The sequence below is a fragment of the Furipterus horrens genome, unplaced genomic scaffold, assembly GCF_987537825.1.
Source record: "Furipterus horrens unplaced genomic scaffold, mFurHor1.1.pri manual_scaffold_8, whole genome shotgun sequence".
In the NCBI taxonomy this organism is placed as follows: Eukaryota; Metazoa; Chordata; class Mammalia; order Chiroptera; family Furipteridae; genus Furipterus; species Furipterus horrens.
This window is the reverse complement of record NW_028327178.1, coordinates 31065979-31210157: the sequence shown is the minus strand read 5'-3', so window position 1 is coordinate 31210157 and position 144179 is coordinate 31065979. Positions and strand designations below refer to the sequence as shown.

Genomic DNA, 144179 nt, shown 5'->3' with positions numbered 1-144179 from the left:
CTGTCTCCGTTTGAACAATAATACGTATTTGTGAATTAAGCAATCGGTTTAGGGATGTAGGCAATGACATTGAAGAGTTTTTTCATGTTAAAGTTAAGCAACCTTTAACAAACTCATCTATACAATACATACAATAATCAACTGGGCTCAGTGACCCAGAGGTTTGGGAAGTGAAAAGAGTCACATGATTAAAATTAAGTTACCATTTGAGAGAGATGTACAGAGACATGCACATAGGCGTACAAAGTTAAATCTTTATAGCTGAAACTATATATTAATATTCTGCAAACTTACCTCAAGATTTTGGCATAGCCTATAATTTAAAAGTCACAGATACAATACAATGCTAAACCAATCAAACAAGACAAATGAGACAAAATCCAGGGAAGAAATATGAAACTATGTGAATATAACTATTCTCAATTTATAGATGGGATTATTATAGAGTTGACCTTATAAAATGTATTTGACTTAGCATATTTAAATCTGATCTATTTTCTTTATCAAATTAATGAGGATAATAAGAGTATTTATACAATAGGCTATGTTAAAAGATATTATCTAAAACGTGGCTGTGAGGCAGAAGCTGCAGTAGGTGCTTTCGGTGTCTCCCTGGGCATTGTTTAACCAGCCCATGAACCATTTGGTTCATTATACAGGGAATGTTCCTTTGTAAAAACTTTTTTATTTTTCAGTTACAGTTGACATTCAAGATTATATTACCTTCAGGTATACAGCATAGTTGTTCAACATTTATAGGTAACATTCCTTTGTCTGACTTTTGTACAGGCTTTTTTGTATGATTGGTACATGAATTAAGATTTTAGACTCTGTGGAGTCATATGCTAACTTGAAGGTAGATACAATGGAGCATCAATTAATTTCTGTCAGGTGGAAAAGAGAGCCTCAAAGAATGGGTTTTTTATTGTCTGCTACATTGTTCTTATTCTAACATTCCTCTTAAATACCTATTAAGTGCCCAATTCCTCAAAGTACTCCTTAAGCAGCTTTATAATCATGCTGATTCACTCATTAATGAGTCAATAACTCTTTAGCATGTGTTCATTAGATATTGGAATGAGAATCATGTCTTTAGCTTCTTGAATATCATATTTAGATAGGTAGTTATGATGGTTAGATGAGATAATATACCTAGAATGTAGTAAATGCTCAATAAATATTAGACTTTATTAAGTTTCATGCCTTATAAGAAAGAAGGTAATGTTAATTACAAAGCTAATAAATACACACATGTGTATATATATTAAAATATGTATATCAGTGTATATATCTTATACATAAACCAATTACCATAAAGAACCTTAAGTAATACCCAAGGAATTGCTGTATTCCCATATTCTTATGACTGAATTTAATCTTGTGTAGAAAATATTAATATTAATCACCAATAACAACATGTTGAAGCCTGTTTTGGGGCCAGTATCCCTGAGCTGAAAGTGCTTAAACAGACCAATAGCACAGCAGTATCATAAAGACAACTCTGAGAACTGTGCCAATTCAGTAAGAGAAGATGGCCGAGTACTCCATGAGAACTCTAAAACATTAACCATGTTGACATACCTAAATTGCAAGAGTTGCTTATTTATAAACATTCATCTTGAATGAACATTTATTCACGTGGGCCTGGCATGTATGGGGAGGTAGATAAAAGGAAACAGCACAGGGAAATAAGCCTACTAGTCCGTATTCTTTCGATCTTCATAGGAGTGGCCACACAGCAAAGGGAAACTATTCACCTTGCAAATAAAAATATGAAAGCCAAGCTTTCCTAAACTTTTTACACAGTGACCTAAAATGATTAGCTTATACCCCTATCGGTGAGAAATGGTAGATTTATTAATTCTTAAATTTGTTTTATTTTTTACATTTAATGCCACATAGGGAAACAGAATCTATTTCTCTCTATTCAATAAAACATTCACTAATAACTCAAGGTACTATAGTGTTAGTATATAGAAAAATATTTTACTAATGACCATGACGAAAGCTTGAAAGATAATCATTTTATTTCTTTCTCCCTCATAGAAGCTGATCAACTGAGCTTCAGCTTTTGCCACAATGAAAAAGGTGGGCAGAGAATTTTGTATTCTTCCCTGTTCTAGATGGAAGATTAATTTACAAGATAAGTTGAACATGTGCTATCTGTAATTTTGAATGTTTGAAAAGAATAAGCTCAGGAAAGAGATAAATAAAACATTTTTACAGTGGTAAATTTTTTAAATGGTATTAATTAACTTAATCTTTCCCAGAAGCTTCCCTGACATTGTCATTTAAGAACAGAAACTTCTAAGCAGTTTCTTATTTTAATATTTTCCCAAAATTATGCATGGTTCATAATAGACCTATTACAAAAATCTCAAAACAAATATATTGAGCAGAAATGTGAAGCCTAAAACCACTGTAAAGCACTGGCACTCTACTCTTTCAGAATATACATATAGCTATATAGCGCATATTGTATGTACTATCAGAGAAGGAAAACTCTGACTCCAAAAAACCTCCGCTGCCTTGCGGCATACCTCTTCAGGGGAAAGGCTAAGGGAGTAAACCCCGACAGAAAATCCGGAGCCAGAGTCCCTAAGGCGGTTTGACGTTGTAGTCAACACCGGCAACTCCTGCGGCGCACCTGAAGCCAAGCTGTATTGACTCCGTCTTTCCCTTGGATCCTTCAGCTGCGAAGAGAGGTGGGGTCTGCTGCATGGGCAACAGCTGACCCTCCATATCACCCTGCCCAGGCTCTGTAGCTTCAGCTTCACTGGAGAGGACACTCCAGCGTCATCGCAAGATGTCGATTCAACACGGGAGGAGACAGATACCGTGTCACTCCCGAGTGGGACTGCACAGCCATTCTCGGCGGTGCAGATAGACTCTTAAGAAGCTACACCATCGTCTCTCGAGACGGATGGCTGCCGACACGACGACGACATGTATGTACTATATTACACATATGACCTATATTAGAAAATAAATGTCATCTTAAACCCAATCATTCTTCAACTTGACCTTTTTATTCAACATATTCTGGACATTAATCAATGTCAAGTCATATGGCTGTACATTATATCTTTTTTGATGGCTGCAGAGTATTCATTTGCATGACTTTATCATAAAGTAATTTAATCTATTAGCAAATTTCAGTTTACATTACGATCTCCTGTGAAGTTTAGTAATTATCCTACTGCCACTGTCCAGCTTATAAATATTTAGATTCAGAAGGTCTAATGTGGGGCTCAAATATCCATATTTTTAAGAGTGTTCAGAGAGAATTCTGATACAGACCAAATTATGAAAACCACTTAATTAACAACTTTCCTGTTAATGGATACTTAGTTTCTTTCTGTTTTTTAAATATGCAACATTGTAGAATTGGCATCCCAAACCAGAAAAAAAAAAAGAAGTTAAAAAGAATCTTATTTTTCTTTTTCTATCTTTATTCCTTTCCACCATTCTTCCTTGTTTCTCCCCCAAATTCTGACCTGCCCAATTATACAATGAAAGGACAAATAGTAAAAGATTATATAGATTTTTGGAGAAAATAAAGAGCTGAATGGAGGTAGGACAAGGGAGGAGTTTAACAGCAGGTACTCGGAGATATTGGCAAAAGGAAATAAAATAATATTATCAAAAAAGCAAAGAATTCATGTATTCAGCTAATATATTTCATTAGAAAGATGCAAAGTGATTATAGTAATGATGGAGAGAGGCCATCCTCATGTTTTGGAATAAGTGACTGTCCAATATGGTAGCCATTAGCCACATGCATCTAAACATTTAAAATGCGGTTCTTCAATGTGGCACTAGCAACTTTTCTGGTGCTCGGTAGTGACTGACTTGTGGCCACTGTAAAGGACAGTGCATTGCATTTCCACCACTGCAGAATGTTCTGTCGGACAGCACTGAGCTAGAACAACAAGAAAATCTGGGCTGTTTCTCTGTTCTCTGTCATGATCCACCAACTGGTACAGAAATGCTAGTGTTACTGCTTGCCGGGGCCCATTCCCGCCACTTCTTTTCCGCCTAACAGCCAGAAATTGCACAGGTTGCACAGGTGCCACCCACCCAGCTGGCCTTGACTGTTACGGAGAACATGTCAGGGCGGTCTGGGGTGTTGCCGAAGCATGCTTTTAGCCTGTCCCACATCCTGGCTCTGACACTGCAGATCAGACCACCTTCCTCCCCTTTCCACAGAGACCAGGGCCTCATAGCCTCTTTACTCTCAAAAAGTTTTTTGGGGGTCATTCAACTAATAAAGTATAAATAATGGATACTTGCCTGAAGTTTCTGCCTTTCCCTTGGATCTTTACATTTAAAATGTTTAAAATTCTAAGAGCAAAATGTCAAGCCTAGAGGAGAGGGTGAGGCAGAATTTTTTATTCTCATCGAAAAAGACCACAATTATCTCCCTGGAGAATCTGAAATCCTGCCACACAGGAGGCCAGCTCTTTTCCCATGTTTTCAGGCAGGCCTGACTTGGGATCTGAGTCAGCAGTTTCAAAAACAGTTTTCTGATGGGAATTACCTGTGTGTAATTGCCAGCTTTAGCAAGTAAATACATAAGATTCCCTGTTAAATTTGAGTTTCAGGTAACAACAAATTATTTTTTGTATAAGTTTTTCCCATGTGCCATGCAATATGTATTTTATCTGGAAATCCTTTACCTGTGGCCCTCTTATAAATTTTCTATTTTTCTGTCCCTAATACTCATTCAGAGTTAGGAACCATTAATCATAGTTAATTTACTCCCCTCTAGGTAGGGTTTCATTTCTTAGTCAAATCTCTGTCACCTTTAGATTTGTCTTTTTCAATGGAATCAGTCTCCCATAGTGGAATATTACGCTACCCAAGACTGTTGCCTTCATTAAGCTATTTGACCTTCACAACAACCCTATAAATTGAGAATGGCAGAGTCTCTCTGTTTTGTCAATGAGAAAACTGAGACTCAGAAACTTAAATAAATTTCCCAGACAAGACTGCTAGTAAATGGCAAGCCTAGGACCAAAACTGAGGTCTTCTGGGTGCCAATTTCAGTGCTCATCCAACTATTCAGTGCTGTGAGTGAAAAAGGATGGGAATACTATGAGTAAGAGAGAGAAAATTTGAAACAGAGAGTTTCAGAGATTTCTTTTTTTCATCAAAAACATGGCTAACTAACCAATTACCACTCCATTGACTCACAGCTCCCTTAACCACCAGTCACTATGGAGCTTAAGGTGCAGCTCTTAACCAGGAACCCAGAGTTCAGAAGGTCCCAAGCCTCTAGGAATCTGGGGGTCTGACAAGAGAGAGTTCAGAACTAAGTAATACAATCAGAACAGTCTAGAAGTTGGCTTCGGGACTGTAATGAGTGTGATGACAGAGAACGCCTGAAAGAAAGTTTTATGTTCGAAACTGTTGTTAAACTGAGTAATGAGATACTATACCTGTAATTTACCTCAACTGCCTAGTTCATAACCTGGAATTTCCTGACAGGAACATAATGAGTAGGTCTTACCTGCTCTGACCCCATGGGCCACACTAGAGTGAATAGGGTCAGAGGACGGTTACCACTGGAGAAGGGGAGGAATAGGAGAGAAAACATAAACCCAGGCTCTTAGGCTCCAGAGGAGAGATGACTCCCCTGCGCCAGCTGAATGCCAGGAGGTGAGGGAGAAGCTGAGCTGCCTCCAGAACTCATCTCTTTAAGCTCTTTGCTGTTGAGAGTGATTCCTAAAGGTACCCAAGTCTAGAGAAGCTGTAACACCATCTACCTCATTTAGTACATTTCACATATAATCTTTTCTATAGCCTGTTAATGTACTGACTCTTACAATAGCCCTGAATACTGGCACTTGAGGGAAAGGTGCCCAGTATAGACACTTAAGTCTTGATATCATTCTCAACAAACATATGATGCATAAGATGAGAACATATGTTCAGCCCCATGATGCAATTCAATATTCTTAATAACAGAACAATCCATCCTTCTTGTGCTATATCAGTGAATTATGATTATAGACATCTGATCCTCATTAGAAAAGCTCAGATATCGAATCATTTCAGAAATGACTTTCTCTGTTAAACTCCAAAACACCTGAAGAGTGCTCCTGAATAATCTATAATATTATTACACTGCATGGCAAACTGTAAACTTAGATTTGTTGTCAGCTTTCTTACTCTTCCATGGTAATGAGGTTGAGAATTTTTAAGCATACCAATAATTTGAGGCATAAGAAGCCTAAAGCATTATTTTCCATATTTAACTAGAGAAAAGAATCTTTAAAAAATTATTTTCTCAAGAAAATTTTTTTGACTGAGGCTTAAAACATCAGGCTTTTGCCATTAAGAAGACATCAGAGTTGGTAAAAATAGAGTCTGTGACTGACTTAACATAGTTGTCTTATATGGGAATATAAAGGTTAGAGATCAGATGGCCCACAAGTTATTTCCAGACTCTCTTCCAGGTCCATATTGTAGCACCAAATGTACACTTACCAAAATAAAACATTTAAACAACAAATATGTGTTGCTGCCCCTAAGTCGGCATAAACTTGAGTTAAAAGAAAATAGAAAGTATCTCTTTTGAGAAAAAAATTCTTACTAGATTCATCCTGGTGTTTTCTTACTAGATTCATCCTGGTGTTGTAACAATGATAATAACGGGCACTGATGACTGGTCAGAATTGCTGGGTAACAAAGAGGATGTGCACAGGCAAGTGAGAGGTCAGGCCTCCAGAGAAAGTAGTGTCCTGGGGGACAGAGAGATTCCCTTGGGGAAAACATTGTTTACAGAGGGAATTTAAAGTTTAAAGGAGATTTTTAAAAATCCAGTTTAATATCATTTTCCCCACCTTCCCCAGCAAAATTAAGTACAGCCTCTAGAACATTTTAAGAGATGAATCAAGGACAGCTATTGCGATTACTACTATAATAGTATGAGGTGGCTAACAGAAGCAAACCAGAACCTCTTTCAAATGCTTTGATAGAGATCCTCCAATACTACCTCCATAAGAGAGTAAATTGGTACAGCCTCTATGGATAGTAACTTGATAGGATGGTTAAATTTTATGTGTTAACTCTGCTAAGCTGTGGTGCCCAGTTATCTGGTCACACTAATCTAGATGTTACTGTGAAGATATTTTGTAGATTATATTTAACATCTACAATCAGTTGACTTTCAGTAAAGAAGATTACCATTGATGATGTGGGTGGAGCTCATCCAACCAGTGTAAGACCTTCTGAGCAAAAATGGATGTTTCCCAGAGTAGAAGGAATTCTGCTTCAAGAATGAACATAGAAATCCTTCCTGGCAAGTGAAGTCATCAAGATGGCAACATAGGTCATTCCTGACTTCAGTCCTCCTCACCAAAAGGCCCGCTAGCAACTACCCATAGACAAGATACCATTATGCAAATCCCATAATCCAGGAGCTGAAGCACCACCATGGCCCACAGAGACCAAGAAGAACCATAACAGAAGGGTAAGAAGAGTGGTTTCTCTTTGACCACATCACCCCTCTCCTAGGCCAGTACAGAGCCACACGAAGAGGGCCCCCTTCTCAGTGGGGAAAAAGAAAAGCCCAAGGTGGACAGCACTGCCAGATGCTTCCCAGGAGGCCCACTTGGATCTTGCCACACAGAGATCACTGGGGAAATCTGTGGGGCTCAACCACCAGAAATCAGGTAGAGACAGAGAAGAGGGCAGGGCTTGCAGCAGCCAGTGCTCAAATGAGGGCAGACTGTGTTCCTGCTTCCCGAGGTGCCTGAGCAGAGACCCCAGCCAGTGGCCCTGCTCATCTATGAAGCTGGGGACTGGGAGGTGGGAAGGGTTGGGAGGGACACACCTAAGACACTCAAAACAGGATTGCAGGCAGGAGCAGGGCAGTGGAAAACAATTTGGAGTGGACAAGGTGGAGGAGGATGAGGAGAGAGGAAGCAAGCATCTCCTTGGTTTAGGAGGGAAAATCTGGCAACTGTTAACTAATTTAAAAGGTAATGTATGAATGAATTAGCCATATACATTATACATTTTTAAAAATCCTTCCTGAGTTTCCAGCCTACCAGACTGCTCTACAAATTACAGACACAAGACTGCAATATCAACTCCTCCCTGAGTTTCCAGCCCGAAAGCCTGCCTTATGGATTTCAGGCTTGCCAGCTCCCTGTTCACAGCAACTCCCTGTTTTTAACCTATAGATACATTCAACTCTCAAATGAAATTATGCATATACAAGGTTGTGTGGTACTGCAGAAACAACTAAGTGCCATTTACTGAAGTTAGTTGAAAAATTATGGCCTACCCGTAGCTAGAATAATTTGAAGCTATAAACAAGAAAGCTCTCTATGTTCTCACATTGAATTTTATCCAAATAGTAGTGAGTAAAATAAAAAAGCAAGATACAGAATAGGATATATGGGTGCTATCATCTGTGTAATGGAAGGAGCAGGGTAATACACATCGTCTCTTGAAGGATATATAAGGAACTGGTAATATTGGTTGTTTCTGGGGAATTGAGAATATCTTTTTGTAACTTTGAAATTTGGTACCATGTATTATGAAAACAAATCAATTTGAAATGAAATTTTAAAAAGCACAACACATAACGTTGTTAAAGATGGGGTGCAGAATCTTGGGTGGCTGTAGAGTTGTGGTTTTTCTGCCCTCTAGAGGCTGCTTTGACAAGAACTTGACATGACCATTACTGTGAACTCCTTAATCAGTCCTGCGATTACTGGATGAGGCACACAGGCTTGATATGGCTGATCTCAGGATGGTTTTCCTCGGGCTACGTGCTTTCATTTCAGCTGGCAACAGTGGTTCCTGTAATGCTGGCAGTAAAAGGCCATTATAATAGTAAAAATCAGAACAACAGCTCTATTGAAATCTCTAAGAAACAATTACATATGTTAAAACAGAATTGAGAGTAGGTCTTCTGTCACTAATGAAATAACTGATTCTTCTTCATTTACTCAGTTTTGGTCAAAAATATAAAACTAGAAAATAAGATTGTAGAATGATTGTTCATTTATATTTATAATTTTAACTGGTCACATACAAATGAATTACATAATAATTGTGATGTTGAATTTTAAATCCTGGCACACTCAAAATGTACAGAAAGGACTTTGTAACCAGGGCTTGCAGCTAAATAATGAAATATGAAAAATAAACAATTTTAAACATTTTAATATTTTGAAATTTAAATATATAATTTAACAATATACTAAACACATATTTCTGCCATCACATTGTTACTAGTTTTCATATTTACTTCCAACTAATTTCTTTCCTAAAAAAAATCCTAAGATGTATTTTTTTTCTGAATAGAAAGTGATGACATACTCCTTATTGGTGATTTCAAAGATATGAGCAACTTAACAATATTAATAGCATTAAAGCAATATGAAATTGGCAAAAATAAATTTGTTCTGCAATAAAAAGTTTTAAGTAAATACAAATATTGATTACCTTTCACAGTCTTCTCTAAAAGGTTACCAAGTCTGTTTATTTAATCCTCTTTTAATTGATGTTAAATTCTTTGCAAATCATTACATAAGGACTTATTTCAATAAGGGTTTAAAGGAGAAAGAAGCGACCTGACCTATTTTATGTTCCTTGTAACAGTCATCATTGAACAGTATTAAGTAGCCAGGGAGCAGATAGATTGGTTTAGGTGCTTTGTAAACCCAGTTACAGACACACCCTTTGATTTTCCAGAACAGAAACTTCCACTGGTCTTTCTCTATCTTAACACGAAGTGCTGCTGATCTCAAGGTTCTCTCCCAGAGAACCTTGTTTCCTCTATATGGCACCAGTTCCATGCATTCTCTTGGTTTAGTTGTTACCCGTATGCAGGTGACACCTGGACCACTATCTCCAGCCCTGTACTCCCTGCTGAGGACCAGGCTCACTGGATCTTCCCATATGAGTATTTCCTGGGTGCGTCAAATTCGATGTGTCTAGAAGTGAACTCACCATTGTTTCCCCCAAACTGTTCCTTCATTGGTATTCATTATCACCTGCTTAGTCAACCAGGAGGCAGAAAGCATCCCATGCTATTCTCCCTCCTTGCCTTCATATCAAATTTTTCAAGCAGGTCCAATTTACTACCAAGAATTGTCAAATTCTCCTGCCTTCTATCAGCCCTGAACATCTCTTATCTGCATTGTTTCAATCACTTCCTAACTATTCTTCCTGTCTCCAGTTTTGCCTCTCTGCATTCGGTCACGATGCCAGAAGGATCATGGGTACAAAATGCACTTCTGGAGAGAAACTATCACTTGAGGTCACACAATTTGGTCTCTGAAGAAAGCCTGAAACTAAATAACCCAACTATATCTCCTGGTTAATTAAATGTTTTTTAATATATGGAGAAATCTGTAATATATAGCTAAAAGTTTGTAAGGCAGTTTTTGTCTTACAAATGCTTGATACACATACATCACTTACCTGGACACAGGAGTCTGGGCAGGTTTTCACCTCCTGCAATTTCCTTCTGAAGACTGTCTCCAGCATCTACAACTCCAGGGGCATTGAATTCTGTAGAGAAGCAGCCCTCCAGTGACAATGGTGCCCCCTAGCGTCAACAACAGAGCGGTTCAGCCTGGACGTCTCCTCCCCTGTGTATTGGAAGCGCCGGTAATTTTAGTCTCTCCACTGCTTGCTTTCTCATCATCTTCAGTTTCATTTCATTCCACAGTCTTTAACTGCTCCGGGCTTTCTCTGATGCCACAAAAATCCTAGAAACCTCCTTTCTGCTGCTGCTGCTGCCGAGACCTCGCAAAATGGCATAACCAGAGCATGCTGAATGGGAGTCGGAAGATGTGAGTTGACCCCACTCGGTGGATCCAGAAATAATTTCCTCACAGAAATAATACTGTCATTCCAGTTATGCACTATTATTAATATCATATTTAAGTACAGAGGTGCTAAATTGGGTCATTCTGGAAAATTAAACTACTACGTAAGCACTTCATCTGTTGGGAAAATGCATTTTGAACTTACAAAGGAACATTTGTGGCGTAATCAACTGTTATTCGAGCCCAAATAAATGACTCTTAGAATCATGTTAATGCTTAAAAATCCATTTGAGGCACTGCACATGAAATATAATATCCATCTTTACTAATTATGTGTATTTTCAGATGTTTTCTCTAATCCCCCAGAGCAATTAGCCTGGGTTGTTAACAAAAGTGGCCACATTTAGGTAATGGGGCACCCGCTGAGGTCAGACTTAGACGGTTTTTTGGAGTAGGGTAGACAAAACTACCTATTTGAAGTCATTTTCTAATGTTAGTTCTACTCCTTTGCTCTGGCCTATTTCTTGAAAACACCAGTCATGTCCACCTGTGTATGTTCCTTTTGTCTGGGTTACACTTCCCAAGATTTTTGCCTGGCTCTCCCCACAGCTGCATTTTGTCCTCTTCAAAGACATCATAGCGAGTACCCAATTTAAAATCACCTCCCGCCAAACCCCCTTGCTCTACTTCAATTTTCTTTAAAACACATATGTACCTTGAACATATATATTGAATTATTCATACATTTGTTCATTTTCTGCTCCAAGTACAACGTAAGACTCACGAGGGCAGGGAATTTGTCCCTCATCTTCACTGCTGAAACCCCAAGTGCCCCATATATTATTTTAAGACATGAACAAATTAATTTGGCATTCTTAATATCATGTCTTCTCGCTTTTCTTGATCAGATTTGTTAAGACTCTTGGATTGATCTCTTCAGAGTACAGTGTGACACAAATGGCACAGTGATTGGAAGAGACTCGGGAGTCTGGTTGACTTTCTGGCCCCAGCTTTATGACCTCAAACAAATTACCTGACCTTTCAGAGTCTCCATTCTCCATCTATAATATCAAGGGAACAACAAAACATTTTCCTCATAGGATGTGATGATAAGTAAATGAGTGAATGCATATAAAGCTCTTAGTACGGTGCCTACATTTTGTTTAAATATTATTAAACCCATGGTTTTATAATTCTAGAATTGTGTTATGTGCACACACATGCACAGAGCTTTGCTTCCTAATTAATAACCTTATCTTTTAAAATATACTTCCTAGCATCATGGAGTTGTTCATTTCCTAGATTTTAAAAATGATTCACTAGTGGCCATTTGCTCCAATTTTCTAGCTTCAGCTCCTCTGATTGCTAGCCCTGCTCAAATATCTCATTATTTTCCATTTATTGCCCATTATGGTAAATAAACAGTTAAGTGTTTCCCAAGTGTAGCCAGAAAACTAAGGTGCTTGGTTTAAAAAAAAAAAAAAGAAAAGAAACAGATTCCTAGAGCTTCACTAATGATCAGGATCCTCCTGGGATGGAGGCAAGGAACATGTGTTTTAAACAATTTCTCCAGATGATCCTATGTGCTACAGAGTTTGAGAATCACCAAGAGTTCCATGGGTATTGGCAGGTGCTGAGGGTTCACCCAGATGTCATGGAGACTGGTGTTCCCCTGCACAGAGCCCTGTTCCCCCTCTTCACTCCCTCCCATGCAGAACACTCTGTGTTGTGTACCACATGGGGCCAGGGGACAGTACCACACCACACTTCCTAATGTTTTGGCCTAAAGTCTGTGGGCATTTCTTTCTCACTGCTCCCTTAATTTAAAGGAGAAAAAAAACGACCGTGCTTGGCTGAGGAGCCCTTTTTAGTGTCGACACTGTTTGGTGGACAAACTTACTTTCCAGATCTTTTCACAATGTATATGTGTATCCAGTCATCACGTTGTACACATTAAAATATATTACAATTTTATTTGTCAATGAACCTCAATAAAATTGGGGGGAAATTACCCTCTAGCTTTGCCACACTTGGCCATCTTCCATGAAGAAAACTTCAGGGGATTTCCTACGTTTGCCAAAACCTACCCATGCATCCAGGACTTGTCCCTAAGCTAGGACTTCAGTGTCACCCCCACACTTACTGCCTACCACACAGCAACGTACCCCTGGCGTCCCCTTTCACTTTAGTTCAGATTGTGCTTCATCTGGAAGATTCTCTTCATGGTTTGTCATCTGCACTTGAGGACTTTTAGCTTTAGCCCTGGTATCATTCTCTGCTCCGTTATTGCTTTGGCGATTTTCAGTGGCCATGGGAAGATGTTCGTTTGATCATCTGTTAACACTGTTATTTTCAAAGTTCTTAGACAAAAAGTCTCCTGATGGAATAGTTTCATCACCAGTGATTCATTCTCACCTCAAAGAACTAGCTAGTTAATGGCCAGAATAGGAAAGAAATGTTCAGGCTGCACTTTGATAAACCTTGGGAATTCTGGGAAGAATTGCTGTTATATGGAAGGCGTTGAGAGGCCTCGGTTCAGAAGGCATGATGCAGACCACCGGCAGGTGGTTCAAGACTAGGAAAGGTTTCAGTCCCCAAACCTGCAACTCAGACTGAAGGACACATGCCTGCAGAGACTGCCTGGGAGCAGGTCATGCTAGTGAAAGGCTGTGGGACAGGCGAATTGGAAACTGGTAGTGAATTTGGCCCTTAAAGGGAGGGTCTTAAACTCTGATCATTATGGACATCGAATAGTCTTGTTCATAACATCATTACTAAAAATAAACCTTTTGGTATCTTTTTCTGTTTTGCTTATAAATAGGCTCAGGCTTTTCAAAAGGCGAGATCTGAAGGTAGCACATTCGAGGGCCATGTCTCATTACCACAGGCTGTCCCCGAAAGACAAGCCACTGGGCTTATTTATGGGTACAACTGGATTCAGTCAGAAGTAGACGGGCCAGGCATGAAGAGCCCAAGCTAGCCTTCCAATCCTTTAAATAGGAACTGAAATCCAGTCCCACCTTTACTTATCAAATGTGGCATTGGCCCTCAGAGTCAAACTCCTGTGTTATTCTTAAGTTCCTTCTTCCATCTAATTTTTAGAGCTGACTGATGACCAAAGAAAGTCTCATTATAAAGGGAAATTTGTTAATAGAACCCCAGGCCCCCAAATGGGATTTCTCGGGTACCCAAAACGGGGAACACTAATAATTCTGCCTCTTAGTTACAAGCCCATTTAATCCAAGATTTTTTTCAAATTCATTTACTTAAGAAATTAGATCATTCATTACAATTAATTTGGCAGGCAAGGACAGCCAGCTGCTCCAGTGAGATCCCAAATTTTCTTACAAACTGCATAAACACTAATTCATTTGTTTGTTGATGTGATTATGAAATTAGCAAAATTGCATGTTTCTCAGCATGAAAATTTAAGATCCAGATTATTTCACTATGACATCTCTGTTACAAGTTAAATGAAATGGAGAATCTATTGATCACACACTAAACGAAATCATGGTTAAAAATAAAGACCAGTTGAAAGTAGTTTAACACGTCTAACTGCAAGCTGTGATCTCCATGTGGTCCCTGCTCTTTCCCTCTGACACAGAGCCCGCATCCTACTTAAATGGTTCTGGTCCTACTAGACCTTCCCCCATTATAGGAATCCGATGTTTAACAGGATAACTTTTCATTGAGACCTTGTATACATTTCCACTATTTGTAACAGCTTTTCAAGAGTTTAAGAAATTGCTAAAGAGAGTTTATTATCTTGTCATCACTTAAATTTAAAGGAGATAAATTTGTAGAAATGATACCTTTTACTCAGAAGTATATCTGTGTGCAGTTGAGGCAATGGGAATGTTTCTTTTCTTTCTTTTTTGATTATTTTATTTTTCAATAACAGTTTACATTTAATATTATTTTGTATTAGTTTCAGGTGTACAACAAAGTGGCTGGACAAATCACATACTTTACAAAGTGTCTTCCCCACTATTTCCAGTACCCACCTGGCACCATACTTAGTTATTACAATATTATTGACTATATTTGCTATGCTGTACTTCACATGCCCAGGACTATCTTGTAAATAGCAGTCTGTACTTCTCAACGCCTTCATCTTTTTCACCCAGTCCCCTAAGTCCCCTCTCATCTGGCAACCCTAAGTCTGTTCTCTGTATCTGTGTGTTTTGTTTTGAGAACGCTGATTTTCATGCTGCTCTTATTTCCATAAAGAGAAAGGAAAAGTACTAAAGAACATTTCAAGCCTCTCCTCCATGCCTCTCCTCCCCGCTTGCCTTGAAACAGGAGGGACCTTGTCTGGAGATAGTGGCAGCAGGAAATGGGCTCACGCGTGGCTCTTTTTTCTGTCTTCCTTCAGGTTCTCCATCTCTCCTTCAGTTCACCGGTGAAGCAGAAACAGTCTTCGGTGACTGTCCCAGAAAGAGGCCTCGGCTGCCTCAGGGGAACGGGTTACCCCCTCCCTCCCTCCAGTGCTCAGGTCTCCAGTGCCTGGGCTTTTGTGTTCCTGGAGAGATGAATATCCCCACCGTTAATCAAGAGAGAGCGTGAAAAAGCTCTAGAGTTGGGATTGGAAAGGCATATGGGAAGATCTCCAATTCAGCAAACCAGATAATTGGGATAACTATTGATATTGTTCTATAAGCCTCAATTAATTCCTGTGTCCATTCCTTCTGGAAAGGTAATCATTCCAGAAGAGGAGTGATTACCTTTCTTGAGTTGGTGCTCCCCCACTCATCAACCCCACCACCTGACTCACCACATCCATCTCTACTGTTATTTTGGGGTGATCCTCTGTGGTCTCATCCTCTGGGCCAGCGAGACCAGCTGCCCCTTGCTCAGCCTCCGCTCCTGCAGCAGCAGCTGGCGATTCTGCGGACTGCCTTGACTTCTCACACCTGCCGCTGTTCCACGCAAACTTCCTTTAGGACACATTGTCTTACTTCTCTTGGATAGTGACCTCCCCTGCCTCTCCTACACTTACGTCCTACAACACACAGAACTTTCCCAGCTTACACGATTCTTGTATTTTCCTCCCGCTTTTACACAATTTTCCTTGTTTCCCTCTACAGAGCTTTCTCAACGTGCCCTCGCATTAGTATTGCTTTTCTGACCTGCTTTCTCACCCAGATTTCTTCACTACTTGACTTCCTCTTAGCAGAGTCACCTGTTGAGAATAAAAAAGGGGAATCTAGTAGTCTCTTTTGCTGATCCGGACTGTATGATTGAAGCACGTTTTATTAGTTTCACATCTCACATCACGTTCGCTGACACGGCACAGATTCTGTCAGGATGTGACTGAGAGCAAACACTCTGTTCTCTTAGAATTAAAACATACGATAGAGCATTTCATACTACAGTTCAATTTTGCAAATACAGCATCAATGCCATGCAGGTTTACAGTTATTCATATGGAAAATAATATAATAATTAATAAATAATAGAAAAATAAACTCTGTTTCTCATACTCACAATGGCAAACCTACTTTTGCCCCACCCTGTATTTGACTTAAGGAGATTAACAGCTCCTTAGCTAAGTTATAAGGAAAAGAATGTCCGTAAAGAATGTCCGTGAGCAATAGCTGATCGTCTGGTTCCTGTTAGAAGTTTCTCAAGAGCCTGCCACAGGAAGAGGCACTGGAAATAGGGACTGAGTAGCAAAGCTGACAGAATTTGGACTTACAAAGAAACGTATTTTTAAGGAAGTTATTATTTAACAATGTGAATGTAAATACTAGATAACTTAATACTAGATAACATTTTTAATATGATTTGTTCCCTTATACATTCATTTATCATTATATTGTTTATAAATACATAATTTAACTTGATCTAAAATGTATAATTAAAAACAACTGATTATCAAAATTCAGATTGTAGTATATAACAAAAAAAAATTCAAAGAAATAATAAAAATAAAATCAAAAGTTACAAATGGTATTTATATCCATGATTTTATTAATTTTGCTCTTTAATGTTTAAAATAATTAGTTAAAATAATAAAAACACAACACGGATGAGAATAATAACACGTCATTGATGGAGAGCTTCATGGCAGCTGATTTTCAAGGGAAATGTTCTACTCTGTTTTTATCCCAGGTGCCTGGGAGCTATCTGAATACTAATCGCAGCTCTCATAGAAACAAGAAATTCAACCTCATGGCAGTCTCTATACCAGAACATCTATCAGGTAGTTCAAAACAATAGCCATTAAATTTCTGAGACACTTAATGTAACTTCTCTCCAGTACATAGTCAATGACTTTGTTTGAAAAATGCAAGAGAACATTTCAAGGTACCTGCCACTCCCCGGCCCCCGCAACCTGCTTTTATCTGTTCTTATACTATCACTCTGAAAGGGAACAAACAAAAGGGGACTCTGGATCCAAAAAGATGCTTGTTGCACCAAATTTGCCCTTTCTTGTCAAGCCTCATTTTGTCATTTCTCTTTCTTGCTTGCTGCTAAATCCTTCCCCATGCAGCACTTCCAATTTGATGCAGTTTTCTCGGTGCTGTGCCTGGGTTCTTATACAGAACACATGGAAACGTAACAGCCTTGTTCTCTCCCTTTGCCTTTTGTGATGCAAGTATTATTATTATTATTGATTGATTATGCTATTACAGTTGTCTTGATTTTTTCCCCTCTGCCCCCCTCCACCCAGCACCCCTACTCCCTCAGACAATCCCCACACCATTATTCATGTCCATGGGTCAGGAGTATAAGTTCTTTGGCTACTCCATTTCCTACACTGTACTTCTCATCCCCATGGCTATTCTGTAACTACCTACTTGTACTTCTTAATCTTCTCACCTCTTCACCCATTTCCCCACAGCCCCCTGCCATCTGACAATCATCAAAATACTCTCTGTATCCATGATCCTCTGTTCTTGTTTGCTTAACTTGTTTTTCTAGAGTCAATTGTTGATAGAGTTGTATTTTTTGCCATTTTATTATTCATGGTTTTTATCTTCTTCTTTTTCTTAAAAAAGTCCCATTAACATTTCATATAATAATGGCTTAGTGATGACGAACTCCTTTAGTTTTTTCTTGTCTCGGAAACTCTTTGTCTGCCCTTTGATTCTAAATGATAGCTTTGCTGGGTAGAGCAATCTTGGCTATAGGTCCCTGCTTTTCATGATTTTGAATATTTCTTGTCACTTCCTTCAAAATTCCAAAGTTTCTTTTGATAAATCAGCTGACAGTCTTATGGGAACTCCCCTGTGGGTAACTAACTTTTCTCTTGCTGCTTTTAAGATTCTCTCTATCTTTAACCTTTGGCATTTTAATTACGATGTGTCTTTGAGTGGGTCTCTTTGTGTCCATCTTGTTTAGGACTCTGTGCTTCGTGGACTTGCATGTCTATTTCCTTCACTAAATCAGGGAAGTTTCCTTTCGTTATTTTTTCAAATAAAGTTCCAATTTTTTGCTCTTTCTCTTCTCCTTCTGGCACCTCTATGATGCAAATATTGGACCTCTTGAAGTTGTCCCAGAGGCTGTTTATACTATCCTCATTTTTTCAGATCCTTTTCTTTTCTTGTTGCTTTGATTGGTTGTATTTTGCTTCCTTATGTTACAAATCATTGATTTGATTCTCAGCTTCATCCGCTCCACCGTTGTTTCCCTGTAAATTGTTCTTTATTTCAATTACTGAATTCACCATTTCTGACTGGATCTTTTTTTATGCTGTTGAGGTCCTCACTCAGTTCCTTGAACATCCTTATAACCGTGTTTTGAATTCTGCATTTGATAGATCGCTTATCTCCATTTTGTTTAGTTCTTTTTCTGGAGTTTTGATCTTTTATTTGGGTCATGTTTCTTTGTCTCCTCATTGTGGCAGCCTCCGTGTGTTTGTTTCAATGTATTAGGTAGAGCTGCTTTGACTTTGTGTCTTGATAGTGTGGCCTAATGTAGTAGGTGTCATGTAGGTTCCAGTGGCATATCCTCCCCTATCACCCAAGCTGGGTACTCAAAGCGCACCCTTCGTGTGGTCTAGTACACCCTCCTCCTGTAGTTGAGCCTTGGTTGCTGTTGGCAGATCAATGGGATGAATTTGTGCAGGCCAGTCAGCTGCAAGGATTGGCTGTGGCCACTTACCACCAACCTCCACCCTCCATGGAGGAGCAGCTGTGTAGAAGCAGGGTGGTGGTGCTCAGATGTGATCTGTAAGCTGTCCACTGGGTGCACTGGACCTGAGGTTACCCAGGTGGTGCAGGCCAAGGTCAGCTCCCTATGTTTTTCCCGGGGCCACCCTGCCTGAGCTATAAAGCAATCTGAGATAGCTGCTACTTGTACTGGGCTTGGAGGTTCCCAAGCAAAGCCAAGCTGTGAATCTAGGCTAGCTGCTTCTAGTGTTGGGCCTGGGGCTCACTGAGGCTTACTGTTGCTTATTTGATAGGATTTAGGAAGTTGCGAAACATGAGCCAAGACCAGTCATTCATATGGAAAGGCAGCTGGGGTGGGCCCACAGGTTAAGTAGGGAGGAGCCTTTGGGGATCTCCAAGGTGGGTCAAACAGTGTTAACCAGGTTGATGGAGTCTCAGGTACAGCACTAGTTTGCCAGTTCTGTGGAGGAAGGGTTTAGAAAAGGGACAATGGCCCCTGTTCACCTTGATGCCAGACATTTCAGTTCTCCCTGTGTACCACTGGTGCCTTTCAAGCTGCTACCCTGGTGCTAGAGCTTGGAGGGAATGAGTCTGAGTAGGTGAGCCCATGTGCGGGGTCTTTAAGATAAAATGCTTGGGGCTTTAGCAGTTTCTCCTACCGACTCAATCTTCACTGGTTTTTTGCAGCCAGAAGTTGTGGGGGCTTATCTTCCTGGCACTGGAACCCTGGGCTGGGGGGGCCTGGTGTGGGGCTGGGACTCCTTGCTCCCAAGATATCCCTCCTGAATCTCACCACACGTGGGTGAGGGACCAGCCTATTCTGTGTCTGTGCCCCTCCTACCAGTCTGAATGGATATGGTTTCTTTAATTCCATAGTTGCCAGACTTCCATTCAACTCGATTTCTTTGGTTCCAAGTCATAGTTGTTGTCCATTTTAGTTGTAATTTTGATGTGGTTGTGCAAAGAAGTGAGCCGTGTCTGCCTAAATCACCATTTTGACTGGAAGTTCCCGCAAGCACTCTTTGTCTTTGTATTTTTCACTAAGTAAAAACTGAACTATAAAATTACAGTAACTATTTCTTTACTCCTTTAACAAGGAGTCCTCAGGCAAGTTAACATTAACCTGAACCAGTCCCGAGAAGAGAAGATTGTGAGGAGGAAGAGGAATGAGAGCCATTTATCACAATCTGCATTCTTAGATGGTGAAGCAAAACATACACCATGTATGTCTCTGCATGCTCACATTACAGTTCATGAGATGTAAAATGGGTAGGAAATGGATTGTGCTTTTAAAAGATTGTTTTCCTTGCTTATTTTCTTGAGTCTCTTTGATGCTGAAAACTTAGGGAAAAATTCCAAAGTTCAGAAGGAAGATACTGAAAGGAAACCAAACCAGAATGGGTGGTGAGCATCATTTACATCAGAAATTATCTGTTGGTGTGTGCTGTTAAGCAAAGCAAAACCTGTTAGTCTGATTTAATGGGGACAGCTCAGTCAGAATGGGGTGAATTTTGCTGAAATAAAACATGCATCTATTCTTCTTTCTTTTGGGTCTAAAGCAGATTCTGACATTAACTGTGCTCAGGAGGCTGGCATTTAGTGGCTCTGTATTTGCATAATGACTATCCTTTTGCAGCCTTTGCTGTCCAGGCTAATTGCTTTAGAACAATTCTGCTACATCTGTTGGGTTTTACCATATTCTAATAGAAGCAAAATTCTCAATCCCAGCCAAATCCATATGACTTATACAAAATTTGGAAACATGGGGTTGTATGAAACATCCAAATTTTGTGTGATTTGCCTGGTGACATATACAATGCTCAATTAGAAAGAAGGTAATAACCCAGAAAGGATACACACTAATAAAGAAAAAAATCCTGATTTCTGTGTTCTCCGCACATCTCTGGGATGAGCTTTGAACAAAACGTTTTCCCCTCTCATGCTAGAGGTATCTTCCTTTCAATAGACTCTAAGATTTGGGGTGCCAGAAGATTCTACATGCCAGACAGTTCTCAAACTCCTCCAGGTAACACTGATGGCTGTCCCAGACTGTTGGGAAGAAGGGTCCTGATAACTACAAGCAATAAAACTCAAATTCTGGACTAACCGTGGTCTTTTCCATATGCAGATTTGCTCTGTCCTATAGTAGAGTGTGCATGGGATCCTCAGGCCCTGTAGACTGGATTGGTGCTCATATTCTATGACTGGTATATTTTCCAATTAGGTGGGACGGGGGCTTGACACATAAACCAACAAAGTCATCCTGTTAAGATTGAAAGCACAAGGACTAGAATTAGTAGATCTAAATCCTTCTGATTAATAATTCAGATGTCCAGTGTAGTGGTTTTAAAATTCTTTGACCACCATGTTGGGAGGAAGCTCAAGTCACATGCAGAGGTCACATATAGATGTTCCAGCCAACAGTCCAGCCAAGGTCTCAGACAAAACCTAGGATCAATTACCAGACACGTGAGAGAATGATCCTTTAATGAATCTATCTCCAAGCCTTTAATCTTCCAGCTGAGGTTCCAGCCATCATGAAACAGAAATGAGCCATACCTTCTGCATTAGCTGAAGTCCTGACCTGCAGAAACTGTGAGCAATAACTGTTTACTGTTTTAGCAACAAAATTTAGGATTATTTGTTACTGCATAGTAGTCTTGAATATTGTTAAAAATGTTTAAAAAATACCCCTCATTGAAAATAAATTAGTAATTTAATTAATATATTACTTTTGTGAATTTGAATAACATGCATTATTTCCACTACAAACTAAATATCTCTGGTGCATTCATAATCAAGTTGCTAACTCTATAAAGCTGAAAACCAGTCCTAGATGATGTTGATCCCATGGAGCTTAAAAAAATTTTATAAAATCAACCTGAGCTGGGTTTTAAAGTGTCATCTCTTATTACATTATAATAATGTTTTTTAATAGCCACCTAGAGAAATTGGATCCATATATTAAATTTACAATTTGGTTTAATTTTTAAAAGTCCTTTTGTTTAAGTGGTTCTCATATGGATTTATAATTCTCTACATGAAACCCCACGGAGACAGAGGAATGTAGGAGGCTGCCAATTGCAGATCAGTCAAAATAAAAACTAATTATATTTGAAATTTTTGTACAACAAATCAACAAATACTATGTCATTTAAATGGAAACATTTATTACATAAAGCAAAATGAGCCTAGAGCACCAAATCGCATTATATGACTTATGACCATTAAAATTTTTTTTTCCTAAGTCTTTTTTAGATCTTGAAATTGTAGGGAAATAGAAGGTCAAGAAAGATCTGAGAATCACTCAGAAATACTATAGACTTTGGACCTCCCGTTGGCAGTTCTAGAACCTCAATGTTCTGTTCATTCTGGGGTAACTAGGCCCACGGAAAACTGGTTCACAACATTGTTGGGTCACAACATGGTTGGGTACAACATTCAGGCTCAGATAGGACTGATTTGATACCAAAAACCAATTTCAACAATTACAATGAGAAATTATCTTTTCACTGGGAAATCTACTTGGAAAAATGGAATTGCTACTTTAAAAGATACATGGAATCAAAACTCAGAATGAGAGTCTAAACTATATTTTAACCCCTGGCTCATCTGGACATCCGCTCCCCATCTCCCATATTTATGCTAAGCAGTGTCAGGAAATATGCCCAATTTCTATCAACCTCTTTCAGTGTTTTAACTTGCTATTTCTCTCTCCCTGATCCTGTTTCGTGGCGATAGTGCTTCACACAGTATCCACTGTCCTCTTGTCGCTAAGTGGGAACAAAAGGACTATTGTCCCTACTCTGGGAGCAGGCAGTTTCATACTAACAAAAACTTCCAGGTGCTATTTATCAACTTCTCTTCAAGCCTGAATCCTGTTGCCAGAATTTCCTTGTTTCTACCCAAGTCACCTCCTCACAAAAGGCACTGAAGTCCCAGAAGTCTTTCCATATTCAATGCACTTCACCCTACAAAGCATGGAGGGATGGGAGCGATCTGAAAGAGAAACAGTAAATTCCTAATCTGAGGGTACCAGAGAAAAACAGAAAGGAAAGAGATCTGACATCTCTAGCTCAAGCTTAACATGAAGGGGAAGAGACGAAAGGGTGAGAGTGGAGGCAGTAGCCCCGCGCCCCCATCCCACCCCTGCTAGTCAATCGTCTCTTCTCTCTCTCTTCCCACCTGTTCCCTCTGATGACTGTCATTCCCCTTACTAAATTCTCCTTTGCCGCACTCTCTCTTTGACAGGACTGCACTCTACTCTAAGGCAAGCAAGTCTTTAAAGTCTCTGTGCCCCAGGAAGAACCCATCACTGAACACCCAACACAGTAAGAGGGACTCATGGTTGCCTAATACCATCCCCGCCACCTCCAACAGGGCATCTCCGCTCTGGCCTGAGGAACGCAGAGCCACCTGTGGTCAGGTTCACTGCCGCTGGTGATGTAATAACGCGCTGCCTGGTAATGACATCAGGGTGCCTCGGCCCCTGACCACCGGCTTCCATATAATTTGGTTTCCCCCTTACTAACTCACAATCACTTTCAGCCCTTTGCTCCAGAGTAATCTAGATTGGAGGACTGGATACCTGTAAACTTTTCAGATACAGTATTTATTTATAGTTTACTCCCAAATCTTCTATTTGAGATATATCTTCCTCACGGAGATTGAAATAGGTCAATGCCATTGAAGATTCAAACTCAAAAACTCCCTTTGCTCTGACTCGACAATCTTCAAACAACATCTGGATTATAATTTGGCTTCTTTTGTAGCTTGCCTGCAAGAGGCCAAAGGACAGATCTCACAGCATGAGCATTCTGATCCACTTGTCAGTGCTGTTGCTTCTTGTAAACTGAGAAATGGGTATACATATATCTTCACCTCTGTGTGTGTGCGTGTGCCTGTCTATACAAGTAATGAATCTCTTCCTAGGTTTCTGTCAAAGGCCAGATTCTGAGAAGTCAAGGCTTGAGGACAGTGCCTTGAGGCAGTGAACTGGTTTAGGCGAATATCACCTTGGGAAGGCCCATGGGTGTGGCAGCCAGTCTTGGCTGGGCAACAGACACCCTCCTGCAACTCCTGGGCTTAGAGTTGACATTCAAAATGGCAATGGTATAAGATCATGTGCTTTAAGAAAGATTAACAGGTGATGGCCCTGGCTGCATAGCTCAGTTGGTTAAAGCATGGTCCCGGTATACGAAGGTTGTGGGTTCAATCCCCAATCAAGGCACATACAAGAATCAACCAATGAATGCATAAATAATTGGAATAATAAATGTGTTTCTCTCTCTGTCAACTGCCTCTCTAAAATCAATTTAAAACAATTTTTTAAAAAGAGAAAGATTAATAGGTGAAAATATGAACTTAAGTTAAATCAACAAATCATAGAGGACTTCCTTTTATAAAACCTCATCATCAGTCCCAACCAAATAGGGACATTATTTTTACCATTGTAAATAATTCTAATTTTAAAAATAGCTATTTTTATGAATCACTGAATAAATATCCATATACATGTATCTTAATTTTACAAGCTAAAAAGTGTGTATCACACACACATCCAACTTTTTCTAATTCTTAAACTGGAGGACATAGCATTTTAATTTCCAAAGGTACAAAGAGTTAAAAGTTATCATAAGATTCAGGGTTTAATTTGTTAAATTAGGGTCAGCTTGTCTCTTTCTTTCTATTTAAAAGCTTATTGTTCCTATCATATTATTCCATTACATAGGCAATATAATTTTAAAAATATTCCATAAAAAACGAGAGAGTATAAAATACCACAATATATGAGAGTTGTGACACTTCTGTCATAAATAAGGAACTGAAGGTAAAGCTACTGTACCTGGCAAGAGTTAAAAATCCTCTAGAATACCATTTCATATGGGGGAAGTGTTACACTAAATATAGAACATCTGAATGCATGCAAAGCCAAATGGTGAATAAGAAAAAGGAAATAACAAGCTGTGGACCAGGTGTCAGCCTCCCAAATAAGTTTGTGTGACTACTGGGAACCCTAGAATTGTGTTATCAGTCATTTGAGGACAAAAGGAATGCATAACAATTGTCTTTATCTGCAAAGAATTTCCCATTATCATCAGACAATCAAGGCATAATACCAAGAAATAAATGTCTAGCACAGACTTTTTGTTTATGATTCACACTAGAGGGTATAAATATGGTTTCTAAGGCTATCCATAGGTCTCAGTTCTTGGCTAGCAATCCTAACAATTTCTTGATATCACACTTTGTATTTCCTTTAAAAGTACAAGGTAAGGATCATTTTCCAGGTGGAGTGCATTCTAAAAATGTTTCGCTATTCTTTTTTTAAAATATTTTATTTATTTATTTTTAGAGAGAGGGGAAAGGAGGGAGAAAGAAAGGGTTGCCTCTTGTGCACCCCTAACTGAGGACCTGGCCTGCAACCCAGACATGTGCCCTCACTGGGAATCAAACCAGCGACCTTTCAGTTTGTAGGCCGGAACTCAATCCACTGAGCCACATGAGCCAGGGCTGTTTTGCTACTCTTAACGTTACTCAAGAAAGTGTCTTGAATGTTCAAATGTACCCTCAAGGGACATAATGGTCACCTTCTGTTGGGAGACAGTTCTCCATGGGTCCCCTTGCATTCCTGCTGTCCTGCAAGCCTGAGCATGAACTGGCCTTTGGTTTCAGGCAGTCTTTTCCAGGATGTGTATGTTGTGAACAGCCTCCTCTGCAGCGACGGTCAGGCAGGTTTGCCTACATTCCATTGTAAAAGACATCTTAAAAATACTTAATAAATGGCAGTTTGAATCTGTGTTCCCCTCACAGTCAGTCAGTGGAAGCCCACTGAGACAAATGGATCGATGAACCCTGGACTTTAAACTTCTGTTTAAATTAGGAAATTTACTCTATATCGAAAACAGACCCTAGTCTGTGTTCTAAACAGCAAGCCTCCAATTAATTCTTGTTTCAGTGATGCAGCTCAGTATCAGCTATGCTTTGGGGTGTTAAGAGAGGGCCTGGCTTGGTGACACCTCGGGCCAAGCAGCATGGGAGAAGCTGTAGTCAAAAAGAAGCCCGTTACCTGCCCAGCGGCCAGAGGTGGCCCCAGAAGCCAGAGCAGCAACTGTCCAGACAGGCACAGCCAGGATGGACTATAGTAGAATAAGTATCCTTGGGGATAACAAGGAAAACCTGATAAAGAGGACCCTTTTTTAAAGACTAGACTTCAGAAAGATGAGAGATGGAGAATTGGTCACTACCAGCTATGCTAAACTCAAATTAACTGCTGTATTCAAAATGGGTTTTAAATAATAAAATACGGCACACCAAACCAGCCTGCCTCCATAAATACAATCAGGTTGATCCACTCTTCCACTCTTAGAACAAATATTTTTAAACTAAGATTCTTGGCCTATAATATATAGCCAGCACTGTGCTAAGATCTACAGGGATAATGGTGACTGAGACACCTGCCCTCAAAAATCCTGGAAACAACACACCTTACTGGCAATGGCTATAGTTCTATTAGTTAGGGTAATGTTCAGTAAAAAATACTAATGGCTTCAATAAAATTAAAGTTTTGGGGTTTTTTTCCCCCCTCACAAAAGTGCAGGCAAACAGTCCCAGGCTACGATGAGAACTCCATCATCATTAAGACCAAAGGCTTCTACTAACTTGTTGCTCCATTCTCAACAAAGGGCTTCCACTCTGTGGCTGAATGTGGCCGCTCCAGTTCCACCCACCCCCTTCTTTGGGCTTCAGAAAAGATAAAAGAAGGAAGGAAGGCCTATCCCTGCCTTTTAAGAACATTTCCCAGAAGTCACACATGACACTTCAGTTATGTGCCATAGGCTGGAATTTAGTTAGACATGTGGCCACTTCTACTCACTAGAGTGCCTTATTCTGATGGAGGCATGTGCCATCTAACATACAGGGTTCTGCTGTGTGAAAGAAAGGGAGAATGAATATCGTGGGGGTGACCAGCAATCTCCACCGTGCCATGTATGACATGACACAGTAAGTAATATAAGTGGGAGCTACAGACTTAGACAAGATCCAAGGAAGATATCTAACTGGAACCCTGATGGTCAGCTAGGATGGTCCTGGAGGCATGTCTGGGAGGGTACATTCCAGGTACAGCGAAGAGTTTACACCAAGACCCAGAAGTGAGAGAAAGCATGATGCACTGAAGAAACCCAAAGCTGTTTGGAAACACAGCGTAGAGTACAAGGTACAGCAAGGGGGAAGATGAGTCTAAAATAAGTCTCAGGACAAACAGCCTGCTTGGGAGTTTAGATTTTCTGTTAAGGAAGAGAAGCATCGAACAAGGAAATAACGATCAGATTTGAACTTTAGAAGGATACTTCAGCTCCAATTTGGAAACTGGATTGGAGAGGGGGTGCCTGAGGGTTAGGCCCATTAGGTAACTTTGGTAGCTTGGTTTGTTCCTCACAGAAACCTGGAGTCTCGGAGAACCAATAGAAAAGGAGAAAAGTCATTTGATAGGAGATAGTATGCACAGGACATGGAAGTTCATTGGATGTGGAGGACCAGAGTGAGGAAGAAGTTAGACACCCATCTCTGTGCCCTGGCTTTGATGTGGGCTGAAGTGTACAAGACAAGGAAGTTGGTAGAGCATCAAGCTGGGGAAGGTGGGACAGCTAAGAACATGCTGAGCTCAAGTGTCTGTGGGACATAAAAGTGATGATGTCCAAGGTTAAAGCTCAGAGATAAATTTTGGTTGGAAAATAGTGGATCTAATGTTACATTTAAAAATAATTACAATTCACGAATGTGTGTTTGTGAGAAGCATCCAATTCCAAGTTCCTATATGGGAAACATAAATTTATGTTTTAAAATAGTTATAATAGGTACATGAGTGTTTGTATAAAGTAGCAGCTTCCAAGTTCCTGTACACAAGAACACAGGGATTATTATAACATTATATTATTACTATAGAAACTTTTTTTACAAATTGTACCTGAGTTGGTTATTCATTTTGATTGACTCAATATATTAATATAAAATATGCAGCATAAAAACTTAACTGCCAGGCAGATACAATTTTTTAAATATTAAACTTAAGAGTGTTGCATCTCCCCAAATTACAATTCATTTTAGACTAACAGACAATGCCTGGATTTTAATTAACTTTCCTTGAGTGTACAATTCTGTTTTTCGTAATAGAAGAACAGCTTGCTAAAGAATAGCAATTAAGCTTACTTTCATTATATAAGAATATTTCAAAAATGTATTTTATCTCATTATACTGGAATGTTTTTTGCTGTAATTCCTTTGTTGTCTTCTTTATTAATCCTTGTAGTCCTTGAACACAGTTCATTTTTAAATGCTTAAGTATGCACCCTAAAAAACTCAGGAGGAAAGGCACTCTCCCTATGATTTTCCATGATTCCATGGAAGCATGGAGAGAAAAAATAAGAATAGAAGCAAGTTCCCCCTTTCTGACGGAAACCTCCCGCTGTGCCAAAACCAGTCCACCCTCCAACAAACAATGCGGCCTGGCCGTTGATGGTTGAATAAAGGAAAATGAGCTTAAAAAGGAGACTCAGAAGGAGCATCAGAGGTGTTGGGGAAAAACCAGAAGGCTGTTCTGTCCTGAAAGTCAAGATGAGAATCTCTCTCATCTTGAGTTTGCATCTGAACAAGAGATGACCCTGACAAGCCATTTTGTTAGGAAGAAACCTTGCAGTGAGACCAAGTGCAGGAGAAACAGTCAGCAGCCACGTTGACGGCTACTCATCTTGGTTGGGCTAAAAAACAGCGAAGGCTAAAATGACTCAGTAGTCAGACCCACCGACCAAAAGGAAAACTGCTGAAACACAGCGTTATCAAACATACAGAAATCTCTCTTTACTGTGAACCTCTTGCAAAAAGTTCTCCAAGGAACTCATTATTTTAAAAGATGAATTTATAAACCAGACAAGAATACACACACACACACACACACACACACACACACACATATCTTGTAATGTGGCTTAGAGCAGACAGAATACATGGCCAAAGATATACCCACCACATTAAAATACAAACAATTAATGAACCAATCCTCTCTATATAACAAGAGCACACGGCAGAGAGATATAAGATCACAAGGACACAATGACAAGAAGACTTGAACAAATAAAACTATAACCAGGGTACAAATGAAATCTATATTGGAACGGCACAAACAAGAGACACTGCTAAAAGTGCAGGACTGAGAATACAGAGAAAAGTAAAAAGGGAAATGGGCAATAGCGTGAAATTATGGAGAAAATAGAGAAAAGAGTAAAATTCATTAAGAAAGAACCACCACCAAAACTTCAACAGGTCAGTTTGGTTGTATAACCTTTTGGTATGGACACCAAGAAACCCAATTGTTCTGTCAAATAAATGAAATGAGTTGTTAAAATGGAACTTTGTGTTTTCATCTTCAGTGATGCCCCAAAGTTCCAAGAGTAAAACAAAAGGTGGAGAGTACCCCCATATTCCAAAGTGAGGTAGTACTAACTGGCCTTTGCAGGATTCACAAAGGAGGCAGTCAGCTTCCAATTGACTCGGCACAGGATTAAGTCTACACACCTAGATAAGACTTCAAAAGAAGTTCTCAACAGTTTGGCCTGGTCTCCTGGGGACTGCAGGGAAGAGAGAACACCCAAGCCCATGGCTGGAAAAGCCCACAGGCAATAAACCGTGTTTGGCTAGTTCCTCTGATAGAAGAGTAAGGAATAGAAGCTGCATCAGGAATAGTCTGCAGTATGTTGGACCATGAACAAGAAAAAGCCATCCTGCACGTGGATTTAAAATGGGTTCATCTAGAGTGAAGTGGGAACTGGAGGGGGGAGCAGAGAGAGAAAGAGAGGCGAGTGAGCGCCATAGCCATCCAAGGTATCGCCCACGTTAGAGGAACTTTAGATGAGGAGGGATATAAGGTCTCCCAAGAGCCTGAAAAACATCCCGATAGTCGCTTTACAGAACTACAAAACCCGAGTCCCCAGAGAACACCAGTGAGGTCAAAGACCTTTCTTAACCCTTGCTTCTCCTACGTCGTCTTCTTACTACATTATGGAGGATTTGGAAGCAGCCAGCTGGACCGAGACAAAAGAGGAGAAAAGCACACAATGTAAATGGAAGCAGTTGGTCACCCTCCTCCCCAATTTAAGGCTTCCCAGGAGAGAAGCAAAACTTTGTAAAATTCAGAATTCTGGTTGTTACAATGCTTGGCACTGTTACTTATTGAAATTGAGGCTGTTCTTGAGATTTAAAGTGATTGGAGGACACTAACTGGAAGTTACGGCACCCAATCCGTTCCTCAGCGAGGCTGGTGGGTTTGGGTGTGTGCTTTGGGGAGGGGGAGAAGAAAGAATTGCTCTCTGCTGCACCCTACACAGCCCTGCTCTTTCCAAGTAATAGCTACATGAGCCACAAATACTACACTTCAGGAGAGAGTCCGGAAGGGAGGGAGCTTTGGGCACCACATGATGCGTGAAACTGGTACAGCAGGCCAGTGGGAAACGATGCCCAGGGGTAGGCTCATCGAAGGACGTGTACCTGGAGGTGTGGTATTCAGCCTGCAGTTGCTGTTGGGCTGTGCTCCCTTTCCACAAATCTTCACAAATCTGTTACGCAGGGAGTTTGGACCCTTGGTGTTTCAGAGTAAAACAATTAGGCACTGTATGAGGAAATGGGACATATTTGTCCACAAACTTTATGATGTAAAATCATTCCTGGGGAACTCTATGAGAATACGCTAGTTCCTACAAGCAAAATAAAAGGACTAGAGCACGATGACAGCTAAGGGGGGTGGGGGCGTTGAAGAGGGGTAGGGATCGAGCAAAAAGGGAAAAGGACTCGTGGACATGGACAACAGTGATGATTGTGGGGGCGGGGGGTATAAGGGGACTAAATGGTCATGGAAGAGAAAAACAACTTTCAGAAACAAACAGAAAAGAATACGCCAAAGAAGAAAACAACTTTCAGAAACGAACAGAAAAGAATACACCAGCTCCTTGTTGTCGGGGGGAATTGATCCAAAAATGTCACTTAAAGGCAAAAACTAGATTGTTACTCTAGTTAATGTGAAAACTACAGTAATTACCAGCAACAATTGGTAAATATGGATATTATATATTCATTCAGGAGATAATTTTCAATTCTGTCATTACATTCACTAAAATGCCAAAATTCTGAGGAAACCTAAAAAGTGAGCATTTTTGTTGTTGAATATGTAAATTCATAGTTCCTCAGTCAGATCTGCTTAATTAAAATAGGGGTTGGGAATTAGCTTTTAGGTTGTTTTTAATTATTTTAATTTAAAAAATAAAGATATTTGCATAGTTTGAAATGTAAATGATGACAAAGAATGTAGAATAAGAAGGAAGTTCCCTCCCACTCCTATCCCATAATCAACTTTGCAGACCAAAGACAACCACCATTATCAGGTTCTCATGGAACTTTCCAGAAATATGGTCTAAAAAGCAGTTTTCAAAATATGTAGTTAAATAGTGGCAACAATCAACTCATGCTTGCTGGGAGAGTATAATCCATTCAAATTTTAGAGAATATATAATAACCTAATTTCTTTATTGCTAGTGACATTTGCAATGATTTGGGGAACCACATTTTTTGAGACAGAATAAGGTTTTGGGGTTGTTTTAAGATTAAATACTATATTTCAATGCAGGAAACAAAGAAATAAGAAAGCAGCATCAAACTGAATCTGTTAGTAAAGGAATGATGAGAAAATTATCACATATTCTCCTTAATATATTACAAGGCTTAAACCTCTAATAAAAACAAAATGATTTTTCTGTTAAGCAAAAAACATACAAAGAGAGCCTTCAAATATCAAGAGATGACTGGGATTACACAGCACAAGTACATTATTCACAGTGGGTATCCCCCACAATATTAACAAAATTTTTCAATATAAAAACTTAAAAATTCTTATGCATGCATGTGAATTCAGTTTTAAAAATTCACTTTTATTAAACCGAATGCCAGGATTAGGGATATTTGTCATTTAGAAAGCATTCCATATGTTATATTAAAGCCTTTGAAGGGTTGTTGTGTTAATGACAAAATTCATTCAGCTTTTAATTCACAAAACGTGGTTAATCAATTAAGTTCTTCTATTCAACTCAACAAGAATTTCTAGTGTGTGTTTTGCACTACTTTAAGTATTAAGAGATGATACGAAGGAAGCAAATCTCATGGTTGATTTACATGCAGCCCAAGCCTGCAATAAAGCTTATAATCTTGAACAAAACTGGAAACTAAAAATAGCACAATGGTTGCTATAGACAGAATTGATTATGGGTTTATGGTTCATAGAGCCATTTGAATCGCATCTAATAGAAGGGCTTACAGAGAGCATTCTCAAATAGAATTTAAGTGAATCAGGTTTAAAAATAATAGATTTATTATTCACCACCTGTCAAGTCACTGAACTAAGAAATTAATGGAATTAAGTCATTTGCTCCTCACAATATTCCCAGTGAGAGGGGAACTACTGTGGCCACACCACACAGATGAGAAAACCAAGGCGGGGGCGGGGGGGTTAAGTTACTTTTACTTCCCCAAGGTCTCATATTTGGTAAGGTGTAAAGCTGTGGTTTCAAACCTCGGTATGAGCCATTCGGACTAGCCCTTCCAACACAGTCCAGTTTGCAGAGATTATGGTCTATAATCCACAAGTGAACTCATAGACTCCAAATCATACACCCTTACTTTAGTACTTAGAAAATATCACAAACTTCCTTTAAATACATAAAGTATTTAAGTATTACACTTGGTATCTCAATCCTGGTGTTGATTTTGAAATCAACGTTTTAGTTTAAAACTGTAACTTTTGTTTTAAAATCTGAAAGATTTGTGCCAAACTTCTGAACAGTGCTAGATTTTGACTTTGAGTAACTGTGAGATATTTCAGAAAGCTGCCCAAATAACTGAACCAAACTTACTAGTAAGCTTTCCAGTTCTCCACAACAGCCTGGGGGCCCTCCTGATTTCAGTCACCTTGCTCAATAATACCATATACCAGTAGCAAGAGTTCTCTAGATACTTTGAAACACATCATTTAGCCATGACTTACTCTGTATTAAAACTATGTTCCAAGCACTTTAAAATCCATTATCTTATTTAAATACCATAAAAAATCCTGTTATTAAAGAGATTTGTCCATGACTGACAGATGGAGATGTAGGAAGTCTTACCCACGTTTTATGAGAGACTGTATTGATTTAACGATTTTCTATTTTAGCCTCCATTTTAGACCACACTGTGACAAATTAAATGACTTTCTAATCAATAAAAATTTGTCTTATTAAAAATTTCAAGAAAATCCATCCATCTTGATTCTCCAGATGAGGTCAAGACTATTAAAAAGTCAACAACGGTTTTAATTAAGAAGTATTTCCTGGGTTAATAGCTGTAGTACCTTAGGCTGGTAAATTAGTATCATTAATTTGCCTGATTCTAACTCTCCTTAGCTAAAAAAAAAAAAAAAAAAAAGTTTAATGCTAATTCCAACGCCACTAAGTGCAACCTTATAATAAAATGCCAATTTCAACATTTTAAAGGCAAACTGTAGATAGCATTGATGCAATACTGTACTCCTGGCGCCCTCTAGTGGATATAGTTGGTTTCAGCAATCACTTGCAAGGTCTTACTGAAACCAGCCTTAGAAAGGAATGAGACATCCCTTCGCCCCATGCTGTCCCCTCTAGTTTATCTTCCTTTACTCACTGGTTTTGCCCAAGTTCCCAAGGTATGATGACAATGTCACTTAGTGTTAAAAGTGAATAAAACTTTATTTACAGAAATGTTTATTTACAAAAACAGCCACACCTATTTATTCACATAGTTTGTTAGCTTTTGTGCTATAACATAGGGGAACTATTTTTAACATCATCCCTGTAGAGTTCAATTTTCAGCTGTTTTAGACTTAAGTAGGCATGCTGATTTCAAAACTGCATTAGTTTTCTTCTATGTTGTCAAGTTTTTTCTGTACAGCTTATCTTAATGCGACCACTGTAGGCTGGATCAAGCCTGGATCAATGGAAGCACTAGTGCTCTCCTATTGGCTGAGAGCAAACCTCCCTGAGTGGGGAGGGGAGGGGATGACCTTGGAGACCAGCATACTTGTCTAGGCTATTCAGTTAACATGAGACAGTGTGGTGAGAGATCGTGTGCCGCTCTATATAGTGAATCGTATTTCAAAGTGTAGTCCGAGTTCTTGTCTACACACGAGTTAGCAGAATTTATTTATTTATATATGTACTTATTTCCTTTCCTTCAGATGTCTGCCTCTGCTATTTCTCGTCGTAAGTGCCCAAAGAACCTTGATTTGTTTTGTTGTATCTGTGGCAGTTTCACCATTCCCAAAGGACAAACATCAGCACGTTTGTCAGGCAAGCCTACTCTGCATATTTTAAAGTAAAACTTGATAATCAAGATAAGTCTTGGGCCCCTCACAAGGTGTGCAAGCAGTGTGTTGAGTGGACGAAAGGAACACGTGATAAATTGCCATTTGGTATACCTATGGTTTGGCGAGAGCCCAGAGATCATTCAAGTGACTGTTACTTTTGTATAGTGAAAACATCAGGATATTACAATAAAAATAAATGTAAAATATATAACAAGAAAAGTAAATGTAAAATAGAGTATCCTAGTCTACCATCCGCTATACACCCAGTGCCTCATTCAGCTGAAATCCCAGTGCCAGTTTTCACCAAACTACCCTCTTTTGAAAAACAGGAGTCTGGTGAAGAACTAAGTGACAGCAACAATGAAGATATTGAAATTGAAGATGACTCAGTTCATAAGGGATTTGATCAGCATAAGTGGAATGATTTGGCACAAGATTGGGGACTATCCAAAAAGGCTTCAGAACTCCTAGCATCAAGACTGCATGAGAAAATCTTGCTTGAAAAAGGAGCAAAGGCATCCTACCTTTGATCAAGAGAAAATGCATTTCTGCAGTACTTTCAAAGTGACGCTGGTTTTGTATATTGCCATAACATACATTGTTCAATGGAGAAATTGGGAATTCCAATCTAGAAAACTGAATGGTGACTGTTCATCGATAGCTCAAAGCAGAGCTTGAAGTGTGTCCTCCTCCACAACAGCAATTTATTTGGTGCAGTCCCAATTGGCCGTTCAGTTTGTTTTCATGAAAAATATGAAGACATAAAGAGTCATCATTCTGTTGCAATAACATAAGCACAATTGGATCACCTGTGTTGACCTTAAAATGGTCTGCTTCCTTCTTGGTCAGCAACACAGATACACCAAGTATCCCTGTTTTCTGTGTATGTGGGACAGCAGAGCTCGTGAGAAGCAATGGGTGGAGTCCAATTGACCTCCAAGATCTGACCTCAAACCTGGTGATCCAAACATTCTACATGAGCCACTTGACAGAAAGAACATTATATTCCCACCTCTGCACATAGAACTGGGTCTCATGAAGCAATCTGTTAAAGCTTTGCCAACTGAAGGAGACTGTTTCAAGTATCTCATTTGGCATTTCCTAGCCTGTCGTTTGAAAAGATAAAATACCTTAATATGTATGTTTGGTAGCAGAACTTTACTAGTTGTACACAATTTGACTTACAGTAACAATATATAGCCTTTATATGAATAAGATAACTAAATAAACAGTATATTCAGGTAATTTTTTCTTTATTTTCCTTGGTATGTACATTTTGTATGATTTTTGGGACAAAGGGGGGGTATCCTGTACCTTAAAAAGTTGACATGACAGAGAAAAACTGGGGTCATTTTTGGATTCAGATGCCAAAAGTTAGTCAAAAACAGGTGTCAGATCCAACTCGACAAAAATTGTGTTCCCCAGGGTAATGGAAGAGCTGAGGAGTTGCACTGGAGACTAAAATATTATCTGCCACTTTGCAAAAAGTTTGCCAAGCTCTAATCTATGAGCATAACCCCAGTTCTGGAAAGTGCTTTGGCTAGGGAGGGCTGGATTCTATCAAATGTGCTGGGGAAACTCCACGAATGTGCACGAGCAATAAAGGAACCTCTTTAATCCCCTAGTCCCCTAATTAGCTTAGTCAGGGAACTCCTCTGTCACTAATACCTTTAACATCCTATTCAGTGGAACACATTTTGGGAAGTACTGTTTTATAATATTGTGCTTAAAGATTTATGTCTTCTTACAGTTCTTATCTAAGAGGAAAAACTGTCTACACCACTTATTATCAAATGTTATATGGAGTGTAATTTTAAAATATTTCACAACTTCAACTCTGAAGAGCAATCATGATAGACACCAGTGCCTTTCTTTCTACACCCTAATAAGAATCATCTCCGAGTTCTGAAGTACAGTAATTTGTTTCCAGACCCTAATTAAAACTTCCTGACACCAAGGAGCACAGCAACTCAACTTTACCTTTTTTATATACATTCCATTTGATGTAAAACGGTTCCTCGTTGGACTACACATGCCCTAATTGAAATTTCTAAGGTACCAAGTGTACTTTGGGCTTAATTCTCGGCTTACATATGTACCTACGTACCCCCTGCCCTCTACTTTTCAGAAGTTACAGCCTTGTTGCAAGGCTTCTTGAAGCTCTGTTCTAGGCCTGTATAGCCCACATTCCTGCTAGCCCCACCTCCCTTCTTACCCCGCTTCTAGGCCCTGGTCCTGTGTTCCATTCCATTTAAAGCCTTGCCCTTACAAGCTGCCTGGCAAAGCTTATATTTTAAAGATAGTTTTGGGTATTCTATTAGGGTGCCTACATGCATTTGTAGTTTCCTGGAATCTTCTGGAACCCGGCCTAAGACTATGAGTCTTTAATGGAAGAATTTCAGTTTAAAGTTATTTGGGCTGCATAAGCCTCAAAATACTCAATAGTCTTCTAAGTAGCTGATTTATAAGGTAATTTGTGTTAGGAGGCATTTACAGATAATCTGAGGTTAGTAGTAATCTCTGTCTAGTTATGCTAAAAGCATGAGTTAGGCGTGGTTTTACCTGCTCTTCTTGTTGATTTACAGTTATTTGGAGAATGAATGGAAAATTACAATTTACATGGATACCATAATCTTACGGCAACCTGAAAGGAACAAACTCTCAGGTTTTGTCTGAAAATGTCTTAGTTTCATTTCCATTCTGGAAAGAGATTATTGCTGAGTTTAGTATTCTGGTGTAGCAGTTAAGCTTCTTTCAACCCTTTGAAGCTACCCCTCTATCTTCTGTCTTCCATTATTTTTGGTGGAAAGTCAGCTATTTGTTGAATTATTGTCACCATTCAAGTAAGTTTTGTCTTCTCTATTCAAGACTATTTCCTCGTGCCTTTAATTTCCATCAATTTCACTATGATGCATCTGGATACATCTTTTTATGTTGTTTGGAATTTCCTGAACTACTTGAATCTCTAACTTAATGTCCATCTTGGAAAATTCTCAGATTCTCTTCAAATACTGCTTTTGCCCTATCGTCTCTCCTTTTTTGAGGACTCCAAACAAACAGATAAGACTTTCTTAATGAACCCAGTAGGTCTCTGACCTTTCTTTTGCCTTTTTTCCATCCTTTCCACTCCTTGCTTCAGATTAGGTTATTTCTCCTGACCTATACTTCTTCCCTCAAAATGTGTCAAATGCAAGGCTCTGCCTCTCAGCTGCTGCTGCTTAAAGTGGTCAAAAACTCCAAGGCAAAGTAGTCCCAAATGATGGTCTCATCTCTCTGGACTTTCTTCTGGATTTCGGTCCTCTAATAACTGTCTATATTGGTAACACTTTGTTTTTAATAAGACTTTTCTTCTAGTTTGTTCAGTAGGAATGCTAAATTACCTGGTCTTCCATAACCAGCACCAGAGTCTTCAATGTGGTAATTTGTAATAGGTTCAATAAGCACTGATCTTCATTTCTCCCAGGATATAACAGGTTATCCAAATTTGAAACTAGATATCAGACATGACATATTTAAAGACAATATACATTTGCTCATGTAAAACAAGGCCACAAGGACTGTAGGAACAAACACTGTACTTCACTTTTGGAAACAGATGATAATGCTTTCTCAGGAAATTGGTCAGGTACCTGCCATAATAATATGATTGGTATTTATTTTAAATAAAGTATATATTAGGTCATCAGAATAAAAATTTTAAAAAAAGAGCATGTAATAGTTTTATACAGTGAATAGCGTGTCTTTATTCTATTTACAATACATTTGTTATAAATATAATACACTTCTGAAAAGCTTATTTTTAATTAACTTGAGATTTATATTTTAAACAGATCAACTCAATTGTTAAAGTTACATAATAAAGAATATGATAATTTAAATGACAAAAAATCCCATATTGGAATAGTGCACACTATGTTGAAGTGAAGGAAAAAAGTCAAACTCCTTTCAAAACTATATTCAAAGCATCAGAAAAATTTTTCTTTTTACAAAGTTATGTATAAGCCATAAGAACCACCAGATACTGATGTATGATGATTCTATAACCAAAGTTCAAAACATTTTAGAGAACTGTGTGAAGCAAGATAGGAAAATTTGTATTTAATACTTTATTAACCTTCACAGTAAAGCTGGAATTTGACTAATGGCTTAACCAGAGTATTGCCAACAAGGCCTTTCTCAATATTTGTATATGATTGATAAGTGTAACAGCAGACTTAGACACTGGTTTTTAAGATGGGGCTTAATAAGGTGCATGGATATGTTGAAATTCTGTATTATGAGCATGTAAATTATTACCAGGTTTAAAGAAATACAAAAAAAGAATATCAGTATTCTCAGTCCAACGTGCTTTGCATCATCAACAAACTGACAAGTATTTTGCAGTGATCTGATACCAACCTCCAGAGCAAGTTAGGTATTTCAAATACCGCTGTAAAACCCAGTCAGTAAAATAAAACTAATTCTTGTGGATTTCAGTACAACTTTATAAGTTGTCACACATTATTAATGATGATCAGGGCAGGCATGGAGTTCTGCTGACTTGTTTCAAACAATGTAACTTGGCCTGATAACTTGGCAAATACCCTAAAAGTTCCAAGGTTATAAACACCTGTATGGACAAAGCATGCTTTCAGCTGCAAACTGTGAATCTCCTCGCTTTTAAGCTGAAGTTTATACTGTGTTTGTCCAAGCCATGTAAATGATCCATGGATTTCCAATGATTCTGGACTAAGGAAGGAGGAAAAGGGTAAGTTGGAGGGGTTTTTTTCTTTATTTTTTTTCCCCAAAGTCCCAATAACACACCCCTTTCATCCAGCAATTTTATTTTTAGAAATCATGTTATGAAGCCAAATGCTTATTAATGATAACAATAATGGCAATGCTATTATTACTACTGCTATAATAGCTAACATTTATTAACAATGTTCTAGGTACAAGGCTAAATTATCTTATTTAACACTCAAAACAGCAGTTAGTAAATGATGGGACCTAATTTCAAACCTGAGCTTTTAACTACACTACCACTTGGTTATCCATATATAAAAATAAATATGTATACAAGAATGCTTATAATATTAAAACTGTTTATGCTACTGAAAAATGGGAAGCAACCCAGTATCTACAATAAGGCACTAATTTATAATACATATAATAATACACAGAATGTGTTTGGTTTTCAGAGAGCTGCTTCGGATCCTGTTTGGGATGTTATACAATAATCAGTCTACATCTCACATTACTTTTCTAAAAATCCAAAAATTTCTGAATTCCAAAAACCATCTAGCTCTTGGATTACTGAATACAGGAGTATGGGTCTGCATTTTTTTTTAAGTAAGTATTATTTATAATCAGGAAAAAAATAATAAGCCTTCTATCACAAACGTGCTGGTTTTCCATTTTCAAATTCTTCCCACAAACTTTTAGCTCTGGCCAAATTAATTTGCTGCTTTTGGAAATGCTTTCCATTTTGTCACTACCGTAACGTCACTGCATAACTCTAACTAACACTTCTATGATTCCAAACAACAACAACAATCAATGGAAGCCTGAATAAACTTTTCTATCTATGTTAGTAATTATTTGCATAATTTCAAAATATTAAATTGTTCTCAAATCGATCTTAAAACTACAAATAATCTTGCACTAAATAAATCTTTACCTTGTTGTTTTATGCCGAAGATCAACTATTACATCGACATCAGCCTTAGAACAATTGGAAAGTAAAAGGGTGACTGGTACTAAACAAAGGCTATGGAAGAAAAATAAATAAACAAAACAATTAGCTGTGTATTTTTTAAAAACCCCAAAAAGCAACTTTCAAGAAAATAACGCTTAAGAGTACCTAATAAAGCATAAGCTCCTTGAAAATGATTAGTTTCAAGAAAGAAATAAAACTGAGTTCCAAAATCACTTAAAAGACAAATTGTGTAAATAAAAAGTAAAACATATTAATACAATGCTGAATAAATGTAAGAATATATACATCCACAAAACCATTATATTTCAATTTTTTATGGCTAATCTTAAAAAGAAAAAAAAAAAACAACACTAAAATATTTATTGTGGTTATTTCCCAAAATAAAAAACAGAAATAAATAATCTCAACTACAACAGATCAATAGAGGGAAAAAAATCATGAAAATGCCTAAAACTAACCTTATTCTCTTCATGTTTCTCCAAATTTATTTTGAGAACTTGGCCCAGAACATTTACTTTTCTATCAAATTTGCATAAAAGCCATCATGTTTTGAAGAATATGAGAATTACTTCTATGTAAGTTATAAGAAGTGCCCTTTCAAGTAGACACATCTGCACATAGTTTCTGGTACCACTTTATAATTAATAAATTACAAAAGCATGAGAAAAAAAAGGCACTGACAGAAGAAGGCATAAGAACAAACTGGTGTAGATTTCAAATCAAGAACATAATAAACAAACATAAGCTGTGAATAAATGAAGCTGGGTTACATACTATTAACTTAGTTTACCATGCAAACATAAAGAACAAAGAGAGTAAAAAAAATAAATAGTACCTTATAAACGCTCACAAAAATAATAAAATTCTGCTCAGATATTTTACGCTTTCAGAAATTTAAATAACAGGTTTCTCTAAACAAGAACTAAGATAATTCAAAAATATATCCTTAGGTTGTTCTGGTGCTATGCTCTTCCCTCCCCTCAACGCCTCTCACCAGGAGAAGAGGGCAGCAAGACTACTAAGTACTTTCCAGTCTGAAAGCATCTGATTAAAACATTGTATCATTTGGAACCCAAAGCAAAACCTCGAGAACTTTTGCTCTTTTATTCCCATTTGATCCTCACATATCAAATTCTGCATGCCTAATCTAAATGCTTCTAGTACAAGAACTGTGAACATGTGGATGTTTCCTAGCTCCAAACCAAACTCTTTATCTTTGTTCTTCCTCTTCCTCCATTCAGCTCCAGTGAACAGCACCCTATCCACCCCAGAAAGCCTTAGGCATGACACAAAGTGCTTTCGTACTGGGAATGGGGGTGGGGGCTTGGGAGGCAGTAGCCCCCATCCCCGTTCCTTATTTCTATTATTCTTCATTAATTCCTGTCCATTTTTTTCTCCCACATAGCTCTAGAACCATCTTCATTTTCCTCACAAATTCAAGTCGCCATGGCTCTTGGTTTACTGTAATCGCCTCTGAATTAGTTCGGCGATGCTCTTCACTCCTTACACCGGCAGCTCTCACAGCCGCCTTGGGTTGCTCACACTTGAGCGTGCACCAGAGTCACCTGGAGGCCTTGTTATAACACTGCTGGGCCCCACTCCAAGTTTCTGATTCATGAGGTCTGGAGCATGGCCCAAGGACAGCATTTCTTTTTGTTTGTTTATTTATTTTTAGAGAGAGGGGGGAAAGGAGAAAGAGAGGGAGAGAAACATCACTGTGTGGTTGCCTCTCACTCGCACCCCCAACTGGGGACCTGACGTGCAACCTAGTCATGTGCCCTGACTGGGAATTGAACCAGCGACACTTGGCTCGCAGGCCGACACTCAATCCACTGAGCCACAACAGCCAGAGCTAAGAACAGCATTTCTAACAAGTTCCCATGATGATGATGTTGGTCTGGGACCACATTCTGAAAACCACTGCTATATACAATAGTCTTTCTAAAATCTGATGAGCCACAAACAGTGCATAGAAATCAAACTACTGACGACTATTTTCCCATCTCTAAAATGTGGCATTATTAAAAGCATGAGGTCAAGAGTCAGGCTGCTAACGGTCAAATATCAGGTCAACTCTGTCCCTCAGTTTTCACAATTGTAAACTGGGAATACTAGCTGTACCTACCTTTTGGGTTGTGGTGATTAGGTAAGATCAAATTATTTTACATGCTGAGAATAATGCTTAGCACATTGCAAACCTCCATAAACATGATCTAATATAACTTTTTACTCTGAAAATCCATGGCAGCTAAACCCAGTATGATTCCTATCTTTGTTAGCTCCAGCCACTTGTTCTTTTTCACGTTCCCATCCCCTACTGCTCTGTGTCCCACTGCCACGACCAAACTGCTCTGTGTCCCACTGCCCCATTTCACCCCCACATCTCTACATTACTTTAAGAACACTTCCCTAGATCCTCAATCTGTTCTTTTTACGTTTCTAGATCTTTAACTGACACTTGGTAGAGTGCATAGCTTCCGCAATAGCCCTCTCAATAGTACACACAGTTTTTCTTCTTTTATGTCATGGATCAGAATGTATCATTAATGCAGTTCTCAATGCTACTTCTTGATTTCTTCTTCCTGTCTCTTCCATAGAAACACCTCCATTTCTGTCACAAAGTACTCCAAGGTTTTCTGTTCTTTTTCCTTTTTTTCAGTCCTGCACTGACAAGCTAAAACCAGTGACTGTCGCTCAGTACAGGCAAGGGAACCTTCGACAGGAAGGAAAGATATAACTATTTTGAAATATCTGCAGTAAGAGGAGGGAAATACTCATCTATTATGTCCATCAAACAAAGGCAGCACACTACGTAGAGGAGAAAAGTCGCTGTAACTTCTCTTCCACATTATCCACTGGCTTCATTTACTCAAAGCTTCAGCACAAGTTTGGTTTCTTGCTTTCAATCCCAAATCTTGTCATCCTTTTGTACAACTTCATCTGTCTAGGTAGATGGCTTATTCAACTCCTTCTTAAATCCCTGTTCTGTCACCTCCATAACCATGAGTAGTATTTCAAATTCAGCCATCTAACCGCCATGACCATGTTGTGCACCTTTTGTCACCTAAGAGAGCTTTCTGCAGAATAATAGTCTCTCAGTCTCTGACCACTACCTCTCCTCTCTCCAGCTCTCTCACTAAATTATACTTCTGTTCTTCAGTTTTTCGGAGATGCCCAATCACTTCACCCTCTATTTCAGTGACTCCCAGTCTTGGTTACCATGGTAACTATAATTACTGTTTAGCAGTTACTCACTCCCCTCATCTTCCCACTGTGGGACTGTGAATCATCCTTGCTGACTGTGAAGGTGAGGCTATTTGGCCGATGGAATATTAATGACTTTGATGCAAACAGAAGCCTTAAATGTGCTACGCAATATGGCTTACTTTTTGTAACACAGAGATACGCCATTTGAATATATCCCAGAGAGTTGCTGTCCATTTGGACAGAGCCCCAAATATGTGTGGTCACTGACATGAACCCAACCCACCCACAGCCTGAAGCAAAGCTTCAGCCAAATCATAGCTGACCTTACACATGAATGTGTGGAAACAGATGCCTTGCAAGCTACTGGATTTTGGAGTGGTTTGTTATGAAGCATTACTGTGGCAGCAATGAATGATACTGACACATTCAGGTATCATCTGAGGGCATTTTAAAAAATATAGACACCTGTGTCCTACTCCCAGAGACTGATTCAATTGGCCTGAGCACCACAATTTTCTAAAATTACCCATATGATTCTAATGTGCAACCAATGTTGGGGGAAAAAAAACTACCACATTTTAACCTTATTGAACCCATCTTGTTTTCCAATACTTCGTGCAGTTTTGATTCTGTGATACTTCATTTAAACTCACTGCTCTCCTTTAGTTTGGTGCAAGCTGTCCTGTTCACATACTTCCTGCACTGCCTAGAATCTATGATGCTTTTAAACCCCAATAATCATGTGGAGAATGCTTAAATATTCTAGCCTCTAAAGTACAGCCAAAGATTTAACCACTAAAGTTAAAAAGAAGCACCATGGAATCTAAGATATTCAGGAAGTACGTGAAGCAAGTTTGATTAAAAAAAAAGAACAAAGTAAAAACACTGGATTAAAACTAAACATCACAAATCAAAACTCATGCCAGTATGCAAAGTCAAAACAGGTTCAATAGGGATAAAACAGAATCCCCTCCTCTCAACTTTGGCTGCATATTAGAATCACCTCAAGAACTTCAGGAACTCTGGGTGTCCAGCCTGCACCCTGAGCCAATCAAAGTGGAATCTCTGGGAGAGGACTAAAGCACAATTCCCCAGGTAATCATAGTGTGCATTTGTCAGTCAATGGCATACAGAATGAGTACTGAACAGCATTAAGACCTAGACAAATATTTAAGACCAGAAGTATTTTTAAAACAACTTAAATGGCTACAACTCTCAAAAATCCAACAGCAGTGTTGATGAAGACATAGAGCAGAGGGAATTCCTATATATTATTAGTGGGATATACAAATTGGGAAAACTACTTTGGGAAAATTCCTAGATTAAGTAAGCACACATTCACCAGGAGATATACACAACAATGTTCACAGCAGAATTAAAAATAGTTCAAATATGAAAATAAAAAGTCCATCAGCAGTACAGTAGATAAACTAATTCAGGTACATTTAAATATATTCATATGGTAATAAGAATTCTATAGCTTCATGCAATAATTGATAATTACTAACATAATATTACATGAAAGAAGCTGGGCATAAAAGCTCACAAAAATAAAAAATCAAGATGTATACTTAGTTGTAAAAATTATAAGGGGAAGTAAGAACATGACTACCAATTTGGGGGTGAACTGGGAGGGGAACTCTGAGATGGTAGTACTATTCTATTTCTTGAATAGAGATGAATATGTGGCTTTTAGCTTTGTGGGAAAAAAAGTCACTGCAGTCATACATTTTTGTTTTTGAGCACTTTTCACAATGAAAGTGTTTAAAAGAAGTAACGCAATCGAGCTACCTTTTAAATATTTCTGAAGGTAGGTCTCTGTCAAGGTTTTGGTTTTAATTTCTCCAGGGCTCTTTCTGTGTGTCCTTAGCCAGCTTCTTCTCATTCCTCTCAGTAATTATCCTCAAATTTTACTTTTCAAAAATCCTCTACCCTACATTATCTTACCTCCTAATTACTTTGAGTAGTTAACCTTGTGCCTGTGAACACTCCAAAACATGTAAAGTTGTTGAAGTTTCTCTCCCTAGTTTCTTCTCTCCATTTCAACAGTTAGGAGGACACTTCTTTAGTCCAAAACTAATCTTTCATTCTTTGTGTGTGTTCCTTTCCATCCACTAAAGATTCTATTGCTCTCCTTGTAGCACATCCTTTCTTCAATATCATACACATATCCACACATTAACTATAATACTGAATGGATATCTTCTGGCTGCCGTTCATAGACCAGCTTCTTGGGAGGGTGGTCTACACCAAGTATCTTTACTTACTTTACCTCCCATGCTCTCCTCAACCTACTATGTCATGCTTCCACCCCAACTATATAGGAACATTCTTCTCAAAAATCATCAGTCACCTCTTTATTGTCAGACCCGAGGAACAACTTTTTGGTCCATTTACTATCTGACACTCTTGCAGCATTGCAAATCACTAACCACTTCTCTCTCCTTGAACTGTTCTCTCACTCAGCCTTTGAGATACCACTTCCTCCCTCATTGGTCTTTTCTTCCTAATTATTTGACTACTACTTCTCAACCAGTCTTCCTCATGGACAGCTGTCTTTTTCCTTAGCTCCTCTCTTAGAAGTCATTGTTCTGCAGGTCACCATTCTCTTTTTGTTCTATCCAAACCATCCCTACCGTTACCCAGAGTGACTTCTCCAAAATTCATACCCTCAATGATCGCTTACAGACTGGTTTCAACAGACTTCTCTCCACATTTTCTTACACCTATATACCAGCAACCCTTTTCAGTGTCATCTGATTTAGAAATTTTTATTTTTAGAATCTTAAGTTTATGTAATTAAACTATTTCCCAAAATTATAAATACATCATTCCTCAGTAAGTTTACCACTTAATAAATCTTAAGTAAATGACACTCAAAATTTGAATTGTTTAATGTGTCTATATTGTTAATCATGTCTGAAGTTTAATTTCTGCTTCTAAAACTAACAAAATGATAGAATACTTTTTCCTTGTTTTTCACTTAATGATAAACCTACTCAACAAAAGGAAGCATTTGGCAACTGAGGTGGCTGAAGCAATATCCATCATTAATCAGAGCAGCAACATATAGTAATAGTAGTAAAGGGCAAATTACTTAAGATCACCATCTATACACTCAGTATTATTCTAAATTTCTTTTTCAGTATTTGTGTTAAGGTCATTGTCTAAATAAATAAGAGTGTGTGTGTGTGTGTGTGTGTGTGTGTGTGTGTGTTGTTTAAAAATTTTTAACAAAAAAAACCCTCAAACCTTTTTTGATGAAATGGATGATTAAATGATTCTGGATAGTGAAGACTTGTTTTAATAAGATTAGAAAGCTGCTCTACTGATGGTCTCGAAGAAACCGTAGTGTTTTCTGGTCTGAAAAATTTTAATAGTTCCATTTCTGGTAGCTCCTGAGAAAATAGAAAAAATATATATAACAATTAAAAACACTGCCTTGTTATAATAAACTATAATGTACACAAACAAGAGAAATTAAAAATCAACAAAGTGAAGCACGAACAATGCTATTTCTGCTGTTTAACAGCTGGAATCATTTGCAATACAATCTAGGATAAAGAATCTAGGATCTGGCCCTGGCTGGGTGGCTCAGTTCTGTGGAGCGTCATCCTGTGCACCAAAAAGGATGGCAGTTCTGTTCCTGTTCAGGGCACATACCTAGGTTGCAGCTTCAATCCCCAGTCAGGGCACATACAGGAGGCAACCAATCAATGTTTCTCTCTTTCTGTCTTTCTCCCTCCCTCTCTAAATTCAATAAACATATATCCTTGGGTAAGAATTGATATAAATAAATAGAAACTAGTATCTGGAATCATTTATTCATTCCTTATTTATTATGTGCTGGAGTTAGACATAAATTTCAGCAACTTCACATATTAGCTCTATGATCTTATATAAGTTATTTAACACATTAAGACTTACTTTCATCATATATAAAAAGGGGTTCTTAACAATTTCAAAAGTTGGTGTGGTTCTCATCTGGTAAAACTGCTTAGTACTTAAGTCTGTAGTTATTCAATGATATTGCATCTGTTTTAATAGTTGAAATAAAATTGCCTTAAAATTTTATTTTGAAAATATTTTGTTGTGTTTTATATATTACAGTGCTTCAACTATTAACTAAAGGTTAATATGCATGTAAAAGTATTAACATTGATGATGTCAGGCACACTGTATACATTTCAGGAAATATCATCATCTAAAGGCAAATATAAAATAACATCCCATTTCTACTATTTTTTCCCCTTGGTTCCTTTTTCTCCATTTTCATTCACTATCCAGGAAAACCTTCATTTTTAACTTGCTGCTAGTCAAATTGAATTCTGATCTAAACCAGGGATTGGCAAACTATAGCCCATAGGTCAAATCCAGAATGCCTGCTGCCTCTGTAAAGAACTTTTTGTCTAAACATAGCATCAGCCTATCTATGTTTGCTTTTGTTGCTTTTGGACCCCAACAACAGAGATGAATAATTATGATAAATACCTTTATCATTTGGCTATTTTTCAGAAAAAGTTTGCTGACCCCTGATCTATACAGTTGCAAAATCAGCAACTAAATTTGCTTTTTTCCATATAAGTCAGAAAAAAGTGACTCAGGGTCTACAATTAGAAGAGAGCAGGGAGCATACTTCTGGAGTGCTGGTTATACATCCTTTGATATATTGGAGTGTTCTTCAATTTGTAAAATTCAATGAGCTATTCACTATTACCTACTTATGTTAAACTCTATCAAAAAGTTCAAAACATGTATTATTGTTTAATGTGTTCTAATCATCCAAGAAAATAATCTATTGTTTGAGACTTTAAAATTACACTGAATAAATTCCCATATAACACCTATGAGAAGAAAAACACATGAACAATGGCCACAAAAGGAGACTAAAAACCGGAAGCTAATTTAAAGACAGGATATTCTCAGTTTATCTCTCTGCCAGCTTAAGCAGCTTAAGAGTAGCAAGAAGTATATTCACAATCAATACTAAAGAATTTGTACCAATAGTTTCACAATAAGGATTTGATTCCAAATTACAACAGTTCGGAAATGAGAGGGAACTGTGAAGAACTATTATCCTTGTTTTATAAGTGAGTAGTAAGCTGAAGTTCATCAAATTATGCAAGTAATTTACACTAGGTCATCATTCTAAAAGTTTCTGGGCTTCAAATCTACTATTCACAGTATAACGAAACCACCATATTGCCCAAGCTCAGAAGTTATATAAAGAGAATATAAAATATTTCAAAGGTGAAATACAAAGAAATAAAAAGGATATGCAATATATAGTATATAAAATGGGAATATAACAGTTAAATTTTATAGAAATCACTTTGTTTCATTTACTAAGTGCCAATTTTGCCGTTGTTTGAGATGTTCCAAATTATCAAAAGTTTACGGCATTTACAACTAAAACTATCAAAATAAAGAATGATTCAAAAGATAGAATTACTAATGGAAGCTAGTACTAGTGGACATACGCTTGATGAGAAATCAGACATTTACATAGTCTTAAATTAACTCTCCACAAATTACTTATTATTACAAAAGGAAAAACAGTAACTTTACTGTTGGAGAAACAGCAATACAGTAGTCCCTCGCTATATCGTGGTTCACTTACCGTGGCCTCACTGTATTGGATTTTTTAAAATATTATATTTAATTATTTATCGCGGATTTTTTGCTGTATCGCAGGATTTTGCAGTACTGTATATGTATGTTGTTAAAGTTACGTAGGTTTAAGAGTGTAGAATAAATGTAAGGTTCCTACTTCGTGGGGGTGTCTGGAATGTAATGCCTGCAATAAGTGAGGGAATACTATACTATTTTAACCAATTGACCCATCACTAATAATGGGATAAATATCATGTGCTTTGTGATATAATACACTAACAAGAATATAATATCACTTATGTAGCATTTCTGCCATAAAATTTATAACCTTAATCTAATCATGAAGTGGCACAAGAAAAATTCAGAGGCATTATTATACATTAAAATAACTGGTCCATGCTCTTTAAAAAAATGTTAAAGTCATAACTGACAAAGACACAAGAAATTATTCCAGATTATTGGAGACTGAGGAGACATGACAACTAAATATAATGCATTATCCTGAACTGATGCTGGACAGGAGAAAACAAACAGCTATAAAAATATTGAGAACTTGGATGACATTTGAATATGAACTGTATATTAAAGAGTATTGCATCAATGTTTAATTTCCTGATTTTAATCATGATCTTTGTGCTTATGTGTAAGAGATGACCTTTGTTCTTAGGAAAGCTCGTTGACACATTTAGGGGTAGAAGGACAGGATGTCTTCATTTTACTTGGAAGTAATTACATGGTCAAGAAAAAAATAAGTGTACAGTATATATACAGAGAAAGAATGATAAAGCAAATAAGGTAAAATGCTAATCACTGGAGAACCTGAGTGAAAGGTATACAGTCCTTTCTACTATTCTTGCAGCTTTTCTGTAAGAAAATTACTTCAAAATAAAGGCTGACAAAAATAATGGGGAGAAAAACTTGAAAATAAATATCTATTATTTATAAATACAATATAAAGTAACTATCTAAATTACTAGACTAAATGTGCTTAAGTTTTGTTCACAGTACTATGAGAATTTTTTGGTAAGAGTAAACAGTATTTCAGGAAAAATAAGAAAACATATTAAACACTATTGCCAGCTGTTACACAACTTCAGAGACCATCTGTTATATTTTACGATATGCCCCCTGGAATTCTGCAATGGTGTGAACCTGTTACAACAAATAAGAAAATACAGAGAACACTGTTCGCTCAAGCAAATCAATTCTTTAAATATGAAAGATTACAAATGCATCTTAATACCCTTATAAGTGCTAATGAATTTTAAAAGCAACTTGTTTTTAATTTTTAAATATATTTATGACTTTGCTATTACAGTTGCCCCAATTTTTCCCTTGTCCCCCTCCACCCAATACTCCCATTCCCTCCAGCAATCCCCCACCTTAGTTCATGTCCATTGGTCATGCAAATAGTTCTTTGACTACTCTATTTCCTATACTGTTAACATCCCCTGCTTATTTTGTACCTACCAATTTGTATTTCTTAATCCTTGGACCTTCTCCCCTTTTCTCCCCCTTTAGCCTCCCAGCTGATAACCCTCCAAATAATCTCCATATCTATGATTCTGTTCCTGTTCTGGTGGTTTGCTTAGTTCCTTTTTTTTTTTTTTTAATTCGGTTGTTGATAGTTGTGAGTTTGTTGTCATTTTAATGTTCACAGTTTTGATATCCTTTTTCTTAAATAAGTCCCTTTCATATTTCATGTAATAATGGTTTGGTGATGATGAACTCCTTTAGCTTTACCTGCCCTTCTATTCTAAATGATAGCTTTGCTGGATAGAGTGACCTTGGTTACAGGTCCTTGGCTTTTCATCACTTTGAATACTTGCCAGTCCCTTCTTGCCTGTAAAGTTTCTTTTGGGGAATCAGCTGATAGTCTTATGGGAACTCCTTTGTAGGTTAACTCTGCTTTTCTCTTGCAGCTTTTAAGATCCTCTCTTTAACCTTTGGCACTTTAATTATGATGCGCCTTGGTGTCGTTCTCTTTGGGTCCAAATTATTGGGGACTCTCTCTGCTTCCTGGACTTGTGTGTCTATTTTCTTCACCAAATTAGGAAGTTTTTTTTCATTATTTTTTCAAATAAGTTTTCAATTTCTTGCTCTTCCTCTTCTCCTTCTGGCACTCCTATGATTTGGATGTTGGCACATTTGGAGATATCCTAGAGGCTTCTTATTCTATCCTCACTTTTTTTTCAATTATTATTTCTTCTTGCTATTCTGATTGAATGCTTTTTTTTGTCCTTATGTTCTAAATTGCTTATTTAAACCCCAGCTTCATTCCCTCCACTGTAGGTTCCCTGTGAATTTTTCTTTATTTCACTTAACACAACCTTCATTTCTGCCCAGCTTTTTTTTATGCTGTTGCAGTACCCAATGAATTCTTTAAGCACCCTGATAACCAGTGTTTTGAACTCTGTATCTGCCGGTGCGTGTCTCTGTTTCATTTAGTTCTTTTCCTGGAATTTTTATTTGGGCCATATTTCTTTGTCTCAATTGGGCAGCTTCCGTGTGTTTGTTTCTGTGTATTAGGTAGAGCTGCTTTGACTCCCTGGCTTAGTTGTGTGGCCTATTGTAGAAAAGGCACCCAACTGCATGAATGTGGCTTCTTTTAAATCCCTGGTTGTCAGATTTCCTTACAGTTTAATTCTCTGACAAATCTGGGTGATGTTTGCTTTGCAGTTTAACTGTATTTTTTTATGTAGTTGTGTGCGGAGACAATGTGTGTTTATCTACGCCTCCATCTTGACCGGAAGTATCTTAATCTGGCATCAGTGGATCCAAGGAAACACAGATGACTGTCCCAAAAAATAGGAGGAACACAATAATAGACAATTCCAGAAGATATTTCTCAGAAACCCAATGGCTGCCTCTAGGAAGCCTGTATAAAGCCTAAGCAAGGTATTCTTTCCCTGAGGTCCATGGGCCCTCCAACTATCTTCTAACTGAAGACTTTCACTAATTTCTAACTGAAATTTAGCATTTTCCTGCCCGTGATCAGCCGGGTCGTTTGGGCAGCGGCCCCTTGCCACAGACCAATTTATGTTCATTTCTCATTTTAATCAGTCTTTTGCCACCAACCCCCAACTTGTATCCCAATATAAAAGCTTGTACAAACCAGATCTCATCAAAAATACAAAACCAACCAAATAAAACCCCCAACAAGTTTACAGCAAAGTTCCAAAGCAAACTGTTATTACCTGTTTCTGCGGATATGAAAATGCTTCTTTTCCTATAATGTGAAGAATAACATGATGCTGACCTTCCAAAATAAGCTGCTTACTGTCTTCCACTACATAAGCCTAAGATACAAAACACAAAAATGTTACCCTGCTTAGCAGTAACCTCAAAAGCAACAAACAAGCTCTTTTCTGGACACTGGGGAGATGCGTGAAGGTGGAGGCCACAGGATGGGTGCATTCAACATTTGGTTCCACCAATAACCCACCACTATGGCCAAGGAAGGCATTGCTGTTGGAGGTGTAATGAACATTAATACTTCTTTGTAAGAGGTGCTAAAGATCACTCACATCCACGATGGCCTAGCATGCAAATTAGTAAGCTGTCAAAGCCGTAGACACACATAGAGGCACAAATGCCTTCCTATAGGGCCAACACACAAAATCTCATTTGCAGCCAAACACCTGGGTTCTGGCAGAGGGAAGGCATAGGGGAATGAAGTTGTGTGAAGAGACTGGGGTTTGCGGCTCTAGGGAGAGAATTGACAGGAGAGCCACCAAGATCCAGTATACAAGAGGGTATACTATGAAAAGAAAGCCTCCTCTGTTCAAGTAACTTTAGAGAAAGCTAATGTCTAGACAATCTCATTCTTATTTGTCATGTATGAATTTTATTTGGATCTGATTTTTAAATAACATTAAAATATTTTCAAACAATCTGGAAAACCCGAATACAGACCAATAATTAGATAGTTATTGAGAATTATTGTTCATTTGGTTGAGATAATAATATTTTGGAGTTGTATTAAATAAGAAAGCCCTTATGTGCTAGAAGTACCTACAAAAGTATTTACAGATAAGATATTATGTCATTAAAAAAAATATTCTACAGCAGAAAATAAAGAAAGGTAAATATAAAGCAAAGCAGAGGGAAATGGAATAAATGGAAAATGAATAGCAACAAATGAGTAACGGGTACCAAGAGGTTCATGGTGCTATTTTTCCTTTTTCAGTATTTGAAAATGCACATAATAAACAGTTTTATAATACCTGCTTTCATGAAGCTTATCATGTCTACAGTATTCCCAGCACCACTTAGAAATAACAATAGCACAGAAGAAAGGGATGTAATATGAATGAATTCTTTTTTTATGTAAAAAAGTCATTACAGAACTATTAAACTATAAAACAACTTTAATATTGAAACTGGGACATGTAAGCAGAAAAAACATATAGGGCAGGTTATGTTTGTTCTTCAGCTTAAGACTCAAGTATCTGTAAGCAAGGTTTGCTGAAATACTGTAATAACACATACCTTCCATAATAGGACCACATTCAAATCCACCTCACTGCACTTCTGAATTAATCTCACAGCATCCTCTATTGACTGCTTTTCTGTATGCATTGATGGCTGAGCTTGTGATTTCCTTAATTCAGAAGATAAACTTCGATAAAAGAAATCTGCACACGGGCTTGTTGAACTTATTATCTGTAAAAAGAAAATCACTTGCCTAGATCATTGTTTTCCATTAAATACACCCGGCCAAATTTATATTTTTATAACTTACACACACAAAGGCTTATTCAATAATTTCTTGTCAATTTGTTGAATATAGGGAGGCCGCACTAAGACTTGAACACCTAAAGTATCTTCTACAAATTACCCTGAATCTTAAAGATGTTACTTCAAAATAATCTACTCTGCCGAGACATTAGGTTTGACCTTTCAAGCATCCAGGGAGAATGAATGGGTAGCTCTAAGAAAATGAATAAAAAATAAATTGTAGAAAAGAAAGTAACTTTTTTTACTATTAAAATAACAGAAGTATTTCTCATTCAAATACTTAGAACACTAGGCAACATCCAATTGAACAGAATGCATATGGAGTCACCGGTATTAATTTGGCTTTTATACTTGAAGGGAAAGAATATGTGAAAAGCATTTTAAATGGGCTCAGAACAATGGGATTTCCCTTAATTAAGTGAATGTTGTGTTTCACTGCAAAATCTCTTACCATTTCCTGCATTATAGGCTGTATTATGCAGACGTTATGCTTTGAGTTAATTAATAATTAATATAGACATTTTCCCTATTAGGAGTAATTTTTTCCCCCAGTTTTCTCATTTATCTGTATCACTTAGTAAGTTTTATTTATTCAACCAGATTCATCAAAAGGGAAACGTGTCTTTGTTTCTGTCTTCAATCCTCCTAAAGTATTTAGCAACAAATACAATAAAAATTACAACCTGAATATAATTTAATGGTCCTGATGATGCTTCTAGAGATGTCAAATTTAGAAATGAAATTAACAAAAAAAAAAAAAAAAACCACTGAAATTTTGAAAGCTAAATTTAACCATTCAGGAAGAACAGTATCTCAAAAGTCATACTTATTTTGGAATTATTGGTCTTTTGGTGTTCTGAGCTATTTCTGAATAGCTGCTCCCCCAAAATATCAAAAGACAGTCACGAAGAGTAAGTCAGATGAAGGCAAATGATAATAGAAATACAAAAGTATATTTGAAATTATCAAGAAAAAGAACAGAAGGAAGAAACAATGCCAGTAATAGTGCACAACTACATGGGATTTCACATCCTTAGTTTTTTTCTTAGCTGGTCCCCAAATCACCTCTTCGGATTATCTGTTGGGCTCGTTGAAAATGCAAAGGCCCAAACTTCACCCAAGATGTAATGAATTAGAGGTTTTTCACATTTTTGAAAGTTTGAAAACCGCTACTCTAGGAGATTCTTATAAATAATAAAGTTGAGAGTATCACTGCTCTAGACAATAATTCATTTAAAATCACAAAAGCTCATTATTTGGGCCTCAGAACCAAATAATATATCAAAATTCAAAGGATTATCACCTCTATGATCCACTGTGACCACTTTCTCGAACAGAGTTTCCCTCATATAATCTTGTTTTTGTTTTTGTTTAAGCCCAAGGATTATACTTATTTCATGTGATCAAAGGATTTTAATTAATTAAAATGGTATAAATCTATATAGCATTTTTGGTTTGTTTTCGGGCATGAAGTCAAGTGTCAAAACCCAATAAAGTTCATCCACCAAATAATCTGGCATTACTAAAGCAATAGTTTTGCCAAACTAGGCAGATATTCCAGAACTGTGACTTTCAAAGTCAAATGCTACTGTGCTTATTTGCATACCTGTTCATTTCCAAAGATGATATCTGCAAAGGTGTATTTTTCTGAGGACTGTGTGGCAACTGAAAAAAGGGGAAAACAAACTAATCATATCATGGGCATGAAATATAAAATGACCATTAAGAAAGTGGTAAAGTAAAATAATTTTACCTTCTTTTTCCTTACATCGTATTGCCTTGAAGCAAAACTTTCCCTTTTCCCTACTGCCAAGTTTGGCATCTAGGAAGAAAAGAGAAAATTTCAAAGACTTTTCTTAGTTTATAAGATGGTAAAAGCAACTTATTATTCAGAATCCCTCAAACTGGAAAATAATTCAAAATCATAAATAATGTTTAATGAAAACATCTTTGCTTTCATCTCAATGAAGTAAATCTCATTCTCCTCTTAAAAAGGATAAGATAAAATTTTCTTGAAATACATGTTCATATGTATCTGTGCATCTATCTTTCTATTTATCTATCATCTGAGAATATAGATAAACAAAGTTTGAAAGATAAGAACTTGGAGGCTAGGAAGCCCACAGTCCCATCACTGCACTATTTCTTCATTTCTTTCCAGTATTTCTTCATAATATATATGATATCTACCAATACTGTTATATGCATATACTTTGCTATGATGTATTTTTCCACCATAGCAAACACCTCTAAAATGCTAATATATATTTAATGACCACAAAGTAGCCTTAGTTGCAGCTAAATTTACATTAAAGCCGCACTGAATTTTTCCCTAGTAAGCATAATCTTGCAATAAACTGCTTTGACTATATGGGTTTTCCCATATTGTAAGTTAATTCCTTTGTATAAATTCCAAAAATAATAACCATGAGGCTAAAGGTTTAAACATTTTTTATATCTTTTGAATATATATCGTACAATATTTTTCCAGAAAGAGCAAGTATTATTTTGCTAGCTTGACTTCACTTTACATTACCAGATAATCTCATATTATTAGAAGGATAATAAACTGATAGAAATATTCTGGAAAATAATTTGTCAGTATATATCACAAGTATGCATAAATTTTTTTAATGTTATACAGGTATGGAAAAACACAGATGACCCAGTCAGTATATAGGTATGATTATAAACAAAAAAATCCAGCTTTATAATAGCAAAGGAAACAAAAACAAACTTCCATATTTTAGTCTATATGTTTCTGGTATTGTTTGAATTTTTGACAGTGATCAAAATTTCAGGAACCAATTTTACAACTGAATAAAATTTTTTTTAAAATTCCAAATAGGAAGATGTGGGAGGGACTTAAACACTGGAAAAGAATCAATTAAAATAAGTAATTTGATTTATAGTCACATAAACTAATGAAGACACAATTTAATGCTTAATAATGTTAATTATAAGAAAAGCATCAATAATCTTAGATAATGGTACTACTCCGAAAAAAAAAATCAAGCAATGAAAGTATGTCAGAATTTACTATAAAGAGGGAAAAAGATACAAACCTTTGTTTTCAGAGATATTTACAGATTTCTGTAATTTCCAGTGTTTGCTACTACTTGATACTTGTACTATATGGAATTCCTTAACACCTGCTTCACTCTATCAGGAAAAATTAAAGAATCACTTAGTATTTAGGAGTATTAACAGAGTATTACAATGAAAACAGTATTCAGACACTGGGACCAAAGTCAGTAACAACTAATATTAAGATGAAAATAAACAGAGAAGCCAACATTTCATCTAAGAAACATGTTTGGCCCTGCCTGGTGTGGCTCAGTATGTTAGAGCGTTGTCCATTGACTGAAATGTCGGAGGTTTGATCCCCAGTCAGAGCACATGCAAGAGGACGACCAATGTTTCTCTCTCTCTCCCTCTCTCTCTCTCTCCCCCTTTACCCTCACCCTCTCTTCCCCCACCACCCCCTTTCTCTCTCTCAAAGCAATAAAAAAAATGTCCTCAGGTGAGGATTTAAAACAAATTAAATAAGAAATATGTTTATAATACACTCTTAGTGGAAATTTTTAAAATACACAGTATTCAGTTATTAGATCTATCATAATGAGTTACTAGTAACATTTAATAATCAAAAATTATTTGTTGTCAATTTTTAATCAAAACTATCTATCATTTTCTTTTTATTTCTTCTTTCTGAGTTATTCCATTCCCACTAAGGCAAAAAAACAAAAAACTCAAACTCTCAATACAGAATACCAATAAACAACCAATATACATAAAAGTTATCTAAACTGCATATAATTTTTTATAATTTGAAATTAAAATTTTCTTACTCTTACAAATAGTGATTTTTTTGGAAAGATCATTAAAGTATAAAGGCACTAGTCCGAAATATCCTAAAAAGTAACCTTACAAATCTATGAAACTAAAAAAAAAAAAAAAAGTACAATCTGAAGCTAAGATTCTATTTTAATTATGAGATTACATTCCCTTCTTCAAGAATATGTTTTTATTTCAAATATATTAACAGGAATGGTAAAATGTTTGAAATGTTTTATATAAAGAAAATGGTACTGTCAGAAATATATGTGAAGGGTTATCAAATTAATACTGAGTGTGAAATCCTAACAGAACTTCATAAGTTTAATTACAACAAGAGATTCTCAATGGAAAATACTTTATGAGATCTCTTTTGGGTTGAATTACTGGCATATGGGCTGTACATCATATGAATATGTATCATATTTATGCCACCAGGTCCTTTTACTTAAAGAGACACTTAAAATTACAAAGCCAGTAGGAGGAAATTAGGATTTCACACATCAGTCTACAAAACATTCATAAATTCCTAGTTTGCACTATACTGTGAACAAAGAAAAATTCCATTACTAAAAACAAAAGAAGTACTTCAAATAAAATCTAAAACAAATTTTAATTTTAAACCAACTTACAGTATTGATGTTTTCCACATCAACAAAGACTAGCATATTGCCTCCTCTGCCCTCCTCATCCTCTAGAGAATTACTTCTGCAGACAGTGGCTCGTACATTCAAAGATCGGCTGGTACAAATAACTGCTGTGTGTCTTAATATTCTGTGACTGGAGAAATAACAAATTGCAAATTTAATGTAAAAATCTCTCCCTGTGTTATGATTCTCTAATTCCAAATAAAGCTTTTAAAACTGCATCACTGTCAGGATCAAACAAGCAAACAAAAAAGAATACAATAAAGTAAAATTATCTATTGGGCTTAAATTCAATTAATTCTTCTCAATTTGGAAGGATACTATTAATCTCCCTGACTCTAGGCATTGTCCCTGCTCATCAAACTCATCTGTATAGCACATGAAAATAATCTTCATGTAGTAATGTTCTGATTATGCCTCTTCTCTGACAGTGGTTCCAAAGTTTACTTGATACAACTATCAAGTAAACTCCAAACTTTCAGCTGGTATTCAAGGCCCTCCACAGCAAAGCTTTACAATTCATGGTTCATTCCCCTTTACTTCCTTTACATATGTTTTACACTGTGGCCAAACTAACTCATTCAGGTCGTAATCCTTGTAAATCTTCATTCATTTATACAGCTTCATGAAGACCCACTATTCTCTTGCCTATCCCCCTCGATATGCAAATTTGAAAATCTTTCCTTTCCTTGGAAGCTCATTTCACCGTTACTAATGTTCCCTCCGTACAGCCTTCCCTGACTGCCTTGGCCAAGTACTCTCTATCATCTTATTGAGGGAAATTAGCACTTACTGAGGATCTAAAATATACTTACAAATACTATATCATTTCTCTGCACAGTAAGTCTTACAAGAAAATTTAAATATCCCATTAAATAAAATAAAAATGTAGCACAATCACTTCTAATTAATTTTGAAAAATAACAATGGCAATATCACAAATAAAATATTCTACTACATAATATAGTAGCCTACAGTCCTGCGAGAGTCAATTAGGTCTGATTTCTTCAGTGATCCCCATTATAACACCACACTAGTCATCTGTTCAGCAAGTACATACTTTTTTTAGTCTCGTGGGGCAGGGGAGGGCACAAAGGAAAAAGGTAAAATAATTTTCTTAAAACAGAATGACTATAGCCAGGTTGTCTTCATACACAAATTATACTTGTGAATTTCATTATTATGTGGTAATTCTGTCCAGAATACTTAGTTGTAAAAAAAATTCATGAAGTTTTAGATAGAGAAGCCACTAAAAAGGATTACTGTAGCTTTTGGCCTTTAGAACTTAAAGCTAGTTATATTAGTAGCAATCTCAAATATAAACATCATGCAAAATTTGGAAGTAATTTCTTAATGAACAATGACATGTTAACAAATGCCAAACTGCTTATTTGAATTTGTGCACATATATTAAACGTAGAGATAAAATTTTTAAAAAGTTTTATAATACTCACTGTATTTTAGGCTGCTTTTTAACACCTTCATAATAAAACAGAAAGTTAATTTCATGGACACCTTCTTCATCTGGCCCACGCAACCACATTGGTAGTTGAACTGAAGCTCCAGGCAGAAGAACAGTGTCAGGAAGGGGAACAGGAATCACCTCTGGGTGACTTCCTATGCCAATGCCAAAGTCTGTAGAAGAAGCTGATGATGTGAGTGCTGTACACACAGAGGTAGAATCTGTCACAACAGTCTTGTAAGCACTACAGTTCTCAGAAGCTGAGGGACTTAGTGGTGTTAGAACAGCCGTGTTACCACCAAAAGTAAAGAACTCTGGACGTTTACAAACAACCTTCAATCCAGTAAGAGGACATTTGCTGACATTGACAAATTCTACATATGCTTTTCGGATTTCTCCACAGAGGAGCCCTGTAGGAAAATGTATAAAGAACACCTGCATTGGAGGGAAAAAATATTATTATATTGTCTGTTAAAAATTCCAACCCCCTAATGAATGACACTTCTAAGATGCTATATTCTTTACTAAAGGTTTGCAAATATTTTATTAATTTTCTTTGACATCTCCCTGAATACGTGGCAATTAACAACTCCTTTTAAGAAAAGAGGATGAGACAGCAACCAATGTTATTCAATAGCAGGGTTCAGAGTTATGGATTAAAAGTAAAATGTCAATAACAAGAGGATTACTGGCAAAACTTTCACAACTGTGTGGATTATGGACAAGAGATGTCACAAGTAATTTAACACGGTTATATGAATTAAATAATTATCAGTCAAAAAGTCCTTATCAGGGTCAACTTGAAAAGTAGCTCAACTATTTTTTTATACATCATTAAAATGAAAAGATACACTATAGGTCTTTAAAAGGAAGAACACACATCCACGATTCCATATCTAAAATTTGAAAACCTCAAAGTTCCAAAGAACCTTAAGCTTTTAGTAACTCATGTGGGAACAAAAGTTAACTCAATTAATGTGGGCTTTTTATAGCCTTTCCCATTTAGCATGATATTCACATATGGTTCACAACTCCTCTGGGATTGCCAGCTGTAACTTTATTAAAACATTCTTCCTCTTACCTTTGTATTTCTCCATTTTTAGAAGTTGTTAGTGTAGTTTTGACATTTACACTTAAGGATCCTTTAAATACAAATAACTTACTAGATGGTTTTGTTAGCCCATATTTCTGCTTCTTTGGTACAGGTCCACAATTCCTTATCTGAAATCCTGAGGGCAGATGTGTTTTGGAAGTCGCTTTCTGTCTTAATTTTTAGAAATTTTTTTGTATATATTCATGTTTATGTCTACAGTGTTATATAACTCTGTTGGGTTTGTTTTGATAAATAATGTAAGATTATTTCACCAGCCACTGTAGATGGGTGACTTCTTTCACTACTCCCTTAAACTCTTCAAAACTCCATAAAATATTTCTGACATAACATATTAGGAACAGAAATACTCTATGATTATTTTTAAAAATCAATATTAATGTCCATCACTGTTTATTCAAACATAATAAAAGGTCTCTCTTAACTGACCACCATCATGGCATGTTTGAAAACAGCTGAGTGACATTTGCAGAACTGAACACGACTGGCTTGAAGCTTTCTGCAATATCTGCTTTCTCTTCCTGTTTAAGAGTCACTGTTCGCAAATCTATTGAAACAAATTAAGTATTACGTAAACTGCTTCCATCAACACCTGAAAGTATCACTTTTATCTGTAGATAAAATCTAGACATACATTGTACTTAAGACTATTTGACAATTTCTTTAGAGTCCCACTCTGAAGCAACCAAAACAATAAACTTAAAATGACAACTTATCAATGTGGCCAAATAAATGGAAAACAAACAAACAAAAAACAACTCTTCTATAAACCTGTACCAACACAAAGAATTCACAGAAAAAGCCTCTGACCTAAATTCACTCCCCCCCAAATAGTGAAGAAATGTGTATTTGTATGTTTTCAATTAAGGTAAAACATTTAGAATATGGATCTATTGTGTTTTTTTTTTATTTTTGTTTAATCAACCAAACACCAGTTGTTATTATGTAGAATAAAATGTCCTCTGCTAAAATACCTTCTTCAAGAAAACTGCATCTATATCAATTAAGTTTTTAAAAAACCACTATGGTATGTTAAGAAGAAAAGTACAGAACTACCAGTATCAAAACCAAGATGAATATAAATTTAAAGACTGTTGAGTTAAACAGAATTTAAAATGAAACATCATCTAATTCAACTTTCCTCATAAGTGAAGAAAATTTCCAAGGTCAGCTAATTAAAGATGAGACTCAGGCAAAAGCCTAAACATAAAGCTCTGTCCATAACAATAGGTTATCTGAGAAGCACTGCATTTAAAAACCATTTGTACATTTAACAATCATAACTAAAAAACATTTAACTGATATAACAACAGCTAAAATCTAGTAAAATCAATAAAAACTGAGTATTTTGCTGTGCTCTACTGACTGAGCTCAACTTTAACCAGAAGACAGACTCTTCCCTTTTTAAAGTAAACTCCAGCAAATTCTTATGTGTATAATTCCAAGCAAAATGTTTTATGAATGACTTCTAAACTATAAGGGTGAATAGCCCTAAAATAACATTTGGATCCCAATTCATTTCAATCCATTTTCAGTCTTAGAACTCCTAGCTATAGCAATGCAATCCTAATAAAAATTCAATACATCACTGTGGGACTTTGACAAGCGTGGACAATAATGGCAAAAAGAAATAAGATATTCTGAGAAGGACTGAGATTGCCAGATTCGAAGATGATAAAGCAAGAGTATGGTATTGACACAGAAAGGGATGAGGGAATAATACCAAGCAGACTAGGTATCAACCAAAACAAAAACAAAACTAAAATAAAATAAACAAAACAAGGTATAGGTACTTTCAGAATATTAGTATATTAGAAAGAAGATATATCAGTTGTCAATATTCAATTAATGAGCGGGCCGGTTAGCTCATTTGGTTAGAGCATGGTTCTAATATTCAATTAACGGTAATTGGGACTAGAAACCAAGTTTGATCCCCACCCCTTGACATTAACAAGATTATACTTCCTTGGATTAAAATTAAAAACCAAACTTAAGAAAGCAAAGCTCTAAAAGTTTTGACTAGGGAAATCTGTGTAATTATAAAATTTAGAAGTAACAGAAGACTATCAGATAAGACTTTATATGTTAAAAACCTTAACATAATGGAAGACACCAAATTACAGTTATAATATTTGCAAAATATGAATCCACAAAAACTAGCACTGAAGTCAGTCAGTCTATACAACTCTAAATGCAACATAACGAGCAAGTGTAAAACTTGGGAAGAATATATGCAGCTCAGCAATGTCCTACCCTAAATACACACACATAACCATTTTCATGAGTATGTTACCTATACCACCACTACAGGTATAGAATTAGTGCCAATAAAAATCATCCAATGTGAGAACGGAAATAACAGCCAATTAAAAGAGTATCAATAGGCAATTATATGGACATATGGAAGAAAAAAAAACATATGAACACAAAATATGAAGACTGATCAACCTTGTCAGTTACCAGAGAAATTAAAATAAAAGCAATGTCATTTTTCACCAATATGATTAGCAAAAGTTAAAAAACAAAACAAAACAGAAAACACCCAGTATTGCATAAATATGAGGCAATGCACACTCCCACTCTGAAGAAAAGTGCAAATTACTACAACCTTGCTACAAAATTAACATTTTGTAGTATATTGCAAAATTTTAAATTTATATATCCTATGACTCAGCAATTCCATTTCTAAAGTTTTACCTAAACTAGAACATGGACAAAATATATACATGTTTACTGAAAAACTGTCAGTAATGATGAAAACTAGAACCACACCCATCAATAGATAAATGGTTAAAATATATTAGTGTAACTAAGAAAGGAGTAGCATATGTAGCTTTGTATAACAACTTTCTACTAAATGGGAACAAATTATTTTGTGAAAGATAAAATGAAAGTCACAGGATCAAATGTGCAGTATGATTCTATTTATAATCACTAAAACTATATGTAGCCCTGGCTGGTGTGGCTCAGTGGACTGAGTGCTGGCTTGTGAACCAGAGGGTTGCCGGTTCGATTCCCAGTCAGGGCACATGCCTGGGTACCCAGGTTGGGGCGTGAGAGGCAACCACACATGGATGTTTCTCTCCCTCTCTTTCTCCCTACCTTCCCTGCTCTCTAAAAATAAATAAAATCTTTAAAAAAATAAAATAAAACTATATGTAAGTATACAATAAAGTCTGAAAAGAGAAACAATACTTCAGTATAACTGGCACTTTTTCAAAGTAAATGGCTAAGCTTATGACTTCCCTCATTAGGAAGACTTGAGGATACAGGAGGAAAGACCGCCCTCCAGTGTTCATTCATAACCCTGCCTTTGGTCTGCCTCTCAGGTAGACACCTGATCCAAAGTAGGCCAGAATTCTTTCCCAGAAACTTGAAATTTGTATTAAAAGTGGCACAAAAATTGGAAGTTGTAAGATTAAAATCATATCAAAAGCAATACTTTTAAAATGTTTACAAACATTTACTGCTACGTTCCCTGGAGCTGCTAAGTCCTTATTTTTCTTTGAGACTTATTATTTTATAATACTTTAGTTACAATGAGATATTCTAATATTCTTCAACTAAGTAATATATTTTCTCCTTTTGGCTTCTGCAAACTAGCATCAGTTGGTCTTCTGCAACTAAAAGACCTTGAACTCATATGGCATGACAGCAGGAAAGAGGTGGGATAAAAAGAGGGTGATTGCTTTTTGTTCATATACTTATCTCTATCACTTAAATTTTTTACAGCATTAATTCCCATATTATTTTTATATCTTACAAAAAAAAAAAAAAAAGCCACTGATTTTATTAACAACAAAAGTGTTCTTATTAAGAAGTATTTTCCCAATTTCCATTTATATGTTGAGGGTCATGTTTTCTAACCAGGCTATGATTTAATGCCAAGTTGCATGATTACCTTAGCTTTGTGAATTAAGAATTAATGCTAGCTTAATAATAATTTTACAGTACAATGTAATATCAATAACCTCAAAGTATCATCTGAACTGACAAATAAATTATTAAACCCATAAAAATTTTTTAAGCAAAATACCTCCAACAGTGGCATTTCCTCAGTGATTATGGGATCTAATCTTCGATCAGGACCGTATTTAATAGATGTTTTCTCTTCTTTTGTGTTGTTAAGTCGAGGACCTTGAATTTCTAAATCTTGTCTCCCTCGGACTGACATGCTCATGGAATGTTTACCTGAAATAAAAAACAATCAATGCCCTAACATAACTTGGTATGTTAACTGATATCAATTTATCTTGAATATATGAATACTCTAAGTTTCAGGTTATATCTAGAAAAATTATAGACCACTATTGATTAGCATCATTAATCAGAGAATTACACATATTTTATTTTCATGTTTAACCATACCTATTTTATGCGGCTTAATTTCTCCTTTTATTAGGATTTACTTACTTTTCAGAAAAGACTACCTATCACTAAATAGGAAGTTTTTTGAAACCTATAGTTAACCATTATGGCTAATAACCAAAAAGATCTGAGAGAACAGCTATGTTGGGACCAACAATTTCATTCAGGCTATAAAAAAGGATCTATTTTCAAAGGAAAAAAAACTCAAAATATTAGATCAACTTTTCACTTTTACTTATATTCCAATATAACATACTAATATATATAATTATATATACTAATATTTCTGGATAACAACTTTTCACTTTTACTCACATTCAAATATATGTATTAATAAACTAATATGTATACTGATAGTAAAATATACTAATATTTCTGGGTAACTACATCTTCTCAATAGATTGAACAAAGAAAATTAAAGTCATTTAATATGTGAGATTTTCCCCAAAAGCTTCCACACAGTTTGTGTAGGTGTGAAAAAAAATTGAGGGTCTACAACTATCTTTCCCTGCAGGACTACTCAAGAGCCTTTAATGTTCCGATGGTCACTGTGATATTCCCAGACCAGACTTATAATGTAACATTTCCCATACTTTGTATGATCTAGATCCCTATTAGCATTTTACATAATAATGAACTACACTAAATCATGAAAATTCTGCTTACAAGATAAAACTTATTTTAATAGTTCAGGGTTTGCTCCCACTAACATCCTAAAGTAACATATAAATTTTTATATTAATAAATATACTTGGTACCTTAAATAAAACAATTATCTATATTTTATTGACAACCATTACTTTGGTATTAGATTAAGATCCTAGGTATGTACAAGTGGCAAAGGAAAGGATTGCCAAAGGTACTTAACATCCAGTCAACTTACATAAAATAAGCAATAAATTAGCAAGATTACTTATAAATTAGCTTGTCTGCTGCTTGTCAACCAAAAATTACAAATATAGTACTAAAATGCAGAATACCATACTCAACTTCAGTGTAAACTTTTTGTTTTTAATTTTTGAAATCTTATGGATTCACTCCACTTCCTTTTGCTTTGTAAAAAAAGTTTTGTATCGAATTATCCTTGATATGCAAAAGAGTAGAAATATTGAACTGAAGGCCAAAAGGACCAATAAACTTCCCAAGAGTTCCCAAAAGACTTACCAAAATTAATAATCAGCTTTTATAAATGCTAAATTCAAGTCTGAAAAGACTATTAATTTAAAAAAAAAACTTATCTACTAAAATAAAGGGCTGGAAGTAAAGGATTTTATAGTAAATTGCCTGGCATCTTGTCAACTTAAACTCAAGTAACTAATATATAACAATTATCAGATAACATTAGATCTAGAAGGGTTCCCTGAATTTAAAGGAAAAAAAGTAAAATATGTTAAATATGTATCTTGTAGTTTTATTCCTATAACATTTATAAAACATATCATCTGAGGCACCAAAAATATCATCTTAATACTAAAATCCTATTCTCTTCAAAGGATAGATGACAGAATTTAAAGTGTTTAATATCTAATGATGTAAAAACACTGGTCTTTAATTTGTTCTATGTTTTATAAAAAAGACAGTACTCAAAATAGAGTATGTTAAGATGGTTTTTATATTGGCCCCAGAAAATCAATGGTTAGAATATACTTGATTAGTCTTTATTTACTGAGCTTGGATTAATAACAAAAGAAAAATGCATAGGGTAGAAACTAAAAATTACAAAAAAGATACAAGAATAAAGCTGTTTATTTTAAAGCAATGGCAGAGTTTAAAATAATCCAAATTATTCATTGTTCTATCTGACTGAATGTCTTTATTAAAGGTACCATGAACCTATTTTAAAAAACCTCATTTTCATTCATTTTATTCTATGGAGACTGAATTAAGTATTAGTTTTCTAATCTGTTAACAATGTTATAGCTTACCTGTGTGACATCCAGGAAGAGCACCAATGCCATCCATTGTTATGAAGCCCTGAACAGTGCCAAGATTATAAACAACTCCCAGAATATGCAGTTCCCCTATGTGATGGGGAAAGAGCTTTAGCCTTGCCTGTGGAGGAAATATTTAAGTCACTCTTTTTATCTGTTTTAATACCTTAAATAGTGCAATACTTAAAACTTTTAAATTATCAACTGATACCTCTTATTGGAAAGCATTTTCTACAAAAGAAAATCTCTAAATTCAACAGAGGCCTGGATCTTCATCAATACTTTTAATAAAAATCAAAATAATCTGGTCAATCAAGTATCATACTGACCCCAAGAAAAAAGCAAAAACTCTTCACCAGGCTTCTTAGGAAATGAACAAACCAAAGACCACTGAAAACCTACTTTTCCCACCAATTTTCTCCTGTGTAATTTCAGTAGTCTAATCTTCCAAATTTTAGTTTTTAAGTAAACAAAGACATAAAATAAACTGATTTTTTGTTTTCATCCTACTTTAGAAAGGCTTAAGACAGAAAAAAGAAAATCAAACAATTACCACTTTAGATTCTTCACTATTAATTAAGAATTCTGAAATAACTTCAGTTCCAATCATTTCAGGTTCACTTGTTACCTAAAAAACAAATTATTTTGTAAAATATGCATTCTAATGAATCTGATTCCTATGTATCAATACTTAAGAATAACAATAATTAGTTAGCATTTACTAGGTTCTTAGTATGTGCTACGCAAAATGCAGAGTTTTATTTTTATAACTTCTGTAAAGCCATGCAGTAGCAGACACCTGATTTTTTTTGCCATTTAATTCAGTCCAACTCAACTGAGAAGGATAAATCAGCCACCAAGAGGATAAAACCTCTAAGAGATAAAGTCAGCTGTTTATTATCAACAATGGCCAAAATGGCCATTTAATTTAATCTTGCAATAAAAGCAAATTTCTCCATCTATTACTTCAACTGGCCTCTTTTTCCAAATTGGTTAACTCTATGTAGGAAAAGTAATGCAGCCTAAGCAGGATATGTACAAGACTAGCAGCCCTGGCTGGGGTGGCTCAGGTGGCTGGAGCATCATCACGTAGCACAAAAGGTCTTGGGCTTGATTTCTGGTCAGGTACATGCCCAGGTTGCATGTCTGATCCCTAGTGGAGGCACGTACCCCGGCGGCAGCATATATGAGAAGGCAGCCGGTGGATGTTTTTCTCTTTCTTCCCCCCTATCTAAAAAACCAATGAAAAACGTCCTTAGCTGAGGATTAAAAAAAAAAGATTGGTGGTCAATAAGGGCTGTGGGGAGAGCAAAGAAGGACTATCTACTCCAAATCAATGATTTCTGTACTAGTCTCTAGTCATGTACCAAATGAGAATTAACTGGCTCACTCAAAGTAAACCTGATCCTCATGACCACTGTTTTACTTTTACCATGAAATGAGTTATTTGACAAAAGAAATAAAGATTGCATTTTCCTAAATTCCAGTTCAGCATCTTAGTACATAACTAGTAGAAATTCATGAAGAAATCCAGACCTTTAAATTTATAGGAAAAAGTATAACTTTAATATACACAATAAAAATTTTCATTTAACTTTAATGAGCTTCCTATAAAATCTAATTATTAAATAGACTAATATATTTAAAAAGGTAATAGATTTTTTTAAACTTTTGCAAGAGTAAAGGGTTCATAATATTCTAAGTTTTATTCCAGGTATACATAAAACATCAGAAAAATGACTGAGGTCGCTAAGATTCAAGTCAGAATAGAGCCTGGTGAATCTCAATCATTCAAACTATTCACAATCATTATAAATAATCACAAAATATCTTCAGTTAAACAGCAAGACTTTAAGTAAGGCAATCTTTAAAAAAATCAAAACGCTTCAAAAGAAAAGTTTAAAGAGTTTGAAGTTAGTACAACAGATGTCTTTCAAGTTCTCCCTTCATAAATAAACACAAAATGTTGGGCTATTTCTCAGTTCCAAAATAACTTTTACCACATTATTAAAGCACACAGCAAAATAGCATAAAGGAGTAAAATTTAAATAATAGATATTGATGAATAAACTAATAACTAGGTTAAAAATGTATTTGTTCAAACTATTTGTTAAAATCAGCTGGGTACCAAAAATTCTTTGTTCAAGTCATTCCTGCTTCAAAAATAACATCTTAAATATATAGTTTATTACAAACATGAGAAAAGAAAATAAACATACATGAAGGGTATAAACAGATAATTCACAAAAAAGATATACAAGAACTTCAACCTCACTACAAATCAGTAAGATAAAATAGTAAGATAGCATTTTTTAACCTATCAAATCAAGATTTTCTTTTTATAAATAAGAATACTTAATGTTGCACAGATGAGATACCCAACCCTATATTCTGCCAATGAGAATCTCATTGGTATAACTTGAGAAGCCAATCAAATATCAAAATATTTATTTCCTAAAATGTTCTAACTTCATGCCTAGGAATCTTTCCTACAGAAATAATCACAATAGAAAACTATGCACCCAAATTTTCACCACTGAATGATTATGACAGTAAACAAATGGAATCTTCCAACATAATTACCAATAGAGAGACCGAATATATTATAGATCATCCTTTTGATGGAACATTATACAAAAATGAAATATTAAGACATTTTAAAATCAAAATATATATAAATCAACAGAGAATTAAAAACACAATATATACAACATGAGAAAAACCCATATATGCTGGAAAAATACAAATGGAAATGATTGGATATACAGCAAAGTGTTAAAATGGTTATTTCTAAATACAAAAAAGACAAGTTTTATTTTTACACCTTATGTTCTTCTGTATTTTTAATTTTCAACAATAAGTATACAACATACTTTTTATAATGAGGGAAAAAGCATAAAAATGAGTAGTACAGCTCACTAAACAGAGAAATTGAAATGTTATTACAGCATCCATTAGGCTATCACTGAAACAGGCTTATTACAAATACCTTTTAATAACTTACTAGTTCTTTAACTTCTTCATTTTTCTTTCCATTGAAATCTTTAGGTTGAAACTTCCAGAGCAATGACAAATCAGTCAACAAAAGTGGAACTTTCAAAGGATTTCTAAAAGCCACTTCCACTGTTATTGGTTCTACAAAAGAAATGCCTAAATTAATAACTTTAATAAACCCCACACTTCATCTTACGCTTAAATTCTCTGAACACATCTTGCTTTCATAGCTCTGAATTTCTGCCTAAACTATCCTTTACCAACTTGTAAATGTCTATTAATTCAGAATTCAGTTTTAAAACTACCTCCTCAAAAAAAGAAACTCAATTTCTCCATACTAAAGAATGGCATACTCTTTTGTATTCCAACAGCACTTTGCATCTACCTGTATTAGAACCCCCATTGCTTTGTTTTATAAATGCAGCTCCCTAAATTTTGAGTTCCTAATTTATTTTTGCATCCCCAGCTCCCAGTGATTTGGGGAAAACAGAAAATTATCTTGAATGATTGGTGAGTAAAATAAACAAAAAGCACGTGTATAAATTCAGGTATATCACCTTCTACAACTGCAAGAGGAAATCTCGAGTTATCTGAATAACTGTTCAAACAGTATTGCGTGGGATGGAAACTGGATGGAATTACTCCTTTGTTAACCAAGGCCACAACTTGTTCCTCAAGTTCTCGCCACTGTTGAGAAGATTCACAGTCATATTCTTGATCAAGACTTACATGAGTAGCTGCTTGCTTTTCACCTAAAAAATGTGACAAAATTAAATACACATTAATACCTGTCCTCAAATGAAACATTTTAAATAAAAACCTTAAAAGTTATCCAAAGAAATATATATACACTCTTGTCTATTTCCAATTACCTGAGAGAAAAACGTCCTCTTATTAACCTCAGCCTAACTGGAATTCTGTTTATAATATTGATGCTCTTTTCCTTCTGACTCTGAAAGAATATATTTTCTCTAGTCTTCCACAAGCAACTTTATATGAAGTACTTCAAACATCCAAAAAAAAAAAAATGCATGGAGAATTATATAAGAAATAATTGAATATCAAAATTTAACAAAAGTCAACCTCTGTCATAAAATCCCAAATATTTTCTGTAAGATAAATGTCACAGAAGGAGTTGATGTCCTTCTCTGTGGAACCCTCCCCAATCCTTCATTTCCACAGGCACCACTTCTTTCAGGAGCTACTCCAAAGCTGAAGTACAGCATTCTCATCCACTTTTTTTTTAAACTTTACCACATATGAGTATATACATAAATACTGCATAGAATTGGTTTGTATGTTTGAAACATATAAATGAAATTATATTTGATCTATTATTCTGTAATTTTTTCACTTAACATTATGTTGTAGATATTATCCATATTGATATATGGAGAATTAGTTCATTCATGTCCTAAAGTATGAATCCATAATATGAATATACCAAAATTTGTTAACTCATATGCTGCTATTTATTTTTTGCTTTAAAAGACAATGCTGCTATAAGCATTCTGATACTTTTTAAAATATTAGTCAAGAAACATATTAAATATAAGACTGCTCTGAGTTACATTAACATGCATCAAGGATCTTAATATATTTATATTTTTAACCTAGTCCTGTTATTCTAAGGCTCAATCCTAAGGAAAAAACCTGTATTTTAAAGTCTTATAACAACAGAATATTGCAACTGTTCTCTACTTCTATGTAATTTGAAAACTTCCATAATAAAAAATTAAGAAAACATGTTTTATACACAAAGATTTCTCCTATAACATAATTTTATATATATAAAATGGGCATTTAAAAAAAGATGGAAACAGTCCAACTATGTAACAAGCAAATGTGAAAATAAAGTCTTCTGTATCCACTGAATGTTTTATCTTACAGCCATTAAAAAATGCTTATCAAACCCTGGCCAGGTGGCTCAGTTAGTTGGAGCATCATCCCGTACACCAAAAGGTGGTGGGTTCAATTCCCGGTCAAGGCACATACCTAGGTTACAGGTTCAATCCCAAGTTGGGACACACAGAGGAGGCACTCAATTGATGTTTCTCTCTCTCTCTCCCTTCCTCTATAAAAATCAATAAATATATCCTCAGGTGAGGATAAAAAAAATGCTTATCTAGATTATATATAATATGAGCCCTCTTTTTTTAAAAGAAAATTAAAATTAAGTTTATTCTTATAACTTGGGGTTTTTTTTACTTTATTTTTATTGTTAACATTGTTACAGATGTCCCCATTTCTCCCCCCTTTGCCCATCTCCCGTCAGCCATCACCATCCCTCTTCCCTATCGCCATCACCACAGTGTTCTCTGTGTCTATGGGTTATGCATATATGTATGAGCATTTTTTTATATTATATGAGAAAAACCATTATGTTATAGTTGTTTTGTTGTTAGTTTTTAGTTTAAGGCTAAGGAAAAACAAAGCAATAGTGGTTATCCTCAGGTGGCAGGAAGATATGGTATAGAAGTATTTATTTTTCAAATATTCTTTAACAATTACACATCATTTTTTAAATGGCGAAAGAAAAAAAACAGTCACTAGGTAACAAGACCAAAAAAAAACCTTTACTAACCATCTGCTGGTCGTCTGTCATGGCCAAAAAAAACCCGTGTTGCTGAACTGTTAATATACGGTAAAGGAAGCTGCGGTACGGGACCATCTGGTGAGAGCTGACTTACATTCTAGGAGAAATTAGAAAAAAAAAAAATCTGAATTTCTGAGAAAACTCCACTTTCTTTATATTTGCTTTCTCATTTTTTAATACACAAGGTATTACAAATATTTTAAGCAAAAACATTAAGATAAAAAATTATTAGTTTTACTAATACATCAGTCATAAAACTTTACAGCTGGGAACTTCAGAGATCATTTATTCTGGCCCAAGGAAGTCTTCCTAATTTACTCAGTTAACTCTCTTTGGATATTAAACTTCCAAACATTATTTTGGTATGCATTTTACTTCCTATGATTCATTATACCATCCTATCTACCAAAACTCTAATCCACATGATTTCAAATTAATAAAACATAAAGGACAATTATTTTCTATAAGACAGAAATATAATACAGGAGTGGGCAAAAGGAGATTTACAGCTGTTCATATGGAAAAATATATAATACAAGAAGAAACAGTAATACAAGAATTAATCATTTCACGTATCACAACTGCACCTCCTTTTCCTACCCCCGTATTCACTATTCATAGGACTTCAAGAAAAAATTACAACTTCCAATTTTTCCCACAAAACAATGCTTTACATTTCCTATCCTCCTGTTTCAGAAAGGTTTCTCCTTCCTTTAATTTTTCTGGGTTACACCATAATAATTTGTCTACTTCCCATGGATTCATGCCTCCTCATCTTTCATCAGGAAGAGAAAGGAATGTACTTTCCAAAGGATGGTAAGCGGATCCAATATATTATAAAATCAATTATGATTTTTGAAAACACTCAAAAACAATAATGAAGCAATCCAGAAAGCATCTAATTTCTTTAAGATTGCAAGAACAGCCACGATTCAAATATTTACTGGAATATTAAAATTCTCTTTTAAAGAACTGTAGAAGGGCAATATAATTCAGATCTATGACTAAAAATCCAAGCCTCGTACACTTTATTATGATAATTATAATACTCTAATAAAATAATTTTATTAGACTCCTGCTAGATAGTACTAAATAACCTTTTATTATTTTTGCTGAAAATAATGACTTAAATATAATTTTATTATCTATTCCTGAAAGTATGTATTCACCTTGTAAACATAAAGATATTCTCTGAGGAAGGCCCCTTGTTGAGCTGCAGATTGTTTACTTTCATTTATTAAAATATGCCTAAATGCAGACACAGCATTGTCCAGTTGCCTCAGAGTATAGGATTGGCGCCCAATAGTGAAGTTAATGTGATCCTCTGCAAGAGACCAGCCTTTTCCTTTGTAAACTTGCATGGCTTGACAATAGCAGCGTAAAGCATGTTTTTTCTGTATGAAAATAAACAAAACAAAGTATTACAATCCAAATTTCCCTCAAACTGAAAAAATACCTACACACACCTACACACACCAACACACACACACACAATCAAGTCACTAGTAACTGGTTCTTCCAAGACACACACACACAATCAAGTAACTAGCAACTGGTTCTTCCAAGACTGGAATAATAAGGAAAATGAAAATTAACATTTTGGAAAACCTCAACAATCATTACTAAAACCAAGAGGTTCTGAAGCAAGCAGCTGCTTTGTCCAAGGGCAAGAAGTCTAAAAGTCAGGAATAATAATGACTTCATGAAAAACCATCTGTGTTCCCAAAGCAGATGGAGTCATGGATTAGCCAGAGGCTTGGTTGTTAGCTTGTAAATGAGAACTATCTTATGAAGTCTCAATTCTGCTATGGCCATCTCTCTTTATACCAGTGCACTGGGCTAAATGAAAATAATCATGTGCGCTAAAACTGCATGTGTAAGTACATATATAAGTAAACACATACACACATTTTCAAACTACTGTTTTGTTTAGTATTCTTTTCTTTTGCCCAGTGCTGGCTGCATCCTGCCACAGCCATGAGCAGATATTTGGTGTTAATCACGTATCACTGCCACCTGCTGAACTCAGACAACTTCAATCCTAAAAATGGAATTTGGTACCAAGGAAGAGGTTGCTACCACTAAACCTTTTGCTTCAGAGTATATTCTTATACCCACTCCTCTCCCCAGGGTAGATTACAAACTTTGTACCATGTATAGCCAGAATTGTTTGTTTTTTTTAAGAAATGTTTTATTGATAAAGAGATAATGAAAGTAAATCAAAATCATCTACCACTTGATAGCATGCAGTAAGAAAAATATAGTATCACTTTTGTGATATTCCTATACAGATACCCAATTTGAATCTCATCATGAGGAAACATCAGAGAAACCTAAATTAAAGGACATTCTACAAAATAATTGGCCTGTAATCTTCAAAAGTGTCAATGACATAAAAGTTAAAGAATCCTTCTGCTATAATACAAAGCACACATATGGGACCACTGTCAAAACCTGAATAATGTCTGATAGTAGTACCATCTTAGGACTAAGGTCTTGACTTTGATTATTGTATTATGGCTATACGGGAGAAAAGTTCTTGTTTCTCAGAGACAGGAAATATGCCCTGAAGTACTTGTAATGGAGCACTAGGCAGACAATTCTCAAATGGCTCAGGTAAACAAAAGTATTTTAAATTCTTTAAATTTGAGCCTATTTCGAAATAATTTTTAAGTGACATTTCTTGGGGAAAAAACCCTAATCTCCTAAAAAACAAATAATGACTCTTGAAAACCAATACAGAGAAATAATCGAATGTGTATAAGTGTCAAGTTCAAGTGCATTTTTGAGGATTTCATGAAAAAGCATCTACAGAGATTTGAAAGGTAACAAAGATCTAGTCTGTCAAACACAAACACGTACACTCCCCCCAGCACTTTCCTAATACTTTTTTTACTGACTTTAATATGTTATAATGCCAGTTCTATTTTTAAATGCCTTTTACTTGTTCATATTCTTAATGAAAAAAAATTGAACTATAAAATATTTCTGGGGACAAGACAAGCAATTCAGCATGAACTCTCAATCAGAAAGGACTAAGAGAAATGGCATTACTATATAACCTCCTCTGCCATCCTCACTCATCCCTGTGAACGCACACACCTGTTTTGAAATGCAACATTACGAAAAGTTGGTACTTCTCAGAAACAACAGCCTCAGAATTGTGTGTGCTTTATGTGCCCTATCTTCCCAGTAAGATACTGTTCTTGACCAACTTCAGTAATAGATGTATTTGCTTTCCCTATAGATACGCATTTCTAGTCATACTTTCAGGTTCCTTCATACTGTTTGAGAAGAAGACTTCCTGGGATTGAGGTGTATAAAGAGTGGTCACAAAATAGCAAAACCAGCTACCTTAAAGTCATTTAACTTCATGAGATAACTACAATTAGAGAGGATCAGTAGGCTTGATAGCAAATGTATCTCAACCTACCACAAGTGTAAGATTTTTAACTTGCTGTGCATTTGCTACATACCCTATAATTTCAGAAGGTAAATATCAAAGCAGCTATTTCCAGTTCTAATGACATTATCATTCTCACAAATTAAACCATTCATAAAAAATGAGGAAAAAGAATGAGTTTTTTTTAAACAAGACACAAAAGACCATTCTTAATGGGGTATATAATTTTCCTATTAAGCAAAGGAAACCACCTGCTTAATATATCTTGTAAATTTTTTAACAGAACACTTTACACAAGACAAACAATGAGATAACATGTTTCAGATATATTTACACTTACTCTGGAAAAAGATCTGTTAAAAATGATACATTTCTTTTTCCACATTAGAGTTTGAGAATTTCTAACTTAAGGAGTGTATCAATTATTATAAAAATACATTTAATTTTATAAATATTTTTACAGTTTTGCATTTAAAATATAGCAAGTTCACATATTTTCTAACATGGCAGTTTCCAAAAAGAGGGTGAAACCCAATCTTCAAATGCTGGTTTTTAAAAATTATGGCATTTTTACATGAAATTTCAAGTAATTTTTGAACACCTTTATTTCTTTGTACCTTTAATATATAAAAATACTAGCATGTTTTGGTTAACACAGCCTTTGAAAAGTGTATGCCCTAAAAATTCATATCAACTATATTTACAAAAAAAAAAAAAAAAAACTCATACTCCCCTACTAGTTAAAAAGCTCCATTGCAGAGAAGACATGGTGGTTTGATGGGTGTATGCTCAGCTCCTAGTACAGTCCCTGAAAGACGATGACTGAATTCACACTTCTATCTATATTTACAGTAAACCACCATTCACTGCTGCTACCACTCTCTACCTCCAGCAGAGCTCCAAGAAAGCTCTCTAAATTAATAAAAGATCTCCAACCCACTGCTGCCAGAGACAAAGACAGAAGATTTCTACTCACTTAATATTTAGTAAATGCCATCATAAAGCAATCCCAGAGACAACAGACCAAAGCTGAAGTAGGGAGAGTTTAACCTCTACTAAGTAGTTAAAATTAGTTGAATGCATTCATTATTTCAGGACCTTCACATATATGATTTGGTTTAACCTCACAAAAACTGGAGCAAATTCCAAATTTTATAAATTAAAAGAAAAAAAATTAATGGGGGCTCAGAGAAGTAACCACAATCAAGTTGTGAGCAAATAATTAAGCTTTAAACCCAGATTTCTCTAAATCCAACTCTCATGCCCTTACCCACATAAAATATAACACACTAACCTTGAAACAAAATTTGTAACCATTTTTAGGATTAAGTCACAAAAATAACAAATGACATACGCTTATAAAATAAATAACAAATTATAACAAATAAAAATTAAAATAACAAGTTATTTTCTTTTTAAAGAAAATGTACTCACCTGCCCTGCTTTACTAAACCGATGGCCTGCCAATATCATATGAAACGCATATTTTCTAACCATGGGACTCCTCATGTTTATAAAGCAATGTGCTGCTTGTTCCAAAAGAAGTGCACTTCGAAGATCAGAATCCTATTGAATGTTTAAAAGAAAAGGTTAGTTTCATAAAATTAAAAGTAAAAATATAATTGGTGAAAAACATTTACTCTCTTAAAATAATATATTACATATTCAATTTTTAACTTAAGAGTATCTGAGGGCAGAGATCAAGAGGTAATCCAATCTTGATGATTCTTCCAACAACCACGGTTTGAAAAAAATATATACCTTCAAAAAAAACTCTATCATGAAATATATATATATATATATATATTTATATATATATATGTGTGTGTGTGTGTGTATATATACATATATATATATTTTGCTTTTCATAAAGCCAAATGTCTGGTCATGATATACACCATGTAAAAAGTCTGAAGAAATGCAATCCCTTTTCAAATGGCAAAAAACTGTATAAACTGATAATACAGGTATATTGATTAAAGATAAACCAGAACACAAAACAGAGAACACACACAAAAAAAAGATTCACACTAATCTAATTTCTTCTGGAAATTCATCTGTGACATCCAATAGTGTATTTCCATTCATCCAAAAGAAAAAGGAAAGATAAAACAGAATGTGTGTAAATTATAAACTAATTTAATCTATCATTTTATCCTATATAAAGATTTACTGTATTTGAAAGGAGTTTTCATTTTCTGCTTTAATTCAAGCAAGCCAAACTGGCTATTTCATTAAAAAGTTCAGAAGGCTTCCCCTCCAAAGATTATCATCTGCTATTACTATATTACTAAATGGTACAATTTGAATTATTTCTACCTCAGCTGATTCTGACAACAGTGTCTACAAAAAAATACATACTGCATTTACATCCTCACCCATAAGGACAACCTTTTAACTGAAAGAGCCATCATTACTTTAAAAATAACTGAGAAAGTATCGAAGGTTGCTGATCAAGTATCAACAACATTTTCACCAAAACTTTCTCTAGGTTTTCAGCTATTCTCAAACTGAACTTACCATGCCCTTCCATGTGTTCTGCTGCCATTATTTTCCCCAGGGAAAGTTGAAAACAGAAAACATTGACTTTAAATTAAATAATTTCAACAGATTATAGTTACATCAAAAAGTGTTCATAGATCATTATTATAACTATCTCTGTAGCAATCCTAAAATTAATATTAGAGTTGGAACAGATCTAAGGAAACACTCTAGAAAGCATTCCGTATAAATGGTAGATATTATCTATTTCAAACCCCTCATGACGACAACTAAATAATCAGATAATTTTCCTGGTAACTAAGATCCAAAGTTTATAAGAGGGAAAATTGGGAATATACAATCAACAAACAGTTCTATAATAATTCATCAAATTTACTCGGGGGAGCTAGGGAGTTTACATCTTTATTTTTAATTTTTTTTCTTTAAAAAAGTATTTTTACTAAGATTTTATTTATTTATTTTTAGAGGTAGGGGAAGGGAAAGAGGAAGAGAGAAAGAGAAACATCGATGCACAAGAGAAACATCAATTGGTTGCCTCTCACGTGCCCCTCAACCTAGGACCTGGCCTACAACAAAGGAATGTGCCCTGTTTGGGAATTGAATCAGCAACCTTTTGGTTTGCAGGATGATGCCCAACCCTCTGAGCCACACCAGTCAGGGCAACATCTTTATTTTTTCAGGAAAATATTTTCTTTTTAAAAAGTTAAAACACTTCTTTTCTTAAAGACTATATGTTTGAAGAAAAAAAAAGTGAACATCTTTCTTTCCCATCCCACGGCTCATCCAATTTGCCAGCTTAGGGTATGTATGTGTGTGTATGTGAGTGTGTGTGTATATGATATATATATAAAATCTCATATATGCTACACATATATACATTTCATATGTGTAGTTTATGTATATATTATCGTATGAGTGCTTATGTTAAGTCTTTTTTAAAAACACACATTTTTTAATGCATAAATGGTATTATGCAGAAGTATCCTTTACTCTTGTTTTTTAAACTCTGGATCATGGACGCCTTTCCAAAACACCTACATCTCTCATTTCTTTTAAAGCCACATTGCATTCCATTATATAAATGTACCAAAATTTTTACTCTCCAATTGATTAATATTCAAACTTTTGTAGCTACAAAAAAATTCTTCAATAAACTTCTAAACATATTTGAGTAATTATAAAAATGTTTTTATTAAACAAATTTCTATAAGTAGAAGAGTTAAGGAAAGCTATGTATATGCTTCATTCTAATCAATATAGCCAAACTGCTATGAAAAATACTACCCATACTATTTTTGAGTCTGTATTTTTTTTTCTACTCTACTCAGTCCAAAATCATTTTTTAAATGTTTACCTTTTTAATAAAAGAAAAATGACAATGTTTTCCAACATATATTTCTTTAATGTAAGCCTGTTCATCTTTTATTATGTTTAAATGTCTGTACTTTTTTTGTGAATTGCCCGTTTATACCCTTTTGTGAATGGTTTTTTGCGATTATGTTTTTTAAGAGCCCTTTGTACATTTAATCAGTATCAGGCCTTTGTCATACATTTGCAAATATTATTTCCCAGTTTTGAAATGAAAGGCTTTATTCTTTAGTAGTCAAGCCTTTATGACTTCAGGATACTGCATCAAACTAAGAAAGGATGTTATCATTACCAGATTTTTTTAAATGTTCTCCTATAGTTTCTTATAGGTTTTTTTTTTCTTCTGGTTTTATTTTCCACATTATAATTAATCCAGCTATGATTATTGGGTTGGCCAAAAAGATCATTTGTTTTTTTCCGTAAGACGACTCTAGTTGTGCTCAGATGTCTTTAACTTCATTTAAAACAATCTTGTTAGAGTGTATTGTGACAACCATCATATCAGTGTGCATTTTTTTAAAAACATCAAAATTGGTGAATTTTTGTATAACCATTTTAATACTGAAGATGGAAGAAAATAAGCAACGTTTTTGGCATATTATGCTTTATTATTTCAAGAAAGGTAAAAATGCAACTGAAGTTCATAGCAGCACTACTTACAATAGCCAAGTCCTGGAAACAACCTAAGTGCCCATCTGTAGATGAGTGGGTCAAAAACTGTGGTACATTTACACAATGGAGTACTATGTAGCAGAAAGAAAGAAGGAACTTCTACCATTTGCAACAACATGGATGGAAGTAGAGAGAATTATGCTTAGTGAAAGAAGCTAGGCAACAAAAGAAAAATACCTTATGCTATCACCTATTACAGGAGGCTAATGAACAACACAAACAAACGAGCAAAATTGAACCAGAGGCCTCACTTAATCCTGTCTGCATTGCTGCCTCCTGAGACTCAATGATGTGGCTGAACTAAGTGGCTGGAATACAACAAGGATGCCAGCCTGTTAAACCAAGCACGCCGTTGCCCGGAGACAGCCAACTGACCTGGAGTCTGCACGATCCTTCCCCATGTGGGAAGGCCACCCTCCCCTCCACACCCCCACTCTTGTTAGGGATTTCTGGACCCAAGGGTAGGTAGGACAATGACCATGTCCAGCTTGAAGCAGCTAGAGGAGCTCGAGACCTTCGCCCATTATCCTTTATAAGATTATAAATGGTCTTAAGTCTGAGAGGGAGGGATTGTTATTTTTTATTGTTAAAATAATTAATTAATAATCATAAAAAAAAAAAGAATAATATGGGAAAGGGTGAAGCTGGAGAGCTTGTATGCACAACCCATGGACATGAACTAGGTGGGGTGGGACTGCTGGGGGGTGGGGGGGTACTGGGTGGAAGGGAGCAAAGGGGAAAAAAATGGAAACTATTGTAACAATTTAATCAATACAATATACTTTTTTAAAAAATGCATCTGGAACGCATAAAATGATTTATGCAGTGTATGGAGCAGGTGCTGTGACTCATCAAACATGTCAGAGTGGTTTGTGGAGTTTCATGCAGGAAATTTCTCACTGAACAATGCTCCATGGTCAGGGAGACCAGTTGCAGTTGATAGCAATCAAACTGAGACATTAACTGAGAACAATCAACATTATATCACACAGGAGATAGCCAATATACTCAAAATATCCAAATCAACAAAAGTTATGGGTGAAAATAAACAGACTTTTTGGCCAGTCCAATATACTATCGTGTAATGAATAAGATAGGAATCTAACCCCAAACAGCTAGTTAGATGTTACAGTACCATTCAGTGAATTATCTGACACATCTCACTAACTTAAATGATACCTAATCACACATAGTATTTAAATTCTCATTTAGTGCTTTACTCTGTCTATTCTTATCACTGTAAACAGTTTTAATTTCTACAGCTTTAGAATACAGTTTAATATATGAAATAGGTAATTCCCTCTAATTACTTTTTCAATTTTGGAATTTTATTTAAATTTCTCAATGAAGTTTCACAATTTTTTCTTTCAATCCTATAAATTTCTTAAGTTTATTCCTAGCATGCACACACACATACCACACAAACACACACACACAGTATAAACACATATATTTTTTAATAGTGCCAATGAAGCTTCATAAACTGCAAAACTTGGATGGGCAGCAATCCTGGGCATTCCAATGATTGTATAAGAAATATGCCATAGATATCTTTGATGGTGTATAAATTATTCTAATGTACAATCCAGTTTAGAACCAGCACAGTAAACCCTCAACATTCTCAAATTTAACACTCAAGGACTGACCAATTCAGGAGACCTGGAAGTCTGGCACAAAATAATTTAGCTAAAGCAAAAACTGACTCTTGTAATTCAGAAAAGTATTGTCTGAGAAAAAAACCGATTTGCGTATCTGAATACCCTACATTCATCTCCCATTGCAACTCTGTTCTTTGTTAGGCCCTGTCTCTTACAGTGACACCTAAGTTGAAAAACCGTTGCTTTGAAACAACAAACAAAGGCCCAAGGACTTCCGGTCAAGATGGAGGCGTAAACAGAGCTCGCCTCCTCACACAACCACAACAAAATTACAACTAAACTATAGAACAACCATCACTCAGAACTGTCAGAAATCAATTTGAATTGAAGTCCAACAACTATGGAATTATAGAAAACACATCCATCCAGAATGGTTGGAGAGGAGGGGCAAGACACAGAGACACTGAACAAGCTGACCCCGTACTCATTTGTGGTGGATAAAAATTCGGAAGGGATATCTCAGGACCAAGGGGTCCCAAACCCATACCAGACCCACCAGCCCAGGGTTCCAGTGCCAGAAGATAAGTCCCCATAACTTCTGGCTGCAAAAATCAGTAGGGACTGAGTCAGTGGAAGAAACTGTTGGAGTCCCAAGCAGCTCCTCTTAATAAAGAACCCACACAGACTCACTTACTCAGACTCACTCCCTCTGAGCTCCAGCACCAGGGTAGCAGCTAGAAAGGACCAGAGGCATACAGGGAAGAACTGAAGTGTCTAGCTGATATCAAGGTAAGAGCTGGGGACTGCCACTGTCCCTTTTCTGAGCCCTTTCCCCACAGAGCCACAGAGCCAGCAGGCAAATGTCATAACGGAGACTCCGTCAACTTGGCTAACAGTTTGTCCTGCCCTGGAGATCCACAGAGGCTCCACCCTGCCCCACTTACTCATCCACCCAAGCTATTAACAGTGGCTTTTCCAAATGAATGGCTGAACATGGCTCACACTTCACAATTTCCTAAATTCTCTCAAACAAGCAACAACCAGCCTTATCGAGCCCCCAGCCCCTGTACAGTGGCCCCAGGCCCAACACTAGCAGCAGCCAGCCTAGGTTCACAGCTTGGCTTTGCCTGGGAATCTCCAAGCCCAGCACAAGCAGCAGTTATCGGCGGGGTGGCCCTAGACAGAACACAGGTGGGGGATGACCTTGGCCTGCACCACCCAGGAAACCCCAGAGCCTATGCATCAAGTGGAGAGCTACAGACCACATCAGAGCACCACCACCCTGCCCCTGCACAGCTAATCCTCCACAGAGGGTGAAGGTTGGTGGCCATTGGTCACAACCAGTCTTTGCAGCTTACTAGCCTGGGTAAATCCCTCCCATTGACCTGCCAATAGCAATCAAGGTTCAACTACAAGAGGAGGATGTACTCAGCCCACAGGAGAGAAGACATACCTCAAGTACCCAACTTTGGTGACAGGGGAGGCTGTGCTACTGGACGCTATAGGGCAAGTACTACATTAGGCCACTCTATCAAGACAGGAAGGCTGCCAAAATGAGGAGACAAAGAAGCATATCCCAAATGAAAGAACAAATCAAAACTCAAGAAAAAGTACTAAAACAAAATGGAGATAAGCAATCTATCAGATGCAGAGTTCAAAACACTGGTTATAAGGATGCTCAAGGAACTTAGGACCTCAACAGCATAAAAAAGATTCAGTCAGAAATGAAGTTTACAGTAACTGAAATAAAGAACAATTTACAGGGAAAAACAGTAGAGTGGATGAAGCTGAGAATCAAATCCATGAGCTGGGAAATAAAGAAGCAAAACAACCAATCAGAACAAGAAGAAAAAAGAATCCAAAAAAAAAAAAAAAAAACAAGGAGTGTAACCAGCCTCTGGGACAACTTCAAGTGTTCCAATATTTACATCAAAAGGATGCCAGAAGGAGAAGAGAAAGAGCAAGAGACTGAAAATCTATTTGAAAAAATGAAGAAAACTTCCCTGATTTGGTGAAGGAAATAGACATGCAAGTCCAGGAAACACAGAGTCCCAAACAAGATGGATGCAAAGACATCTACTCCAAGACACAGCATAATTAAAATGCCTAAAGTTAAAGAAAGAATCTTAAAAGCAGCAAAAAAAAAGCAGTTAGTTACCTACAAAGGAATTCCCATAAGACTGTCAGCTGATTTCTCAAAAAAAAAAAAAAAAAACTTTGCAGGCAAGAAATATCCAAAGTCATGAAAAGCAGGACCCTACAGCCAAGATTGCTCTACCCAGCAAAGCTATCATTTAGAATCAAAGGGTAGAAAAAGCACTTCCCAGACAAGAAAAAACTAAAGGGAGTTCACCATCACCAAACCATTATTACACAAAATGTTAAAGGGACTTATTTAAGTAAAAGAAAACAAAATTATGAACAATAAAATGGCAAAAAATACAAATCTATCAACAATTGAATATAAAAAACAAGCTAAGTAAACAAAAAGAACAGAGACAGAATCACAGATACAGAGAGTGTTGGTTACCAGATGGGAGGGAGGTGTGGGGAACTGGTGAAGAGGTGAGGGGATTAAGAAGCACAAATAGGTAGTTACAGAATAGCCATGGGGATGTAAAGTACAGTATAGGAAACGGAGTAGCCAAAGAACTTATATGCATGACCCATGAACAGAAACAACAGTGGGAGGACTGCCTGAGAGAATGGGGGTGCTGGCTGGAGGGGGGCATTGAGGGAAAAATCAGGACAACTCTAATAGCATAATCAATAAACCATAATTTTTAAAAAAAAAGAAAAAGAAAATACCACGGAGAGGAACCTAATGCCATGGAATAAAAGAAAAAAAAGAAAAAAAAAGAAGGCCCTGAAAACAATGACAACTGCCATCTGTGTGATGAAAATAATAATAAAAGAATTTCACAGGATAGTTTTATTGAGAAAGCAGAGGCTATGAATGAATTGAAAATAAAATTTTATTTTCTGGTAATTCGTATCTATGGTATGACAAGTCTCTATAAGGAACTAAGAAAAAAACTGATACCACTTTAACAAGATCTCCAGCCTATGAACTTTGCTCAAAACCAAGGGATAATTTTTTAAAAAGCTGAAAAGACAACATTAAATTATGAGGATAAATATAGGGAGAAAAATTACCTAAGCTAGAAGCTTCAATAAACACTTCTATAAAAACACAGCTGATAAAGGCACCAACTACACAAACTTAACTAAATAAAATCTCAAGGATGTTTCTTTGCACAACTGTGAGGTAAACAGGAATGGTGCTCTCAGCTGATCAATTTAACACAGAAACAGTTTCTTTCAAGCTGGAGAAATTTATAAAAACTGCTGCCATTACTAACCCTGAGAAACTGATTTGATGTATTTAAATGCAGTAACAAACAAAAATGGCTATAAGACAAGAATAAATATTCAACACAGAAACACAGACACAAGTAGAGGAACAGTACCATGTCTTAAACATCAAATTCAGACATACGATCCTATGTGGCGGTGAATGTGGCAAGCCTTGTCATTAAGGTGGGTTGCTCTGCCTGAGACTCCGAGGGCATAACATAGTAAGATCCACTAGCCCATAAACTGGCAATCCAAAATATAGAGTCAAAGTACACTTCTTTTCACCCAGGCCTTACAGCTGTCTTTTGCTATAATGGTATTAGAAAAAATCTAGGAAACACAATTCCTGAATGTCAGAGGTATAAAACTTAGTTACCTATCCTCAAGACAAGTGACCTTTCCATGATATTATATGGCCTTTCTAGTTAATATTCCTACAATAACTACAAATTATTAGTTAAAATTTAACATAATTTTATATACATTATGCCTAGAAATCTTTATTTTCAGGTTATCTTAAAAGATATATCTTAAATGTATAGCAGTTTTAAGACCATCGAGAATCACAGTTTCTAGGGAAATAAGACTCCACACATCACCCCAAAGCAGTAAATAAGAATGATAAGTTTGCTAGAATTTCATGACAAAATAAATCATTCCGGTTGGAAAAACAAAGGTGAAAACAATGACATAAAATAACAAGGTTACAAGGCAGACAGAAGAATTTGCACTAAGGAAATATTTTTTATTCAAGCTCCTAAACCATAAATTCCTTTACATTCACTGATAACCCCTAGGATGAAAAACACAGCAACATAGTCAAGCCCAAGTTAAGATTACTTATTATAATACAGACCATCAACACACCCAAGCGCCTATATTCAGCCCCATCAAATAGTTTGTTTGGCAACTGTCCATATAGGTTAGTGTTCATGCATCAATTATTCAACATTTTAATATAATCTCTTAACCTAATTAGTTATATCTTACAGAAACCTTTTTAGAATAACTAATGGTTCAGTTCAGAAAACATCTGTGAATCATATATCATGTGACAATCCCACTAGGGATGAAAATATAGAGGACAACAACACAGTCCCCTACTCCTGAAAGCTAACAGCTTAAATGTAATTTCCAATCTGATACGACAGGTCAGGTCTTACAGTATTATAGGAGAGAGCATGACAGACACACTTAGGACCACTTGGTGTACTGCGGATGACTACAGAAAGGACATAACTGATATCAGGACTAGTAAATGAGGTGAAGAAAGAGGAAAAGGGCCAGGAGAAGAACATTAAGGATATGAACCACAACAGTAGCTAGGATTTTTTTAAAGAGAGGGAGAGAGCTATGAAAAGAACACATATTTAAGAAGTTTACCAGCACCCTCCAATTGTTTTACTGACAGGTAAGAGAATATGGGAGCATCTCAACTAGTTTCTGCCCTGAGCAAATGAGGAACTAGCTGGTTATGACAATTTAAGATCACAATCTATAAGGTAAAAAAGTTGATGAAGTTACTAATTGTATGTCAACTTAAAGCTGCACTGGAAACACCCAAGTAGTTAAGTCTAAAAGGCAGTTGGCCATACAAATCTAAAACTCAAGGAGAAGTCAAGGCTGGAGACAGATTTGAGTGAAAATCATGACTGTGAACAAATCACCCCCCAAAAATGTATGGAGTGAAAAGTACAGAACAATCCAAGGGCTAAAACCATAGTGTACATTACATTAACATTTAAGAAGCAAACAAAGGAGGAGTTTGATTTTGTTCTTTTGTTCTTAAGCGGTCACCTAAAAATGTGTCCTTAACCATATTTTTAAAGCAATTACTACCATTCTTTACAAGCCTGTATAGGCAATGCAACTTAATAATGTATGTTATCAACCTTTAGTAGCAACTATAAATGGACTGCTTTTTCTCCCTTTTGAAATATTCATAATATAGATTTTTTTAATGCTTAGGTGGTTTTTTTTAAGTTCCTACTAGTGAAAAAAGATTAAAAATTCCTGAGTGATTACTTTTTTAAGTATCAATTTTACATTAGGAATAATGCACATGCTTGTTACAAATAACTAAAGTAGCCATCTTGTAAATTAAATTCCCAAAGAGAGATTCCCTTCTAATTTTGTTTGGCACACCCTCTCCAAAAAAAAAAAAAAAAAAAAAGAAAGAAAAAGAAAACAAAAAAGAAACACATACTTTGAAAAATTACGAGATAACACTAATTAAAACAAATACTACACAGTATCAGTACCTCGCTGGTCAACCGTATTAGAAGAGCTGCAGCCTCTGAATATTTGCTTTGGCTTTTTAAGATTTCAGCACTAAGCAATACACATCTTTCAGCCAATACCATATTCCTAAAAAAAAATAAAGACAAGAAAAATATAATTAGTACTACAATATTATCTTAATACATCAAAGTAACCATCTGTTCAACGGAAGTTTCCAATTCTAATTTTCAATTAGAAAGAAATCCATGTTCTTGTTTTCCATTTACCAAAAAGATTTTTTTTAACTCCTAAGAATTCTCATAACTCATCAAAACATTTCATTGTATAATTTTGCGGTAAGAGTACAATGCCAAGTCACATTTCCTATATGCGAAAAGCTAAAACTTAACTGATATCTCTAAACCAGCAGCTAGTTAACAAATAAAACTTGCTTTGAACATAAATTAATACAAACATTTCACTCATATTTCTTCTTCCTTATTGCAAACTCTTGGTTATATGTGTTTCATTTTACTGGCATTTGCAGAAATATTTAGACTTTTTTTTCTTTGGTAGTACCATTGAGAAGTTTCAATTAACACATTGCATACGGGTGGCGAGAATTCTCATCATTTCTAAAAGGCATTTAAATACCCCGGTACGCAATGTGTTAAAGATAGCACAAGGCCAGTGTTACCTGATTGATTCCTGAGCAAAACCTTTGATTTTTCTCTGTGGACTACCATCAATAATCTAGAATTGGATTATTTATTCTTGAAAGTAATAAAAATAAATTAAAGCAATCTTACTGTGAAATTACAAGATAGAACCCTTTTGTTGGGAAACAACAGGAAAGTTTTTCTCTTTTCACTTCCTAATCCTTATATAAAAACACCATTTGACCTTAAAATTACAACCAAAAATTACTAACTTGAAGATCATTCTAAACAGTGATATTTTTAAAATACAATTCGCTACTTTCAAAAATTACAAAAAGTACTCTAGATCTGCCATAAACTTTCTACAAACTATGGTTTTCTTAAGAAAGTTTATGAATTTCTAACAATGTTTTAATGAACACAAAAGACTAACTCCTATTCACATATTATATGCTCAAATATGTTCAGTTCTAAATCTTAACACTATTGATCCACTTATTTATTCCACACCAACTTCCCCATGCATCAGTTATTACGTCAGAGGGCTACAAAGTCCAAGACTTCAATAATTTAATTCAAGCAACACTTTAAAAAATCACTGTGTCAGACAGTGGAAATGCTGAGGATTCAAGTATTTCTATGACACAACCCCTACCTAAAAGCAGAGAATAAACAGGATCTCTCATCAGTTGAGAAAAGTGGAACCTGGCATTTGAAGAAGAGGGCATTGCAAAAGTAGTATGATATTTCCTGTATTTTAAGAAAATTTATTTACATCTTAATATTTCTGAGACAGAGAGCTTCTTAAAATTGACATATATAATTAACATAGTGTTTCTTGTTATCCCAAAATATCTATTAAATTCATGATACATCTTAGCAATTATGGTAACTTAAAATGAAGATTATTAGGTAAATGCATAACATATTCTGTTGGAGACAAGAGGACTATACTCGATGTCCAAGACTATCTGGGTCACTAAGTATTAACCCCTTTCTTTTGCATCATTCCATGTGCATCTTTCCAAATGCTCTTTCATGAAGACAAAAATCAAAAAACACCTTTTCAAGAAAGAAAGAATGTTCAAACTTCTTGAAATTCTTTTCCTACTCTGACTTCCTCTGATACCTCATTCTCCTAGTTCTTCTACCTTTTGAATTTACTTTCACAGGAGGCTGTATCTCCTGCCACAATCTCCAAATCTATCCTCAAATGAATTACATAAGCTATGACGTGCAGAATTCGATACTGGCTCCATCATTTATTAGCTGCATGCCTTGTGCAAGTTAAAATTTAAGTTTCAGTCTCCTCATCTGTAAAGTATGGGTAATAATAGTGCCCACCATTTTATAGGCTTAAGATTAAACAAGCATGTAAATTACTTTGGCTTAGTGGCAAACACTGAACACTCAGTAAATGTTTACTATTATTATTAGTGTTGTGCAGTAAACATAACATCATGACTAGTACTATTTACACTTCAACAACATTATAAAAGACAAAATTGCAACTCATCATCCAATCCATACATACTACATAGAGAAGTTATATTAATCTTCCTGAAAAGCAATTTTTATTGTCAAGACTGTACTCAAATATTCAGTAACTCCCCATTTACTACTTACTACATAACTCAACTACAGCTTAAAAAATAATGAGTGTTAAGGCTCTCCACACTGATTTCTCTCTAACCATCTTTCCAAATTTATCACTCAATACTTTTCATACTCTCAACCCCCCTATGCTAGCCAAGGACTCTCTCTATTCAATTTCTCCAGTAAGGCTGCATCCAAACCATTATTCTTTCCAATCACAATTTCTGAAGTGTCTTTCTGTCAAATCCCAACCACCTTTCTTTCAAGCTCTATTCCCCAAACATCCCAGGAAACTTCCTGACTACTTCTGGATCAGTTCATAATCTCATTTAGATAATGAGTTCTAACAGAACTCACTATGTGTACAAAACACTCCTCATTTTCTTGTCTGGACTATTATTTAATTGTTTCTGTTTTGCCCATTAACAATGAAAGTTCAAAATGGCTAACTCCTGGCTTAACAGTGTTCAAGTTAGATGTTCCCACAATATAAGTCACCTTCAATATAACATGTAGCTTCAACACTACATATAACAAATTCCTAACCATGAATCCAAACAAAATAGGGAAGGAGAACATAATAAAACACTAGTTTTAAAAGAGTACCTCATTTTGTCTCTGACTATATTAACTTGATTTGGGAGCTTGCAGAAAACAAAGAATCATTTATATCCAATAACAATATAAATGCCAAATTTACTTCTAAATGGAAAGAACATAAATATTGTAGTCACCTACTTGCAGATATCCCTGTATGTCTGGATTGCTGTATCCATGTAATGTGCAGGGTAGGGCCTAGGTGCACCCGGCTGAAGAAAAGCTGACACTGCTGCCATTTCCTAAAGGAAAAGACGATATTTATACTATTTCAAAAGGAGAGAAATATTGTTATAATTTAGCATTCTGAAAACCTGAAAACTGCAATGAAATCTGCTGGGATATTTTTATACATGTATATGTATAAATGTCATAGCCTAATGCAGACTTAAAATACATTTATACGCTTTTAATTTTTTAATTCTTTAGTCAAATTCCGAAGTCTGTCATTCAGTATTTAAATGAGATTATAAAGAAGACCTAGTAAACACTTTGAATTATGACATATATAACTACCAGGTAAGTCCAGCTTAAGATTTCTGTTACCCTTCCTCCCTATTATTTCCTATTCCTCAGTCAGTAGGGAACAGATTATTGATAGGAGCATACAGAGAAGACAAAATAAAATACATCTCTTTCCAATTGTTGGCATCAAAATATGAAAAGCGTTCATAACACCTTGCACTATATATATTTTCAATTATTTTCACACTCAAGTTTATATCCTGTACTATAACAAAATGCACAAAAACCATTTCTTAGACCTATACTACCATCAATTTTCTAGGTCTTTTTATTTCATTTTTAAAACCCATTTTCTTGTCTATAACTTTAGTTAATAATTCAAGTAATATACAATGGTACTAAAAAACTTAGAAAAGAAGATTAAAATACAGGCTTAGTTTTCTTAGTAAAATATACTATGTCCATATTTGCGCTCTCATACAAACCAAGTTTTAATGAAAATTTAACTAGTACTAAATAAAGTCTTCATAAGTTCAGGGAGAAAACTTGTTACTGCCAATCTACTTTTAGGATGAATAAATGTATTTCTCTGTAACTTTTTTTAAAAACACACACCGAAATACAAAAATAACTTAATTATCTAAAAACTGGGATACAACTAAAGCCATTAACCTGATACACTCAAGAGTTCCATGACAATATGTACCATATCTGTTTCAGAGTATCTCTGTATCATCAGCACCCACCAGTGTCTGCTCCAAAATTTACTGAATAAATCTAATGAAACTATGTCATATCCATGTGACAAAATATTCTATAGCTCTGAAGCACATTTTCTTAACTAATTTATATTTTAAAATACATCATAAATTTATATATGGTTCTATATTGGATAAAAAATCAAATATATTGACTATATAGCATAATACTACACAAGGTGAGGCAAAAGTAGGTTTACACTTGTGTATGAAATACAATAACTAATAATAATACAAGAATAAACTGTTTCATGTACTCACAACTGTAAACCTACTTTTGCCCCACTCTATACAGCACAAAAAATATTTACTATTTATGGTTTTGTTTGTGTTCTGGTTACAAAGATGGAGATTGTTAGTCCCTCCTCCCCAGGCCTATTATTTTAGGACAGCCATTATAGACTACAAGGATTTTCTCACATGTGTGTATTATCTTATAGCAAATATGCCTTTATTTTCTAGTGCTAAACTACTTTCTCTCACAGAATTGCTACTAATATCTTCATCTAAATGGCTTAAATGCAGTATTTATCATAATATAAAAATAAAAAAGCTCAAGTGCCATAAAACCATAGAAATTTTCTGCCATACTTTTAGAAGATTTTACCTATATACAAACATTCAATTTGCAGGTATATTATGTAAAACTTAATAACTGTAAATTTATGTCTATGTTATAAGGTATTAATGAAATAATGTTAAATATGTGTGATTTCATATTATATTACATTAGATGACTATAATTAAAGATCAGAGAATGTCTAACCAAGAACAGCTCATATAATTTTTCAAACACTTGAACACAGCATATTTTCCGTTCCTGAACAAGATGGTTAAAAAGTTAGTTGACTTTTCCATTGAAATTACAGAAACAAAAAAGAAGAGTAATATAATTTTGCTATTTTAGCTTCACATTTCTAAGTTATCCATTTTAGTTGTATATATACAAAGTATTAAAAAATGTAAACAGAGCAATCAATTATGTACATAAATACCCAATGGAGTATTCAGATTTCTTATACATTTTACTCTTCACACTTCTGTTTATAAGCTTACATGATTTAAAGGAGATTAAGTAGAAAGTTACAGTGCTCATTTTACTCTTTTCTAGGCACAGAAAGCAGATTACACATATATTTATAACTCCTCAAAAATACTAAAAGGTTTTATCAACAAGTACAGAAAATTCTGAAACACCTAGGTTAACACATCCATTACAAAAACTAACACAGCCAATGCTCTCAGACAGCTTATTATTGATAAGGCAGTATACTAAGAATCTTATATGACTTATACCATATCTAATACTATGCCATTAGGATTTACATTATACAAACAAAAAAACTGAAGCTTAGAAATACTCAGTAATTTGCATAAGAGAACAATCTGTCTTACGCCAAAGTATATGTTCATAACCAATATGTAGTCTTATATCAGGAAAAACATGTTTCAAACAATTTTAAAAGACCTTTCAAGCCTGGCTGGTGTGGCTTAGTGGACTGAGCGCCAGCCTGTGAACCAAAAGGTCACTGGTTAAATTCTGGGTAGGGGCACATGCCAAGGTTGTGGACCAGGTCCCCAGTTGGGAGCATGTGAGAAGCAACCAATGTTCCTCTCACACAGTGATGTTTCTCTCCCTCTCTATCTCCTGCCCTTTCCCTCTCTCTAAAAATAATTAAATAAAATCTTGAAAAAGAAAATATGGACAGATTAAAAAAGACCTAGTAAATAAAAAATGTTTCAAGAAGTCTTAAAGCATCTTCTAAAAAAAAACTTTACACTTAAGACTATAGTAACTGAAATTCAAATTAAAATTTGAAAACACATAAAAATTAGCAGGTACTAATCAAAGCTAATCTATAACCATGTTTAAATGCACTAGTTTGACGAAAAACCATCAATTCAGCTAACCTAATTCAAAATCTGTAAAGCACTGCATGCCCTTTAAATACAACTTTTTCCATAGGTATTTTGTTTTCCATTTCACAAAGAGAAATTTCTATATCACCTTATGGTAGAAGAAATAAATTATAATATATAGAATACTGACCAAGGCACCAGCTGCATAAAGCATTGCTTGATCATTAAGAAAATCCTTCTTTGCAGTATGGTAACAACTGTAAGCCAGATCATAATGCTGCACCAAGAAACATAAGTCAGCCATTTTCCTGATTTGAAGCTCTGGTGCTTCTGGTGGATACCTATAAAGACAAAATAAGTTAAGAAAGTAATTTGTGATTTATGAACGCTAAACCATTATATAGTATAAAATGTTTAACAGCTGCTTCACTGCCCAGAACATGAGGAAAACTGATTCTGTTTACAAAAATTCTACCTTCAAGGATATGTCTCAAAGATATCTGGAAAAAGTTATATCTATATTTATATAATTTATACACCTATACTGAGAACCTCAACAACAGGCAAGCACCTTATCCATGGTCAAATTATGATGTAAATGGTTAATTCCAGTTTTATACATAACCAGGAAAAACAAAATCCAAAATGCGTTAATTTTACTTTCCTTTAAAAGAGAATTTTATAATAAAGAAAATTTTCTAAATATAGGCTCTCTTAGAATCACAAGACCACAAATTTACCATAGATGAATAATTAATGAACACCTAATCTAACTCCATCTTTTTACAAATAGGGAAACAGAACCAAAGTAAAGTGACTTTTCTAGCTACTTCCCTTATTTTTGGATATACAGTTACTTAAAAAATATTTTAAATTTATGTAATTTACCTATAGTCACTCTTCTTATCTGTCTGACTATTGACCAATATGAAAGTAAGAAAGTGAAGAAACAGACATTTTTTACAGGACATCATATAGTCAAATACTAGTCAGAGTTAAACACAAGAAAAACAAAAAGACAATATTTTACTCACAGCAATCCAGATGTATTTTTCAGCTCATTAATGCTCTTTTCTGGAACTTTACTGCCACTAAACCATTTTTTAGTTGCAGAAAATAGAGATCGACTCAAACCTTTTCTTGATATTAGCTAAAAGATTAAATATGTTGACAAATATAAGAGTTTAATATTTTTCTTTTAAAATACAAAATAAAAAATCTAAATAAGTAAAAAGTATTAATAGTAAGCAAATGTGCATTTTAACAACACTGAATTATTTTTTAACAACTGTCTATTATGCTGGCAAAATCCCCAGTAAAAATAAATAAGACTTTTTTAAGATTTAATAGAATTTCATTAGAGCTAGTAATGATAGTAAATTCTAACACTGGACTCTCTTTTAAAAGAACTTCAACTTATATTACTATATTCTCAAGTTTACTATTTACTGAAATTTTAAAAATACTTATCTAAAAAATTAAATCTTACCTGATCATTTAATTGCCGAATTGTTTTCTCTATATGTGGCAAAAGGCCTCGAAATGTGAATTCTTGTATAAACTGTCGAATTCTATCATGATCAATAAGGGTTAAACGTGCACCATGAATTATTCCAGTATTTGCTTTCTTTGTTTCATGTAATGATGAAGCAGATTTTACATGTTCTGGGCCCTCAATGCTGTTGGAAGGGTCACAGGATGGGTCCAACTGAAGTGGGTGAGCTCTAAAGTTATTCGGTAAGCCATCTACTGAAAAAGAGATCTTTCTTTTACTCTCAGAATGCAACAATATCACTACCACACTGCTAAAGAAAAAAAGAATGTTGGAATCCTTTATTTTTCTTTATATCTTAGATGTCTATGATACAATAACTTTAGCCTTTTCCTCTTTAAAACTATAAGCCTTGGGTTAATACTTGTTACACATAATAGAAATTTCAAAATTCATGTAAATATTTTTAAAAACTTTAAATATAAAGATTTACTTTCAAATAGCACAACTAAACAATAAGAAAAATTATAATTAAAAATTTTTCAGCTACCCCTACTACCAAAACCATAATTTAAAATACAAAAATGAAATCATGTGAATTTTGAAAATACTTCATGCTGCACATCACATCTTCCCTTGCCTCATACAAAAAAAAAATTTCTTAATGTATTACTAATATTAAAAACAGATTTTAAGTGTCAAATAAAGCTAACCTGTCTGTTGTATTTTTTATTATGAAAATTTCCCTCATCTTTAATCTAAAAGTTTAGCATGCTTTAACAACAGCACATGTTTTCAATCAAGAGAAATTTAGAGAAAGTATATCAAGACCTTTGATTTCGTTATCTAATCCATCCAATGAAAGCAAGTTACTATCAGAATTCTTATTTGAAGTTACAGTACAAGGGCCATCTTCATATGATTCCTATCAAAACAAAATAAAAAGCATTAGCATATATATTTAATCATGTTTAAGATAACACTAAATCCATCAAATAGTATGGTTGCTCTGCTAACTGGAAATCTCAATGATTTGCTTCAGCAAGACTCTTTTTCTTCCAATCCTCCAAATTCTTAACATTTTCCACATATCTTTTTTCTAGCACTCCAGCTCATAACTACTGTATTCTTAAATTCCCTTTCACATTCAATCTACTGCTCTAATTCTTCTGAATTCAAATTATCTCTATCTCAATTTATCTGTTTATATGTCACAGGTATATACCGATTATGAATATCTGTCTATGTGTCTTAAGTAAGGAATAATGGCAAGAGAGATGGACTCTAGAGTAAAGCCAGGGGGGTGAAAAAGAAAGATGGCATGGAATCTCCTGTTCATGGACCCAGTGCTAGTATATTGCAGTGCATACTGAATATATCAAAACATTTTGGAAAAATATCCAATACAATGTTCATTTGTACAAAAGCACTGGTTTCTCAGTCAACAAAGGAAACAAACTAAAAATACCCAGACTGGTCCATGAGACCAGTAAGTATGAGGTATTATTCCAAGTGCCATACCTTCAAGGAAAATATATAAACTAGAACTTAATAAAAGCAAAGTGATCATGACAAGAAACAGTCTGAAACCAACACTGAAAAAAAAAATTGAAAAAAACTGGGTATATTTAGCTTGGAAAAATATAAAAAGAGATGAGTGCCATCCTCCTATGTTTTGAAAGTTGTTTTAACAGAAAATTGATGCAGTCCTCACAGGACTAATGAGTACAAACAAAGAGAGCAAATTTGGGGATGATCCTCAAGCTATTCAGACATGGAAAGTGTCACCTGAGAAGGTAATGTGTACTGTCACTAGATGAGGTCATTCATAGGTTCAAAGGAAATTAAAGCATTAGAAAACAGGGGTTGGATTTGATAACCTTTCAACTATCCTCCAATCCTGGGCTTCTAGAGTTATAAGCTACAAAATTGTTGCTACTTCTGGTCTTCTGTTAAAAGTTCTCAAACTGAACAATCTGACTTATATTGCTCTTCCCAACCTTAGACAGCTGGGCTCTAAAATGAATATTTCAATACTGTGCCTATTCTGAGTGTGGCCCTGAAGGACCATTTTAAAAAGAGCCCCTTCACATCCAACTGCTTTTATTTTCTCATTTTCTACTGATATATGATAGAAAACTAAGGCAAATAAACAGAATATTAATTATTTATAGAATATCAAAAGTTATATAAACTATAACTGGCATTTTTTAAAATATCACATAAAGAGTACATAATGTAGTTTAATTGTACAAAATATAAATATATTTTCCATTTACTTAAGAAATCCTACTTTTAAACAAAAAGTCAACTCGATTATCTGAACTAATCTTAGGAACTTGTCATTTGACTACTACTAAGTAGCACACAATGCTATCTTAAAAGTTTAACAGTGTGAAACTATACACCAACCCATTTTAGCCAACAGACAACAGTTAACATTAGTCTAGAACTCTAGATTAAGAAAATAAATTAGGAAGAAACAACACTGCCTGAAAATTCAGAAGGCAAGGAAATCAGAGGAACATTAGGGAAAAAAGCCGACCCACGTAACAAAGAATGAGCTCCAAAAGTGGCCATGAGAACAGCATGATGAAAATGAAGGAAGGCAATCCCAGAGCATGTGAATAATTGACTGTAAGCCCTGGCTGCTGTGGCTCAGTGGACTGAGCGTCAGCCTCCGAGCCAACTGTCACTGGTTCGATTCCCTTTCAGGGCACATGACTAGGTTGCACGTCAGGTCCCCAGTTGGGGGTGCAAGTGAGAGGCAACCACACAGTGATGTTTCTCTCCCTCTCTTTTCCTTCCCCCTCTCTCTAAAAATAAAATAAACAATTTTTTTAAAAAAAAGAATTGACTGTAAGCACTCATAATGATTTATATGTACAGGTCAAAATTTCTATCCTTCACATTGTCTAGCCAATTTAATTCAATTTTTAATGTGCAATTCACTTTTCATCTTTTAAGAAAAAAGATCAATTAACACTGATATTATGTACCTGAAAGGAGTACAGATAGGGGATTATTATTAGTTAAAAACTGCTTTTAAACCACTGACTTAAAAGCTCACATGATGACGGATGAAAACCAGACAGATTCCAAAATAAATATCATTAATTCTGCTAGTTAAACCAAGACATAAAAAATTCTACAGCAATAACATTATACCATAAAACTGAAATACAGCTTTTGTGGTTTGCTTCATTATTGTTTTGTACAAATACCTGGTTTTGAATACTATTTTTCTGAAGATACTGACTCCAAGGATCTGGTATCTGTTCATCTGATGCTCGATTAGATGTTCGAGAATTAATTTTAAGTAAATAGCAACCCTGAGTTCCATATTTCTGTTTCATTTCTTCATAAATGGATTCAGCTCTAAATTTAGAAATGAAAAAGAACTTTGTAGTAAGTGGGGAACAGACCTTAGGCAACAAAAGATACTAATACAAAAATATTGCAAACATTATCCCCCCCAAAACGCAGAACTGAAAATTAGAATAATTTTTAAATGAAAACAAAGATCATGATCTTAACTGAAATTTAGCTAGTTTGGATAAAGCAGGCTTTCCAATGTGTGTTTCATGGAATAAAATTTTGCAAGCTATTCCTATGTTATTCAAAGAGCGTTCTGGTGGTCAAACTAGTTTGAGGAATGACGGAAAAGAAAGTCAGTTTCTTTACAGCAAACCATCACTGAGTCTTCCATTTTCTACTGTGAACTATGAACTTCCAAAGAGCAGCTGCAAACTTACAAATCAGTAACTCTTTCAACTGTGAGGATTTCAGGAAAAATGACTTTGGGAAATTCTGTCTTAGAGAACAGACATTTTTCAAAAAACATAAGTGTTAAAATAGAAAAATATAGCACCCAAAAACTTGTAAGACATTTTTTACTGCCAGTTTTCCCTTCATTTAGCTGCCTCCAAAGAAACACAGTACAGAGGAAGGAAAGGAGAGAGAAAACTCAAGAAGAACTGCCACAATATTTATTACATAAAATCTACTCATTTTTCTTGCAAAATTTATAATAGCGATATCTATGAGCTACATATCAGATGTAACAAAAAGCATTTTGATTTCTATACTTTAAAATAATGAAAATTTCTAGTTGGTGGGAAATAACATAATTCAAATGATAAAACAGCCCAAGAAGCAAACATTACATTGTGGTGGAAAATGAAATTTTGGTATTTAGAGCTAATCTAGTTTAAATAGGTATTTTTTAAAATCAATCAGCCACTTAGTGCAAAAAGAAAAAACCTGTAACACCTTATATTCAAATTGCTAACACTATAGGAATAACAAATCTAGTACACAATTAAATCATATTATATATTATAAAATTAAGGCTAGATAAGGGAAATAGTTATGATTTTGTATAAACACAAATGAGTATATGAGTATGAACATACACTCAAGTACAATAAACTAAACTTCTGTTCACTTTACCAATGAAACTGGTAAACATAAGAATCACTAATCTAATACTTAAATTACTAATTAAATATCTTAGAAGATATATAACATATTCAACTGATAAAAACTAATTTTAATAGCCAGTTCAAATTATTTATTTTCATTATCCTACAGGCTGTAGACTATTTATGATTGCACAGATTCCTAAAGATTAGTAATTCTCAAAATAATTCTTTGGTTTTATAGAGAAAAGTTTATTTAAAAGGTACTTTGTACTCCAAACAAGGGGAAGAATTATTTAATTGCATATTGTAAATGTCACTGAGACACCAGAAAAGTGTGAAACAGATTAATTTGATGATACACATCTTGAACCAAAAGTCAAAGTAAACACAAAAGCATTTAGAGTAAAGTTGCTTTTAAAGTTATCTTATTTTTCAAGAACTTATTTTTAAAGATAAGTTGTTCACTTATTTAAAGATAAAGGGACTACCGCAAATTATTAATAATGAATATTAAAGGAAACATAAAAAAGAAATGTCTGGATGTTCTTGAGATTGTGACAAACATCAAGGCTAAAAATTTAAAGTGACAAAAAAGTGAAGAGTGAAAATGAAGTGCCTCTAAGCCTTTAAGCCAGGAAGTGAAAAGTTACAGGAAAACTGGGAAGGAGAAAAGAGAAAATATAAGAAATAATTTTATATAAAGTAAGAAATAACACCTTAGACATACAGGTATAAAATGGCAAGCCCTTTTGTACAAAGATTGTACTAACAGATTTATAGTGAAGAAAAGTTTGGGTAAGTATACACAATCGAACATAAAATGACTCTGCTACTGAATATAACTCTGAAATAAAAGATACAGTTAAATGTGTTATTAATAAATTTTTACTTTCTTAGATGAAAAGTATATCTAAAATTTAAACAAGCCATGCCCAAATTAAAGTTAAATCATTTATTTTAAAAAAGTTCTTAATTAAAAATGGAAAGCTTACCTCTGTTCATCTCCTGCACTTACATCATGTAAAAGTACATAATATTTAAGTGTATTTGGTATAAACCACTTGGGGTAGGAATAGTCACTGTTGTGCTGAATTCGATGCTGTTCTTGTGACAACTTTGAAAACTGTTCCACAGGGTCAGCTTCACTGGACGATGCTACCAACATACCTTGTAAACCATATTATTAAGGTAATTATCACTTATCACTAATGATAAAATTATCCTATTAAACTAAGACATTTTCTGAGCTAAAAAAATTCTGATTTCATAGGTTTTCACAGCAAGCACAAAATAATTTCTCCAGCGCTTCTAAGTAATTCAAGGTTCTAAATCTTAAAAGATTTTTTGTTGAGTTTTTAGGTCATTTACATATCAATATGGAAATTCATGAAAAGAAAAATGGATAATACCAAAATTATACAACTATTAGCATATCAAACAATTCTGCTGACTCTTTCTCCCCTCCATTCCAATACCCTGCAGTTTCACACTCTATCCTACCTCTTTTCTCTGTAACCTCATTTAAAAAACCATTAACTGTCAAAGAAGTTAGCACCTATAAAACAGGTTAAAAACCAGAAAACTGTTGTAAACAGGAGCTTTTGCAAAAGCAATTAACTTCAAGGCAATCGTAACAAGCAGTCAATACTGGCAGTCTTTATTTTCTCTTTCTAAAATGGCTTAAAAACTTACTAAGCATGAACTATTAGAGTTGGAAAATAAAAACAGTAAATAAACCCTCAGTATTCTTACTTTGTAATCAAAAATTAATTTATTACACAAATCCTGTATCTAAGACGCCACTTAACAAAACAACAATAATGAAAACTTGAAGCATCATCAATAAAAAAAGTTTCTCCGTTCTCTATATCCTTTCAACAATTTTGCCTTCATATAACTATTTCTGAAATTAGTAACTTTCAAAACATTTGATTTTACAAGAACATAATGGTCAAAGGATACATGCTAAATAGTGGTTCAGAAATTCATGATCTGATGCTGGCATCGACTGAAGAAAAGTCTCTCTGTAGGACTCAAACCATGGAGTAGTAGCTAAAATTAACCATAAATAAAACAGTTCAAATTTCTTAATAGATTCAGTTAACAACAGACAAAAATTTCAAGTCCATATTCTTTCAAGGCATAAGATAGTAATTCCTAGCAATAAGCAAGCATTTTTAACTTGTGCTTAAACATACAAACAAAGCCATTTTCACCTGTTTTGATAGACACATTATGATGTATGACTTATTTATATATAAATAAAGCCATATACACAAATATATTCATACATGGGAGTACATATATTTGGAAAAATAAAATTGATTTATTACCAAACCTACACAAAAATCCCAAAACTAACTTACCTATTAATGCTTTAAATATTACTTAACATGAGTAAAAAGATTTTAGAACTAAAGTTTTGTGTCCCCTGCCATTAGTCATGTTGTCATAAGCAGCTCCTTTTCATAAATATCATTTCAGAACACTGGTTCTCAAATGACAGGATTTTGACCCCCAGGAAACATTTAGCAATGTCTGGAGATGCTTTGGGTTGTCACAAGTAGGGGTGAGGAGTGGATTCAACTGGGACATCAAGGCAAAGAGGGTTTTCCCTGTACAGAAGGGGGAAGACTGAGGTTTTTCCACTACAATCTGTCAAGCAGAAAGTCTTAATAAGAGGCTACTGGAAGTCTGTGAGATTAGATAAAGAGATACAAAGAACTCTGAGCAAGTTGTTTTTAAAAAGGCAATTACGAGTCTTGAGGGGAAAAAAAAAAGTGCAGCCATGTATGGTGTGGCTCAGCGGACTGAGCGGCGGCCTGCATACTGAAAGGTCGCTGGTTCCATTCCCCATCAGGGCACATGCCTGGGTTGCCGGCCAGGTTCCCAGCTGGGGGCGTGCAAAAGGCAACCTGTGGATATACCTCTTGAATATCATTTATCTCCCTCTTTTTCTCCCTCCCTGCCCATCTCATCTCTCTAAAAATAATAAATAAATAAATGCAGTGCTGTGTAAAAACAGACTGAAAGCCCAATACTTTACTCAGCAATGAAAAAGTGAGTAATATTTAGTCATGATAACGAAAATAGTGACTAGTAACCAAAAATTATGAAAACTGCAATAGAGATGGGGAAAGGAGGAAAAGGAATACAGTGTTGCCTCACTTATCGCGGGTATTACGTTCTAGACAACCCCCGCGACAGGTGAAAATCCGCAAGTAGGAACCTTACATTTATTTTAGTATTTATATATATTTTAAGGCGTTATAAACCCTTCCCACACACTTATAAACTGTTTTCAGTCCCTTATTAACCTTTCCCACACTTTTATAAACACTACTTATATTCTTAAACATATTCTACACTCTTAAACCTATGTAACTTTAACAACATACGTATACAGTACCACAATATCCTGCGATATAGCGAAAAATCCGCAATAAATAATTAAATACAGTATTTAGAAAAATCCCGCAGTACAGTGAGGCCATGATAAGTGAATCGCGATATAGAGAGGGACTACTGTAATTAAGCTAAACCTTCATCAATTAAAATAAGAAAACAATGAATAAATTTAAAATTAAGTCATAGCCATATAAAAATATTACTTAGAAACACAAAATAAACATCAGATGAAACCACTAAGAGAACTGGTGGGGCAGGGTCACAGGGTGCAGTTCACTGTTGTTTTTTCCCTTATAGTAAGTCTTTTTAGCATTATGTCTAAAAGCACATATCATTTTAATTGTTTTAAAAATAAAAGGTATTTATGGGCTTTGGAAATTAGGAAGATATCCACAGTATAAAATATAGTTTTATTTATTTTTAAAATATGATAATTAATCCCTCTCTGTGCCCCCTTATCACTTTGGCATATTGGATATGCCATATCCCTAATACAATGTATTGTAATCAAAAGGTATTGTAAAGAAGAATGTACTATAATTACAGTACTGATTTACATGTTTATCTCCTTACCAGATTATAAACTCATACAACAGTCTTAATCATTTCTACCTCTCAGTTCAAAGCATACAGGAAATCAATAAATATTTGTTACATGAATAACAAAAATGTTAAAGACCCTATAAAACTGAATCATAGGATTAAAGGTCTAGGAGAGGCCTTAAGAAAGAATTTGGCCAAATTCTCTGGTTTCCAAAGAAGGAAACTAAGTCTGAATAAATGAGTTATTCAAGTTATCCAATTAACTAATGGCTATGGTAATATAAAAAACGTGGAATACTCTGGCATTTGTTCACAGCTGTTGATACTTCAACACTGATTTCCTACTGATGACAGGAAAACAACAGTTCAAATTCCACTACTTTCTCCCAGAAAATCCAAATTTTGCCTCATCTTAAAATATATTATGCCAAGAACTGCTCAAAATATATATCCTGAAATTCATATTCTTTTGGTGTGAAAAGATAACCATAATATTCTAAACTTAAAATTATCAAAGTTAACTTATCTTGCTGGAGTTAAAATATATAGAAGAAAAATTATGAACATTTAAAACAAAATAATTCTACAAACATTTCTAACTATACAAGTATAACCAACTAACTTCATGACTTAAAACATACCACTGAATTTCTCTTTGTATATTTAGGAAAATCTTTAAATATGCAATTATTTTAAATATGTTAAATTATTAGATTATAAATTATACTAACCTAAAAAGATTATTCATTAGACTGCTGAAATATCCTGATTAAATGATATATTTTTAATCTTTTCCCTCTAAAAATCTATCCCATGTCCCTCTATTAAGTCTTTTTCATACCACAAGAAATACTGCTCACTATACATATTAATATATTTCCACCTACCAGTCTTAGCATGAAAATATTTATTATTCAAATTAGATTAAGGAGCACTCAGAAAAGTTTAAATATTTACTCATATAGTATAAATATTCCCTCCACTTAACACTAATACTAATTACAGTATTACTTATGTCACAAAAGAATATATTGGTTTTATCTACTGTTAGTTCTTTCATTCAAGAAAAATGTTCTGGGCATTCCTTTAGGTACTAGAAACAAAATAAAGAGCCAAATTTCCTGCCCTCATGGAGCAGATGCTTTACAAGTAGAACTATTAAAAGAATTTTATTATGAAAAAATAAAATGAAATAATGTAATTCATAGTTTGAATGCTTGCTCACTTGATTATAACCTCCTTAAAAGCACTGTTTTTTTTATATATGTGTTCCCAATCTATCATTCAGTAAGCACTGAAGTGTTTGTTGCATGATTTCCAAATCACGGAATTACTTCTTCTAAAAAAGAAAAATTCATTTTAAAAGAAATAGTAAACCTTAATACATACCACTGATGTTGAGGTCATAATCTCCTGCTGTAATCACATTAGCTGCTAATCCTTCTGCAGGTTGACTGCCAGAAACAACATCACTCAAAAGCTTCCGAATGGCCCCAGGCTGAGGTGGTTGGGTGACAATGTTGCTTACTGCTATCTTCAAATTTTTAATTATGTGAAGCTGATTATTAGGATCTCTCATATGAACTTTAAAAGAAAAAAAGAACCTTGAAATTAATTCTACACTATTCATAATAACCCAATTGTAACAACAATAAAAAATTGGGTTACTGGTTTACCAACAAAAAAATGACCAAATCAGAAACCAGAAATCCCAAGCAGAACAGTCTTTGAACACAAATGACTTACAACATTCCCTTATAACCGAAAGAACTAGCCAGACAGTCTAAACTTCTCCCACAATGCCACTGTTCATGTCCCTACAGTATGTACTTCCCTTCTTCCTGTTTAGAGCTGCCAGGCATCAACCACCATCTATACCACATCTCTTAATTCTCACCTAACCCTAAGGCTGATCCAGGGCAGGGTGAAGTTTGCAATATCAACACTGAAAATAGTGAAGGGGAAGAAAGGAGAACTGAATGCTGCATTGAGGATTCCTCTACTTCCCTAGTGTGCTGCCTGCATTCTCAGCCACTAATTTTCTATCATAAAAATCAATGCCCACTCAGATATGGGATATTGATAGTGGGGACATATTAGAACTGAAGGTATACAGAAATTCTCTATACTTTCTGTTCAATTTTGCTGTGAACCTAAAACTTCTCTAAAAAAATAAATAAATAAATAATAAAAAAATAAAAAAGAAATCAATATACAAATCCCTTCTCCCATCCCAGTATCTCCTGCATTTACCCTCTTACAAGCCTTGCCTCAAGTCTATGGGATTTATAACCAGTGATTCAGAGCTTCAGGCCAAGAGAGAGGTTCTTAGGAAATTATAACAAAACAGTATCCACAGTGCACATTAGGAAATGTAAGCATATTTTTTCATATAAGTATAATCAGGCAGTTCCCATAGTAGTATTAGAGCAGCCTACTATATTAAGGACCCAATTTTGGAGTCAGACTTTATGTTAAATCTCAACCCACCACTTACTGATTATCCTAAATAACTTCTTAACTTTTCCATTCTTCAATTTCCTCACCTATAACATGTGGTTAACACCTATTTCACAGGGTTATTTTAAAGAGTTAGGTGAGATATTGTTATATAATAGTGTAGGCATTGAGGACCATGACTGACACAAACTATATAGTTAAGTGGTCAAGAGGTGGTGGAGGCAGCAGGTATTAACACATACTATCTCAAGGACATCATGGACCATCATCTACAAATAAGAGGCAACTCTGAAAAACTGGCTTTGGGTGCCTACCCATAAAAAAAATTTTTTTTTTTTAAATGACACTTTTAGTCTCAATGGAAAAAGCTTTATACCAAATCTTTAAGTTCAGGCCTGCCTATATTTTAAATAAATTTACAACTGTAAAAATTATCTTCCTAAATTTCCTGTGTTCTCTATTGATTTCTAAATTTTTAATTTAAAAACATAAACAAAAATAGTTTTAAAAAACTACATATGGAATGAATATGTTCACTTGTATTATAAACATATGTACAAAAATACAAATAAAATACATGCAAATTCCAGTATAATGGTTGCCAATGAAGGAAGGAAATGGACCAAAGGAAAGGTAGAAAAGAGATGTCAACTGTATCTATGCTTGAGTTCTTTTTAAAGGAAAGAAAAAGACACAAATCAAATATGACAAGAAGGTTAATATTTGTTGGTTCTGGGTAGTGGTAGTTTCTTGTATTATCTTCATTCTTCCATAATTGTTTATTTTTTTTTCTAATTCAAATAAACATACACAGGACACTTTCCCTAATTAAACTTTCCAGCTAGGCTAACTACGAAAAAGAGAAACCAAAAAACATGGAAATACTATGGTGAATTTCTGATATGTTTAAAATCAAGCATTTTCCTTAAAGTTGTTTCTTAATTGTTGAATAACATAAGTAGCCATGTGTGTATTAAACCTCTGTCAAATTTTTACATTAGCCAGTTATCTTTTAGTATTCTAAGTGTTAATACAAAAAAGGATATTTGTTTTTCCCTATATTCGGAGTGGGCTTATCAGTTGGGTAATCCTACTAATAAATCCAGAATAGAGTTAATAAGTGTGACAGCCGGCCTCTGAAAGAACCCCCCAGTGATCCCACTACTTCCTGTTATACACACTTGTGTACCCTCCTCCCACATCCCAGGGTTGGTTTGTGTGACCAACAGAACATGGCAAAAGCAGTAGTGTGTCACTTCTGAGATAAGGTTTTAAGAGTACAGCTTCCATCCTGGGTTCTCGCTCTGATCACTCCCTCTGGAAGATGCTGCCACACCATGCGGATACTCAGTCAGGAAGCCTGTGATCAGGCCCACAAGGCACAGAACTGAGGTCTCAGGCCAACATCCAATGAGGAAGTGAGATGTGGCAGCCCCAGATGACTGTAGCTCTTGCTGACAACTTCACTGCAACCTCAAGATAGACCCTGATCCAGAAGTATCCAGCTAAGCCACTCCCAGATTCCTGAGAAACTGAGAAATAAATGTTTTTAAGGTGCTAAGTTTTAGGATCATTTGTTATACAACAAAAGAATACGTAATACACTGAAGTATGATTAAGAGAAATGCTCTTAAATCACATGCAAAAAATTCAAAAGCTTCTGAACTAAACAGCACAAAAGGTGACAACATATCGTATAACATCTCAATTTCAGAATGAAATTCAAATCTACCATTACCTTACTTTTACAGGTTCCCATATAATATCTTGCATATAGTATTATGAAGTAATATTTCCCAAAAAACCTCCGCTGCCTTGCGGCATACCTCTTCAGGGGAAGGGCTAAGGGAGTAAACCCCGACAGAAAATCCGGAGCCGGAGTCCCTAAGGCGGTTTGACGTTGTAGTCAACACCGGCAACTCCTGCGGCGCACCTGAACCCAAGCTGTATCGACTCCGTCTTTCCCTTGGACCCTTCAGCTGCGAAGAGAGGGGGGGGTCTGCTGCATGGGCAACAGCAGACCCTCCATATCACCCTGCCCAGGCTCTGTAGCTTCATCGCAAGATGTCGATTCAACACGGGAGGAGACAGATACCGTGTCACTCCCGAGTCGGACTGCACAGCCATTCTCGGCGGTGCAGATGGACTCGTAAGAAGCTACACCATCGTCTCTCGAGACGGACGGCTGCCGACGACGATTTCCCAGTATGTGCTGCTCCATGGAATACTGTTTCCTCAAGAAAGTTAAGAGTTGTTTCTGAAAAACTGATTCCATGTTCAAACAAATTTGGGAGACACTGGATTAAGTTTTTAAACAGCCTCTTTATAACAGATCTTCCCAGGGCTTTTCATATGCTAAATGACACTGTGACTCTACCAAACAAATGCATGTTACATTAAGCAAACTTATTTGACCACAAAATTCATTTTTAGGGAACATTATAACACATCTAGTGTTCTAGGGAATACACTTTGAGAAATGAAATATCTGTCATGTTTTTACCCAACACAAAAACTTTATAGAGAAAACCTCAACTGCTGAAAAAAAAATCAAACCTATACAAAAATGACACAAACAACATATATATGTAAATTTTGTAAAGCTGACAAATTTTATTCCAAGTTTGGTACGTACTTGAAAAAGTAGGAGGTAAATTACCTAGTTAAACCAACATGGTGGGTAAGATTGATGAAATGTTTCTCACTTTTTTAAAGAAACTTAAAACTAGAGACATTAAGTACCCTTTAAAGATCATTTTCCAGTCCAATTTGCCACTTTCAATAGCTCACTCAGAAAATACTCAAGATTTACATTAAAAAAAGCATTCTATTCCTCTTTTTAATCCCTTAAACATATTTTACAATAAATTTTAAAATATTTCACAAAAATGAAACCAAGTACTAATGTCTAAATGCCAAATTTTTAATGCCACCACCCATAATCCATATCCTAATCATCTTGAACTTTAAAACTTATATCAGCTCTTACCTTTCCCAAAATTTCATACCCTTGCTCAAGAATCTGAGACTGCCATATATTTACCATTCAACATGAAAGCCAAAATCCCTTCCCTAGAATTCAAGACCCTCCCTTATCTAGGCATTTTCCCTTACTCTTCTGTACTCAAATATGGATAAGTTTCCTCACTGTTCCCGGACCACTCATAATTCATAATTTACACCTTTTGCCCATACAATTCTAACCTCATCCCCCTCCTCAACAGGGACTTGCTGGCTATCTTTCCATTAACTCTCTACCTAGCCATAGAAGTCCCATTCATAATCCTTTCCTAAATCTTTCAGAGTCTACAGAAAGAAGGAAATCAGAATTGAGTCTCTATCCACTGCACTGTCCAATACAGGAGGCTCCAGCCACATGTGGCTACTGAGCACCTGAAATGTGTCTAGCTCAAACTAGGATGTAATATAAGTGCAAAAGCACACCAAACTTCAGACCTAGCAATAAAAAATAAAAAATATCTAATTAAATTTTAATACTGAATGCATACTGAAATGATAACATTTTGGAAATAGTGGGTTAAAAAAATCAATCATTAACACTAATTTCACCTATTTCATGTTACTAAATAACTTAAAATTATATATGTGACTCACATTATATTTCTACTGGATAGCACTGCTGTCTAGTGTAAGTAATTCTAAATGGTGCCAGGAGAGAAAAAAGACTTAAGTCACATGGCCTGTTTTTTAAATCTTTCCTACATGTAAGATGTACAAGTGAACATCTCTTTGCCTCAATGTCCTCAAATGTAAAATGATAACAACAGTATCTACCTCACAGAATTCAATAAGGACTAGAAGAGAAAAGCTACATAAAACAGGTATCAGGTATTAGCATTATTATTTATTAACAAAGCAGGAAAGAGCACACACATCTTTAAAAGAATTTAAGAATGTAGGGCAGTCAGATGTCTTGTCCACTTAGTACAACACTGGAAAAGCTGGCTATGGTACAGGCTGAAGAAAATCCAAGAGTTCCTAAACTGTGTTTTTTTGCACAGCTTCCTCTCTCCTCCAAATACTAAAGTGAACTTACAATGGAACTATTTTCCCAAAGAATACACACCTGTGGCATATAAATACATGAATTATGGCACAGCACTGTTTTTGTGCAGAAGTCATGATAACCAAGTATCACAGTCGTTCACTTGGCACAGCTTTATTAAAACCCTTCATTTTACCCAGACCTTAAAGACGTTTACCTATACTTTGCTTCGTTGTTTTCAAAGTACAGGTAAAGACATATTGGTTAAATCATAAATGTTTTATTACATTTATTTCTTCTTAATAAAGATTCTAAAGCTAGAGAAAAAAAAAACAGGCAGCTCCTCAATAAAGTCACATTCCTACTGTTGATTTAATTTTTATCTGAAAAACCAAATTTTAGGACTTTTCCTTTTTTTATAAATCTAGGTAACTCCATGTAACTTTCTTTCTTATCTGTTAGGCAAAGGCTGCTTCAGGTTTTATCCCTTCTTTAATACTTTATTATTCCCTTGAGAGGTTAAGCAAAATATTATATACCTCAAAAAATGTTCAAACAAATTTTTAGGTAAAATAACTAAACAGAAGCTTAGAAAGAGATGAGCTGGAAGGCTAATGTTCAAAACAACTCCAAGCCCAGTTTAACACCCAGGGATTGATTTGTCTTCTTTACCAAGACCTCACCGTTCTAAGAGGCTGCACCGTCCTATCCTTACCTGTAGCACAACGTCCTACTTCTCTCCCTATGGCTGGCTGTTGAGAACAGTCTCTTCGCCCTTTTCTGGGGCTCACGTTTTTCTTTATAGTAACTACCTAACAGTCCGGCTTGTTCGGGGATAGAAATAAATGCCAACAGAAACTGGAGAATAGCCTGCGCTGTCTTGACAACCTCATTTATGACGCCCCCGCCTGCAACCACCGGAGACGCCGAGGGGGCCCGACCCCAGAGAACACTCCACCCGCTCTGTTTTGTAAACATGGCCCTCGTCTTCCCTGTCCGCCCCCAACTTATTCTCCCAGCCCCGATTTGCGGACGCTCGGTGAAAAAGGGAGAAGACCACATACCCTCGGAAGTGAGGCGAGAGAAGGGCTTAAGCAACTCCGCGAAGCTAAGGTGATTGAGACGAGTGAGCCGCTCGGCTTCGTCGCTGCACAGCGCGGCGACACAGGGGACGAAGGAGTCCGGGATTAGTTCTTGCACTGATTGTACACACTGGGCCATCTCCGAGGCACAAACAGCGGCGGCACCCGCCCTCTGGCCCGCTCTCAGAGACTGATCCTGCGGCTGCAGCAGCTACTGCCGCCGCCCGCCGGCCTAGCCCGGCCGGGCGGGGCCCCGCAATGAAGCCGTGATACCGATATACGGGACTGATTTCGTCGCCTCGACTCCCGGGGCACACACCACCGACCCCTCCCCGTCACCGCCGCTCCTCGGCGCTTGCCACGGCGTCCTCACATTCCACCCATCAGGTGGAGACACCGACAATCTCCACTTATCCCCTCCGAAGGTAAAACCCTGGTCACTGCCCGACCGGAACCGCCATATTGAGGCCGAACCCTGACCTACCGGCAGTACTAGTCCCAGCAGCCTCAGCGCTTGCCCCTCACGTGACGGTGGTAAGGGCAGCGATAGGGGCACTGAGAGAGAGTGGCGGAGAGGGAAGTGAAGAGCAACGGAGGCCGGTCGGGGTACTAGCGCCGGAAGTGGTGCGACGGTAGTCCCTCCCACCGGGAGGCCCCGCCCACTGGGCGGGGCTGGAGCGGGGCTACCATCGTGGTGGACGGAGACAGGCAGGGGAGGCACGTGACCATACGCCTGGGTTTTCAAGCAGCTACTTGGCAAAGCCTACGAGGTGGGAGGGTACGCGGCAGGCACGCGCTGAAGCTGAATGCTGTTCTAGTAGGAAAGAAGCCTGCCTGCTCGCCTTCCACGCCGATAACTCCGAAGGCTCTCTGGGAAACAGTGGGCAAATGAAGTGGCTGTTCGCGCTGCTTCTTGCTTGCTCTGCCATTCCCATGCTCCCGGTGGAGTGGCTAGGTGCACCTGCTCACTAGGGAGTGTGTGCTGCTCCTCCTTCCACACACACACACACACACACACACACACACACACACACACACACACAGCCCTGGTATTTGAGGGCTCCTCTACAGCTGGCCTGCCCAGGCCATGTATCGTCTGAACACATACTGCCTTTTAGAAACAGACTGCCATGAACGTGGACTCAACCGGTGAACCGAAATGTGCGCTCTTGTGTGTCCTGCAATTAACACAAGTGTAAGGGAAACGTCTACGCTACTGCATTTTTGTTGGTCGCAAGGAAAGGGTGTGCCTGCAAAGGTTGGAGTCGTTTCTCCGCAACCGCTTCTTTTTTACCCTCTGCTGCAATGTGATGGAGGTGCAGGAAGCAAGTAATTATGTACCTACTGAGACCTGAACTGGCTCCCATTTCTAGAAGAGAATGAAATGAATTTTTCTATGGTGTTACTGAATTGTTTGAATTCCTTCTGAATTATATGCCAAAAGTATAAGGCAAGGAAAAAATGCAATGCTTCTTGATGTAAAGAAGATTTCTCCAACATCAGTAACTCAAATTATCAGATTGTTTGGCACCCCTGAGGCTTTTACCGTGGTAAAAATTTATGACAGGTGACAGGTACGACTTTTGAAAAATGGGAGACAGGAAAGGACTATAGGACATAATGACATGCAGCTTTAGCCACAGATCAATTTAGAAAAGATAATACCTGCATGTTGAAGGTTGGAAATTAATTTTCTTAAAATTAGCTGTACCTGAGCACCTCTTGGAAATTTTTCTTGTGTCCCCAGGGGTACATATATTCCCTTTTGAATATTTCTCATCTCAATCCCTTGCATTTTATAAGAATCTCATAAAACTAAGTATGACTCGAGTTATAAGACATATAACTTCTAAATGGAAGCATACTACTTTATCTAGGTCTCAACTAAAAGTTAAAAAGGCAATTTATTTTTTACACTAAAGGTAAAACTAGCTGTATTAGAGTCTTTAAGAAAGATTTTCAAGGGCAATTTAGCTTAAATGGATTTTTTGAGATATAATTCACATACCATCAAATTCCCCCTTTTTAAGTATACATTTCAGTGGTTTCTAGTATATTCAGAAAGTTGTACACCATTACTACTGTCTAATTCCAGAACATTTTCATCACCACCAAGAAAGCCTAGTACCCATTACCAGTCACTCTCCACCCTGGCAATAACAAATTTACTGTCTCAATAGATATATCTATCCTGAGCATTTAGTATCATGCAGTATGTGACTCTGTGTTTGATCTCTTTCACTTAGCATAATGTGTTCAAGGTACCTCCGTGTTATAACATGAATCAGTACCTCATTCCTTTTTATGGCTGAACATATATTGACTTTTATCTTCTGCATTGACTTTACAATCTACCACCACATCCACACACAGTGTTTCCAGTGAGTGACTTCACTGTAAAAATCTATTTCTTTCCTAGTTTACCTAAGGTGTTCATTTTCTAAGGTGTTGTTCTCATCTAAAGATTAAAGCTGAATCACTGACACATTTGCTTTCCAGGAACAGAGAAAGGACAATGGAGAAGCACATGACTAATGGCTTAAGATCATATTGTAGAAATGGCATTCAACAATTTCACTCACATCCCACTGTCTTAGGTGAGTCTATTGGTCACACCTGTCTTCAAAGGAGAATGGAAAACGTAGTTTATGTGGGTTCTGTTGCTAATGAAGAAGAGGAAAATGAATATGGGATAACAGTCAAGGATCTCCAGCAAATTTTATTAAAAATAAGGTACTCTGCAGAAGGTATTTGCACACTTCTCTCATCCCTCTGATTTCTCCAGACACTCGCTCTTTTTGCATCTCATGTCCTCTGAACCATTTACAGTGTCCAGAAAAAATGAGGTGCTATGATTGGCCAAGCCTTGGCCCCTTGGCCATGTGCATACCCTCAAGGCTATGAGGACAGAGTCTATCACCAAAAGAAAGGAAGCTTGCTGGACAAAATAATAATAAAACAAATTAAGGACCTGTTTTCCACTACAAAAGAAGAGGCCCAGCTTCCTTCTTTCCTGAAAATTAAAGAATCCCATAGAACTCATGCTACGCCAGTTGTCTTATATTTGCTATACAGTAGTCCCTCTCTATATCGCGGTTCACTTATCGTAGCCTCACAGTATCGCCGGATTTTTTTAAATATATTTATTCATTGCGGATTTTTCACTATATCACAGGATTTTGTGGTACTGTATACATGTTAAACTTACGTAGGTTTAAGAGTGTAAGATATGTTTAAGAACATAAGTAGTGTTTATAAAAGTGTGGAAAAGGTTAATAAGAGAGTGGGAAAGGTTAATAAGGGACTGGGAACAGTTTATAAGTGTGTGGGAAGGGTTTATAAAGCCTTAAAATATATATAAATACTAAAATAAATGTAAGGTTCCTACTTCGTGGATTTTCACCTATTGTGGGGAGGTCTAGAATGTAATACCTGCGATAAGTGAGGGAACACTGTACTGTGTTATCAAATGTTCATGAATTGTTTTATTTTGTATATATAATATGGCCAGTCTCTTCTCATGCCTGGTGTAGTCAAGTTTAAAGAACACAGACATTGAAATCAGAAACATCTAGATTGAAAAGCAGTTTCGCCACTTGTAAATAAAAATGTCACCATTACTGATCACCATATATCAAGCGTGGTGCTTTACATACATTGTCTATTACTTCTGTTTCTCACACAAACCCAGAAAAGTGCATTTCACCAACATTCAGATGTAGAAATGGAAGCACAGCAGAGCAGTTAATTAACTTACCCAAAGATAATAAGCACTGGAGCCATAAACAGAGCCAGCTAAGTTTTTAACCCTAGAGATTTGATCAGTAGGATAAATTGCTTTTCCGTATTTCCTTGCTTTGAAAGCACCCACAAAACTTTTAGTCTGCAATAGTATATATTGTCTTAATGAGAAATCTGTGACTTTTGACAAACTACTGTCTTTTCTGAGCCTTGCATTCTTTATCTCGTCGTCGTCGTCGTCGTCGTCGTCGTCGGCAGCCGTCCGTCTCGAGAGACGATGGTGTAGCTTCTTAAGAGTCTATCTGCACCGCCGAGAATGGCTGTGCAGTCCGACTCGGGAGTGACGCGGTATCTGTCTCCTCCCGTGTTGAATCGACATCTTGCGATGACGCTGGAGTGTGCTCTCCAGTGGAGCTGAAGCTACAGAGCCTGGGCAGGGTGATATGGAGGGTCTGCTGTTGCCCATGCAGCAGACCCCCCCTCTCTTCGCAGCTGAAGGGTCCAAGGGAAAGACGGAGTCCATACAGCTTGGCTTCAGGTGCGCCGCAGGAGTTGCCGGTGTTGACTACAACGTCAAACCGCCTTAGGGACTCCGGCTCCGGATTTTCTGTCGGGGTTTACTCCCTTAGCCTTTCCCCTGAAGAGGTATGCCGCAAGGCAGCGGAGGTTTTTTGGAATCAGAGTTTTCCTTCTCTGATGTGCCCTGACTGGAAGATCGAACCAGCGACACTTAGCTCGCAGGCCGACGCTCAATCCACTGAGCCAAACCAGCCAGGGTAATTCTTTATCTATAAGCTTAGAAAGTTGGGACAAGAATATTTCTTGTATTTGTTTCGATATGAAGCATCTTAACATTCTTTCTACTATTATTAAGTTTCACTATGTTACCGGTAGATGGTGCTATTGAGTACTGGCTTAAAAACCCAGTAAAAGCGATTCTAATTACTGAGTTTGTACATAGTCCTCACAAAGGAAATACCGACCTGTATATCGCGGCATTGGAGGTCAGGGAATGCCCAGAAAGTTTGCACATTCGAAATTCTTAAGCTGAAAATTTTTATGTCATGCTACTTGAAAACACTAAAAAGAGAAAGGTTTAAATATATAATCCGCATATTGACCCACACTTTTAATTTTACTTACTGTACTGAAAATTTTAAGACAACTTATTAACATTAACATCTGACAACAACAGATGGCATCCATTTCTCAATTATTTTAAGGATAAGTCAGAACCATAATTTTGCATTATAAAGCTCATAATTCTATTTTATACTTGTTATAGGTATTTAAGTTCCATGCATGCCTTTCTCTAATCCGCATCAGGTAAAAAACTTATATAAATATTTTTTCCTTTATGCTTCTCTGATGGGGGAGGTCGCATGGAAATACTGAACATTTCAACCCCAAACGATTTTATAAATGTTTTATTCCTCAAAATTTAGTCTGAAAATAAATACAGTTACATGCCATATTGTAAATTGGTAGCATAGACCCATGATTTCCTAATTAGGAAAAATTACAGTATCATTTTAAATGTAAGAAAACAGTCCTAGAGAGATAAAATAATTTTCCGAAGGTTATATGCCTAGTTAGGCACACAGCTAATAAAAGTTCCCCGATTTCCTGACTTTCAGTCTCAAGCACTTTTCATTATACTTCCTCAGTTTATATATTAACTAAAATTTGTTTTTATTTATTTGTTTCTTCTGATTTCAGAAGTTACTTAAGGTAACAGATTTGGTTTTTTGTTTGTTTTTTTTTTAGTCCCCTCCTTAGGACTTTTTTTATTATTGTATTTAGATAAAGAGGAAGAGAGAGAGAGGAACATCCATGTGAGAGATAAGCATGGATTAGTTGTCTCCTGTACATGCCCAGACGGGGGATAGTACACATCTGGACTGGTGGTCCCACACACCAGCACCCCAACCAAGATCAATCCTGCAACCTAGTTATGTGCCCTGACCAAGAATTAAACCCACAACCCTTTGGTTGTGGGATGATGCTCCAACCAACTGAGCCACACTGGCCAGGAAACAGGTATTGATTATATCTACATAAAAATAAAAGGAAATAACCCCTGGCTGCTGTGGCTCAGTGGATTGAGCTAAGGCCTGCGAACCAACTGTCGCTGCTTCAATTCCCAGTCCGGGCACATGCCTGGGTAGTGGGCCAGGGCTCCAGTGGGGGGCACGTGAGAGGCAACCACACAGTGATGTTTCTCTCCCTCTCTTTCTCCTTTCCCTTCTCTCTAAAAATAAATAAACAAACAAATAAATTATTTTTTAATAAAAAAATAAAAGGAAATATTCTAGCAGCTAAGCAGTTCTTAAAAGCTTTGTATCTTTATTTTTAGCTCACTAGCTATGCAAGTTAAAAATATATATATTCAATTTGAAAAAGAAATTTTAAAGACCCAACAAACACATGGAATGACATCTCATGTTCATGGATCAGAAGACAGCATCATTAAGATTGCAATATTCTCCAAATTCATTTATAGGTGTATATTAAAATCGCAGCTTGCTTTTCCATAGAAGCTGACAACCTCATCCTAAAACATGTCAAAATTCAAGGAACCTAGAATAACCAAAACAATTGTTAAAAAGAGCAAAGTTGGAGGACTCACACTAATTACAAACTTACTATAAAACTACAATAACCAGGACAGTGTGGTGCTGACGTCAGGATAGACATAAAGATTAACGGAATAGAATTGAGAGTCCAAAAATAAATCCTCACATTTAAAGGCAATTGGCTTTTGAAAGGGTAAGGCGGAGGTACCTCACATACCCTAGGCTCGGTTGGAAGCTGCTCTGTCCAGCAGAGCCTTCGTGACCACGGTGGAACAAACTCTTACTAGGACACTTTATTATGTCTGATGAAATAACTTTTACCCAGGACACTTCTTTATGTCTGGGGGAAGGAAGGTGACTGCCTCTCTAGTGGAAACAGTCGCTAGACCTTCGTCCCTCATGCTTTTTATTGAGAAGGATACGCATGGGAGATACAAGATCAACATTCATAAATCATCAATAGCTTTCAGGTACCTAGGTTACAGATAACAATAACTGATTACAAATTCCAGTATAGCGGGTACAACGAATAGTCTGTGCCAGGGTCTATTAAACGTTTTGACCCCACATCGGCACTAGGTACAAGGTTTCGAATACTCCCTATTAGAGATTGTTTATACTTAATTATAAGATAAAAGAAAGCAGAGCAAGTTCTAAAGCATATTAATATTCTTTGAATCCAATCTCCACGGAAACCTTCTGAATAGTTTTCAGGTATGTCTCCCATGCAGCCATTGTTGAGACTTAAAGACAAGCATAGCCAAGGTGATGGCAGCAGGTCAATTCCCTAAACCACAAGGAGCGGTTCCCCACAAAAGGATAGCATGACAATTAGAGGAGGAAAAAATAGTCTCTTTAACAAATGGTGCTGGGTCAACTGGATACCTACACAAGAAGAATAAAGTTAGGTCCTTCCCTCACACCATATGCAAACATTAATTTAAAATCAGTTCCAACACCTAAATGTAAGAGCCAAAAATGTAAACTCTTAGAGTGAAACATAGGTGTAAATGTTCAGGACCCAAAATTAGGCAATGGTTTCTCAAATATAACAAAAAAACACAAGCAACAATAATTTTTTTAAAAGATAAATTTCAAAGACTGTATTTCAAAGGGCACCATTAAGAAACTGAAAACACAACCCACAGAATTGAAGAAAATATTTGCAAATCATGTATCTAATATAATCTCATAAAAATCTGATGAATGTAAATACTGCCGAAAAACTGGAATTGTATGTCAAAAATTGTAGTTATACAAGGGAGGGGGGAACTAGTATATATGAAAAACTATCACAGCCTAATGATAAAAAGGACAAATAACCCAACTAAAATTGAGCAAAGTCTAGTTAACATCCATTACTCCATATACCTATAATTTTTTTCTTGTGATAAGGATATTCAAGATCTATTTTCTTAGCAACCTCCAAATATTAACTAGATTTATTGTGATTATTTCAACATATTCATATACAAATATTGAATCATTTATACTTTTTTTTTTTTTGGTTTTTCAATTACAGTTGTCCCATTTTCCCCCATTTCTCTTCCCCACCCAACCCACCCCCTCTCCCGCAATCATATCCCTCCCCGTTGTCCATGTTCATGAGTCATTTATACAGGTCCTTTGACTAAACCCTTCCCTTACTTATTCCCCTTCTCTCCCTCTCCCCTCCCCCCTATTGACTGCTATTCTGCTCTTTGTTCTATTTAGTTCCTTTGTTTGTGTTGTTCTTTAGTTTCCTGTATTAGGTGATATCATATGGTATTTTTCTTTCTTTGTCTGGCTCATTTCACTAAGCATAATTCTCTCTAGTTCCATCCATGTTGTTGCAAATGGCAGGAGTTCCTTCTTTCTTTCTGCTACATAGTATTCCATTGTGTAAATGTACCATTTATACTCTTGAAACAGATATGGATATATATCAATTATACCTTAAGAAAAAAATAAACAGAAATAAAGTGAAACTCTTAACCAGATAAGGATTATGTAGCAAAATCCATAATATTATACCTAATGGTAAAATGTAAAAATCATTCCCTTTGAAATCAGAATGAGACAAGGATGTCTGTTATCACAGTTTAATACTTTTCTAGCTTCCTCTAAAATCAGCTAAAGAAAAAGAAACAAAATTTGTATGATTTCAAAAGGAAGAAACAAAACTACAGTAGTACCCCCTTATCAGCAAATAATATATTCCAAGAACCACAGTGGATGCCTGAAACCACGGATAGTATTGAACCCTATATATACTATGTTTTTTTCCCTACACATACATACCTATGGTAAAGTTTAACTTATAAATTAGGCACAATTAAAAATTAACAATAATGAATAATAAAATAGAACAATTATAACAATATACTAATAAAAATTATGGAAATGTGGCCTGTCTCTCAAAATATTTTATTCTACCTTCTCCTTGTGATGATGTGAGATTGCTGCAATGTCTATGTGATGAGATGAAATTAGGTGAATGAAAAAGGCGTTGTGACATTCTTTTAGGGCAAAATAAGGGTTACTTGAACACAAGCACTGCAATGCCGAACAGTGGAACTAATAACCAAGAGGGCTACTAAATGACTAATGCTGGACAAAGGGATGATTCACATCCCAGGCAGAATGGAGTAGGACAGAGCGAGATTTTTACACACTACTCATAACAGGCAAAATTTAAAATTTATGAATTGCTTATTTCTGAAATTTTTTATTTAATATTTTTTGGACTGCAGTTGACTGTGGGTAACTGAAACCATAAAAAGTGAAGGCACAGATAAGAAGGAACTACTGTAAACTTATTTTTAAATGATATAATGGGCTAGATACATAATATGCCTTCATCATATTTATGTGGCTGTTCGTCTTTTCTTCAATTGTCCTCCCAAAACCAGAAAGCAGAACTCATAGCATACCTCAATATAGAATTTATCTCATTGTAATATAATTATTTGTTTTGTCATCTGTTCCAAATCTAAATTTTAAGTTTTTTGAGAGCGGGTAGACACTCATTTTATCACCCATGTAAGATAAATGATTGAAGCAGAAGACACTTCAAAAAATTAAAAATATAACTACCATATGACCCAGTAATTTCACTTCTGGATATTTATTCAAAGAAAACAAAAACACTAATTTGAAAAGATATATGCATTCCCATGTTCACTGCAACATTATTTACAATAGCCAAGATATGGAAGCAACTTTGTTGTTCATTGACAGACAAATGGATAAAGAAGAAGTAATATAGATATACAATGGAATATTAACCAGCCATAAAAAAGAATGAAATCTTGCCATTTGTGATCATATAAATGGACCTAAAGGGTCCTATACTAAGTGAAATAAGTCACACAGAAAAAGACAAACATTGTATGATTTCACTTAAATGTGTAATAAAAAACAAGTGAACAAATAAAACAAAACAGAAACAGACTGATAGATACAGAGAAAAAATTGATTGTTGCCAGAGTGAAGGGAGGTAGGGAAATGGGTAAAAATGTAAAGGGAAATAAGAGGTACAAACCACCAGTTATAAAAAGTAATTCATGTGGGTGTAATGTACAGCATTGGAAAAGTAGTTAATATTATAAAAATTCTGTATGGCGACAGATGGTTACTAGAATTACAGTAGTGATCACATCATAAGGAACATAAATGTCGAATCACTATGTTGTACACCTGAAACTAATTTAATATTGTATGTCAAATATACTTTAATAAAACATAAGTAAGCGAATGATACAAAGGGAAAATCAAATAAGTTTTATTTTGTGGCTGTGTAAATTAATGTCCCACTTTTGAAAAGCAATTTGGAGGCATGTATCAAGAGCTACGAAAGAGTTCATAGTCCTGCACAAATTGATTCCACTATGTCATTTCATTGCATTCAACAAATATTTGTTGACTACTTTTTATACATTAGGCATTGCTCTAAACTCTAGGGTTTAGAACAGAGCCACCAAAAACCTGCCAAAATCAGATCATGACTGTTAAAAGTTTGAACCATGTGAGCTGCTCTCCATGGTTCTGAACCACACTTAACACCCATAAGACACAGGTCTACTCCACTAATATCTCCATGTAGTCATTCCCCAGAATTGTGAAGCAGAATAGGAAAGAGAGTAGTAAGAGAAAATGTGGAATACAGAGGAAGAGAAATCATTGCAAAGGCATAGCCACTGAGAGATTCAGGCAGAGAAAGGAGATTTCTTTGGAGGTTATTTTCAAATAGTTTAAGCTGCAAAGGTCCACAGTAAAGAAAACAGTCAGAGTAAAAAGGCAACATATGGAATGGGAGAAAATATTTTCAAACCCTGTATTTGGCTTAATCTCCAAAATACATAAGAAACTCCTACAACTCAGTAATAATGAAACTAGTAACTAATATAATAGGCTAAGGACATTTCTCAAAAAATAATATGAATGATCAAATAGCATATGAAGATATGCTAAACATCACAAAATCATCAGGAAAATGCAAATCAAACCACAATGAGATAACACGTCACACCTGTCAGGATGGCTATTATCAGAAAAATAAAAGACAAGTGTTGAAAATGATGTGGAGAAAATGGAACCCCTGTACATGGTTGTTGGGGGTGTAAAATGGTGCAGCTACTACATAAAACATAGTGGAAATTCTTTTAAAAATTTACAAGTAGAACTGCCATATAATCCAAAAATCCTACTTTGGGTTATTTATTCAAAAGAATTTAAATCAGCATCTTAAAGAAACATTAGCACTTCAAATTCATTACAGCACTATTCACAATAGCTGAGATGTAGAAACAACCTAAATGTCATCAGCAGAGAAATAGATAAAGAAAACATGGTACATACATACAGCGGAATATGATTCAGCCTTTAAAAAAAGGAAATTATGGTCCCAGCAGAGGCAGGGCCGCCGGGCCGGAAAGGTAGAGACTTGTGCTCAGCCAGGCCGGAAGCCAGCACCCTGGCTTTGTTTCACTTGGGGAGCTGCTTTGTCCTCACCTACTTCCCCTACTTCATCCCCTATGAGTGCAGTGCCCTGTCTGGGTACAACGCTGACTGGAAGGGTGTGCAGGCTCGGGTCACCTACCTGTTTTTGCATCTGTGCAAGTCATTGTTCCTGGCCACTTTCTCACCTGGGAAAGTGACATCTATGACTTCATTGGAGTCCATCACATCGTCGCATCTGACCAGGAATGAAGGACAACATGCTATGGCCTTTACCACTGTTTCCAGCCCACCATCCTCCTTGCTGGCTGATGTTTCTTAGTGTCTGCAAGGCCTTTATCATGTCGACCATTGTCCAACTTTGCCCCCTGGGCAGCTGGACAAGGTACTTCTGACTGAAGCAGTGGTGAGCAGGCTGCTGGCTCTCAGCACCCTGGCCTTGTATGTCATTGTCAATATGCACTCCTAGGCTTTATGTCCCAGGCATACCTTTCCTTTCTCCAGATTTTAGTGAAGTAAATGGTATTTGGGTGGAGGGAGAAAATTATGCAATATACAACATGGATAAACCTTGAGAACACTGTTAAGTGAAATCAATCAATCACAGAAAGACAAATACAGCATGATTTAACTTACATGAAGTATCTAAACTGTCAAATTTATAGAATCAAAGAGGGGAATGGCAGTTTGAGAAGAGGAAGAAATGGGGAGTTACTAATCAATTGGCATAAAGTCTCAATCAAGAAAGATGAATATGCTCCAGACAGTGCTGTACAACACTGTACCTACACTTAGAAATAAAATAAAATAACAGTAAAGGTGTTCACCTAATAATACATAAAGCTAAAACTAGAATAATTTTTTAATGGACAAATCTTTTTAATAGTTGATAAAACAAGCAAAAAAATATAGTTATAAGGGTATTTAATATTTGAATAACACAATTAATAAAACTGAATTGCTATATAAAATATAATATACCCAACAACTGCAAGATACATATTATTTTCAAATGCATGTGGAACAGCTATTCAAATTAATCATATGTTAGCTCATACATCAAGAATAACCAAATCTCAGAGACTGTGATTATAGAGACTACATTCTCTGACTGTAAAGAAATTGAACTAGATAAATAACAGAAATGTCACTAGAAAATTCACAAATGCATGAAAATTAAGCATCATACTTCTAAATAACTCTTGACCAAATAAGAAGTAGAATATAGTTAGAAAAATTCTGAACTGAATGTTAATGAAAATATATATTACAAAGTTATGGGACTCAACTAAGTAGTGCTTAGAGAAAAATTTATAGACATATTAATATTTTAGAGCCCTGGCTGTGTAGCACAGTTAGTTAGAGCATTGTTTCAATACACCAAGTTTGTGATTTCAATCCCCAGTCAGAATACATACAAGAATCAACCAATGACTGCATAAATAAGTAGAAAAACAAATTGATCTCTCTCCCTCTCTCTCTCTCTCTCTCTGTATCTATCTATCTATCTCCCCCCTCTCTCTCCCTCCCTCACTTACTCTCTAAAAAGTCAATAAATTTTAAAAAAGAATAAAAAGAATTGCTGAAATTCAATTATTTATGCATCCACTTAAAGAAATTAAAAGAAAATTAACAAGTTAAATCTAAAGAAAATAGAAATGAGCCCTGGCCAGTGTGGCTCACTTGGTTGGGTGATATCCGGCAAATCAAAAATTCTCAGGTTTGATTCCCAATCAGGGCACATGCCTGAGTTACAGGTTTGTTCTGGGGCAAGGCACGTTTAGGTGCACACAAAAAAGCGATCAATTGATGTTTCTCTCTCGCATTGATGTTTCTCTCCCTCTCTTTCTCCTTGCCTTCCCCTTTCTCTAAACCCTCTCTCCCTTCCCCTCTCACTAAAAAGCAATGAAAAAATGTCCTCGGGTGATGATTTAAAATATAAAAATAATAGTAATAATAATAATAATAATAATAATAATAATAATAATAATTTTTTAAAGAAATAAAAAAGGAAACAATACAGAAAAAGTCATAATTCAAAAAACAGCCTTTTACAATTTGGGGGGTTGCTTACTTTGCTCTTTTTTTTAGCTTATTAAGGTTAAATATGAGACTATTGATTTTAGACCTTTCTTTTATTTAACATAAGAATTTAAAGCTGTAACTTTTCCTCTGAGTACTGCCTTAGTTGAATTTCCTTACCCTCACCCAATGAATATCTTGTATTTTATTGTCATTCAGTTTGAAATATTTTCCAATTTCTCCTGTTATTGTTTATTTGACCCATAGGTTACTTAAAAAATTGTTGTCTTACTTCAACTTGCTCTGTACCTCTCACTAAGTGGCCACAGGCCAGGCAATAGCAGCAGCTGGCCATCATTTGCAGCTTGGCCTCTCCTGGGTACCTCCAAGCCCAGCACAAATATCAGGCAGCTGAAAATCACTCTGTAGCTCAAGCTGGGTAGCCTGGGCAGATTATAGGTGGCAGCTGACCTTGTCCTGCTCCAAAGCCAGAGTACCCAGTGGACAGCTTCATACCACATCGAGACACTACCCAACCACCTCCACAAGGGACACATTCAAGGAATGGACTCAGTAGGCACCAGAGTCCCACTAAAGTAAGTCCTGCTCTGCGGAGCTGCCCCTGCAGAGCTGATCCTCTAGGGTGATGGTGATTGTGTCCAGTCCTTGCAGCAGATCAGCCTGGTGGTAAATCCCTCCCATTTACATGCTAGCAGCAATCAAGGCACAACTACAACAGGAAGGAGTACACAGCCCAAATGAGGGGGGCACAACTGGAGTGATTGGGGAGAATGTGTAACTAGACCCTATAGGATACCTACTACATAAGGCCACTCTACCAAGCCTGGGAGATGCACCAGCTCTACATATTATATAGAACCAAACACAGGAAGGCCGTCAAAATAAGGAGACAAAGAAACACATCCCAAATGGAAGAACAGAACAAGACTCCAGAAGAAAAAGAAAAAAAAAAACTAAACAAAATGGAGAGAAGCAATTTACTAGATGCACAGTCCAAAACACTGGTTATAAGGATGCTCAATGAACTTAGAGGAAGAGTAGCTGAACTAGGGGAGAACTTCAACAGCATAAAAAAAGGACATGGGAACCATAAAAAAAGAACCAGTCGGAAATAAAGGATACACTAACTAAAATATAAAATAATTTACAGGGAACCAATGGTAGATTAGATTAAGCTAAGAATCAAACCAGTGATTTGACATATAAGGAAGCAAGAAACAGCCAATCAGAACAGCAAAAAGAAAAAGAATTTTATAAAATGAAGACAGTATGAGGAGCCTCCAGGACAACTTCAAGTGTACCAACATTTGCATCATGGGGGGTTCCAGATGGAAAAAAGAGGTAGAAAGAAATTGAAAATCTATTTGAAAAAATAACAGAAAACTTCTCTAACTTGGTGAAGGAAATAGACATATAAGTTCAGGAAGTGCAGAGGCCCCCAAACAAGATGAACCCAAAGAGACCCACACCAAGACATATCATAATTAAAATGCAAAAAGTTAAATACAAAGACTCTTAAAAGCAGCAAGAGAAAAGCAGTTAGTTATCTACAAAGAAACTCCCATAAGACTGGCATCTGCTTTCTTAACAAAAACTTTGCAGGCCAGAAGGGATTGGCAAGAAATATTCAAAGTGATGAAAAGCAAGGACTACAACCAAGATTGCCCAGCAAAGCTATCATTTATAATTGAAGGACATAAAAAGACCTTCCCATACAAGAAGAAGCTAAAAGAATTCATCACCATCAAACCAGTATTACATTAAATGTTAAAGAATCTTCTTTAAGAAGAAGAAGAAGATAAAAAATATGAACAATAAAATGGCAATAAAAACATATCTATCAACAAATGAATCTTTAAAAAACCCAAAATAAATGAGGAAGAAGAACAGAAACTGACTCATACATACAGAGAACATTCTGATGGTTGCCCAGATGGGAGGAGGTTTAGGGGGATGGATGAACAAGGTGAAGGGATTAAGAAGTACAAATTGGTTATTACAGAATAGTCATGGGAATATCAAGTACAAGATAGGGAATATAGTCAATAATATTCTAATAACTATGTATGGTGTTAGATGGGTACTAGATTTATCAGGACAATCACTTAGTAAGTTACATAATGTCTAATCACTGTCAAAATCAAATACTACAACTGAAACTAATATAATATTGTATGTCACTTGTAATTGAAAAATTTTTAAATGATTTAAGTTAAAAATAAACAAAATTTCAATAAATAAATAAATGTTAAGAGTATCATTAATAAGAAAAAAGAAAAGACTAGTGGGTCCTCTCTCACATCTCATGTTTGAGCCCTTTTTCTCCTTCTAGACAAGCATTTAAAAATTAATGTGCTAGCTTTGCTTTTTGCTGATAGGTAGTTGACACTGCAAATATAGATTTTGGCAGATACTAGCTTAAAGTAAACATCTGAATAGTGTCAATATTTTTAAAACAAAATTTAAATAGATCTTCTGCTAAAACAGTGAAATAACAGGAACTAGGGTTTTTGTTTTGCGGCAAAACACAGCACGTTATATTATCTATTTTAAGGGTCAACACTGACTGTCACTGGGTAGAAAATTGAGACAACCGTTCGGATAATTTATTTCTTTCTTCATCTACTTTTCTTACCGATCCCACAGTTTCCAAAAGGAAGCAAACAAAATAAAACAAAGAACAACCAACTTAGTCACAGTTATTTGGATAGTTCAGGCCAAAGTCAGTCATTTGGTTTGAATTATATGGTTTTATTTCCCCAATTAATCGTTCTACCTTGCCTATGTATAAATACTGTCTTAATGTTGCTGGCATGGAAAAGCAAATGAGTACATTTTCCAGAAGGCAGGATGATTCAATTTACTCATGAAAACTCGCCCTGGACTTTGACCTTACATTTAAAGCTGTGTTTATAAAAACACCAAAGGTACAAAAAGGTTAATAATACCTGTGCTCCAAAGTTAGCTCTGGGTTTACTTATTTTTGTTTGCAGATAGTTTACATATTTAAGCAATGCTTCAGAGATTATCAGAAAACAAAATCCTTTAGTATAGTCTTCCTCTTTCTAACTCCAGCAAGTTCCTTAATCTACATATACCTAAGTTCATTTTTTAAATAAAATTCTTTCATTTTAAATATCAAAGCATTATTATGTTTACATTTGTCCATTGGTCTGAAATTCTGAAACAGTAAAAGTACAATTTCCATATAGGTTTAAGATCTAAAATTCTTTCCTGATACTTCAAAATATATGGTAAGTTTAAGGAAATGTTTGCTTTATTCTTAGAACCCCAAGTAGAAATCCTTGAATAATGATAGCTGGCAATTACAGAGCATTTACCAAAGGTTAGACATTGTTCAGAGAGTTCTACATGTATTAATTCATTGAAAATGCACAACTCTAAGAAATGGGTCCTGTTATTATCTCCACTTCACAACTGAGGAAACTAAGGAATAGAGAAATTAATTAACTCATCTATAACATCCAATGTAGTAAGTGGTAGAATTAGACTTACACCCTGGCAGTAAGGCTCTGACTCCATAGTCTTATCTATTATATGCTATGCCACTTCCATTGACTCTTTATAATGTCATAACTTCTATTTTTACTTTCTCCTTGATATATACTTCCTAAATATATCTGAATCAAATTCTTAATATTGTATTTGAGAAATAATAGAATTAATATTTTCTGAGAAATACCACAAGTATAAAGAATATTAATTTGAAAAATAGTACTCAACCCTGGCCAGGAGCTCAGTTATTAGCACTCCTGATATGCCAAGGTTGCGGTTTCAATCCCCAGTCAGGATACATACATGAATCAACCAATGAATGCATAATTAAGTGGAACAACAAATCAATGTTTCTCTCTCTCTCTCTGTCATCGATAAAAAAGAAAATGTAGTTTCTTTTAAAAAAAAGAAAAGAAAAATAATACTCAACATTTCTGCTTTAGTTTGAGGATTCACTGGCACAGGCCCTAAAACGAAAAGATTTATTAGAGTAAACCAGAACAAACTTATAAAATGCATCCTGGATCTGCTGTTTGTGTTTTTGAGCAATTGCGTCAATTACCTGGTCAAATTTCCCTCTGGACAATATTATGCACCACAAAACTAACTCTAACCTTCCAAACTACACTGTCAGCCAAAATGTGAAATGCGGAAAGTGATCTTTGTATTAGTTACTGCAGAAATAAAATGCAAAGATCATCACTGATACCCACTAAATTCACTGGCTTTACAAAAACATCTGATACTCTGAATTTGGCAGCTGTTAAGCCGGTTTGGGACTCCAAACATTTCAAGAGTATTTTGAAGTTTTTCCGATGTTATATTTGGTCCCATAACATGTGGACAAACTTTGAAAACTGTAAGATAGCATTAAATATAAAGCAGTGATTTTTTGTTTGTTTGTTTGTTTTTCCATCAGCAGAATCTGTAGGCTGCTCTGTTCTTCAACACCAATGGATTGAAATCTGAGAGTATGCGATTCTCCTGTCATCCATCTATGAGCCCTCTGGAAAGGGAAGGAAAAGAGACTTATTCTTTCCATAGTCTCCTTGCATACATGTGTGCATAATCTTAAACGCACTGCTGAATGCTGTAACCCCTGCTGGCCGCAACAGTGCCAGTCCTTCCTCCTCCCTTTTGTGGAGCTCCGCCCCTCCTCCCCCTCCTCCCCCTCCCTGAGTTTATCGGCTTTGTCCTGTCACCCAATCTCCCATCTCTCACTCAGAGCAATGCATCCCTGAGTGATACTTGATAGAGGCACCCTACCCACACACAGGATGTGACACGCACGAGATGTGATTTTCGTCCTACTTCTGAACGTCAGAAAGCACTTCCTGGGATGATTCTCTGACAATTGATAACAGGTTTTCTTCCAGAAAATTGAAGGGCAAGTTGAGCTTACTCTATTTTAAGAATAAAATCTTCAAACTTCGGTTTTTGAAAAGCTAAAAGGCTACATTTCTGGCTCTGCCACTTATTCATGTCTTCAAATTATGTCTTTGAGGTCATAATACGAGCTGTTTTATACTACTTACGCTTGAAATATACATCGGAAATATGAATGACATCAGGCACAACTTGGCAGTCAGGTTAGAGCTGAGAGGAACGTGGTTCTAAAGACGACCTTGGTTCTGTATCATACAGTACCAGCTAAAGTTTTCAAATGGATTGTAGAATTACACAATGTGCCCTAATTTTTCATCAAATTCTGGGTTTCACATTGACCAAAGGGCCAAAAGGGACATAAAATCTAGTATTCAAAATAGAAGTAAAAACTGCAATATTCCAGCCAAGTGGTAGTCTAGCCTCTGCTTGGTTACCTCTGGTGATGAATTACCAAAGCAAAGATTTAATCTACACCTTGGGCTGAACTGAATCATGCCTCTGCATAACTTCAACCTTTTGTCTGCATTTTGCTTTCCAGAGCAACATATAATAAGAATACTACCTAATTTTACATACTTTAAGAGAGATACCTAGTTATTGTGTGTCCTTATAATCTGCTCTTTTCTGGTCTAAAAATACATACCCTCTTCAGCAATTCCATTTTTGTATGGTTTTAAGTTCCATCTCCATTTTTCCCTCACTTCTCTGAAAATACTTTCATTCATCTGTGTTCCTCCAAAAATGCAGTGCTTAGAACTGAACACAGTGTTCCAGATGTGATCTGACCAGTACAAAGTACAATACAATTATTATCTTCCATCATCTGGAGAGTATACTTTTTCAAAGTCACTTAAATAGAAATTAAAAAAACAAAAAACAAGTTTGACAGTCACTGCCATGTATGTAGCAAACACTCCAAAACTATGCCGGATGTTGTTAAATAAAAAGTCAGCATGTTTAAAAAAATAAAAATAAAAGTCAGCATGTTTTGCTTGTTGTATTTGTGTGTGTGTGTGTGTGTGTGTTTAATAGAATATACAGTTAAGTTTCTGGGACATTTAGTTTCATATCCACCTTCTCAGTATATTTGATATTTAGGTTTAACATGGATATTCTACCCTTTTAAAGGAATAATTGTATTAGTATCAGTAGCCACTTTCATTTAATTCAATTTTAAAGCAGTCTATCAGCTACTCAGGATTGAGTCTTGCCTGAGCAAAGAATTCCACCAGAGAGGACTTATTCAGAGCATATATATAATATGGAACTTGACCAACTGTTCTTGTATGGGGGCAGCACTTACTGACATCATGGTTCTTTTCTAAGGGAACTAAGGAGGGTATTATTTGTGGAAGCATCTCAAATAGAAAACTGGCATTATCTGTCTTCTAATATAACTTTGAGTCACATTTTTTTTTTAGCAGAGTAGATGTTTCTGTGAAATGAAGAAATGTTTTCTGTAGTAATGATAGCAATCAGGTCAAAGACTATCCTTATCAAAATGCTCTTGGACCAAGATCAGACAGAATTTGGAATCACCATTTTGTCCATGCAGGTGATTGCTGGAGATAAGATGTAAAATTATTATTTGTTCACCATCATTTCTCCTGCAGTTGGCAAAATACTTGGCAAAGAGCAGACCCTCAAAACACTTGGAAAGAAAGCCAAGAAAGGAGGAAGGGGAAAAAAGCCAGAGGGAAATATTTTTCAGGATTACTTTAAAATCAAGAACACCAGTTTAAAGACCCAAATATAGATGCAGTTTGGCATCTCCAAAGTCAGTGTCCAACCTCTTTATTTTAGTTGTTGTATCTGGAGATACAGAAGAGTTAAGTAACTTGTCCAGCGTTACAATATCTCAGTCTAGTGAGTTACCAAGTCATTCCTAGATGTTAAGACTCTTAATTTGGAACTCCTTATGTAATACGTGGAGCTGCAGAAGGAATTATCAAGGGAAGGCCTTGGAGTCTCACCCTCATTACCATAGAATGCCTGGACTGGAGGAAGCTTAAAAAGAGGTTTTAGCCACAGACCTGGAAGAAACCCTGGGATTTAAATGAATGATCAAAAGCAAGACATAGTGGAGCAATTTGATCCTGACTGAGTATGAACAATTGACAAGTGCTCTATTTTCTTACTGTCAGTAGTCAGCACTTCTCTTCACGTACACACAATAGTCCTCTCTCTGTAATAACTGGGTTAGACTGAAGTAGATCAAACCTGGAGACAGGAGTTAGCACTCTCCGAGATGACAATTTACCAGTAGAAATCAGAGGCCCTGCAGCACAGATAACATGCTTCTCCCAACACCAGTGCTGGAGGATGTTAACAGATGTTGTCTCTGGAATACAGAAAAAAGTTCTGCAGCCAATCTTTGAGAAATGTTTACTTAAACAGATTTCTTCACTGCAAGACTTAACACAGTTTTTAAATATTAATATGAATTTTGAACCCCCAAAAGACAAATTAGTTCTTAGACTTTGCCAAACGTAATTGACCACTGTTAAATTCATTAAACAAGGATGGTGTTAGACAGGTAACTCTAATCCTTGTGGACCTACTAAACAAACCAAATCTAAGCTTGCAAATGGCTCAAAGTTAAAAAATTGAAATCTAAGGACAACCAGTTATAGTCACCTCAACTTTAAGCTATAGCCAATCAATTTCCTTTCTTTGCTTCCGCACTTTTTCTACATAGGTCTTTCCCCTGGTCCCTTAGGATGAGCGCTCTTAACCACTTCCAGTGTGGCTCTGTTCTGATCGATTTTTGCTCAAATAAAGTCTTCAATCTTTCAATATGCTCCTGTTATCTTTTAATACCATAAACCACCTACATTTTTTAAGATTTAAAGGACTTATTTTTCCAAGGTGTACACTTGGGGACAATGTTTTTCAAATTTGTTTTTGCTGTGACTTCATGTCAGAAACCAGTACACACATACTTGTAAAACCAAAACAAATGTTTCATAAAACAATACTTACCTTTTGTATATGTGCAAAACGTATTTTCTATTCTACTTTCCTTTTTTTCTAATGTATGCTGGATTTTAAACCCACCAAATTGATTTCACAATCTACCTACAGGTCCACAACCTGCAGTTAAAAAGCAGTGCATTAACAAATATTATCCCTTTAATCTTGTATCTGTGAGCTGTGCACTCTTATTGACTGAACTTAAGATCTACCTAGGAGGAATTCAAATAATAGAGTGGAGTAAAATAATCCTCAGCCCTTTTATTGCAGTTATATCAGAGCATACCTTGAAGAAAGACAATTGAGAAAGCCTGGAATCAAGGAAATCTCAGTGTCTCTGCAAGATGCCTTTCAACCCAGGAAATGAAAAAAGGGAAATCAGAACTACATTATAGTCTAACATAGTGGATATGCTGTCAACGAGAATGAAGTACTAATTTGCAACAATTTGTAAGGTCTGTTGTTTAAGGAATAAAGCAAGATGTGCAATGATGTGTACAATATGCTCCCATTTGTGTACAAAAGAGGGGTTATATATACATTTATATGCTTGGCATGCATAGAACATCTCTGGAGTATAAATTGGCCAGAGTAGTGTATCATGGTTGGAGTTACTGTGAGAGGAACTTTGTTTTTCACGTTTTATCCTTTTATACTGTTTCTTCACCATAAACATATATTACTTTTTCAAAAATAACAATATACTATTAGATTGGTAAATAAGCATATTTTATGAGAGGTGAGGAAATCAGAAAAACCAAGGGACTTCTAAGGGTTTGGTTTTGCAAGTCATTGCTTGTGGTGATATCAGCAAGAAATAAAATTGTCTAGGTTTGAATATTGAAGACATATGTGTATGCTATAGTGATTGTTAGACATTCTGTTTCTTTCATTGGACTCTTGACCTTATTAACAAAAAGCATCTATGCCTAGGTTGTGCTTTTTCTATTCTACCTCTTCTGAAATATATGGCTTTTTAAAAAAAAGAACAAACAAGGGGCTTCAAATATGTTTTCTCTGGATGATGATTCAGGCTCTCCATTTTACCTGCAACTGAGTAGAAATGCCAGAGGCACAGTGAAGAGAGAAAAAACAAGAGGAATGCCCTGAGAGGGGCAAGGCTGCAAAAGCAGAAAGCAAAATGGGGGCTACCAATACTTGAGGCAGTTCAAGAGGGATCACTGCATTGGTTTTCCAATTTTAATATTGATAAGAATTCCCAGGGACATGCAGTGGTTTTCAGACCTTAATATTGATAACAATTATGAGGGACACTTATTAAAAATTTAATCTCCTGGGCCCTGCTCCAGGGATTCTGCTACAGTGGGTCTTAGGAGTCTTAGTTAAATTCTCTTTTCTGAAGCTTCTGAGATTAGGCTCAAATACAGTGAAGTGTGACAATCCCCTCAAGGAACCCACACACACACAAACACACACAAAGACAAAACTTAAAAAAAAGGAAAAGCAAAGACTATGGTTGCTATGCAATATGACACTGACACCAGGATTGCTTATGTAAGGACAAGGTCTGTCATTCTTCTTAAGTTTTGTACCTCTAAGCAGATTTTCTGAAGTTAATACATATGAAGAACTATGCCTGCACAGAATATAGGCTTAGTAAATGCGAACTATTCTTATGATTTTTAAAGGAGGCATAAAAGAACAGTTGTTATGTAGATGAGCCAACTCTATAAATTAGACAAGGATGAGTTGTAATAACTCAAGTTATGAGAAATATTTATTTGTAAGTTAAAGTTCTGGGTCTGAGAATGGTAGTTTTCCAAAGAACGAGCCAAGTAAATGCTTGGGAGGCTGTACGGTATCCAAACAATTTTTGAAATTAACGATACAGTCTTGTTTAAAGCAGTTGTGAAGAAAATGTCTAGTTGGTTTCAAACTTGTATCTAAATCGTCAATAATGGCACATTACAGGCAACAACATTATTAAAGTACATCTTCACAAACATGTAAGTGTACCTATGACTCTTTTCCTTACTTCATCTCAACAGATTGTTTTCAATTTTATTTTGTTTTCGTTTGCAAAGTTGATGAATACCCAGGCACTGATCCCAGTTTGGGTTTAAACTTTGTTCTAAATGCCTGAATAATGTCCCGGTTTCTCTTTTTAAAGCACCAGCATTGCAGCCTAAAGCGAGTCATTCCCCAAACAGATGTGAGTTTTCTAAGTTGGCAAAGCCTGTGGACCCAATCAGCCATCCTAGTGTTAACACCTCCTTGAGAGTTTGCAAAGCTGGGTAATCACATGCATAACATTGTGTTTTATCAACTTCCTTCCAGTCCCAAGAGAAAAAAGTTCATTCAATGAATATTTCATACTAGGTATTTTATTTTATTTTATTTTTTCACACTCAATATTTTACAAGCCAGCAAAAAAGGAAGTCTTCAAAAGATTCAGTTGGGTTCAAACTGGCCCGGCATCTTTCAGGGACCCCTTCCTTCCTTGGGCGTAGGTCATAGATGCCTTGTAAGAAATATATAGGTATCTTTATCTTTATAGCATCCCTTTCAAGAGATTGTCTAGCTTCAGCTTTGTTTAAAGTTAGTAAGAAGGATTCAACTACCTGTCAAGGCAGCCCATTCTATTTTTAGGAAACTTAATAATTATAAGGCTCTTATGTTCTTTCTAAATGTGCCCATGGGTGCTTACCCAGACTCATGTACCCTTTGGAAAAAAGAAGAGTGAGTCCATCTGTCATGCAAGTGGCAGCTTTTCAGTTTTCTGAAAACAGCTGTGATACTCTATACTACTATCTTTGTATTTTCTCAGGCTTCTAAAAAAGAGGTAGGAAGGACTAATCAGTGGGATTTACTAAAATGTGAATCTAGTTGCACTTAAGTTACTTTATACAGAGACTCAACAGTGAAAAAGAATCTCTAGAAGAGAATTAGAATGCACTTGCAACCTACTGAGCAATTTTCCTTGGAAGAGGCATGTATAATTTATTTTTTTTCAGTAGGTGTACGGGGGTGGTAGATCAATTTTAGCATGATTCCTTTGTTTTTCTAATCATGTGTGTATAATTTTTTAATGAAATAAGAACAACTTATGGAGGCAAATAACAAGATCTGTGGAATACATAATTCTTGAGTTATGTCTTCTTCTTGGTATCACCAGTGCCAAGTATGGCACATGCACAAAACTGGCCTCAATAAATGCTTGTTGAATTGAATTTACCTTAATTTCCAGAAGTGGAGGGAGCTATAGACCAGGAAAAGGGAACTGAATTACTTCAAGGAAGATTTTTTTTTTTTTTTTACTTGATTCTTCTAATCTTGTCCTGCTACTTACCAGAAATCCCTCAAGGAGATGAAATTACACTGATAGCCCTTTGGCAAATAATGTCTAGCAAACCCCACCTTAAAAGTGCTGGCTTTTGAAATATCAGTATTGTGATGATCCAAAAACAATGACATTGTATGTGTCATAGTTGGCATTCTTTCCCTTCAAGTCAATGTGCCTTTTTAACATGGCCTTCTACAGAAAGTGCTTTTAACTAAAGGATAAATTATAACAATAGCCAGAAATGTCTTGGGACATATTTTGGTGCCAAGCGGTGCCTCATACTAGGAGTTGGAGAAACCAAAGTCAATGACTTGGCAGGAGATAAGCTGGGGTGGGAGGAAAGCCACTTTGGGAGTCACCACCAATGTGACAATGTGGTTTGCTGGAACTCAGAAAAGTATTCTGACCCAATGACCTATTTTTGTGCAGGGCTGAGAGTGCTGTAGATTACAACACAAATGACACTGGCCAAGTCCTGTGAGTGCAAAGTACCCTGTATCTATATTCCTTTACTTGAGGACTGCTTGTACTTTAACCAGATAGTTGGATTAATAGCAGCACTTGCCCTGTCACAGAAAGCATGACTATTTTCTTAGAGTAAAACAAGCACTAATATTAGGACTTGGCCAAACACACTACCCTTGGAAAGGGTGGGAGTCTGACTCAACTGACAAGAGAAGTCCAGCAAGGAGGGCAAAGAACAGTGCCCTTAGGTAAAGTGATCAGTGTCTGGGAGATCTGGTGTTTGGTGGCAACATCCACTCACCAGCCAGCTGGGTTTCATAGGTTCTTGGTACTCAGTGAGAACACAAGCAAGTACAAGACAAAGCTCCAGTACCAGGAAAAGTATTAACAGTTATCCTGGAACAGTACTGTGTGGTGCTTGTGGTCTTGATATAAGTATAAACAGCATCCCTTCTCATGCTCAAGAGGGTCCTGATTAGAATAATAAATTATGCCATTCTTGACGTGAAATGCTTGGAATACCAGGAAATTCCAGAATACCAGGAAAACAACTTTTGCAACAAGAACCAAGGCAGAAGTCATCTTTATAAATTCAGGTAAAAGGACCTTAAAATGGGAACAGTGGCCCAGGACCACCTGGGGAGTGGGGGCTAAGAAGGATGCTCTTGTATTCACTGGGAATCTCAGAGTCAGAACTAGCTACATCCATGTCAGAATAGCATTAAGGGTTCGTGTTCTTATTCACAATGACCCCTCCAATCCTTTGGAATACAGGGGTATATGTTCTTCCTATGCGTATTTCTATTGCGAGCCTCATAGTTGAGTATGACTGCTATTTATTAAAGCAGTGTTAACTATCCTTGAAGAAGAGAAAGTTCTGCACTGGGTATTCTTTTTAAACAAATGGCAAAACTGTGCTACATAATGCAGATTGCAAGTTGCTTATAACCTAATTGGAAAGTTAAATATTTAAGTGCTTTAAATAGTCTAAGTCAGCAAGAGAAGAGTTATCACAACACTTTGCTTGGCTAATAATCAAACCAATTGTGTTAGTTGTGATTTTTATGACAGTTCAGAGAAAGAATAACCACTTCAGTTTGGAAAGATAAGAGAAAACTCATGAAGGAAGTGGAATGTTAAGGACTTCCCGTTTATTAAGTACTTGTTAGTTGTCTGGCTATGTCACAAAATCTGATTCCTCAGAGAATAACCCTATGAAATAGGTACAAGTATCCACAGTCTACAAAGAAGGAAACTGAGGTTTAGAGGGTTTAAGCAACTGTCCTAAGTCACTCAACCAGGAAATAGCAAAAAGGGCTTAAACCCCTTCTATAAAGAAAAAAGCCATACTCCTGTGTGTCTTCTCCTAACTCTCAATACTCTTTGAAAATACTGCCTCACCTCTTGATACCAGATGTGTGGGTTTTCCACACATCGAGCAATTCTGGGACACCAGCTGTGTGTCCTACAATTTTACTCCATTTTGACACATCCCTGGAGAGAGCATCAGATCCCACAAGCTCCACAAGCTAAGAACTTTCAAATGACAAAAATAAAACAATTTAATAACCAGTTTGATGTTCTTTATTCAAAGGACAACAATCTGTGGATAGGAAGTGCAGTGCCTCACAAGCAGTGACGCACTCTTCCCAAGGATTATTTGGGCAGTAGGTGAGTTTCGTAGAATGTTAGAACAGGCAACATGGAAACTGGGCACAATTGGCTTGGAGGTCGAGCTTTCCTTACAAGGCTAGCAGGTCAATCTGGAAATAAGGAAAAAATATTTGACTTAAGTTGATTGCTGAGGTTGCATATCTAACCTAATTTAGAACAAGAAAATCTTGTTCTTGGCAGATGGAGATTGCCTGGCTGGATATACGTACTGTGTTTCTGGTCAAATGGAGCATTTACAGGGACTCGAAAGTTATCTAAGTTTTGTTTTTGCTGATGGGACACCCAGTTAGGAGTGGCTCCATCTTGGGCCTAGACATTTATTTCAACAGTACTTAGTCCCAAGACTTCACCCCGCCCCTCGCAACACACACACACACACACACACACACACACACACACTTCATGTGCCAATCACAAGTCGAGGTCATCATCTGTGCTTCTGAGGTTAAACTGGAGGTTCCTATGACAGCCTTATCAGGTTTGATTAATTTACCAGAGTAGCTCACAAAACTCAAGAAAAGAATACTTACTAGATTCCTGGTTTATTATAAGTGCATATACCTCAGGAAGAGCCAGATGAAAGAGATGTATAGAACTATGTATGTTGGAAAGGGCTCAAAGCTTCCATGGTCTCCCTGGGCACTCCACCCTTCCAGCACCTCCACATGATGACCAACCCAGCAGTTCTCCAAACCCCCTTTTAGGGTTTTATGGGGACCTCATTACATTGGCAGGATTAGTTAAATCAATGGCCTTTGGTAATTGATTCATCCTTTAGCCCCTCTTTTCCTGAAGGTTTAGGATAGAGGATCCTGAAAGTTCCATTCTTCTAATCATGCTTGGTTTCCCTGGCAACCAGTCCTCATTCTTAGAAGCTTTCCAAAAGTCACCTCAATAGCATCAATTCAGGTGTGGTTGAAAGGGGCTTGTTTTTGTTAGTGAACAGCAGGTTGGGGTGCTGCTGCCCGCCGCCATCCTATAGGCAAAATTCCAGAGGCAAAGGTTTGGTGATAAAGGAAAGGAGTCTTTATTCAAAAGCAGTCTCTTCAGCCTATCAAGTCACAGCTTTAATTACTTAAGCCTATAAATTAAGGCTGGACTCTAACATTTGGGTTCTCCTTGCTTTTCCCCTGTCAGTTTCTATAGGGTTAGTTTACAAACTAAAACAACATAATACACAAAAGTTACACGATTGTGGAAGAATGGCAGGCTTCTGACTCAGAGCCTGTTCGCTCTAGAACACACAAAGAATAAACCTACCACTCTTTGCCAGGCCAGCTGAATCAGAGTTCCTTCTGATCCAAAATACATACAGTCTGTTGGGAAATGCAGGCAGCTGCAACACAATTATCCAGGCATCCTAGAGGAAGAAGAGCCTGAAAGCCAGAGAGAGCTGGAGCCTGAGAGCATCATGTCAAGGGCCAGAAAAGCTCCTGAGCCCAAGAGCCAGCCCTCGTTTTATTTCCATTGGCTCTGGAGGCATTCAGCTTCTCAGCCAATCCCATCCTAGACTGCTTTCCATTGCCTTGGCAAACTCCTCCTATGGCCCCCTCCTACTTCTCCCCAGAGATCTTAATCAGTTCTCTCTGTATCATCATGAGTAGCAAGACATTCCTTTCACTTTTATGGCTCTGAATCTATTTCAGGAACCCAGGATAAAAGACCAAATAGTATAACAAAAATGCTTCCAGTGCTCTTATCACTTAAGAAATTCCAAGAGTTTTAGAAGTTCTGTGAAACAGAAACAGGAATAAAGACAAAATATATACCTCTTATTACAAATCACAATTAACAGTGTGTTCCTTAAAAGTTCCTTTCGTTTTTTCCACTCGGAGGGTCACAAAATCTAGTCAGAGACCTCCAGTTAGGTTGAACAGTGTGAATAAGTACAGGGAGATCTAATGATGGAAGGAATGTTTGGAGTTCTGCAAGCAGCTGGATTTGACAGGAGAGATTTCAGGAAAGTGGAAGATTGATATCCCACCAATGAAGTTAAGTGAGAAATACTTAAAAGGCCTTTTAAAAGTAAGGACTTTGTTTAAAAAGGCCTGAAATAGTAGTTCTAAGAGCAGTGAGGAGCTCTTTATGTTTGGGCCTGCCCTTCCATGCCTGGAGCCCAAGATGGGGCATAGAACTCAGGATCCTGCGTGGTCCACTCAGGTTGCAAGAGCCAGGGCAGTGTATCTATCTGTTATCACAAGAGAAACAGCGTAAACTAGAAGGGATAGGTAAACTGCAAAGTAGAAAAGCAAACAAGAAGACACTAGAGTCATGTAGTTCAAAGAACAAGGGCTTTAAAGTCAGTTGAGCCCTGTCTGGTGTGGCTCCGTGGGTTGAGCACCAGCCTGTGAACTGAAAGGCCACCAGTTCGATTCCCATTCAGGGCACATGCCTGGGTTGCAGGCCAGGTACCCAGTTGGGGGTGTGCAAGAGGCAGCCGATCAATGTCTCCTTCCCTCTCTTTCTCCCTCCCTTCCCCTCTCTCTAAAAATAAATAAATAAAATGCCTTAAAAAATCAATTGAGTTTACATCTTGGCTTTCCCACCTATTATAATTTTGACCTTGGCTGGTTATCTAACATGTCTGAGATTGTTTCTTCATTTTTGAAATGTACCTACTTTACCGTAAACTTTGTAGTCGATGTCCTCAAATTCTTTTCACCTCAGCTGATCCATCTAAGCTAATCACAATAATCAAACTCTCCTGGCAAATAATTGGTCTAGGGATGGCTAAGAAGGTATGAAGAGGGATGCTATGAACTGACTTGTGTCTCCACAAAATTCATGTATTGAAGCACTAACCTCAAATGTTATGGTATTCGTATTTGGAGGTGGGGCCATTAGGAGGTAATTAGGGTTATATGAGATCATGAGGATGCGGCCCTCTTGATGGGATTAGAGTTCTTTTGAAAAGAAACTCCAAAGAGCTTGTAAACTCTACTCTCTCTCTCCCCCTCCACCTTGCCACCCCCTCCTTCCCCTCTCCCCCCACCCCCTAATGTGAAGACACATAGAGAAGTTAGTCATCTACAAGCCAAGAAGAGAGTATTCACCAGATTCCCAACATGCTGGCACTCTGATCTTGGACTTCCAGACTCTAGACTGTGAGAAAATAAATTTCTTTTGCATAAACCACCTAGTCTGTGGTATTTAGTTATGGCAGCCCAAGCTAACTAATACAAAGGATTTAATGGAGGCTTCTGGGAAATGTTTTCCATGCTCTGCCTGACAAACCACAGGAAGTTTCTTTGTCACTCCACACGTCAAAAAGCACATAAGTAGCCCCAACTGCCTCCAGCACCCATTCCACACCACCGGGGAAATTAGCTTTAGAACACAGCTGACTAGAATTGAAGAGCACTGCAAAGAAATGGAGCCAGAATCCCGATCAAATTATGCCTGAAGCCAATATACTACTTTTGAACTTCCTGCTATATGAGCAAGTACAATTTCTTATTGTTCAAACAGGTTTGAGTCAGGTTTCTGTTACTTGCAGATTACAGCAACCCAAAGCCATTGTGAGGATAATGAAAGTAAATCAAATAATGAAAGCAAGGACCTTACTCCAGTGCATGGTATATACCAATGATAGCTATATTATAATTTTAGGCAGGAAACTAATTTGTATTTCACTCAATTTAGTGGTCATAACTGAGAGATTTATCTGAATTTAGAAAAATTTCCTATCAGTGAATAAAAGGTTATGGTGAGCAGAATCAGGCTCTGAAAAACAATGAAGGGCCCTGAACGGGTAGTTTAGTTTATTAGAGCATCATCACTATACACCAATGTTGCAGGTTCAACCCCAGGTCAGGTCACATACAAGAATTAACCAATGAATGCATAAATAAGTGGAACAACAAATTAATATTTCTCTCTCTTTCTCCCTTCCTTTCTCTCTCTCAAATCAATAAATAAATTTTAAAAAGAAAAAGAAAAGAAAAACAATGAAGATTGGAATAAACTGTGTAGAGAATTGACCTGGGATTTGCCCCTCGCAAACCAGGTTTAGTTATGGCACTTACAGTTGACAGAGAAGAAACCAGCAGAAGAAACAAAGCAGAATTGGCATAAATGTTGAGAACCACAGTCTCCTTCCTAATTTCTGTTTTTCAGCTGGTAGTTTTCCTATGGTTCCAACAAATCAAACAGCCAGCTCTGCTCTAGAAACTTCCTTAAGTCTTTTCTTTGCTCTTATTAGAGCTCCCACGTATTAATTTCTCTGGAATGTGCTCTTACCTAAACTCTACTTCCCCTGTTTAACTGTTTATACTACTTAACAGGTAAAAAGTAGTTAAAGAAAGCTCATTTAGTTCTTCTTTAGTTGTACCTTTCTTTAGATTCAAATGAATTAATTACATATTTAAAGCAAAGCAATAAAACATCTGAAAATTATTCCAAAACCACTTTGTTTACTTGATGCTGAGCAGTTTCTAAACAAAACCATTGTAGTCAGGAAGATAGTCTCTCTAGGCCACTGAACAGCTCTTCCTTGAATTGTTGTAGCTGGTAATTAAGCTGGTATACATGGTATGATTGTTAGTGTTTTCTATTTTTATCAGTTGCTGTTCTACATTTCTGAAAACTATTCAGTCCTTGAACTACTTGTAAAATCATTTCCTTGTTTTTAAGAAATATGTAAGCCATTGAATTAACTCTTGTGATTCTACAGCAAAAATTAAGGAATGTGCAAGGTTTGACTGCAAGGATATTCATTGCAGTATTATTTATAATAGCAAAAAATGAAATAACAAATTTTCAATAATAGAAAATTGGATAAATTGATTATGGCACAATACATAAAATGCCATTAAATATATAATAAAATTATATAAATATGTATTGATTTGTATAAATAAATAATATGAATCAAGAAAAATATTTTTTATAATTATATTTATTAACATTGAAAGATACTCCTATCAGTGGTAATAACCAACAGAGACAGTGGTGCTTATAGGAATTGTAGATATACTAGGCAAGCAGCCCTTTGTTAGGCAGAGAGTCGGGGCAGCCCTGCCAGAGTATACAGCAGCCTCCAGCAAAGTGCGATGGGATCCGGTGAAGAAGTTACTGTGAGTCAGTGATAATGCCCAATGGAAATAGCCTCTTTTGTAAGCATATGTGGGATACCTCATGATAAGCCCCAGAAATACCTATGTCCAAACTGGAAGAGGGCAGAGGAAGCCCTTGCATCAGTGATTCTGGGGCTAAGAATTCATATAATTTAAATGATGATTGTTAATAGGTTTCTATGTGTTCTAAAAAGAGATAAAGCCTTGGAAAACTGGCTCATTTTTACGCTTCCCATAAACAATATTTATCACTACATAACAATAAATGGCATATTTATACATCTTAAGTAAATAGTTTTTAACTACTTTCAAATAATTTAGAAGACTACTTATAAAGTTACGTAGACATTAATATTAATAATTTAATTTCCCAAGAACACTATATTTCCTCATTTTATGTTAGTTATGTAGATAGATGAGAGAAGTAGAAGTTTCTTTCTGAGCAGAGCTCATTTTAAAATTATGAGGAAATGTGAAGTAACTTTTAGTGACTAATTACAAGGAACTTCCACTAACCATTTAACAAACTCTGATCATGTTCCTACAATGTTTAAGACTTTATGCTAGATGTTATGTGTATGAGGTTGAATAAAATCAAGTCCCTAACTGTGGAGACAGGCAGGACCATCAATTACTATATTTTTAGTTAACCTTCAACATTAATGACTAAAACCAAAACATCAATATAAAATGAACAATAAGCCAATAGCAATACAAGTAAGGGCAAATAAATTAATTTTATCATTGTTCTCTGTGGCAGACATAATCCCTTGTTAAGCCTTTACCTCACTTATATTCTAGACTACAGCATCTTCCTTAAGCAATTCTTTGGGCTGAAAGTACAGTTTGGGATTCTTGAGTGTGATTGGGGAAAAATCAGCCTGCAAAGTATTCAAAATTCATGAGTGCTTTATATATCTTGCTTGTTCAACCAGTTCATCGAGTTGAATTACTGAAGGGGCGGTGTTTGGATCACTGCCTGACAACAATTACTTGCTTCCTCATTGTATGGTAGCAGATGATTGAGAAACTCATGACAGCTGTAGGGGTATGCCCCAACCTGATAAACCCACCTCCTTCCCCAGTTATTACTTCAGGATCCCAGGCCTAATTTAGACCATTCTCATTTTGAGAATGGATATGACTTAATGCAGGTCAATAAGAGGAGTTTGTACAGGATTTTTGGAAGTATACTTCCTTTCAGCATCTCACGACCGTTCAATCCCCAAGTAATCCCATGACCTGGAAAGCCTACCATCAAGAAACAGGTTGCTGGATGTAAGGGCAATCTGGCTGTGAGATCTGTCACCTCCTGATCACCAGGGTTGATTTGGCTCATCTGGCTGCCTAGGAAGGTGTTCCCTTCCTCCCTCGCTGATCCATGTGCGTACTTTCTGAAGCTGTGTGCTCGCTTGAACAGGACCGCCTTCCCAACTAGAGGAGGGGACCAGTCTTCGGTCAAGGGTATACCAGTAGCTAC

General features: G+C 36.1%; 1 protein-coding gene, 1 long non-coding RNA gene and 1 pseudogene across 3 annotated transcripts; 1 reads left to right on the top strand and 2 right to left on the bottom strand.

Annotated features, from left to right (window-relative positions):
* Positions 1-38034: 38034 nt before the first annotated feature.
* Positions 38035-111506, bottom strand: TRAPPC8 (trafficking protein particle complex subunit 8). Of its 2 annotated transcripts, none has more exons than XM_090285675.1 (29): positions 110991-111506; positions 104850-105044; positions 101472-101561; positions 100502-100676; positions 98310-98463; positions 95917-96010; positions 95083-95342; positions 94628-94743; positions 93784-93934; positions 90652-90752; positions 87700-87805; positions 77376-77507; positions 73708-73932; positions 72527-72635; positions 70500-70694; positions 69953-70083; positions 67502-67576; positions 66943-67069; positions 64686-64840; positions 59531-59973; positions 58062-58209; positions 56658-56754; positions 55346-55414; positions 55199-55257; positions 53344-53517; positions 52050-52151; positions 46492-46637; positions 39994-40083; positions 38035-39062 (listed from the first exon to the last, which is right to left on the bottom strand). In XM_090285675.1, exons 1-29 carry the CDS (start codon positions 111145-111147, stop codon positions 38828-38830), a joined length of 4311 nt encoding a protein of 1436 aa, XP_090141801.1. In that variant the 5' UTR covers positions 111148-111506; the 3' UTR covers positions 38035-38827. The 2 variants fall into 2 exon arrangements, with proteins under 2 accessions (XP_090141801.1, XP_090141802.1); XM_090285676.1 differs by having other exon boundaries at positions 95083-95339.
* A 10698-nt stretch (positions 111507-122204) lies between these two features.
* LOC150002686 (BOS complex subunit TMEM147 pseudogene) lies at positions 122205-122732 on the top strand (annotated as a pseudogene).
* Positions 122733-137511: 14779 nt separating this feature from the next.
* LOC150002685 (uncharacterized) lies at positions 137512-139053 on the bottom strand. Its single transcript, XR_016512634.1, has 2 exons — positions 138885-139053; positions 137512-137713 (listed from the first exon to the last, which is right to left on the bottom strand). It is a non-coding gene; the product is annotated as an uncharacterized LOC150002685 (long non-coding RNA).
* Between the last annotated feature and the right edge of the window lie 5126 nt (positions 139054-144179).

What these genes read in the sequence shown, in the direction of transcription:
- TRAPPC8 (XM_090285675.1), bottom strand. Translation starts at nt 111,147, where the DNA reads ATGGCCCAGTGTGTACAATCAGTGCAAGAACTAATCCCGGACTCCTTC. An exon ending in TTTATGCAGCTGGTGCCTTG is followed by an intron (nt 90,753 to 93,783) that starts GTCAGTATTCTA and finishes CTTTTCCTTTAG; the next exon opens with GAAATGGCAGCAGTGTCAGC. An exon ending in AAAAAGCAGCCTAAAATACA is followed by an intron (nt 58,210 to 59,530) that starts GTGAGTATTATA and finishes TTATTTCTCCAG; the next exon opens with TCACAGAATATTAAGACACA.